The 107853-nt window shown below is 39.3% G+C and overlaps 8 protein-coding genes and 3 pseudogenes across 16 annotated transcripts; 7 read left to right on the top strand and 4 right to left on the bottom strand.

Moving 5' to 3' along the window:
• Positions 1-25361: 25361 nt before the first annotated feature.
• On the top strand, positions 25362-29069 carry LOC121745099 (UDP-glucuronic acid decarboxylase 2-like). Its single transcript, XM_042138880.1, has 6 exons — positions 25362-26109; positions 26207-26354; positions 27575-27654; positions 27911-27994; positions 28089-28163; positions 28429-29069. The coding sequence occupies exons 1-6, from the start codon at positions 25498-25500 to the stop codon at positions 28738-28740; spliced, it is 1311 nt and encodes a 436-aa protein (XP_041994814.1). The 5' UTR covers positions 25362-25497; the 3' UTR covers positions 28741-29069.
• A 2688-nt stretch (positions 29070-31757) lies between these two features.
• Positions 31758-32249, top strand: LOC121745669 (pectinesterase inhibitor-like). The gene has a single exon (XM_042139647.1). It carries the CDS (start codon positions 31758-31760, stop codon positions 32247-32249), a length of 492 nt encoding a protein of 163 aa, XP_041995581.1.
• A 2705-nt stretch (positions 32250-34954) lies between these two features.
• On the bottom strand, positions 34955-37452 carry LOC121745668 (annotated as a pseudogene).
• A 6106-nt stretch (positions 37453-43558) lies between these two features.
• Positions 43559-59666, top strand: LOC121743348 (60S ribosomal protein L22-2-like). 2 transcript variants are annotated; one of them, XM_042136634.1, is made up of 3 exons: positions 43559-43660; positions 43774-44022; positions 59251-59666. In XM_042136634.1, exons 2-3 carry the CDS (start codon positions 43787-43789, stop codon positions 59393-59395), a joined length of 381 nt encoding a protein of 126 aa, XP_041992568.1. In that variant the 5' UTR covers positions 43559-43660; positions 43774-43786; the 3' UTR covers positions 59396-59666. The 2 variants fall into 2 exon arrangements, with proteins under 2 accessions (XP_041992568.1, XP_041992569.1); XM_042136635.1 differs by having other exon boundaries at positions 43568-43707.
• A 1596-nt stretch (positions 59667-61262) lies between these two features.
• Positions 61263-64601, top strand: LOC121744371 (annotated as a pseudogene).
• A 29-nt stretch (positions 64602-64630) lies between these two features.
• On the bottom strand, positions 64631-67550 carry LOC121744372 (blue-light photoreceptor PHR2-like). The gene is made up of 4 exons (XM_042137892.1): positions 66490-67550; positions 65305-65528; positions 65082-65183; positions 64631-64987 (listed from the first exon to the last, which is right to left on the bottom strand). Exons 1-4 carry the CDS (start codon positions 67447-67449, stop codon positions 64909-64911), a joined length of 1365 nt encoding a protein of 454 aa, XP_041993826.1. The 5' UTR covers positions 67450-67550; the 3' UTR covers positions 64631-64908.
• A 714-nt stretch (positions 67551-68264) lies between these two features.
• Positions 68265-75864, bottom strand: LOC121743770 (gamma-tubulin complex component 4 homolog). The gene is made up of 17 exons (XM_042137137.1): positions 75554-75864; positions 74799-75090; positions 74000-74136; positions 73375-73473; positions 73182-73293; positions 72644-72904; positions 72342-72422; positions 72183-72266; positions 71778-71864; positions 71313-71368; positions 71059-71247; positions 70659-70884; positions 69708-69796; positions 69151-69304; positions 68905-69027; positions 68702-68813; positions 68265-68617 (listed from the first exon to the last, which is right to left on the bottom strand). The coding sequence occupies exons 1-16, from the start codon at positions 75721-75723 to the stop codon at positions 68748-68750; spliced, it is 2226 nt and encodes a 741-aa protein (XP_041993071.1). The 5' UTR covers positions 75724-75864; the 3' UTR covers positions 68265-68617; positions 68702-68747.
• Positions 75865-77285: 1421 nt separating this feature from the next.
• Positions 77286-80400, top strand: LOC121745667 (annotated as a pseudogene).
• Positions 80401-81665: 1265 nt separating this feature from the next.
• LOC121743266 (mediator of RNA polymerase II transcription subunit 28-like) lies at positions 81666-83368 on the top strand. 6 transcript variants are annotated; one of them, XM_042136517.1, is made up of 4 exons: positions 81666-81845; positions 82355-82569; positions 82788-82900; positions 82972-83368. In XM_042136517.1, the coding sequence occupies exons 2-4, from the start codon at positions 82392-82394 to the stop codon at positions 83104-83106; spliced, it is 426 nt and encodes a 141-aa protein (XP_041992451.1). In that variant the 5' UTR covers positions 81666-81845; positions 82355-82391; the 3' UTR covers positions 83107-83368. The 6 variants fall into 6 exon arrangements, with proteins under 6 accessions (XP_041992451.1, XP_041992447.1, XP_041992448.1 ...); XM_042136513.1 differs by having other exon boundaries at positions 82348-82569; XM_042136514.1 differs by having other exon boundaries at positions 82337-82569.
• A 563-nt stretch (positions 83369-83931) lies between these two features.
• Positions 83932-87385, bottom strand: LOC121743106 (U1 small nuclear ribonucleoprotein A-like). The gene is made up of 5 exons (XM_042136294.1): positions 87156-87385; positions 86883-87055; positions 85818-85911; positions 84768-84856; positions 83932-84505 (listed from the first exon to the last, which is right to left on the bottom strand). The coding sequence occupies exons 1-5, from the start codon at positions 87277-87279 to the stop codon at positions 84227-84229; spliced, it is 759 nt and encodes a 252-aa protein (XP_041992228.1). The 5' UTR covers positions 87280-87385; the 3' UTR covers positions 83932-84226.
• Positions 87386-91121: 3736 nt separating this feature from the next.
• On the top strand, positions 91122-100083 carry LOC121745617 (bifunctional dethiobiotin synthetase/7,8-diamino-pelargonic acid aminotransferase, mitochondrial-like). 3 transcript variants are annotated; one of them, XM_042139598.1, is made up of 14 exons: positions 91122-91931; positions 92323-92493; positions 92644-92905; positions 93086-93160; positions 95218-95338; positions 95989-96137; positions 97024-97118; positions 97973-98088; positions 98195-98341; positions 98643-98776; positions 98852-98983; positions 99144-99278; positions 99440-99552; positions 99669-100083. In XM_042139598.1, the coding sequence occupies exons 1-14, from the start codon at positions 91189-91191 to the stop codon at positions 99868-99870; spliced, it is 2595 nt and encodes an 864-aa protein (XP_041995532.1). In that variant the 5' UTR covers positions 91122-91188; the 3' UTR covers positions 99871-100083. The 3 variants fall into 3 exon arrangements, with proteins under 3 accessions (XP_041995532.1, XP_041995531.1, XP_041995530.1); XM_042139597.1 differs by having other exon boundaries at positions 93056-93160; positions 97973-98073; XM_042139596.1 differs by having other exon boundaries at positions 93056-93160.
• The last annotated feature ends 7770 nt before the right edge of the window (positions 100084-107853 follow it).

Raw genomic sequence — 107853 nt, 5'->3', positions numbered from 1 at the left:
GGATGACACCTCGTCAGAATGACGCGGTAAAGCCTACATGGCTTCCACATCATGAACGAACCTAGACGCGCAGCATGTCCCGATACGTCCGTCCAGGGTCAGCCTCTCCAACTCTCGTAACGGTTTGTACGCCTTGTAACGGTCGGTGGTTACAGCCTCGCAATGATGACAACCATCATGGCTGGTTGACCCATGCAGCGGACTGAGCCTATAAATAGGGTAGCCATTCCATGCATCTCTACACCAATTCACAAGCATACACAACATAACTGTAGGAACAACAATCGAGTCAAAGAATGTCGTATTTCTTGAAAATACATTTCCTTGCAAAGACATAGAAGAAGTCACAACCAATTCTGAGACAAGAATTGAAGATAAAGCCACTAGTTCTAAATCAGTGGATGGAGAACCTGAATCGCGCAAGCGTGCAAGGTCCGATCCAAATGATACAGTACTAAAACGTGGTATTAGGGTCAGAACACCAAAAATATTTGGTCCTGACTACATTTCTTTTATGTTAGATGAAGAACCAACATCAATAAAAGTAGCCTTTGATGGCCCAGATGAGCTACATTGGAGAGAAGCTGTTCAAAGCGAAATTGATTCAATTTTGTTAAACCACACTTGAGTGTTGGTTGATCTACCTGAAGGTTCGAAACCTTTAGGATGCAAATGGGTCCTTAAAAGGAAATTTAAGGCCGATGGAACAGTTGATAAGTATAAAGCCCGACTTGTAGTATAGGGTTTTAAACAAAAGGAATGACACGACTTCTTCGATACCTATTCACTTGTAACGAGGATTACATCTATCCGAGTGCTTCTCACGATTGTTGCACTGCACAATCTTGAGATTCATCAAATGGATGTAAAGATTGCGTTTCTAAACGGTGAATTAAAAGATGAGATCTATATGGAACAACCCGAAGGGTTTGTAGTACTTGGACAAGAGAAAAAAAGGTATGCAAACTAGTAAAGTCCCTATATGGATTGAAAAAGGCACCGTTGCAATGGCACTTGAAGTTTGATAATGTGGTGTTATCAAACGGGTTTAAAATCAACGAATGCGACAAATGTGTCTACATAAAGAGCACTAATAACGGTCATGTTATAGTGTGTCTATACGTTGATGATATGTTAATCTTGGGTAGTAACACTAAAGTGATTAACGATACAAAGGCCATGTTAAAGAGAAATTTTGACATGAAAGACATGGGTCTAGCCGATGTAATTCTTGGAATGAAAATTCTAAGAACATCCGACGGAATCATCTTAACACAATCACATTAATGTTGAGAAAATATTGAAGGAATTCAATGCCAATGATGGCGTGCCGGTTAAGACTCCTATTGAACTTGACGTTCACTTGAGCAAAAACAAAGGCGAGCTCGTTGCACAAGAAGAATATGCACGCGTCATCGGGTGCATCATGTACTTGACTAATTGTACTCGACCTGACATTGCTTGTGCCGTGAACAAGTTGAGTCGTTACACGAGCAATCCAAGCATAGAACATTGGAGAGCTCTAGTAAGGGTTTTGAGATACTTTAAACATACTCAAAATCATGGGCTACACTTCTCGAGATACCCCCGGTACTTGAAGGGTACTGTGATGCAAATTGGATATCCGATAATAAATACTCCTTTTCAACAAGTGGATTCATCTTTACTATTAGGGGTAGTATTGTCTCGTGGAAATCCACGAAACAGACATGTATAGCCCGATCAACCATGAAATCGAAATTCATAGCTTTAGATAAAGCTGGTGAGGAAGCCGAGTGGCTTAAGAACTTCCTTGAAGATATTTCATGTTGGTCTAAGCCAGTGCCACCAGTGTTGATCCACTGTGATAGCCAAGCTGCTATTGGAAGGGCAAACAATGACTTCTATAATGGTAAGTCTCGACATATACGTCGACGACATAATACCGTGAGACATTGACCACAACATGGGTGATTACAATTGACTATGTTAAGTCAATAGATAATCTAGCGGATCCACTAACCAAAGAGTTAAACCGTGATCAAATGAATAAGTTACTAGAGGGAATGAGTTTGAAATCCACTAACTAAAGAATTGTCATAGTGGTAACCCAACCATGGTGACTGGAGATCCCAAGAACTTGGTTCAATGGGAAAATTAAGCTATGAGAGTTCGTGTGAAACACTCATCTATATCTATTCCCTAGAGAGCAATAGAGTGTTGAAAAAAATTTGCCTAGTGGTGAGGCTAAGTCTATGACTTTTAATGACTCCTAAGGATCTCGAGGAGATTGAGTTCTCAAGGAGACCGAGTAGGGCAAGATACTCGATTAGGAATCACCTATGTAAGTGTGAAGTGTGACCGCTTCAAATAACACACTTATGAATCCAAAGTGGTGTCAAAGGTCGCAAAGGACATAAAACGTGAGAACGGATGAGGTTGAGGTGTTTAAGTGTTAACACCATTGTCTCGGTGCAAGCCGTGGAGGAATAGTTCAAAGCATCGCGCTACTGGGCCGCCTGTGTATCCGATGGTGTTGACTATGGATGGTTCAAAGCCAACAACTACCTATCCTTATGCTTATATACCTCTCGAAGGTTGAGCTTGTGTCTGCATGCATATGCATTTGACTATTTCCACTCATGTGGGGGATTGTTGGAATCATATGTCCGGTCAATGGAAATTGACCAATAATATTTCCAACGAGACATTTAATTTTGTGAAATTAAATGATATAGCGTCGATCTACGTTCGGAGTAGATGACCGTGGTATATTCATTTTCTCAAATCCGATTCCCGATGAGTGAGAAATAATGGATTAACGTCGTGTAAAATTGCGAGCTAATTAAATGAGCTATGAGAGAACTCATGGGATTAATTAAGAGTTAATTATCCCACGTAACAAGCTTATTAAACAAGTATTTAATAAGAAGGATTATTAGGCTATCCACAATGGCGCCTAGCGCACCGCCTAGCCGAGCACCGGCGCTAGGCGAACCATTGCAGCTTCCGAAAACCACCGAGCGGTTTTTCGGAATTAAAAATCACCTAGCGCTAGGCGGTCGACGCGCTAGGCGGTCAACGGGCGCTGGGCGATGCGCTGGGCGATCCGCTCGGCGCCATTGCAGCGTCGGGATCGCCCAGCGGTTTTTTTGTTTTTTTAAAAATTTTCGAGACACTATATATACGCGATTTGCACTTCATTTTCATTCGCACCACTTGTATTAACGAGTACTCTCTCTATCTTAATTTCTATACAAGCACATGCCGACATGCGCCAAACGGAAGCTCATATTCGACTCCAAAAGGATTTAATTGAAGAGTTATGGGCGCGGAGGACTGCTTGGAGTTAGTTTTTTTTATTTATGTAATTTTGTAAAATGTACTTTTTTTAATGTAATTTTTATTATTAATGTACTTTTTTAAAATTTTAGTACTTTTTTTAAATTTATTGTACTTTTTAATTTATTGTACTTTTTTTAAAAGTAAAATAGTATTATTAATGTTTCCCGTATATGTCTCGTAAATTAAATTCCGTATATTGTGTTATTAGTGATGTGGCTATTGATGTGGCTGGGCTATTTATGATATGGCTAGGCTATGGCTGGGCTATTTCTGATGTGGCAAGAGGATTTTTAGTATTGATGATGTGGCAGGAGGAGTTTGTGGCTGGGCTATGGCTGGGCTATTGCTGGGCTATCACCACTGTGGATACCCTTACATGTAATAATTCTAGTGGACTAAGATGGCATGTAGAGCCCACACGCGCGCCGCCGCCCGCCCCGCCGTGAGCCGCGTGCCGTGAGCTTCGAGCCTGAGCCCTTGCTCGTGCTCATGCCCGTGTCCTTGTCCTTGGACTTGGATCTTGGCAATTGGTCTTTGGGTGGTCTTTGGACTGTTCTTTGGGTCTGGTCGTGGGGCTCAGTGCTTGAGTTCGAGCCAAGGCTGGTTGGTCTAGTTCTTTTTAGAGCACCAACATTTCCACGTCAGTGAGCCAAGCGAGATGACACCTCGTCAGTATGACGCGGTAAAGCCTACATGGCTGACACGTGATGAAGTCCACGTCGTGAACGAACCTAGACACGCAGCGTGTCCCGATACGTCCGTCCAGGGCCAACCTCTCCAGCTCTCGTAACGGTTTATAACGCCTTGTAACGGTCGGCGGTTACAGCCTCGCAATGGTGATAACCATTATGGCTGGCTGACCCCTGCAGTTGACTGGGCCTATAAATAGGCTAGTCATTTCGTGCATCTCTAAACCAATTTACAAGCATACATAGCATAAGCTCTCTCCCTCTCTGCATTGTCTTTTTCTGTCGAAGTTGTGCCCTCTCCTCCATCCAGTTCGTTGGAGCTCTGCTGATAGGGGTGCTGCTTCACCAGAGACGTAGCCGTTTTATCTTTGAGAACGAAACGTCAATCCGAGAGCACTACTAGGGCGTATCTCGTCTTGCGGAAAGGGGACTGCTCGACTCGGCTAACTACTGTTCATGGTTTAATTGTTTTGAATTTCATTGTAATTCAGTTTCAGTTTTCCATTATGTATTCCTTCTTTTGGTTTGTATTACGCCCAGTTTATATCTTGTAATCCAGAAACCAACAATTTTATACGGAGAAAACCTTAAGTTAATCTTGTATATATATTGACTACAAATAGTATATAAAAATTAAATTGACTACATATGAAAGGAAGTTTATTTCTCGAATATAAACGACAAGACAAAATTATTTTAAAAAATTTCTGAATGAGATTGTCTTATATATGAGAGCGGTCCAAATCCATATCTAATGCCCATATTTGTAATTAAGTTACAAAAAAAAAACTACAAATATATCAGGAATAAACATGCGTGATGGGCTTACCTCTAAAACCGATTAATCACATTGGATTCCTTTTTAAATTGGGAACTCAGCCCACATGCATGCATCAGTATTACTTGCTATATACTATGTGGTTATCCAAGTTCTAGATGCCAAATTTCGATATAATTTGCTCAAATCACTCCGGTATATATGTATATTTTTTTAGTTATTAGACCAAGGGTATCAAACCACGAACCAATGATTATTTCTCGTGGTAATTTGTAAGCATCTCGAAGGGTGAGATAATTGGCCAAAGGTTTTAAAGTCGCTCCAATCCCAAAGGCGCGAATTCATCTCCTGACCATTTGATTGAGGGTGGATAGTCTTATGCCACTCGATCACACATCTTGGTTTACTCCGGTACACAATTAATTACACGCTAATTAAATTTGTGCAAACAATTGGAGATTGCCACACTATACCCATCGCATCTTAGTAAACCATTTGTATACTTGATTGTGAAGGCTAGATCGTCTCATCTTTAATTTTAAGTTGTTGAAGTTAGGATATAGTAGTTTTTTAGTAATAAATGAAAATATATACTACAATATACGATTTACTTATTTATCAATTCCGTATGAGCTGTGTCTCTCCAGCCATAATGCAGCCACCAGTTGTGGAGAGACGAGGATAAATAAATATCCCCAAGATGCATCATTTTTTATTTGGTAACATCTAGACAGGCTACAAAAAATTTCATCAAGAATGGCCGGGCCCAGATGAAACTTTCGACATTCAATTTCTATACCTTTTTTTGTCTATATAGTTTCAATATGCCACGTGTCTGACCAAGAGTCGACATCGCCGGAGTTCGGATTCACTGCGACGTGCAAACGAAGTTCCACCTATGTGGGACCCACACAGCCTCCACTCAGATCTCGTCTCACCACATTATTAGCATCTTTGATCTTATTAGGAAAATGGGTATATTTCGTTTCCAATTGAATGAAATACAAGTAAATACACAACCATTTAATTTTTTGTCTATATAGTTTCAATATGTCATGTAATAATATTGCAGAATAATAATTTGCTTACATAAACTGGAGTCACAAATTCATAAAATAGAACTCGTCAATAATATGTTGAATGTGTTTTTGATGGACCAACGGTGGTCCTGGCACTCCTTGGAGACAAGGCAATTATATTTAACAATATATATAATTCATCTTTATAATTTTGTATGTGAAGAGAGTAATTCATCGTTGACTTTTTCGCTTGTTTGTTGATTATAATTTATGTCGTTGTTCTTCATTCTCATCTCTCCTAGAAAAATCATTTCTCAGTAAATCCATATATACAAAACAAAAATGTACAACATCTCTTTAAAACAACAATAATTACTAGTATCATTTTAATCTAACTTTTTAATTAATTTCTTGTCAATCTCATAGTAGCTTTTAAATCTTGTGAATTAAACCATGATTTTACTAGTACACTTCACAACCATCCTACGAAACTACGCTATTGGTGAAATTGGTGGTAACGTGAAAATCGAATTTTTCGACTTGAGCAAACTTCAAAATATTATGCTAAGTGATGATTTAGCGAATTTTTGATGGGAATAAATGCAAGTAATAAATGAAGATCACAACACTGAGAATTACGTGGTTCGATTTACTGAGGTAAATCTACGTCCACGGGAAGGAAAGAGGGCAAATTTGTATTGCTTGATCTAGCTTACAGATTACAATACTGATTTGCTATATGAGATTCAGGATCTAGAGAACTTAACCTTGGTCTATCTGATCTAAGTTCTATTTATACATTCGAACTAAGATCGTGGTTTGCAGCCCTGGTAGTGGGGTTGATAACTGCTTAATACCACTAAATAGATCGTGGGTGTAATGGAGGTCGTGGAGATCCTGCATGGGTCCACTATCTCCTTGTTCGGTCGAATACTGAGACCGAACTGCTGAACTTTGCCGATCAGCTTTTGCCGATCTGAGAGTTGAGCTCGATTGGTCGGCTTTTACCGAGCTATAGGCTGTGACCGAACTCTTTGGTTGTGCCGAACTGATACTCTTTCTTGGGTTTTGGGCTGATGGGCCGTCACTGCTATTGGGCTCGCAATTATTGTTTAGTTGTTTAGTTCGTATCCCATCACCACCCCCCCCCGAAAAGCGAAGTGAATCACTTCGGCATTTTGGATAAGTGTAAGGGGGAGGCTGACGTCAGGGGACGTGCTCTGCACGTGTCTGCATTAAATGTGACAGCAAATCCGGCCAGAGAATCCAGAAAAAGTGGGATTTGAAACGGTGCGACGAATTTGAAAAATATTTCCTTTCTTCATCATTGGAACACTTTTGCGATTATTTCTTCTGCATTCTCTCTCTTTTTCGTAAAATTTTCTTCCGCTTCTTCAAGAATTTCTTCAGAGACTTTCGACCATCAAAGAGTAAGAATCATGTCTTCTTCTTCTGAATCTGTTTCTGAATCAGGTAGTGGTAGGAAGGGGGGTAAGGGATCTTCTGGCCGGAAAAAGTCCGGGGAGAAGACGGTAGAATATTTTCACAGCATTTTGAGTAAGGATACTGTGATATCCTTACACAGAAAATATTTTCTTCCTGGGGGGTTAGTGGTGATTCCCGACGACACTCATAGGGCTAACTCGCCGCCGGAGGGTTATGCCACCGTTTACGAAGCCTGCTTAGAATGCGGGCTTCGTTTCCCTCTTCCCCCCGCCTTTGTAGAGCTTCTTGATTTTTTCCAACTTCCTTTAGGTCAGGTGACTCCAAATTCTTGGAGGCACTTATCGGCCTTTGCTGCCGAGCTGCGTAGACTAGAAAAGGATCTGTCTCTGAGGGCAATCCTTAATTTCTTTCAGTTTAAGAGAAAGGGATCCTGGTTTTACTTGATCCCTTTACAGCCCTTTAGAGCCTTCTGTAAAACCAAATGGCCGATGTGGAAAAATCGCTTCTTTTTTTACAATAGGACAGCGGCTCCGGACTTTTCCTGGAGAGGGTCGAAGTCCGTAATTCCTCATCCTCGGGTAGAACCGTTGGACGAGCTCGAGGGCGGGCTCAATAAGATTCCCATGATTAGGAAACAGTATTTGGAATCTGAGCTCCTCAAGGGTGACTTCGTGTTCGACTCCTCGTCTTCGGACGAAGAGACTGAGGGTGAGGATTTCTTTTTTATGTTTTACTGCTTTAGCGGCGAAAACTAACTTTGTTTTCTTGCTTTTTGGCAGTGAACATGCTAAGCAGGCTTGGTCGCAAATCCTCCGAATCAAAGGAGCCGGAGAAACAGAAAAACACCAGCTCGGCGTCTGATGCCGAGAAGAATCCGAAGAGGCAGAAGACCTCTTCGAGTCAGTCTTCGGATCCAAAAAAGCCGGGATCGACCTCGGCAAAGGGGAAGGCGAAGACTCAGAAACCCCCAAAAGCGCCAGAGAGAGACATTGTCCAGGGGGTTTATGGATCAGGAGTGGTTACGGCCACTTCGGAACATATCTCTGAGCCCTTTTTATGGCCAAAGGACTTTGTAGAGGTGAATTTTCTTCTTGATTTTCTGGCTTTGCTTCTTTCCTATATTTTTTTTGTGGCCCCTCTGTTGACTTTTTCCTTTTTCCATTTTTAGAGGAACAATATGCTCTGCAAACTCGTCACAGTTGAACTCTCTAAAGCGTCCAGCGATTATGATGAGATGCAGAGGAATTTGAATGCTGCTCGTCACCAGGCCGAACAGGCTCGGGCAGACTTTGAGAGGGCAAGGGCCGCTATGATCTCGGCTCAGGATGAAGCCCAGCGTGCCAAAGACCAGCTCATCATCCAGAGAGAGCGGTCGAAACAGAGGGAGGCGGCTGTCGTGGTTGCTCAGGGGGAGGCTCTCCGTGTTTACACGGAGAAACTCTTTTTGAGCAATCAATTTTCGGCCCTTATCGGTGATCTGCTGAAATTGATGACCGATAATGCTGAGCAGGAACCCGAAGTCGTCTTGCCGCTGTATGGCCGAGAGATTGCAGCGCGTCTCCAGAGTCTGCCGCTCCTTGAGGAGCTTGCGTCTTCATCGGTCCTGCTTTCTGCTGAACGAGTCCGTAATTGCCGTGCTGACTGTGACGAGAACATGGAGGCCATCTTTGCCTCCTTGGGGCCTGTTTCACCCGCTTCAATTTTCAAAGAAGAGGGTGAGCAGGAAAATGAGGCCGGCAAGGAGACCGAGCAGAAGGATCAGCAGACCGGCGACGGGCACGCCGAGCAAGAGGTGCAGCAGATCGGCGATGGGGGCGCCGAGCAGGAGGGAGGGAGGAGGGAGGCCGAGGCTGAGACCGAGGTCGACAAGGAGAAAGAAGCTGAAACCCACAGGGAAGCCGGAGACGAAACTGGCGAAGTATGATTTCGTCTCCCTTCTCTTAGTTTAGTTTCTTTCTTTCTATTTGTAAAATGGCCTTGAAGCCCTCCTTGTGTAAATTTTTTCTTGTGAATGAAAAAAAATTCTTCTTTCTACACTCGTGTCTTCCTTATAGCTCTTCTTAATCTCTTTTACTCCTATTGTGGTTTACTGTCTGCTCGGTAAACTGAAATGCCGAACTGACATAGCTGCTTCGTATTCTTAACTCTAAGGAGCTGGAGGTACTTCACTGGAAGCGGCTATACTCTTTGGCTTTAAATGAAGCTGAGAAAAAAGCTATAGATGACCAGATGAAGTATGATGAACTCTTGGCTCGTTTAGTGGAGCTGGAGTCCAACAATAAGGACTTAGAGTCCATAAAGAAAGATCTGGAGGCCGAGCTGAATACTGTCATCGCTGAGAGGACTGCATATGAAGATTTCATCTGCGGGCGCGGGGGAATGACTATATCTGAAGTTCAGAATCAAGTTGATGAACAGTGGGAGAAGCTTCATGTACTCCGGAAGAACAATGTGCTGGAGAGCTCGGCTTGCCAACAAGTTGTGAAATCATTGCGGCGCTTGGCTTCTCTGTACGACATCATTCTTTCCCGGCGTCCCTCAATCGAGAGATTCCTTAGCCGTTTCCCGCTAACAGATGCTCACACTCCAACTCAAACCTCTAATCCACTTACTCAAATTTCTACTCCAAATCAGCAACGGACTCAGGAGCAACCGGAAACGTCAAGACAAGAACGCCCTGAAGTTCGTAGAGGAGTTGTGAATATGAGTGAGCAAGATCAGCGAATGCTTCGTGAAGAGACTCTTCGCCGCCGAGGTGCTAGAACTTCCCGGACTCAGGGAAGAGGCGGTAGGTCGATCAGAGCATCTCGCCCACCTACTTATTCTTCATCTGCTCGGAACGCCCGAACTCAGCATCATGAGGATTTTTCGGATAGGTGGCTCAACTTTAGCAATCGTAGACAGTAGAATAGTCCTTTGTAATAGTGTAACGCATTCTCGTAGGGCAGCGGAATTGTATGCCCAACAAGACTTAGTAAATGAAATTTTTTCATTTCGCTTCTATCACTGCGTATTTACAGTTCAGCGATTTTTTATTTCATTTATTGTACTCGTCCTCGGTCTTATGAAGTAAACTCTTCTTTGACCGGACTTAGTTAGTGTCCTTATTTGGCGAGTTTTATCGCTTGGATTGGACTTTCCCTGGTTAACCGGAGTGGTTTTCGGCTTATTGCAGTTCGTTTCAGACGAATTGCTTGTTTCTTAAGCTGAATTGTGGAATCTTGTATCTTCCTTAGAAGCTTGGACTCACAATTGTCTTTAATACATGCTCTAAAAAAAGGGGATCAGCCTTTAAGGAGCAATATACCTCAGTAACATTTATAAGAGACAAAACGCACATAGAGAGACAAATTAAAAGGACGAAAAAGATTTTAACCTTTAAAAAAAAACGACAATTATAAAGAACAATAAAAATATGAAAGCACATAACCCTAGGACCGAACTAGACACAAGACTGACCGGACCTTGTCTCTTACAAATAGAACTTCTTGAGGTTGGAAATATGCCATGTTCGGGGTACTTGTTCTCCTGACAGGTGAGTTAATTTATAAGACCCTTTTCCCAGGACTTCTGACACCCGATATGGACCTTCCCATGTGGGTTCAAGTTTGCCCAGCTTTTCTGCTCGGCTTACTTCATTGTTTCTCAATACGAGATCTCCCACTTGAAACTGCAGCTTTTTCACCCTTTGGTTATAATACCGGGTTACTTGCTCCTTGTACTTGGCTTCTTTTATGAAGGCCAATTCTCTTCTTTCTTCGGCAAGATCTAGTTCGGCTCTCAGTCCGTCGTCATTCAGTTCTGTTGAGAAATTAAGAGTTCGGGGGCTGGGTATGCCGATCTCAACCGGAATTACGGTTTCAGTGCCGTACACTAGACTGTACGGAGTTTCACCGTTGGAGGTTTTTGGCGTAGTTCGGTAAGACCATAGGACTTGAGGAAGATTTTCTACCCATTGTCCTTTGGCTTGTTCTAACCGAGTTTTTAATCCTTTCACCAAAGTACGGTTTGTTACTTCCGTCTGTCCGTTTGCTTGTGGGTGAGAGACTGAAGTGAACCGCTGTTGAATATTCAACTCTTGGCACCAATTCTTGAATGTTTTGTCAGTAAACTGAGTCCCATTATCTGAAATGAGGATATGGGGTATGCCAAATCGGCAAACTATGTTCTTCCAGACAAAATCTAATGCCTTTGAGCTTGTTATCGTAGCTAATGGTTCAGCCTCCACCCACTTTGTGAAGTAATCCACGGCAACGATCAAGAATTTCATTTGCCGGGGAGCTTGTGGTAGTGGTCCTACTATGTCTATGCCCCATTGCATAAAAGGCCAAGGGCTTTGCATAGCGCATAGATCAGTCTGCGGCGTCCTTGGGATATTTGCATGGATTTGGCATTTCGTACATTTCTTAACTAGCTGTACTGCTTCTTGTACCAAAGTTGGCCAATAATATCCCCATCTCAGAACTTTTTTAGCTAATGCTCTAGCTCTGATGTGGCTACCGCAAGATCCTTCATGAACTTCTCTAAGGATGTAATCCGTCTCTTCTGGTCCTACACATCGCAATAACGGTTGAAGGTAGGACTTTCTATATAGGACTCCTTCATGAAGTTCATACCGAAGTGCTCGGCATGTGATTTTCCTTGCTTCTCTCTTATCCTCGGGCAGTTGTCCTTGATCTAGATACTTTAATATTGGCGTCATCCAGTTTGGTGAACTGGTTACTGAGTGTACTTCAGCTTCATCAATGCTTCTGTGAGGTAATTCCTCCACCTTTGAGCTCGGATATGAGGCCAACTTACTTAAAGTATCTGCTCGGCTATTTCCCGCTCTGGGAATGCGGATTATCCGAAAATAAGAGAAATTTCGGCTAATACTTTGCGCTTTGTCCAAGTATTTTTTCATCCTTTCATCACGGGCTTCACTTGTAACCAGCATGTGATTCACTATGACTTGTGAATCACAATGAATTTGAGAGATTTGACAAGTAGACGTTGCGCTAACTGAAGTCCGGCAAGAAGGGCTTCGTATTCGGCTTCGTTATTAGTGGTTGGGAATAAGAACCGAAGTGAATAAGTTACTTCGTGTCCGTCGGGAGCGATAAGTAGAATACCAGCTCCACTTCCTGTCTTATTCGAAGCTCCATCTACGAATCCAATCCAACAGTCCGGCGGCTCTACTTCGGGTTTCTGGGGCTGTGTTAGTTCATCATTGGTAGGATTTTTCTGTTCGGCAATAATAGGGATTGCCTGATCGAACTTTGCCTCTACAAGAAAATCTGCCAAGGCTTGTCCCTTGATGGCTTTCCGAGGTAGATATTCTATTGAATGTTCTCCCAACTCTATGGCCCACTTGGCAATTCTGCCTGATGCTTCTGGCTTAGTCAAAACTTGCCGAAGTGGAAGATCGGTTAAGACGCATACTTTGTGAGCATAGAAATATGGCCGCAGTCTCCTTGCTGCATTTACTAATGCCAGAGCAATTTTTTCCAGAGGTTGATACCTTGTTTCGGGACCTCTTAATGCTCGGCTTGTAAAGTAGATAGGACGCTGTTTTAGGCCTTCTTCTCGTACAAGCACCGCGCTAATGGTTTGATCTGATGCTGCTAAATATAAGAATATCACTTCGGCATCTGTTGGAGCAGAGAGAATAGGAAGTTCGGTTAAATAACTTTTGAGTTCGTCAAAAGCCTTTTTCTGTTCGGCTCCCCACTCAAACTTTGGTGCCTTCTTCAAAACATTGAAGAACGGCATTTGCTTTTCGGCTGCTTGGGAAAGGAATCTATTCAGTGCGGCTAGACATCCAGTTAGCCTTTGCACATCATGTATGGACTTCGGCATTGCCATGTTCTGAACAACTTGAACCTTTAGGGGATTTGCCTTGAGTCCTTCCTTTGAAACCCAACAACCCAGAAATTTTCCCGAATCTACCAAAAAGGTACATTTTTGGGGATTGAGTTTGAGGTTGGCTTTTTTGAGCACGTCGAGAGTGGATTTGAGATTGTTTTCGTACTCCGAGGTGCTTCTGCTTTTAACAACTATGTCGTCAACATATACTTCAACCTCTTTTCCGATCAGGTGCCGAAATAGCTTATCTACCATCCTTTGATATGTGGCTCCGGCATTCTTTAAACCAAATGGCATCTTTTTATAAGCAAAAATACCGAAGTCAGTAATGAAAGCCGTTTTTGAAGCATCATTCTCATCCATTAAAACTTGGTGGTATCCTTTATACAAATCAAGAAAACAGAAAATTTCGAAGCCTATCAGAGCTTCTACTTTTTTATCTATGTTGGGAAGGGGGTAGCAATCTTTAGGACAGTGCTTATTTAGATCCGTAAAATCTATGCACATCCGCCATCCTCCTTCTTTTTTCTTGATCATCACAGGATTGGCCACCCAAGAAGGATATTTTACTTCAAATAATACATCCGCTTTCAGTAATTGGCGGACTTCGTCATGGATGACTTGATTTCTTTCTGCCGCAAAGAGTCTTTGCTTCTGTTTTATAGGCCGGACTGAAGGATCAATATTTAACCGATGTGTAATTACCTCGGGAGACACTCCAGTCATGTCCAACGGAGACCACGCAAAGACATCTTTGTACTCTTTGAGGAGCTGGATGGTCTTTTCCCGGAGTAGAGGTGTTCCCGCGAAACCGATCTTGACCGTTCTGGATGGATCATCTTCGTATAACTGAACTTTCATCGAGTTCGGCTCCGGTGTGACTTCGTTCATTTCACCTGCCTCTGACTCCGGCTCCTGTGATTGCTATGCTTGATGGTGCCGATCTGATTGTTCGGCACTTTTAAGCGCAATCTGCAAACATTCTTTTGCTCTCTTTTGATCACCTCGGATGACTGCTATCCCTCCTTTAGTGGGGATCTTGATTGTGAGGTGATAAGTAGAGCAAATGGCCCGAACTGTGTTGAGCCAGTCTCTTCCCAGTATAATGTTATACGGGGATCGAGCTTTTACCACAAAAAACTCGATCACCGTACTGGAGCTCGTAGGCGCTCTTCCTACCGTAATCGGAAGGCTGATAATACCTTCAGGGCGGGTGTCCTCCTGGGCGAAACTTTTCAGAGGAAGTGGGGCCGGACTGAGCCGAGCTGGATCCACTTCCAGTTTATCAAAACATTCTTTAAAAAGAATGCTAACCGACGCTCCTGTATCCACAAACACTCTGTGGATCAGTTTGTTTGCCACTCCAGCTTGAATGACAATAGCGTCTTGATGAGGAGAAATGGCCGGGACGGGATCTGCATCTGAAAATGTAATTACTTCCTCCTTCTTCAGCCTTTTATGTATTGGCTCCTCTCGATTGAAGCCTCTGCGCTCTGATTTTAGAGATGATTTAGTCTTCCCGGCTGGGAGAGCGTCAATAGTCTGGATCACTCCATCATATTGCGGCTCGTCATCGTCTTCGGGATCCTGTTGCCTTTTAGGATCCTGAGGAGCGCAGTTCGCACTTCTCTGTTTCTTATTCTTTTTCGGCGGCTTGCTTTGGTATTTCTTTAACGTCCCTGCTTTCACAAGAACATCAATATCTGCTGCCAAATTTCGGCACTCCTCGGTGTCGTGACCGTGGTCTTGATGGAAGGAGCAATATTTATCCTGACTTCGGCGCGTGGCCGATTTCGTCATCGACTTTGGTTTTTCGAACATATCAGAATGCAGTTCGAAAATTTCCGCTCTCGACTTGTTCAATGGTACGAACTGAGCGGGTGGTTTCTCAGGATTGAGACGTGGTCCCAATCTGTCTTGTACCGGTGCCCTTTGAATTCTTTCAAAAGGAGTTCGGCGAGGATGTCCCTGATCGCTATGATCGGGCTTCCTCTTGTCTCCTCTGGAAGAGCTGTCTAAAGACCGTTTTCGACGGTCTGCCTCATCAGCACGAGAAAACTGGTCCGCAATGTCCCACATCTCTTGAGCTGTTTGCGGACTGCATTCAACGAGCTTTCTGTAGAGAGCTCCTGGCAGAATTCCATTTTGGAATGCCGAAATGACAAGTAGATCATTGAGATCATCTACTTGTAGGCATTCCTTGTGGAATCTTGTCATGAAGTCGCTAATCTTTTCATCGCGACCTTGACGTATAGAAAGCAGCTGAGCCGAAGTGATTCGGGTTTCAGCTTTCTGGAAGAACCTCCTATGAAAAGCATCCATTAGATCTCTGTAAGATCTAATGCTGCCTTGAGGGAGGCTATCAAACCACCTTCTTGCGTTCCCGATGAGCAGCTCGGGAAACAGCTTACACATATGAACCTCATTGAGACCTTGGTTCGCCATATTATACTGATAGCGTCCCAGGAAATCATGAGGATCCACTAACCCGTCATAAGTCACTGACGGAGTTCGGTAATTCTGTGGCAACGGAGTTCTGGTGATATCATCAGAAAATGGAGTCTTCAGCGCTCCATACATAGCGAATCCGGCATCTCTACGGTATGGTGGAGATGGAGTTCTCCTGTGATTTCGGTAACAAGGAGGAGAAGGAACATATCGGTGGTGAGGATTCTTTCTCCTGGAAGATACGACACTACTGCGGTAGTGACTTTCATGTCTGGAGGGGGAGGGAGAATCCGTCGTTTTCTTCTCCGGCTTCTGGCTCTTTTGCAGGAATGTTAAGAACTCATCCTGCTTCTCAGCCAAGAACAACTTGACAGCCTCATTCAAAGCGAGCTGCTGGGGAGGCTCGGTGCGATGACTTTTTGAGTGGTTTGTTCTTTCACCGTGAGAACTGGAGGCAGATTTCTCCCGATGCTATTTTCCAGACCTACGGGCTGGACTAGCTTCCTCACGTTCATCACGGACGGAAGTATGGGTATTATGTGATATGGTACGCATTTTTTGGTGGAAGAGGATCAAAAACTCGCTTTTATCACAGTTTTGGTTTTCTGTGTTCCCACAGACGGCGCCAGTGATGATTTAGCGAATTTTTGATGGGAATAAATGCAAGTAATAAATGAAGATCACAACACTGAGAATTACGTGGTTCGATTTACTGAGGTAAATCTACGTCCACGGGAGGAATAGAGGGCAAATTTGTATTGCTTGATCTAGCTTACAGATTACAATACTGATTTGCTATATAAGATTCAGGATCTAGAGAACTTAACCTTGGTCTATCTGATCTAAGTTCTATTTATACATTCGAACTAAGATCGTGGTTTGCAGCCCTGGTAGTGGGGTTGATAACTGCTTAATACCACTAAATAGATCGTGGGTGTAATGGAGGTCGTGGAGATCCTGCATGGGTCCACTATCTCCTTGTTCGGTCGAATACTGAGACCGAACTGCTGAACTTTGCCGATCAGCTTTTGCCGATCTGAGAGTTGAGCTCGATTGGTCGGCTTTTACCGAGCTATAGGCTGTGACCGAACTCTTTGGTTGTGCCGAACTGATACTCTTTCTTGGGTTTTGGGCTGATGGGCCGTCACTGCTATTGGGCTCGCAATTATTGTTTAGTTGTTTAGTTCGTATCCCATCACTAAGATAGACTTGAAAACACAAAATTAATTAGCATTTTTTTTTCTTAGTTTGCATAATTGATGCATGGGTTTTAGGGCTTTAACCGGTGTTCACAATTTCGATTTGTGATCGGAGTTACAATTCACTGCTATGTGAAAGACAAATTGAGGTTCAAATTGTAATTCGACTATTCGAGCATTCACGATTTGGACTTTTTAGGATGATAAATTGCAGTAGTACAATTTTATTTTAATTCACATAATTTAAAATGAAGCCCAAATATAAGTTTGGATTTAAATAGCAATATCCTCTTTAAAATAATATTGATATGGACGTAAATCACAAGCAAAGTTTTAATTTATGACCAATTTGAAGTATTTTAGAGAAACACAAATTGAGTACAGCCCAACATTGCCACAATTTCTTGGACTCTTTCCTTTTTTTCGTTTTAAATTGTGAATGTGTACTTGTTTAAGTTCAGACATTCCAAATTAAAATATAGAACCGTGGAACATTCAAATAATGAGAATGCAGATAATCTCTGCAAACATTAGAAGAAAATAAAAAAGGGAATAAGTCGTTATGGTCTGTCTTAATCTTGATTTGACGCCTCACTTTCTTAGCACTTTCATTAGTATTATATTTAATCATTGCTAAATTGCAATTTTCAAAATTAAATCAAAACGTATGATTACGAGCTTGTACCTAATCTGGTATGTCAAATACAAAATCAATACTTCTATAATCAAACTGATTCATAAATTGTGTTTTTACTCTTATTTGCTCTTTTTTTTTGGAGTATAAACTAGTGTTGACTTTAACGTTTATTGTAGTGGAAATAGCTAAGCATATAATATATGCTTGTATAATGCAAAGGTAATTAGGCGTTTCAAAAAATTGATTGTTTTCAGATAATTCTGTTCGTGTTGGAACCATGTACTGATCCTAGAATTAATGCTTCTAAAATTTCCGATTAGTGAAACATAATCCTGATTCCTGATTATTCCAAAGTGAATAAATGGTGCTTTTATTATGAACATACTAATTTACATGGCCTAATAAAACTAACAATAAAAAAGTTGAACTAAACAATAAAAAAATCGTCACCTTTTAAAGCCTGTAAAAACATTGAAACTCAACCCAATCAAATCCCAAACCATTTCCCAACTCTCTATTGTTATGATCCGTTGCTAACTTTTCTTAAATTATTAATTTGTTAACTAATCTACGTAGTGTATTAAAATGTCAATACGATGATACTGAAATGTCAACATAAACTTACGTTGATATTTTAATACATCGTGTTGATATTAATATTTAAATGTCAACACTGTTTGTTAAAATGTCAACACAAATATGTGTTGACATTTTAATGTGATCGTGTTAACATTTTTAATACATTACGTTGATGAGTTAGCAATGTAAGAAAAGTTAGCATTATAACGCGCATATATATATATATATATAAGGAGATGATCAAAATAAAAATGCATTTAAATCCAGAAATGCAGCCCAAATCTTGGCCCTAGGATTAGATGATCTAATGGTCAATAATTAATCAAAACACGGAAGGTCATAATTAAGCAATTTTAGGTCATATTATAATATTTGGGTTTAATGTCATGCTAAGATCATTTTAGGTCATGCTTTGTTAACATGACCTAAAAATTAACTAACTATGACCTAAAAGTGCCATACATATGATATTTTTCTGCGTTTCTGTATTTAAATCTAGTTTTGCATAGATCAAAACCATATATATATATATATATATATATATATATATATATATATATATATATATATATATGTGTGTGTGTGATCAAATACAAACCCCTATCTATAATACAAACTACAAACTTTAATCCTACACACTCCTTGTAAATAATCAACGGTTAGCAATGTGATTCATATGTCGATGTCAACGCCTAATACAAATTCTGTCATTGGATGCACACCGACTAATAATGCACCATTATAGTGTAATAATGCAGATTTTCAGTTGAATAATGCACACCGACTAATAATGCACCATTATAGTGTAATAATGCATATCATCACAGCCATTCAATTCAAGGATCCAAGGGCTGTGATTAAAAAGAAGCTTGGACTGAAAAGCTGCGAAGGACACCTATATATATATATATATATATATATATATATATATATATATATATATATATTCAAATCAGAGTCAACTTAAAGCAAAAATGCTAAGAGCACCCGCAACGCATCTCGCGGGTGTCTCTTATCTCGTCCCTCCGAGACAAGACGGACGCGGGACGCGTTGCAGCGTCCCGTCTCGTCATCATCCCGCCGAGACGCCCGTCCCACCGAGACGGATGGCGAGCCGTCTCGCCACGTGCCCGCGCGACGTGGCGCGCGCTGGTGCCACGCGTGACGCCCACTCGCGAATGAGCTTCGTCATGCTTATGCAATAAATTATTTTTTTTAAAAAAATCGAATTTAAAAAAATATAAAAATAAAAAATCAAACCGTAATATTACCGTTTTCGACCTTTTTTTTACTCTATAAATACTTCTATTTCATCCTCATTACACACACAAACGCACATCTATTCTTCCCAAATCATCTCCATTTCCTCTCCAATTTTCATCACAAAATGTCCGGCTACGGAAACTCTGGCGGTGGCGGCTCCGGCAGGTTTGACATCAACGCGTTTGGCGACTGGGGGCATGTACAATGTACTAGATGGTTCGGGTTCCGGTTCGTCGACGCCGGGCACCCAAGGCTCGTCGACGCCGGTGGGGTACCAACCACCCCATTTTGATGTGGATGCATACGCTCGTCCCTCCGCCCCGAGGTATTCGCAGGGATTATCCCAAATTAGGGAGGATTATCCGAATGAACCCACTCCGGAAGGAGGACGAGGCGGTGGAAGCTCCAGGGCATTCGACGCCGTGGAGGAAGAGGCGGATGCGGCCGAGGGGGAGGAGGATGTAGGCCGGCATCCGCACAGCCGCAAGGACACGATGGCTGTGTACAACGCCTGGATCAACGTCTCGTACGATCCCATCGTCGGGAATCAACAAACCCGGAAGTGCTTCTGGGAAAAAGGTCACCGAGGCCTACAACGAGATTAAGCCGAAGGGGTCCCGCCGCCGCACATTGAAGATGCTCTGCGCTCACTTTGACCGAGTCGGCAGAGAGATCAAAAAATTATGCGGCATCTACAAGATTGAAGTTGCTCATTACCAAAGCGGAGCCACAGGAGCCGACATTCTGAGATCGGCTTTGCGAGTCTATTTCGACGACACCGGCAAAGAATTCAAACATGTCGATGTTTGGGAGGTCGTCAAAGACGAGGCAAGGTGGGCCGACGGTGTCCAGTCCAGCACGGGCTCGACCTCAAAACGCACGAAGCACACGACGTGTGGCCAATACTCTTCTAGTGAGGGCGGTTCAGGCAGTGCCGCACAAGAGGTTGCCTCGCAGGAGGTTGAGGGCACGACAGACGATGCAGGGGGTCCTCCCGTGGGGGCCATCGGCTGCAAGGGACCAAGGCTGCTAGAGAGAAGAGTGACCAAGGCGAATCAAGCCAGGCGGGCTCCCAAGGGCCGCCCTCCTCCTTAATGTCCATGTACTTCACCGCCACGATGGCGGACACTTCCCGGATGACGCCCGCCCAATTTCAAGCCCATCATGCCGGCATTGTGTATCTGGCGGGACAACTTGGTATTCCGCCTCCACCGCCTCCGGGGGATGATTCTCCGGCGGAGTAGTTTTTATAATTTCTATAAAATTGCATTTTAAATTATGTCTTTTTTTATTTATTTTGCCACAAATTTAATTATGTATTTTTTTAAGATTTTAAGTTGTAATTTTTATTTTATTTAATGAAGTGTGTTTTTTTTAATTGAATTTGTTGGTAATAAAAATAAAAACCCGAAATTGAATTAATAGTTAAGGGATGAGATGGTTAAGAGACGGATAATAGATGGAGGGTTGCAGGTTCTGTCTCTTAGTTAAGAGATAGAGTGAAAAGTACATTGAGACCCATATATAGTTAAGAGATGAGACAATTAAGAGACAGATAAGAGACAGCGTTGCGGATAGCCTAACTCTAAATGAATTAAATTAAACTTTTAAAATCTTAATTAGTATTATTTCAGTATTACTACTACTATATACGGAGTAGTTATTATATGGAATATGTGTTTGCGCTTTAATAAAACAACAATAAAAGAAGTTGTATTTTCGAGTCATCCGCTATGTTACGTATAGTGTCTATCACTGACCTTTAATTAGGCACGGAATTATTTGTGATTCATTGTCTAATTTTTAAAATATGAAGATAATTTTACATTAAAATTATTGATTTAGCTTAAGTCAAGTAGCATGTCTCGGTCGTGGCGACAAACTAGTAGGAGTAGTACTGTAACATGTTCATCGCTGAGGGTAATAAATCTAATTTTCTGGTTTTCTCTTCCATAATTTATCCAAGAAAGCCAATATCACATGCACATTTGACAATTCATATACTATATGATAATTTTGCTTTGTCTCCTTTTCTGACGTGGAATTTACTGTTTTATGTGAGTAAATTCATATACAATATCACATGTCTCGGTCACTCACGCATGCCAATGAAGCTAACGCGTGATGTGAGTAAATGTTGTTTTTACCTATTTCAATTTTATTAGTAGGAAATTTGATATCATCATTCTTAAACCAACACCTCTCTGTAAATTTTCTCTAAATTCACCTTCTAGTAAGATAAATGTGTGATTACCTACTATTAGTAACAACTCGTCAAATTCTATTTAGATTTATCAATATAAAAATTAATATTTTCCTTGAAAGTGCGCGTTCAAATTATTAGAGTTTTTCTTTGAAAGTGAGCGTTCAAATTACTCAAAGATTCCACCAAAATTGCCTTTAAGTAGCTTTCATTCCATTGACTAACTTTCTGAAAAATACTATAATACCCCTGTGCTTTGCTTGTGAATAAACACCGTCCATTTAAGGTTTCGTATCGATATATCCATAGTAATATTATACTATTATAAATTCATTTACTGGTACAATTAATACATTGGTCAAGTGTGTTTAAAATTACACATAATCATATTAATTGCATTATTGCACATAATGATAGTGAGTATGCGATCGTCAATTTATCTATTGAAGTTCAATTTATTCATGAAAAGGATTATATCACCTAATCTAGTTTATATTATGACTGTTATTTTATTGGTACTTGGTTAAGTCGGTGACGTTTCCCTTTCTACTTATTGTGCCCAATTAAAGTATTAAGTAAAATAAGGTTTAGGGCACACTGGGGCGCCCTAAGGCGCGGCACGTCATCAGTTTTATCCTCTTACCTCCCCACCTGCAATGGGGCGCCCTAAGTCGCGCCACATCATCATTTTTTTAATATTTACAAAATCCATACGAATTTAAAAAAACTTAATAAATTAAAATACGAATTTCAAAAACTTCATTTCATTTAATAAAAATTAATACATTACAATGCGAATTAAAAAAAACGTCCTATGTCGAATAGGCCTATGGACTTGCTCAGCCGCCGCTGCCGCCGCCTCGCGCTGCATTGCCGCATAGCATGCCGCCATGGCCTCTTCAACGGCTGCATCTAATGCTTCTGACGTCGAACTACCGGACTCAGACGAACTAGAACTATTGGTGTCGTCGCCGAGATTCATTTTGGTTGGATGTTGAGAGAGAATATGTAAAGAGATAGTCGATATGTTCGTATGTACAAATGAATGAGAAACGAGATTTAAATAGAAAATAAAAAATGTGTGTCATCGTCCGCGACCATCGTCCGCGTAGCCCACAGTGGGGCGGATGGCCTTATAATATTTGTGGCAAAAAAAGCGTGCAATAGTTGGTGTTTAAGATGCAATATTAGTTGGGTAGTACATAGAGTGTGGGAATAACAAATAGTAGTAACTAGTAAGTGTTTATTTTATTCAATTATAAATATTTTGTAAAAATATCTGTAAGATACCATATAAAGTGCGGTGCACACTCTTGATTTGTAAATTATTGAAAGGAATAATGATGAATTAATGTACGCGATTTATTTTATAGAAAAAATTCCATACGCAAGAAAATTATGTTATATACCAATTGATACGTTGGAGGTAGTTTTATGGTAGTAAATAGATTTATGGTTATTGTAATTCAACATTTCACCACTATTTATTCCTTAAGTTTGGTCATGTTTGACATTTTAAAGATTAACTACTGCTTTGGGTAGACTAGGTAGGCGATATGTTAGATTTATGTCATTCTCACTATATTTAAAATATTTATTCCATACGTTATTTGCCTTTGTTTTCTCTTCACCAGCAAAGACTTAGCAACTAAAGGAGTAAATAATTAAAATCAAAGCAAGATATCCCAATTCCATAATCCCTAGTATAAAGTTATAGTAAGTATATAGCAACCTTATACGGAAAAGGTTATTCTTGATTTATTCGATGTACTTAAAAGTCATCATAGATACAATACTTTTCACAATTTAAATTGCCAAAACATTATCATAAAGTTTAGACATAGTATTATATGAAAAAAAATGTTATATATTGTTTTCAGAGTTTAAATTACCAATGTTACTGTTTAGGGTGCGTTCGGTACCATGGAATTGAGGGCTTGGGCTTGGAATTGGAATTGGAGCCTCCAATTCCAAATTTGTTGTTCGGTATCACAAAAATATTTGGATTTGAAATTGAATTGCAATTCCAAATTTTCCAATTCCACAATTTGAATTTCATATAAAAAGTAGAAAATTGTAATTCCAAAATCCAAAGTCATAAAATTTCACTATATATCCACAAAACACATTTCACCCACTACACACACTTCACACACTACACACACTGCACACACTTCACACACTGCACACACCACACACACTAAACACATTTCAGACACTAAACATATTTCACACACTACACATATTACACACATTTCACACACTACACACACTTCACACATTTCACACACTAAACATATTACACACACTACACATATTTCACACACTACACACACTTCACACACATTTCACGCACTACACACACTTCACTCACTACACACATTTCACGCACTACACACACTTCACTCACTACACACATTTCAACACTAAACATATTTCACACACTACACACATTTCACACTTCACACACTACAAACATTTCACACACTAAACATATTTCCCACACTACACATATTACACACATTTCACACACTACACACACTACACACACTTCACTCACTACACACACTTCACTCACTACACACATTTCAACACTAAACATATTTCACACACTACACATATTACACACATTTCACACGCTACACATAATTCACACACTACAAAAACTACTCACGTCTCACACATTTCAAGCTTCCTATTTTTGAATTTTTTTCAGTTTTTAGATATTTTTTTCAATCCAAACCGAACCGAATCGAAAAACTAAATTTTTTCAAAAGTTTAAACTGAATCAAACCGAAAAACTAAACTGAATTTGAAATTTTAGTTTGTGTGAAGTGTGTATGTAGTGTGTGTATTTCGTATAAAATTTGTAAGTGTGTGTAATGTGTGTACAATGTGTACAGTGTATATAATGTGTTTATTTTGTGTGTAATGTATGTATTTTGTGTGTATAGTGTGTGTATAGTGTGTGAAGTGCATGTAGTGTGTGAAATGTGTGAAGTGTGTGAAATGTGTGAAGTGTGTGAAGTGTGCGTAGTGTGTGCACTGTGTGTATATTTACCAAACATGTCAATTCAATTTCATGTCAATTCTTCATTTTACCAAACATGGATTTGGAATTGAATTAGAATTCCAATTCCAATTCAATTACAATTCCGTGTACCGAACGGACCCTTAGAGTAGACATATTCTATGAAAAATATTATACTGGTGTCATTGTAAATTAATCATATCGTAGTTTATAATTAAATTGAAATGAAATTTTTGTAAAATAAGAGATTGATAAAAAGAAAAAACTTATCATAATATCCTTCGCCACTACTGATGTACTCCCTCCGTTCTCTTATAATTGAATCATTTTCCATTTTGGGAAGTTTCCTCATAGTTGAGTCATTTTCATATATTGTAACCTCTTTCTATTTCTTACTTTAACCTCTCTTACTTTATTCTCTCTACTTTATTCACTTTTTATTTTATTTTCTCTACTCTTTTCCTTCTCTTAATTTTTTTTATCTATTTATTTAACACACTCAACATTCATTTCTTAAACTTCGTGCAGAAAAGTTTTGCCTCAACTATGAGGGAATAGAAGGAGTATCCTACTAAAATACTAGTAATCCGTATTATTTAAAAAATGAACCATCAAAATTGTTAACTTTTTACATAAAAATGTCAATCATAACTAAAATATGGAAATCTAACCAGCTAAAAATAGTACTCTACTATGTATTTGTTACTTTTACCAAAGATATTTATATCAATACAGTAGTAGTACTATTTAAACTACAAATTGAAATAAATACAATAGGCATTGTAGTAATAAAAAGCCCAGTGAAATCCAGTCCAACAATTAGACCTTTTTCAAAACCGAGGGGCAATTATGTAATTTAGAAAACCCAATCACCCCTTTTTAAACAGCGCTTTCTCTCAAATTGAAACACCACAATTCCTCAACCCCACGCGCCGGCGGGTTGACAAAAAAGCAAACTCATTCTCTCTCTCTCTCCATTTCACACGCAGCCTCAAAACGCCGCCGTTTTCCGTAGCCGTTTCGATCCATTGGAAGAAATGGCTTCGGAGCTGATATTCCGCGGGCACGAGTCGCAGCCGGTGAGCGACGCCTATTCCCCGAAGCCTGCGAAGCCGTGGCTGAGCGTCGCCCGCCCCATTCACTACATCCTCCGCGAGCAGCGCCTCCTCTTCGTCTTCGTCGGCATTGCCATCGCCACTCTCTTCTTCACCGTCCTCCCCGCCGCCGGCCCCAAGCCTCACGCGCCGATCGACGATTCCTCCTACATCCCCTCCGAGTTGACTCAGTCCCGCCCCCAGCGATCCATGTACCAGAACGGCCACGTGGCCACCGGGTTCGGCATCAACTCGGTCGGCAAAATCCCGCTCGGCCTGAAGCGGAAGGGCCTCCGCATCGTCGTCACCGGCGGCGCCGGATTCGTCGGCAGCCACCTCGTCGATCGCCTCATGGCGAGAGGCGACAGCGTGATTGTCGTCGACAATTTCTTCACCGGGAGGAAGGAGAACCTCGTGCACCACTTCGGCAATCCGAGATTCGAACTGATTCGACACGACGTCGTTGAGCCTCTCCTATTAGAAGTTGACCAGATCTACCACCTCGCCTGCCCCGCCTCCCCCGTTCACTACAAGCACAACCCCGTCAAGACTATCATATCCTTTTTTTTACTCAATTCGATTGAATTTCTATTTTAATTTTAAATTTTCATTTCAATTTCGATGTGAAAAATCCTTAATTCCGGATTTGCACAAGACGAATGTGGTGGGGACACTGAACATGCTAGGACTGGCGAAGAGAATCGGTGCGCGGTTTTTGCTAACGAGCACCAGTGAGGTGTACGGTGATCCGCTGCAGCATCCACAAGTCGAGACCTACTGGGGAAACGTCAATCCAATCGGTAAATATCTCCCCCTCTCTCTTGCATCATTTTTCTTTGTGTAAGAATTGTAGCGTAAGTTAGGCAATCTAGCTTTACTTTTTTACTCCATCTCTTAACTAAGGGACTGAATCTACAATCCTCTATCTTTTATCCGTCCCTTAAATTACTATTCATTCAATTTTCATTTTTTTATTTTTATTTCCAATCAATTCAATTAATAAAAACATATTTCATTAAAAATAAAACAAAATTACAACATAAAATTCTAAAAAATTAAAAACCCCATTAATAAAATCCTAAAAAAATTAAAAATACATAATTTAAATTAAAAAAAATATTTTTTATGGTGAATTAATTTGTATAAATGATTTGATATTTATAGAAGTAATTAGAGGCTTAAAAAAATAAAAAAAAAATTAAAAATTTGTAAAAACGTCTATAAACGTGTAGTATATTTTTTGGGATTTTTTTTAAATTTTTGAATTTTTCCTGAATTTTAAAAAAAATATTTTTCGGATAAAAACGACGCTCACTCGCGGGCAGGTGAGTAGGCGTCACGGACGAACCGGAGCTCGTCACGTCGCCAACGCGCGTGGCGAGACGTTTCGCGAGCTGTCCCTCTGGGACGGACGTTTTTCCGTGACGGGATGGAGACGGAAGGCTGCAACGCCGTCTCTTATCCGTCTCGTCCCTCTGGGACGAGATAAGTGACGGCTAAGGGACGCGTTGCGGGTGGCCTTAAGGCGGGCCGGGTTTCGGGCGGGCGGTGCACGTTAGATCGGCCGTGGGTGGGGCGTCGTGGCTAACGTGAGCCATGAGTATTCTCTGCAATTGTAACGCCACGTGTGAGCCGTTAGTGGGGTTTATATTTCGTCCTTTTTGACTTGACGCGATCTAATTTTTGCCCCAACTTTTTTAAAATTCAAAGATATTATCTGGCGAGCACGTGGCCCCCGCCGACTCTGTTTTCGTTTTATTTTAATTTTTTCTTCTCCCTCTCACCACCCCTGTTTCGCCGTGGTTGGTGGCGGTGGGTGGGGATTGTTTGAACCCTACGCTCTTAAATTGCAAAACGTGGGCTGCCGGAGGGCAGATTGGTCATTTCAGACTACACATGTCTTGGGAAGTTGTAGCGTAAATCTCAAAAGAGTTTGTTGGAGCTGACAACGTTTGTTGTCCGTTTATGACGAAAATAATAAATGAAGAAAACAAATTTAGTGGGTGTTTAATGTGGACAGGTGTCCGAAGTTGCTACGACGAGGGGAAGAGGACGGCTGAGACGTTGACAATGGATTACCACAGAGGCGCAGGAGTTGAGGTGAATTAAAATTTTTGAGTTAATACTCATTGTAGTACTGTATTTATTAAATCCGGCAATAAAAATATAATGGGATCATAATAAAGGCGTGAAAATGGACAATGTTGCCATGACTCATAAAAGTTGCAAAGAGAAGGAAATACACGAGATTAGAATAGCCAATTCTCCTTAATTTAGGCGTGTGCGTGTTTCGTGCTTGCAGTAAGTCATGATTTGGATGTTAATGGTGTGCTTAATTCGGAGAAATAACGTGCAGGTTAGGATTGCGAGGATTTTTAACACGTATGGTCCTCGTATGTGCATTGATGATGGGCGTGTTGTCAGCAACTTCGTTGCTCAGGTAAAATGTGGCTCCGTCGTCTATTTGTGATTAACATGGAAGTGTGTAGTGTCGTTTACTTAACCGAGGATGTGGTTGTGGTTGTGGTTGGTAGGCTTTGAGGAAGGAGCCACTAACTGTTTATGGTGATGGAAAGCAGACAAGAAGCTTCCAGTTTGTTTCTGATCTGGTAATGATTTTCATCATCTTTTCTTATGATTTAATCTTTGTGTTATACTAAAACTTTACTAAGTATTGAATTATGGTGTTTGTTGAAATGTTGTTATAGCAATGGCCATTTGAATTATAGCAGTATTACTATATTGTAATGTAGTGTGTGTGGTGGAATCTTGTTTTGTCATTACATTCTTGGACTCAAGTACTAGGTTGAACTTGAGTTGGTTTCTGCTTCTTGATTTGTTAAACAATGTGCCATTCGTCTCATGAATGTGAAGGTCGAGGGACTGATGCGGTTGATGGAAGGAGAGCACGTCGGCCCTTTCAATCTTGGTAACCCAGGCGAGTTTACCATGCTCGAGCTTGCTCAGGTGGTACAAGAGACTATTGATCCAAATGCTAAGATCGAATTCAAGCCTAACACGGAAGATGACCCGCACAAGAGGAAGCCCGACATCTCCAAGGCGAAGGAGCAGCTGGGCTGGGAGCCCAAGATAGCTCTCCGTAAAGGTCTGCCGATGATGGTGTCAGACTTCAGGCAACGGATCTTTGGAGATCACAAGCAAGACGCTGCTGCCACCTCGGCTTAGAGTCTACGATCTGTGAGTTGCGACTGCGAGTAAACCTAGTGAGGGAGAGGAGAGTTGCTAATCTAGCAACGGAATGAGTATGAATGAATGGTACTATAATAGAAGCAAAAGAAGGCAGTGAGATATTGGTTCAAGATTTGCATCTTAGCTTAGCTCCTACAGGTTATTTTGTGATATTGCTTATGTTTCTTCACTTTTATCTTTTTGTTTGGAATTTTAAATCATTTGTAGACGCGTTTACTTTTTACATACAAGTATTATTATTATAAATTTGGATAAATAAGTGTATTATTTTCCCTAAAGTAAATGGAATCTGATTCACGTCTTAATCATTCTTAAACCACATTTACAGCTAGGCCATCAACAACCTATAAATATGGAGTACTAAGAACCTACTACTTATTTTACACGACCTCACTCGTATATTTTAGCATTTAAAGTCAATTGTATACTGAAATTCAAGTGATACGAGAGCCAAAAACCATAAAACTCCTAACCAAATATAGAAGGGATCAAAATTTACAAGTAAAAAAGCACGTACTAATATGAATCTGAGGAAACAAAACAGATCTTCCAAGTGTACATCGACAATTTGAGGGATTTGATCGTCGAAACAACCAAAACCAAAGGCTTTCCGGAGAGAGTTGCATAAGCGTACAACCAATCTCGTGCAACGACACTCTGTATCGCGCTTATAAAAAATAAGGGACCCATTTCGATTGAGAGAGCCCCGAAATCTGGAACTTGTGTCATGAGAAAAAATGATGCCTTTATTACATACATAATTCCCACATCGGTTGTCATATCAATAAAGTTGCAAGCAACTATACCTTTACTTGGGATTTTTGTGGACAATGCTCCCACCAAGTAACATATTACAAATAAACGATAGTATTAATTAACTAGAAGATCTTTCTTTGCCTTTGGTATTCAAGGATTTGAATGTAATCCATTTGTCCTCTAGTATTTACTGAATCTAAGTTAGCAACAACTATGATCGGAAATATCAATTGGGCAAAATTGTGACACTATTTTTATGACAATATCAATAGTAACCTTCTCCTATATAGTCACTGTCCAAGAAACTATTTTTTTCATTTTAGTTCTTCCACTAATATTAGTCTATATTTATGTATGATAAATTTCTCTCTAATGATTTAGTAAAATTAGTCTATATTTATGTATGATAAATTTCTCTCTAATGATTTAGTTATATTTTCGATTAACAATATTTGAACTATTTTTTTCTATATATCTTATTTTATCAATGGAATAAATTCGTGCCGTCCATATGGTGACTATTTACGTGGACGGTGGGAGTATCCTCTTCCAATTAATCCTGAAATGACATATTTGTATCATGCAAATTACAATAAATGATTTCTACAATATTTTTTACTATAAAAGGATCCATTGAAATCAAACCAAAAGAATGTTAATTTCATTTTGTTATCATGCAAATTTCAATAAATAATTTCTACAATATTCTTTACTACTATTAAAGGAATATATCCATAGACATCAAACCACATAATGTCATATTTTGTCATCATGAAAATTACAATAAATTAGTTCTACAATATTCTTTACTATAGAAGGATCTATTGATAATTTGATACCAAACTAAAACATTTGTCTGTTTTTTGTTAGAATTTATCACACTTATATTGTAAAGTTAAGCAAATGGCAAAACTGATTTAATAGGCGATTGTTGATCTGCATCTAACAATATTTCATTTATGCACTAATGTTTTAAGATTTGATCCTACGTGGGTTGGGCAGATGCTCGGGGCCTGGTAGAAGAGGTCACTAAAAGCAATTAAAAAGGTAGAAAATGCCACACGACATGAACCCCATATACATAATGCAAAGACAACTTTCTTGATATTAGAATGAAAATAAATGTGCAAAATAAAACAAACAATAATAACATGGATTAAACTAGAGAAATGATTATACATAATGATCACATAAAATATGTATTTAAACATTTTTCTTACATAATAAAACAAGTTTTTACAACCTCAACTAACAACCGCATATGCAAGTGGGAATAAGGGGTACAACGTTATCAAAAAACCCATTAACAATACTATTTTTAGTACTTATTTATATAAAGATTTGGTGTCAAGTGGCAAAACGTTAAAAATTTGTGTCCTGTTTTTTTTTTTTTTTTGCACTAGCATTTCCTTTGTTTTATGTAATTATCTTTTAGTAATGTAATTATTCGCGCTCTGTTTTCTTTTCTAAATAATAGGCGATTTAATATGCTTTAATTTTTCATATTATATTCTATTTTTCTTTTTCTGGATATTAATCGGTTTACTATGTTTTTATTGTTTTGAATTTTCATTTTTATTTTTATATTCAATTATTTATGTTTTGTGTAATATTATTTGTATTATATCTCGTACCACAAATAAAAAATTCTTGCGCTTTTGAATTTTTTTATTTTTAATAATAATTATTTTATTTATATCGTGTATGCAATTATTTACATTACTAATCAAAATATTTTTATTTGATAAATTTCTTGTGCTGACCTTGAAATCGGATGAAAATTCCATATCACCTTATAATATTTCTTTTTAATTAAATAGATTGTGCTGATAATGATAATGAGATATATTGATACAAAAATCTTGTTAAAATCAACTTTCCAAATTCAGTAAGGAAAAAGATTGGAAAATTGTTTAATTGGAAACAGTATGCTGATTATTTGTGGATCATTAAGCCTAAACTGTTGCCATCTTTCAATGTAAATCTCAACAACATTTCATTTTGTGGTCTCTACATTTATGCAACATATTCTCTATTAATATATTTTAATGTAAATTGCAATAATATTTCATTTCCTTCTAAAAAGGATCTCATTAACATATTTCCAATGTATTACTAGCATTTATGTAAATTCGAATAATATACCATTTATTGTGTCGATTTTTCAATTATAAATAGACCCATTCAAATTAAACAATACACAAAAATCAAAACTCACATACAAAAGAGCAGAAAAAATGTCTTACTCTACCATAATCTTTTTGTCTCTAGCCTTGTTAAGCCAATGTCATGCTGATTTGATAGGTGATTTGTGCACCAAATCCAACAATCCCTCCCTATGCAACCAAGCCCTAAGATCTGACCCTCGATCGAAGGGTGCTGATGCTAGGGGCTTAGCTGGGATCGCGCTTGACAATTCCTTGTCCACCACACAAGCCTCCATCAACGTGGCGAAGTCAGTGTCAAACCCTGGCAACAAAGAGATAATCGACACGTGTGTTGAGAACTTTGGTGAAGCCGTGGACAACTTGCAAGAGGCCAAACCCTTGATACAAAAGCTAGATAGGCCTAGCATCAGTACACTCCAAACCAGAGGCTCGGCAGCTCTAACCGATGTCGATACTTGCAGTGATGAATTTGGAGCAAGTGAACCAAGTGAATTGAAGCAAGCTACTGATAAGGCATACACCTTTATTCAGCTGCTTCTGATTATTATTAATACTTTGTAATTAGCAAATAATTAGAATTATAATAATATATGGGGTAGTATAACCCATTTTTTTCAGCTTGATATTATACTAAAGTGAATAAATGATTTTGATTTGATATGAAAATATACACTATTGCTCGAGTAATTTTTACTTTTTTAGCATACCTATTCTAATAGAGATAATATTAGAAGAATTTCATTTTTACCTTTTTAGCATAATTATTTTAATAGAGTATTTTATATTTTTAAAAAAGAATATATATTAGTATTAAAAAACCTAATATGTAATATATGATCATATCACAACTATAGAGATGCACTAAATCTTTTTCATGAAATGAATACAATGTTAAAGTTACGTCACTATTATTTAAGCCAGTTACATATACATATAAAGCATATGATGAATTGCTAACTCATCTCTTAATTACTAACTTAATTAATTTAAAACTATATGATTTTAGAAATCTTATAGTATATAATTTACCATGTATAATTTCATTTTTCATTTTTAATATTAAAAAGATAATGACAATTATCAAAATTAGGATTTAGGAACACAATATAAATATAATGTATGAAATACATCAACAGGAAGACATGACAATGTCAACATAATTTCATATAGACATTGTATAAGCATTATATTGACATATTAGGTAATTTGTATTGAGATAAAACTGCTTCTTCAAAAATATGAAAATTCAAGAAATTTTTTCAAATTTTGACTTCGAAACATATGCATGTATGACCTCATTGGAATCCTTATAAAATTATCTTTAATTTGATATAAGTTGCGTGAAAAAATAATTTAAATTGAGATAATTATATGCATTTAAAGTTTTGAGATATTTTTAAAAAGTTAATTATAGTTACTATTTTGTTGTTAATTGATATAAATATCCTAATTAACCTTTTTTTCATTGTATTGATATTCAGAGTCGAATGATCATCGTCTTTGATTTTAAGATCCGATGTCTATCATTTAATTGTAGTTAACAATTTAACTATTAAATTAGTATTATAACACATCCCTATAACTCATTAAATAAATATTAATGTGATTCTTAAATGAACTAATTGAGTTACTGGTGAAATAGAAGAATTAATTGCATGAAAATTTTGCTTTTATGTGTACATATCGGTCTATGAATTTTCGATATATATTAAGTTGTATTGCTAAGCGATTATCCTAAGTAATACTACTACTATGTCTATAATAATAATAGTAACAATGATATTCTTAGCATCACACCGGCCACCCCTGCAGTCTCGCGGGACCACAAGTAATTTGGAGCTAGAATTTAATTAGAAGGAAATTAATCACCATCAAGTTAGGCAAATGGGGCTAAATATTGTTGGAGTATTTCCTTATTTTGGAAAGGGAAATAATAATTAGAGATGTGGATTGCAGCAACAATTAGGGAAAAAAATTAATTATACCATGATTTGGCTAAGCAGCATGTTTCTGAAGCGAGTTAAATTGCAGAATTGGCCACAGATTTTTTCCAAATCCATATAGTTCGTGTTAGTATGATAACTAGCGTAATGTGATAAATATGATAACTCGTCAACTCAGCATATTAAAAATTCAACACAATGGCACGAGTATGTCTTTGTGTTGACATTTAAATAAATATACAAACGTAAACATAAAAACCATAATTGAAATACTCATGTCATTGTTTAGATATTTTTTATATACAACAGGAGCGGATCCAGTAAAAGGGGCAATTACCCCACCTCAATATACACTTATACTAATTTGTTGATTAATTTTAAATATTTTTAAATTTTCTTTATAAATTTCCCGCCTCAAACTTATAAAATTTCTTCATGTATCTATTTTTGCTCAAATTAAATTGAATTATTAGCTTCGCCCCTAATATACAGAGTAGAAGAATTATCAAAGTCTAATATACAAAGTAGAAGAATTATCAAAGTTATCACATTAAGTAATTAACATTTTATTACATCCCAAATCAATATTATCTTATTTACTTTTCATGTTGATTTAGTATAGCCCGACCAGACTCGATTTTTATGGACGAGCCATTTATTGAAAAGTACCCCTATTAAGTTGGACCCAAACTATTAAAATAATGCAATAGTATTTTTAATAAATTTTCAATTTCTATTGTCCTACTACTACTATTTTAGAAATAAATTTTCAATATCTATTGTCCTACTACTACTATTTTAAAAATCGGACGAATCAGTTGTTTCAGGATAAACAGTAAGCGGTCAAACTTGTCTTAGATTATTTGCTTTTACTTTCAGAAGAAAAAATCTATTTTAGTGACATTAATTTTTAAGTTACAAATAGGAGTAAATTTTAGATTCGTTGCATTTCATGTTACTCTTATGATTCAGGAAGTGTGTTCTACAATAATACTACATTTTCTATTTTTAGAAACTTTTTTCATTCTAATGGGATGAGATCCATAATCTACTAATAATAATTTAATTACTTTTTTTTCTACCTCTCTTTTATTTTTTTCAATTAACATTAAAATTCATATCCAACCAAATGTGCATATTCTTATAGGACGAAGGAAGTATATTATTATGGTCTACCAGTAGTTAAACTGGCACGACTAATAGAATCGTAGTATTTGATACATGGATTGTTTTGCTGGTTCACTTAATGGTCTCATTTTCAAAATAGCAAATTATGGTGTCATCATACACTCCACCATTTAATGCATTAATTACAGAAATAAAGATATTAATCATAATGATTTAGTATTAATTAGGGTAATTTAGGTGATTGATAAGTTGTAGATCCGAAACAAAATACACATTGTATTTGGATTCTCCCCTAATACAAGAAACTAGGTGGATGAATGGGGGCACAAACTCCGGCCCTTCAAGCCACATAGATACCTCATCCGAGAGCGCGCTTTAGGCGGCTTCTTCTGCACCGTGACCGCCACCACAGCCTTGGCGCTTGGGGCTTCAACGTGCCTATCGAGCCATGATATGAAAACCACCTCAATGTTGTTGTCTGGCTCCCCTGCTGCGTGGCCGTGCCACATCCCCGGGGTAAAGCTTCATGGTCTTGTCTGCGCTGCTGGCCCGCTGGTACAGCGCCCGGCTCACCTCCGGGTCAGTCACCGTGTCCGCCTCCCCGTGCAGCACAAAAAACGGCAGCGTCACCTAACACAACACAAGGTAACATTTCCATCATTTTTCTTGAATATCAAGAAATTGATCATACATAGTATATATATATATATACCTCATTTAAACTATCTTCAAGATCAATGCTAGTCCGGAGCATTTCCAACGCGGTCTTCAGCCTAGGCTTCTGCTGATATATCAACTTGTTGCAACGAATCTGCAGCAGCACGATGAACAACCACCATCACTAATCTGCTAGTAATATTGGCAGAATATATCCGCCTCTAAAATCCACTGCTAATATGCACATTGTTTGTAGTGATAACTTCAACTAACGAGATGTCTTCAACTGACCTCTCGCCCTTTGTAGGGTCCTTGAAGGCTGCATTGATCACATCTTTGGTTGGGACTATCTTCCACTTAGGTATCACATCTTCAACTTGGGTTAGCATACTGATAACTATAGGGTGTGGCTTCACCTTCTCCAAGATCTAGAGAGGCGAAAAACGAGCTACACGGATGAGACGACAAACCTAGTACAAATCAAAAGGCCTAAAGCAGAGGAAGCAAGCTGTGGTGGATATGACCTTACACATAGGAGCAACAAGAACAGCGCCATGCTAGAAGCTAGGATCCTTCTTGTGAGTCAGAAGCGCCACAGCCCCACCCATCGACTCCCCGTATAAGAATCTTCTATGCTCCCTATACTCTTCCTGTGCTGAAAAACAATATTCCAAGAAAATGGCCTTGGTAAACTTTTAACTACTAGAATTGATTAGGATTTTTTTTAAAAAAAACTTGCATTTCATCCATATTCACATTAAATCAAAATAGTTGTAGTAGTAATTATGATTATAAAAAGATCGAGCCCTCTGAACTTAGGCAAGCAAAAATTAAGTTGGGAGAGTTTGGTAACTTACCACATATTGACTTGAAATGGTTGCTACAATCATGTACAATGTTGTCAAACCTCTTGATGTAGCAACGAGCGCCCATTGACCGGCCATGGCCCTCGTAGTCAATTCCAAACACGGCATATCCATGGCTCGCAAGCTTCTCCCCTACACCTAAATTATCAAACGCTTCTGCATAAATATCCCTCCATTTTACTTGATTAATAGTTCAAAACACCTTTTTTTAATGTATGTTTGAATTCAAGGTGTGAAGAAGTGACATTTGACGCTTACAGATAACTGCTAGTTAACCTAATCAACCAAAGTAAGCCACCAAACTCATTTTCCAAACTCTGATCACATACCTCAAATTCATGTTTTCTTATACACTTAGAGCATCCTTAACCCTGACTCGGATTCAGGCCCCAAGTCCCCTCCACGTCATCATTCCCCTAAATTTGAGTCTCAGGCCACAATTGCTCTAACCCTGCATGCCCCAACCCGGACCACAACTAATAAATTGCACTATTCACAACTTCAACCTATTTTACTCGTAAATGCAATACGTTGAACAATTCAAATCGGGAAAATACATTGTTCAGTAGAAATTAAAATTACAAATCCTAGACAAAGCAAATTAAAAATCCTAGAAAATAAAAATACAAGTCATACATTTTTTTTAAAAAAAGGATAAAACTACTACTTCTTCATTTGTGCGCGAAGGTAGGCGATCATCTCATGGTGCAACTCGAGATCGAACTCCGACATTGTCGAAGTATCCCTCGATGTCAACTCCGTCAGCTGGCTCATCCGCCAGGTAATACTCATCTCCGACATAGAGTCGGAGATCTTATCCAGAGACTGATTGGGCGGCGGTGGCGGCATAGCGGAGTAGCTCGTAGTTGCCTTCCCCTTCGCTTTCCTCTTTGCAGTCTTTGTTCCCATCGGACGACTTTGAGTGCTAGGGGATGAGAAGAAGACGCCGTCGTCCGTCACGTTGAGGTCGATCGCCGGACCTTCTTCACTCGAAGAGTAGTTTCCGGTGGCGGAAACTTTGGTTCTCTTCGGCGCCCCACTTGCCATCGGTTCGGCCCCACCGGTGTACTTCGGGCTCTTCTCGAAGAGTTGTCCTCTCCTGAGTTCAAATGTGTTGGCATTAACATTGTTGCCAACGGTTGGGTTTACCACCCCATAATAGGCATACATGGTTTGGACAGGTACCACATTTTGCCTTTGATCTAACCGCCTCTAAAAGTCTTCGAGTTGTTGTTGAAGCTGAGCATTCGTTGGAGGAGGTGGTGGTGGAACATTATTCCCGTCTCCGTTCTCCATCAGGATAGGAGAATGTGGCTCAAACTGAATAGGGGAGTGAACTAGTGACGGAGTAGGTGACGGTGATTCTTGAACCGGTGAAGGTGATCGTTTCTGGACCGGAGAAGAGACTCAGATACTTTGATTTAGCCTTCTCAAAGCGTTTCTTCTGTTGGATGCTTCGATCTCAAGATCGATAAGCTATAAAGGTAGACCCCTAGAGCGTGTGTGCATACAACTTGAAACAAGAAAACCCAATGTGAGAGCTCAACAATAAAATAAAAATTAAAGCGATAAAGTCTAAACTATTAATTTCTATCTTTACCACGATATTGAGCTAAATTAACACAAATATCCCCGGCAACGGCGCCAAAAACTTGACTCAACTTATTTTAACACAAGAAATTCACGCAAGTGTACGGGGCTAGTGTAGCACAAAGCAAGCAAGAGTATCGTATCCCACAGAGACAAATTGTATAAACTCAAGTACCACGGACCGATGTTAACTACTATCTAGACAAATCAAATGTTTGATTTTGGTATGTAACTATTAAACATAAACAAAGTAAAACAAGAGACAAAAGAGCAAGTTTCAAACAGGATAAAGAGGTAGAGCCGTGGATCCGACTACAACAATCACAATGTAAGCAACTCAACAACTTTGATTACCCATTGAAGTCTCTAGGATTAGTAGGAAAGTCGCTAGTCTAGGCTATGCCCTCTCGAGTGCACTCAACCCGTTGATTAACTATTAATATTGAAGTCTCCTTCTAATACTTCACAATTAACTCCTTTAAACAAAAGACTCAAGCCCTCACTCTAGAATTCCTTCTCTCGAATGCAAATTATCTAGGCGTTGTTCATTCTTTCATCGATCCTAAACCGGTATCTCTCGATTACACAAATCTAGGTCAACATATCCAATTGGTAGCTAAGCAATTGAATTGAAAAGGCATAAGAATGAAACAAAATAATCACAAGAGCATAGGTAATCAAAAGCTATTGAATTAATCACAAGTGTTCATTGTATTCTTCACCAATACTCTACAAAAGATTTAGCTACTCATATTCAACTCAAAAACACAAGAATAATCCATAAACACTGAGTTGAATATGAAAACTAATGAAAATACTCCCAATGATGGATTGAACGACAATTCGTCTTCGTCTTCAACCTTGTTGAGGATTGGGACTCCTTGTCTCTCAAATCCGCTCTCAACCCTTCAAAAACTGCTTCTGGACGTGTCTGATGTCGAAAACCTAGGTCCCTTTTATACCCGGGGTGGAAATATACATCCCGCACGCATCGCCCGGTCGGGCAAACTCTCTGGATTCCCGATTCCTTCAAAAATGCCCGGCCGGGCGATTCTTCCTAGAGAAAGCGTCCGGTCGGGCGAATTCTCTGTACTCCAACCCCGAACTCCTTTTCAACTCATTTTCACATGTTTTAACTACAAACACTCGACAAACTCATCAAAACACCTAAATAGTGGATAATGGATGCAAACTCAAGTAATATGCTACAAAACACTGAAATATTCACGTTAAACATCCAAAATACTTCCTAAACTACGAGTTTATCACCGCCTGTCCCTCCTCCCCCGCACGCGAGGACTTACCAGTGCCCTTGCCCTTTCCCTTCTTCTTCGACTTCCCTGCCGAAGCAACCCGTCCCCCTACCACCGAGAATCCCTGATCGGAGATATTGGAGATATCCCCAACTCCTCAAGAGAGAAAATATCAATGTCGGTCAACTGAGATTCCAGTGGATTACTCTGGGAACCAGCAGACAATAAATCCATGTAGGACCGATAGACATTGTCCCCAGGTGATTGGGGGACCCCCACTCTGCTACCCCCCGCAGCGGCAGACATCCCCACTATCACACCGGGCATCATCATCCTGCTTATCTTGGTCATCATTCCCCCCATCCCGGCCGCCATCCCGGGCATCACCCCGGGTGTCATTCCCGTCATCGCTGTGCTCACCCCATGCATTTGGGGCACCATCCCACCCATCCCTGCCATCCAAGGGTACATAGTATAGTACCCGCCCATCACCCCCGGCAGTTGGGGCATCATCCCCGCTATTCCGGGAAGTTCCGCCGGCGTTTCCCCCACCTCCAACGGGGAATGTCGGTGTTTGTGACTCGCCCGTGGGCCGTGGCGAGAGAATCACTATTGTGCTCTATTTATCTTCAATAGAAATGAGAGTAGAGAGAGAGAAACTCGTTAATACAAGTGGTGCAAATGAAATGAAGTGCAATGAGCCGTATATATAGAGTTTTGAAAAAAAAATTAAAAATTGTTGACGTCCGTTGACTCACCACAATAGTGGACGTCACCGTCGGAAGACCCGCTTGCCAGTCGGACGTCCGCTATTATGGATACTCTTAGTGGCAAGAGTTAATTTATAGTACTTGGGTGCTAAACCACTTTAACATTTGTTGGGTATTTTACGATATTGGTGTTGGCGTCACCAAAAGCTCGACTAATTAAATTTACAGTTTTACTAAAATGGTGTATTGAATAGGTAGATAGACACATTTAAAGTGTATTTAATGGTCCAATTTAGTGTTTTATATGTTAGTTAAATTTTTTGTGTGGCTTGTTCAATGGGCAAAGGTCAGTTGAATTAAGACTGTAAAATAGTGTTTTATTATCATGGAATATTAAGTGATAATAATATGTATAACACTATATTAATCTTAAATTACGTGAAATTTACTAATATAGCCCTAGCCTTGGAAATATAGAAAAAATGATAGAGGATAGTTTTGGAATTTCATACTATAATGTGACTTCAAATAACAAACCAAACATGTGATATTAAGGACTATAGATAACATACCACCAATTCAGACACCATATATAGAAATAAAATATCAAGAAAAACATTTCTACAAAATGATTTTGTTCTTATCTAAATGAAAGATAAACCTTTTATGATTTGCAAACACTATAATAACTGGTGAAAATAAACCTTTTATGATTTGCACATTTCGATCAATTTACATATTAAAATGTCGATATTTAGTTGCGTGGAATTTTTCTATCATTTGATATCGGTATTTCCAAAGGTAGGCCTGTCAAATCGGGTACCTGATCCCGATTTCTAGAAATCTAATATTTGATACTTGATCCGAAAATGATTTCGGGTACCCAGATATCCGACTCGAGTATCCAGTCCCGATTGTGGATTTTTTAAATATTTTTTTAACAAATTAACTACAAAATTTTAGAAATACAAACTTATAGTTCAAATTTGATACAAACTTGAAGTAGTTTGAGTTTAAGATAAAAAAAACTACTACAAATTATTAGAAATAAAACGTGAAGGATTTCAGGAGTACATTTGAATTTTTTAAATAATAAAATAAACACAATTTCTAAAATTTCTAAAATTTAAAAATCGTGTACTTCAGGTAATTTGGGTATACCCACCCGATGCCCAATCATCCAAAAATCATATACGGCTATATCCAATTCCCTCATTTTGGTAGGCCTAGCCAAAAGTTTAAAATAATCAAAAAGAACAATCATCGTTGTAAATATTTAAATTGTATCACTAGTCTTTATTCTAAAACATTTATATTCTAAAACAAGTGTCAAACATTGGGAGGTGTGCTTCTGGCAGGCAGTGGGTTAGGTCCTTCCCCTTAGCGGATCACTGCATATCCTGATTTAACATATCTCACAATACTATCAGATCAGGAGGTGGGAGGCCCTTAGGGTTGGGGTTTCAACCTTTTTTTATTGGAGTTTCAACCTTTTTTATGTGAAAACATTTATATTTGAAAACTTAAGTTATGAGATAGAAGAGACTATAAATGTCTACATTACGTTAAAGATCCCACTTTCAATATTATGATCCACATTCCATGTTGAATATCCAAGATTGGAGGTTTTATTCTCTATTATTAATCATCATAAATGAACGATGAAACATTTTTCTGGTAAATAACCCAAACATGGGACAAAATTGAACATTAAAAAAAATCCAAGTCCATGTAAAATAGATGATTGTTGATATGCATTAATACTCTAATTACATATATACATATATATCATACTCCATAACATACTTGAAAGTAATAGATATTCATAAATATATGAGAGGTCTAATCTCCCCACGTAACTATATCAGCATGGCTCACTTGTCTTCTTATGTCAATCCCAAGGTTAACAGGATCAAAGTCTCCACTGATCTCCAGGATCACAAATAACTCCCCATATTTATCCTTTAATATCTTCCCACACATCACCGATGCAGGTACAACCCCTGTAAATCACTAAAGATTGTCAAATTATGGTCGTTCCTTATTTTTCAAAATTTGAATTGCAAATTACAAAGTTTAAATATTTAAAATTATTCATCCATCTATTTACGATGAAATTGATAACCAATTTTAAATACACTACCTACCACATAAACATATTTATGTATCACCCTTAGAATGAGAGAACAATCCTAACTTAGTGATAACTCATACTACATAATATGCTGAAAATCAGACGATTTTGAAAATTACAAAATTTACAAGCTTTGTGATTTAGACTCCAATTCTCAAAAAGTGTGATAAGAAGCGAGGGGGAGGGAGAATCGGCTCCGCTATCGACCCAAGCCTCCGCAATGGAGGCCCATACAGGGCCGATGCGGAGCTGATGGGGCCATCGTCTGAGGCCATTGATCAGCGCGGGGGCAGAAGCGAGGGGGAGGAAGAATCGGCCCTACCTCCACAATAGTGACCGGTCGGAGGTGGGGGGGCATCAATCGGCCTTGGTGACTGCCCCCATTGTGAATGCTCTTAGATAATTTACCCAAATAAAAGTCGAACAACATGTACATATATTTGTATAACAGTCTAATGATTAGGGAAATACCACTCTATCATTAAAATTAATAATGAAGCTAATCACAATTAATAAGTAATGAAACTGGTTAATAATTTAATTACCTGGAAAATTCTTTGCAATATCAATGGCTGTTTGTTTTAATTCCTCAGGAGACTTTGAAATTGGTTTTTTACCAAGTACTTTTGAAAGCATAGATACAGATTTCTTTTCACCCAAAGGCACACGTAACTTAAGCACCTGTTACATGAATAAAAAAAAGAAGATTACTTAGTCCCTACCAAATAAAAGAACACAAAAATAATTCAACAATTTTCCTAAATCAATTGTATAAAATACACCTTGTTAGGCATTGTAGTTTCTAGATAGAGCAAAGGTATATGCAAATTATGCGTGCTATTTATAGTTTTTCTAGAACAATTTAAAATTATAATATAGTATAATTATTATTCCGTTTAATGATTAAATATTTCATTAATAAATGTCGAAATATTTTTTTGTTTGTATTTAACTATTTATAGTTTATTTAGTTAAGAAAATTTCGTCAATAAAAATGTGGCTGACAATATAATACGAGGTAATTAAATGACAACCCCCCGTGTTGCATTATATTCGTCCACAAAGTTGTTTTGGTGTGGAAAATATACTACATCATCGAATTTGGATCCAATAATTTTTATTAACGAAATGAATTATATATGCTCCGTGCTTGAATCTAAAATATCATAAAAATTTTATATAGAATAAGTTTTTTGCCCAAGGTATCTTATTTGAGCTGAGTTGAAAAATATAAAATATAAAGTTTGTGATATTTTAGATGATATTTAAATTTCATTGAAAATATTATACTTTGGCTAAAATTCATAGTTTTAGAGATCAATATCTCAAATATTATTAGTGGAGAATGTATTCTACTTCATTATAGAGAAAAAACCTTATAACATGGAAATTTAATAATTATATGAGATGTATCAAAATAAAAGTAGTTCATAGTAATACTACAATACAATATAATGGATTATGCATCGCACAAGTGAGATACTAGTAACAAAATCGGCTCGGAAGAAGCAATGCAAGACCCATTCATAACGCAGCTGCGGATACCTCCCATTGTTTAATGAGCCGGTTCACTCAAACCAACCCGGGAACTCTAAAATCCTAAAACCCTAACCCAGCAGCATTTATTCCGTTTCTCTATATCCAATCTCGCGCACACACACATTACGCAGTTGGCGGCAGACTCCATAGACGTAAGCTCCACCCAATTTCCGCACACCTCTTTCGCATCTACTGCTAGGTATCTACGTGCTCGCAAGAACTCAATCTCATACTTTCTCATCGGAATTCGTTGATTTGGTTGCAGGAAGGCGGCAAAGATGAGCAAAGGCGCGGCGCCGGCGGGAGCCAAAGGCGGGAAGAAGAAGGGGGCGACCTTCGTTATCGATTGCACGAAGCCGGTCGAGGATAAGATTATGGAGATTGCCTCGCTCGAAAAGTTTTTGCAGGAGCGAATTAAGGTCGGCGGAAAAGCCGGAGCTCTCGGGGACTCGGTCACTGTAACTCGTGAGAAAAGCAAGATCACCGTCACTGCTGATTCCGTTTTCTCAAAGAGGTAATTTTACTTTTCAGTTACTTGTGAGAGGTGGGGAAATTACACCATGATGGGGTACGAACTAAACAACTAAACCCTAATGGCGAGCCCAATAGCAGTGACGGCCCATTAGCCCAAAACCCAAGAAAGAGTATCAGTTCGGCACGACCAAAGAGTTCAGTTCGGTTCGGCACAACCAAAGAGTTCGGTCGCAGCCTACAGCTCGGTAAAAGCCAACCAATCAAGCTCTACTCTCAGATCGGCAAAAGAACCAATCAAGCTCTACTCTCAGATCGGCAAAAGCTGATCGGCAAAGTTCAGCAGTTCGGTCTCAGTATTCGACCGAACAAGGAGATAGTGGACCCATGCAAGACCTCCACGACCTCCACTACACCCACGATCTATCTAGTGGTATGAAGCAGTTGTCAACCTGCAAGCCACGATCTTTGTTCAAATGTATAAATAGAACTTAGATCAGATAGACAAAGGTTAAGCTCTCTAGATATCGAATCTCATATAGCAAGTCAGTATTGTAAGCTGTAATCCAGATCAAGCAATACAAATTTGCCCTCCTTTCTTCCCGTGGACGTAGATTTACCTCAGTAAATCGAACCACGTAACTTTCTGTGTCGTGATCTATATTTATTACCTGCATTTATTACCATCAAAAATTCGCCAATCATCACTGGCGCCGTCTGTGGGAACCAGAGAACCAAATCTGTGATAAAAGCGAGTTTTTGATCCTCTTCAACCAAAAAAATGCATACCAGATCACATAATACCCGTGCTTCCGTCCGTGATAACCATGAGGAAGCTAGTCCAGCCCGTCGGTCTGGAAAACAGCCTCGTGAGAAATCTGTCTCCAGTCCTCACGGTGAAGGAACAAGCCACTCCAGAAGTCGTCGCACCGAGTCTTCCCAGCAGCCCGATTTGAACGAGGCTGTCAAGTTGTTTTTGGCCGAGAAGCAGGATGAATTCTTAACATTCCTGCAAACAGGCCAAAATCCGGAGACGAAAACGGCGGATTCTCCCTCTCCATCCAGACATGAAAGTCACTACCGCAGTAGTGTCGCATCTCCCCGGAGAAAGAATCCTCACCACCGACATGTTCCTCTTCCTCCTCGTTACCGGAATCACAGGAGAACTCCATCTCCACCATACCGAAGAGATGTCGGGTTCGCCATGTATGGAGCGCTGAAGACTTCATTCTCGGATGATATCACCCGAACTCCGTTGCCGCAGAATTACCGAACTCCGTCAATGACTTATGACGGGTTAGTGGATCCTCATGATTTCTTGGGACGCTATCAGTATAATATGGCGAACCAAGGTCTCAATGAGGTTCACATGTGTAAGCTGTTTCCCGAGCTGCTCATCGGGAACGCAAGGAGGTGGTTTGATAGCCTCCCTCAAGGCAGCATTAGATCTTACAGAGATCTAATGGATGCTTTTCATAGGAGATTCTTCCAGAAAGCGGAAGCCCGAATCACTTCGGCTCAGCTGCTTTCTATTCGTCAAGGTCGCGATGAAAAAATTAGCGACTTCATGACGAGGTTCCACAAGGAATGCCTACAAGTAGATGATCTCAATGATCTACTTGTCATTTCGGCATTCCAAAATGGAATACTGCCAGGAGCTCTCTACAGGAAGCTCGTTGAATGCAGTCCGCAAACAGCTCAAGAGATGTGGGACATTGCGGACCAGTTTTCTCGTGCCGATGAGGCAGACCGTCGAAAACGGTCTTTAGACAGCTCATCTAGAGGAGACAAAAAGAAGCCCGATCATAGCGATCAGAGGCTTCCTCGCCGAACTCCTTTTGAAAGAATTCAAAGGGCACCGGTACAAGGCAGATTGGGACCACGTCTCGATCTTGAGAAACCGCCCGCTCAGTTCGTACCATTGAACAAGTCGAGAGCGGAAATTTTCAAACTGCATTCCGATATGTTCGAAAAGCCAAAGCGGATGACGAAATCGGCCGCGCGCCGAAGTCAGGATAATTATTGCTCCTTCCATCAAGACCACGGTCACGATACCGAGGAGTGCCGACATTTGGCTGCAGGTATTGATGTTCTTGTGAAAGCAGGGACGTTAAAAAAATACCAAAGCAAGCAGCCGAAAAAGAACAAGAAGCAGAGAGGTGCGAACTGCGCTCCTCAGGATCCGAAAAGGCAACAGGATCCCGAAGACGATGACGAGCCGCAATATGATGGAGTAATCCAGACTATTGACGCTCTCCCAGCCGGAAAGACTAAATCGTCCCTGAAGTCAGAGCGCAGAGGCTTCAATCGAGAGGAGCCAACGCATAAAAGGCTGAAGCAGGACGAAGTGATTACATTTTCAGATGCCGATCCCGTCCCGGCCATCTCTCCTCATCAAGACGCCATTGTCATTCAAGCCGGAGTGGCAAACAAACTGATCCACAGAGTGTTCGTGGATACAGGAGCGTCAGTTAGCATTCTTTTTAAAGAATGTTTCGATAAACTGGAAGTGGATCCAGCTCGGCTCAGTCCGGCTCCGCTTCCTCTGAAAAGTTTCGCCCAGGAGGACACCCGCCCTGAAGGTATTATCAGCCTTCCGATTACGGTGGGAAGAGCGCCTACAAGCTCCAGTACGATGATCGAGTTCTTTGTGGTAAAAGCTCGGTCCCCGTACAACATTATACTGGGAAGAGACTGGCTCAACACAGTTCGGGCCATTTGCTCTACTTATCACCTCACCATCAAGATCCCCACTAAAAGAGGGATAGCGGTCATCCGAGGTGATCAAAAGAGAGCAAAAGAGTGTTTGCAGATTGCGCTTAAAAGTGCCGAGCAATCAGATCGGCACCATCAAGCATAGCAATCACAGCAGCCGGAGTCAGAGGCAGGCGAAATGACCGAAGTCACACCGGAGCCGAACTCGATGGAAGTTCGGTTATATGAAGATGATCCATCCAGAACGGTGAAGATCGGTTTCGCGGGAACACCTCTACTCCGGGAAAAGACCATCCAGCTCCTCAAAGAGTACAAAGACGTCTTTGCGTGGTCGCCGTTGGACATGACCGGAGTGCCCCCCGAGGTAATTACACATCGGTTAAATATTGATCCTTCAGTCCGGCCTATAAAACAGAAGCAAAGACTCTTTGCGGCAGAAAGAAGTCAAGTCATCCATGACGAAGTCCGCCAATTACTGAAAGCGGATGTGTTATTTGAAGTGAAATATCCTTCTTGGGTGGCCAACCCTGTGATGATCAAGAAAAAAGAGGGAGGATGGCGGATGTGCATAGATTTTACCGATCTAAACAAGCACTGTCCTAAAGATTGCTATCCCCTTCCGAACGTAGATAAAAAAGTAGAAGCTTTGATAGGCTTCGAAATTTTTTGTTTTCTTGATTTATACAAAGGATATCACCAAGTTTTAATGGATGAGAGTGATGCTTCAAAAACGGCTTTCATTACTGACTTCGGCATTTTTGCTTACAAAAAGATGCCATTCGGTTTAAAGAATGCCGGAGCCACATATCAAAGGATGGTTGACAAGCTATTTCGGCACCTAATCGGGAAAGAGGTTGAAGTGTATGTTGACGACATAGTCGTTAAAAGCAGAAGCACTTCGGAGTACGAAGACAATCTCAAGTCCACTCTCGACGTGCTCCGAAAAGCCAACCTCAAACTCAATCCCCAAAAATGTACCTTTTTGGTAGATTCGGGAAAGTTTCTAGGTTGTTGGGTTTCAAAGGAAGGACTCAAGGCAAATCCGCTAAAAGTTCAAGTTGTTCAGAACATGGCAACGCCGAAGTCCATACATGATGTGCAAAGGCTAACTGGATGTCTAGCCGCACTGAATAGATTCCTTTCCCAAGCAGCCGAAAAGCAAATGCCGTTCTTCAATGTGTTGAAGAAGGCACCAAAGTTTGAGTGGGGAGTCGAGCAGAAAAAGGCTTTTGACGAGCTCAAAAGTTATTTAGCCGAGCTTCCTATTCTCTCTGCTCCAACAGATGCCGAAGTGATATTCTTATACTTAGCGGCATCAGATCAAACCATTAGCGCGGTGCTTGTACGAGAAGAAGGCCTAAAGCAGCTTCCCATCTACTTTACAAGCCGAGCATTAAGAGGTCCAGAAACAAGGTATCAACCTCTGGAAAAAATTGCTCTGGCATTAGTAAATGCAGCAAGGAGACTGCGGCCATATTTCTATGCTCACAAGGTATGCGTCTTAACCGATCTTCCACTTCGGCAAGTTTTGACTAAGCCTGAAGCATCAGGCAGAATTGCCAAGTGGGCCATAGAGCTGGGAGAACACTCAATAGAATATCTACCTCGGAAAGCCATCAAGGGACAAGCCTTGGCAGATTTTCTTGCAGAGGCAAAGTTCGATCAAGCAATCCCTGTTATTGCCGAACAGAAAAATCCTGCCAATGACGAACTAACACAGCCCCAGGAATCCGAAGTAGAGCCGCCGGACTGCTGGAGTGGATTCGTAGATGGAGCTTCGAATAAGACGGGAAGTGGAGCTGGTATTCTACTTATCGCTCCCGACGGACACGAGGTAACTTATTCACTTCGGTTCTTATTCCCAACTACTAATAACGAAGCCGAATACGAAGCCCTCCTTGCCGGACTTCAATTAGCGCAAAGTCTATTTGTCAAATCTCTCAAAATCCATTGTGATTCACAAGTCATAGTGAATCACATGCTGGGTACAAGTGAAGTCCGAGATGAGAGGATGAAAAAATACTTGGACAAAGCGCAAAGCATTAGCCGAAGTTTCTCTTATTTTCGGATAATCCGCATTCCCAGAGCGGAAAACAGCCGAGCAGATACTTTAAGTAAGTTGGCCTCATATCCGAGCTCAAAGGTGGAGGAATTACTACACCGAAGCATTGATGAAGCTGAGGTACATTCAGTAACCAGCTCGCCGAACTGGATGACGCCGATCTTACAGTATCTAGATCAAGGACAACTGCCCGAGGATAAGAGAGAAGCTCGGAAAATCACATGCCGAGCACTTCGGTATGAACTTCATGAAGGAGTCCTATACAGAAAGTCCTACCCAGTGTTGTTAGGGTCGCGGGGCGCCCCGGGGCGATGAGGGGGGACCCCGGGTCGCGGGGCGATGGGGCGACGGGGCGAGAGACCCACGAATCGGGGCGCCAGAATAGCCGAATGATGATTATATTTGTGTCTCTTTTATAAGTTTGTTGCTTGAATGTTTATCACATCAAATAAATCTACATACATCATTACTCCATATTAAAAAAAGAAGATTAGACGAAAAATATAAATTTTTAAACAACATAACATAACTAAATAACTGAATTTTATTATCAAAAATCATCAAAGTTCCAAAAAAAGTAGCAAAACATAAAATAATTAACTAAATAATATCATCATCACTCAGAGGTAAGCTCTCTTCTCCTTCATCGGATACGACCAAATTAATATCTTCACTGTCATCTTCATTATCTACAAGTATAAGCACCCAGAGAGCTTGAGGCTTGTTCTCTTGTGCTTGTGCTACCTCTAGTATGATACACTGCTTCCGACGCTCCAGAAGCTCTACCATCGTTTAATTTTGGGAAATTGTTTATAATTGCTATGTTAAAAATTTTAGTAAAAAAAAGATGAATAGTAGATTTGAGTTCTTTTTCCACTAATCCCTAATTCCCTACCATAAGAGTAAAAGTTCATTGATTTGAAATAATATTGTAGAAAGTGAAAAAAATGAGAAAAAATGATTTCTACAATTTAAATTTATTTCAAACACCGCATCACAATATATCCACACTACTAAATTTTATTACTGCAATAAACACCGTAAATGTAATAACTATTTTATTTATATTGCATAGTTAACGTTTATGTTGTTAGTAAAGCGTACTAACGGAATAAGTATTTATTTACTTTTAAAAATTGAAAATAGACGATTTACTAACATTATTTCTATTATCAGGAATTTTCAATTCCATAACATAGATAAAAGAATTAATTATTTTGATTAGTCCTTCTCATTTCCATAACATAGATAAAAGAATTAAAAATTAATTAATTCATTTAAAAGTGAAGCGTTAAATAATTAGTCCTTCACAAGTTATTTTAATTCTTTTATCTATGTTATGGAAATGAATAATGATTAGTATTATAGGAAACTACTATCACAATGCTTACAAGTGCATCAACTTAGTTAATTAAGTTAGGTCTCGAAACCCAACTAACAAACTTGATTTGGCATGTAGATAAAATATCACATGGCCAAGCGAATACTCGCACGAAACATGAAAAATGAATTATAGGAAACTCATGCATGCCTTTCTTACTTTTTTTTTTCTTTCTAACATGTAATTAGAAAAAGAAATGACAAGAAATGATTTAAAAATAATACTCCCTATAGTTTGTGACTCTGATCAGCACAATAAATGACACGTCTTTGTCAGCAAAGTTGACTCATATTTTAAGAAATATTTTAGAACTCATATTTAAAGAATTAAATAAGTATACTAAATCAGTGGAGCAGAGTGATTGACGGAGACCGTGAAATAATTATCCAGTGCAACGCGGTGTAGGTGAGCCATTTCCCATTTATCCACACATCGATTTCTCGTTTCCATCAAACCGACAACTGTTTCTGCTTCTCCTTCCTCTCTTCCTGTAAAAAAAAGTGAATGGATGCCTTTGTTTCTCAATTAGGCTCAACGGCGACCCAGCCGACCCAGGCGCTCCACGGCGACCCAGCCGACCCAGGCGCGCCTCACCGTCGCTCCACGGATCTCGCACGACCCCGCCGCATCGGGGCGATGTCGGTCTCGGCCCTTGCGACCCGCGACCCAAGCGCGCTCGGGGCGCGATTTTAACAACACTGGTCCTACCTTCAACCGTTATTGCGATGTGTAGGACCAGAAGAGACGGACTACATCCTTAGAGAAGTTCATGAAGGATCTTGCGGTAGCCACATCGGAGCTAGAGCTTTAGCTAAAAAAGTTCTGAGATGGGGATATTATTGGCCAACTTTGGTACAAGAAGCAGTGCAGCTCGTCAAGACATGTACGAAGTGCCAAATCCATGCAAATATCCCAAGGATGCCGCAGACCGATCTATGTGCTATGCAAAGCCCTTGGCCTTTTATGCAATGGGGCATAGACATAGTAGGACCACTACCACAAGCTCCTCGGCAAATGAAATTCCTTATCGTTGCCGTGGATTACTTCACGAAGTGGGTGGAGGCTGAACCATTAGCTACGATAACGAGCTCGAAGGCATTGGATTTTGTCTGGAAGAACATAGTTTGCCGATTTGGCATACCCCATATCCTCATTTCGGATAATGGGACTCAGTTCACCGACAAGACATTCAAGAATTGGTGCCAAGAGCTGAATATTCAACAGCGGTTCACTTCGGTCTCTCACCCACAAGCAAACGGACAAACGGAAGTAACAAACCGTATTCTGGTGAAAGGTTTAAAAGCTCGGTTAGAACAAGCCAAAGGACAATGGGTAGAAAATCTTCCTCAAGTCCTATGGTCTTACCGAACTACACCAAAAACCTCAAACGGTGAAACTCCGTACAGTCTGGTGTACGGCACTGAAGCCGTGATTCCGGTTGAGATCGGCATACCCAGTCCCCGAACTCTTAATTTCTCAGCAGAACTGAATGAGGACGGACTGAGAGCCGAACTAGATCTTGCCGAAGAAAAAAGAGAATTGGCCTGCATAAAAGCAGCCAAGTACAAGGAGCAAGTAGCCCGGTATTATAACCAAAGGGTGAAAAAGCTGCAATTTCAAGTGGGAGATCTCGTCTTGAGAAACAATGAAGTAAGCCGAGCAGAAAAGCTGGGCAAACTCGAACCCACATGGGAAGGTCCATATCGGGTGTCAGAAGTCCTCGGCAAAGGGTCTTATAAATTGACTCACATGTCAGGAGAACAAGTACCCCGAACATGGCACATTTCCAACCTCAAGAAGTTCCATTTGTAAGAGACAGTCCGGTCAGTCAGTCTTGTGTCTAGTTCGGTCCTAGGGGTATGTGCTTTCTTTGTTTTTTACTTGTTTTTCATGCTTGTCGTTTTATAAAAGTTTAAAACCTTTTTCGTCTTTTTTATTTGTCTTTATGTGCGTTGTCTCTCTATGTGCGTGTCGTCTCTTACAAATGTTACTGAGGTATCTTGTTCTTTAAAGGCTGATCCCCTTTTTAGAACATGTATTAAAGACAATTGTGAGTCCAAGCTTCTGAGGAAGATACAAGACTCCACAATTCAGCTTAAGAAACAAGCAGTTCGTCTGAAACGAACTGCAAAAAGGGAAAGTCCGATCCGAGCGATAAAACTCGCCAAATTAGGACAAAGGGAAAGTCCGATCCGAGCGATAAAACTCGCCAAATTAGGACACAAACCAAGTCCGGTCAAAGAAGATTTTACTTCATAAGACCACTTCGGTTAACAAAGGGAAAGTCCGATCCAAGCGATAAAACTCGCCAAATTAGGACACAAACCAAGTCCGGTCAAAGAAGTTTATTTCATAAGACCGAGGACTAAGTCCGGTCAAGGAAGTTTACTTCATAAGACCAAGGACGAGTCCGGTCAAAGAAGTTCACTTCATAAGACCAAAGACGAGTCCGGTCAAAGAAGTTTACTTCATAAGACCGAAGACGAGTCCGGTCAAAGAAGTTTACTTCATAAGACCGAGGACGAGTCCGGTCAAAGAAGTTTACTTCATAAGACCGAGGACGAGTACAATAAATGAAATAAAAAATCGCTGAACTGTAAGTACGCAGTGATAGAAGCGAAATAAAATCGCTGAACTGTAAGTACGCAGTGATAGAAGCGAAATGAAAATTTCATTTATTAAGTCTTGTTCGGCATACAACTCCGCTGCCCTACGAGAAGGCGTTACGCTATTACAAAGGACTATTCTACTGTCCACGGTTGCTAAGGTTGAGCCACCTATTCAAAAAATCCTCGTGAAGCCGAGTTCGGGCGTTCCGGGCAGCTGAAGAATAAGCAGGTCGACGAGATGCTCTGATCGACCTACCGCCTCTTCCCTGAGTCCGGGAAGTTCTGGCACCTCGGCGGCGAAGAGTCTCTTCACGAAGCATTTGTTGATCTTGCTCACTCATAATCACAGCTCCTCTACGAACTTCAGTCCGTCCTTGTCTTGACGTTTCCGGTTGCTCCTGAGTCCGTTCTCGTCTTGACGTTTCCGGTTGCTCCTGAGTTCGTTGCTGATTTGGAGTAGGATTTTGAGCAAGTGGATCAGAGGTTTGAGCTGGAGTGCGAGCATCTGTTGGCGGGAAATGCCTAAGGAATCTCTCGATTAAAGGACGCCGGGAAAGAATGATGTCGTACCGAGAAGCCCAGCGCCGCAATGATTTCACAACTTGTTGGCAAGCCGAGCTCTCCAGCGCATTGTTCCTCCGGAGTACATGAAGCTCCTCCCACAGTTCATCAACTTGATTCTGAACTTCAGATATGCTCATTCCCCCGCGTCCGCAGATGAAATCCTCATATGCAGTCCTCTCAGCGACGACAATATCCAGCTCGGCCTCCAGATCCTTCCTTATGGACTCTAAGTCCTTATTGTCGGACTCCAGCTCCACTGAACGAGCCAAGAGTTCGTCATACTTCATCTGGTCCTCTATGGCTTTTTTCTCAGCTTCGTTTAAAGCCGAAGAGTATAGCCGCTTCCAGTGAGGTACCTCCAGCTCCTTAGAGTTAAAGAATACAAAGCAGCTAGGTCAGTTCGGCATTTCAGCTTACCGAGCAGGCAGTAAACCACAACAGGAGTAAAAGAGATCAAGAAAAGCCATACGAAGACACGAGTGTAGAAAGAAAATTTTTTCATTCATAAGAAAATTTTTTTTTTTTTTACACAAGGAGGGCTTCAAGGCCATTTTACAAGAAGGAAGAAAGAAACTAAACTAAGAGAAGGGAGATGAAATCATACTCCGCCAGTTTCATCTCCGGCTCCCCTCCGGGTTTCAGCTTCTCCCTCCTTGTCCACCTCGGCTTCAGCCTCAGCCTCCCTACTCCCCCCAGCCTGCTCGGCGCCCCCATAGTCGATCTGCTGCACCTCCTGCTCGGCCTGCCCGTCGCCGGTCTGCCGATCCGGCTGCTCGGTCTCCTTGCCGGCCTCGTTTTCCTGCTCACCCTCTCCTTGGAAAATTGGAGCGGGTGAAACAGGTCCCAAGGAGGCAAAGATGGCCTCCATGTTCTCGTCCCGGTCAGCTCGGCAATTACGGACTCGGTCAGCAGAAAGCAGGACCGAGGAAGACGCGAGCTCGTCAAGGAGCGGCAGACTCTGGAGACGAGCTGCAATTTCTCGGCCATACAGCGGCAGGACGACTTCGGGTCCCTGCTCAGCATTATCGGTCATCAGTTTCAGCAGATCACCGACAAAGGCCGAAAATTGATTGCTCAAAAAGAGTTTCTCCGCGAAAGCACGGAGAGCCTCCCCTTGGGCAACCACGGCAGCAGCCTCCCTCTGTTTCGACTGCTCTCTCTGGATAATGAGCTCGTTTTTTGCCCGCTGTGCCTCATCCTGAGCCGAGATCCTAGCAGCCCTTGCCTTCTCAAAGTCTGCCCTAGCCTGTTCGGCCTGGTGACGAGCAGCAGTCAACTTCCTCTGCATCTCAGCATAGTCGCTGGACGCTTTAGAGAGTTCAACTGCGACGAGCTTGCTGAGCATATCGTTCCTCTGAAAATGGAAAAAGGAAAAAGTCAACCGAGGGGCCACAAAAAATACAGGAAAAAAGCAAGGCCAGAAAATCAAGAAGAGAATTCACCTCGGCGAAGTCCGTGGGCCATAAAAAGGGCTCACAGATATGTTCCGAAGGAGGCGCCAAGACCACGTCTTTCTCTGGCGCTCTTGGGGGCTTCTGAAGCTTCGCCTTCCCCTTTGCCGAAGTCGACTCCGGCTTCTTTGGATCCGAAGAGGTCTTTTGCCTCTTCGGATTCTTCTCGGCATCAGACGCCGAGCTGGTGGTTTTCGGCCTCTCCGGTTCCTTAGATTCGGAGGATTTGCGACCGAGCTTGTTTAGCAAGTTCACTGCCAAAAAGCAAGAAAACAAGGTTAGTTTTCGTCGTCAAGGCAGTAATGCATAAAAAAGAAATCCTCACCCCCAGTCTCGTCGTCCGAAGACGAGGAGTCGAACACGAAGTCGCCCTTGACGAGCTCAGACTCCAAGTACTGCTTCCTAATCATGGGAATCTTATTGAGCTCGGCCTCGAGCTCGTCCAACGGTTCTACCCGAGGATGAGGAATAACGGACTTCGGCCCTCTCCAGGAAAAGTCCGAAGCCGAAGTCCTATTATAAAAAAAGAAACGATTTTGCCATTTCGGCCATTTGGTTTTACAAAAGGCTCTAAAGGGCTGTAAAGGGATCAAGTAAAACCAAGATCCCTTCCTCTTAAACTGGAAGAAATTAAGGATTGCCCTCAGAGACAGATCCTTATCTAGCCTACGCAGTTCGGCAGCAAAGGCCGATAAGTGCCTCCAAGAATTCGGAGTCACCTGACCTAAAGGGAGTTGGAAAAAATCAAGAAGCTCTACAAAAGGTGGGGGAAGAGGGAAACGAAGCCCGCATTCTAAGCAGGCTTCGTAAACGGTGGCATAACCCTCCGGCGGCGAGTTAGCCCTATGATCGTCGTCGGGAATCACCACCTTCCCCCCGGGAAGAAGATATTTTCCGTGTAGGGATATCACAGTGTCCTTACTCAAGATGCTGTGAAAGTATTCTACGGTCTTCTCCCCGGACTCTTTCCGGCTAGAAGATCCCTTACCCCCTTTCCTACCGCTACCTGACTCAGAAGAAGAAGAAGAAGAAGACATGATTCTTACTCTTTGAAAGTCTGAAGAAGTTCTGAAGAAATTCTTGAAGGAGCGGAAGGAAATTTTGCGCAAAAGAGAGAGAATGCAGAAGAAACAATAGCAAAAGTGTTCCAATGATGGAAAATGGTAATATTTATCAGATTCACAGAGGCATTTCAAATCCGTAGCGCCGTTTCAAATCCCCCTTTTTCTGGATTCAACGGCCGGATTTGCTATCGCATTTAATGCAGACACGCGCATGGCACGTCCCCTGACGTCAGCCTCCCCCTTACACTCATCCAAAATGCCGAAGTGATTCACTTCGCTTTTCGGGGGGTAGTGATGGGGTACGAACTAAACAACTAAACCCTAATGGCGAGCCCAATAGCAGTGACGGCCCATTAGCCCAAAACCCAAGAAAGAGTATCAGTTCGGCACGACCAAAGAGTTCAGTTCGGTTCGGCACAACCAAAGAGTTCGGTCGCAGCCTACAGCTCGGTAAAAGCCAACCAATCAAGCTCTACTCTCAGATCGGCAAAAGAACCAATCAAGCTCTACTCTCAGATCGGCAAAGTTCAGCAGTTCGGTCTCAGTATTCGACCGAACAAGGAGATAGTGGACCCATGCAAGACCTCCACGACCTCCACTACACCCACGATCTATCTAGTGGTATGAAGCAGTTGTCAACCTGCAAGCCACGATCTTTGTTCAAATGTATAAATAGAACTTAGATCAGATAGACAAAGGTTAAGCTCTCTAGATATCGAATCTCATATAGCAAGTCAGTATTGTAAGCTGTAATCCAGATCAAGCAATACAAATTTGCCCTCCTTTCTTCCCGTGGACGTAGATTTACCTCAGTAAATCGAACCACGTAACTTTCTGTGTCGTGATCTATATTTATTACCTGCATTTATTACCATCAAAAATTCGCCAATCATCACACCACACATACAAAATGTTTCACCATTGTTTCGATTTACAAAATGTTTTAACTTAACATAAATCATACAAAATGTTTTACTAATGTATACAAAATGTTTTACTAATGTTTTAAGTTTATACGTTCCGTTAAATTTGTTAGTTTCTTCCTATGTATCTTCTTACTACATCTATTATGTCATAAAAGCATAATATTCACAGGAAAAAACTAGTAAAACACAGTTAGAGAAGTAGGAAAAGCTATGGGTCTGATATTAAGAAGCAAATCGTGAGATCTCTCATCCTTTCGAAATCTTCACAGCAGCCATCCCCAACCGGTTATGTGATTTTTTCCAATGATCCCTACATAGATGTGTCCAAACTCTAAACCATATTTGTTGACTTTTTTGGTGAATCCCTCGGAAAGAGAAGATGAGAGGTTTGTTGATTTTTGGAATTTAGGGGAGAAGAGAGGTTGGAACATGTTCTGATGTATTGCGGCGAAGAAGTAAGGGGGATATCTTGTTAGATCCCTTTTAAAACAATAATTTGGAATGAAACTAAATAAGTAACATAAAAGTTAAGTAATATAAATCACTTTTGTACTAGTTTTTCCTTTAGAATATTAGTAAGCTTTTTTGTATGGCATAATAGAGGTAGTAAGATGATACATAGAGAAGAAACTAACAGTGTTGAGAAGTATTTAACAGAATGTATAAACTTAAAACATTAATAAAACATTTTGCATGATTTATGTTAAGTTAAAACATTTTGTACAAATTGAAACAATGGTGAAACATTTTGTATGTGTTGTGTAATTTCCCCGTGAGATGTTGGAGTTCGTATTGACGACTTGTGAAATGTATGCTACTTTTCGGAATGCTTGAGTCAGTGAATGAGTAGAACGAACATTGAACTCTTAAGTAACAAAGATCTATTGTGTAATGTTGCCGCCAGTGAACATTGAGCTCTAACTAACAATGATCTGTGGCGTAGTGTTTGAATATGTTGACACATTTATGATGCCTAATTCTTGAAACTTCCATTGTATGATAAGTAGTAATTATTGAAGTTTGCTGCTGGCATGCTCATATGCAAACTTGATTAAATATGTCGTGGAAGAACTTTTTTATCTTTGAAAATTTTACTATGGTTATAAAAATGTTGGTTTTTGCTAGCGGTATGTTTGATATATATAACTTCATGGGGTGTAGGGTAGTATATATGTTATTGGATTATGCAAGCACCAAACTGGTTGAAAGTATCTCAAAAGGGTTTGTGATTTAAGCCTATCTAATTATTACTCCTAGTATAGTAGTATAATCTTGTCCATATATTTTTTGGATCTGCCACTTGTTTTTGCAATAGATCAAAACAGATAGATTAAGATGCCAGAACAATAGTTTAATTGAAATACTCCATCCATCCGTCAATAGGAATCCTACATTTTTTAGTGGTTTTTAAGAAATGTGAGTTAAATAAAGTTAGTAGAATGTGAGTCACACTTTCATATATTAGTTTGATGATATGAATGTGAGTGGAATGTGAGCTACTTACCATTTATAGTAAGAGTGAGGTGAGCCTCATTGGTGGATAGACCAAAATGACAAAAAGAGACTCCTATTGTTAGACAGAGAGTATTGGTTTGGTGTTAGCTTAACCTACCTGGTACAATTAGTTATATAACTGTAAATCAAATGACTCATCTACGATATTTCTGTTTTTTACTTGATGGAATCTATTAATGCCCGACTGTTGGTAAATGAAGTTTCTAAGATCTTTTTTGGTGCCCTGTCCAAAGCAAAGTGAGGTGTTAAACTTTTCTATACCATACAATTTTTGCCATTTTAGTTGTACTCCCTCCATCCCACATAATTTGACCCAGTTTTCCATTTTGGGCCGTCCCACATAATTTGACTCATTTCACTTTTACCATTTTTGGTAGTGGACCCCACATTCCACTAACTCATTCCTACTCACATTTAATTATAAAACTAATATATAAAAGTAGGACCCACATTCCACTCACTTTTTCAACTCACTTTTTCAACTCACTTTTCATTACATTTCTTAAAACCCGTGCCCGGTCAAAGTGTCTCAAATTATGTGGGACGGAGGGAGTATTTCTTAAGAATCATACTAACAATTAATGAGTAAAATCAAAGAATTCTCATAAGTCATATCTAAATTCTTGACATATTATTATTATTATTATTATTATTATTATTATTATTACTCCCTCCGTCCCATTAAGTATGAAACATTTGGTTTTCGGCATGAGATTTTATGCACAGTTGTTTTGTGAGTTAATAAAGAGAGAGTAAAGTAAGAAAAAAGAAAAAGTAGAGAGAGTGTTGTTTCCATTTTTCGAAATGTTTCATTTTTAATGGGACAACCCAAAAAGAAAAATGTTTCATTTCTAGTGGGAGTGTTGTTATTATAGGTTATTGAACATAGATACATATTGATATATTTGCTCTCATGGTCTTTATTTCTCATTTATCCTCCAACCATTGTCATTTTCAATAGACTTAGTATCATTTTATCTCCAGGTACATTAAGTATTTGACTAAGAAATACTTGAAGAAGCATAACGTCAGAGATTGGCTTCGGGTGATCGCTTCCAACAAAGATCGGAATGTTTATGAACTGCGCTACTTCAACATTGCCGAGCAGGAGGGTGAGGAAGAAGATTAAATGTGCAGCTTTGGTGGCTTCTGGTGCTCCACTTTTTGGATCTGTTGGAGTAGTTGGTTTTGCCTTTCATCTCAAAAAATTAACAATTCACTAGATTTTGAGCTTAGATTTTAGCTCTCTTTTTGCTTTATGTTGCTCGTATTTCATATATAGATCCCTTTTTTAAGAAGTGTATTTTTGGTATAGCTTTGTTGCCAAGATGCTTAGTGCTTTCCATGTGTATTGTGCGGCTTATGAAGTTTTCATCAATTTCATCTCTTCTCATTTTCCATTTCTACTCTTTCAAGTTTCAACTAACTATAGCTTTCTTTCATCCTCATCCTGATTCCTGACATGTGAGCTTTTTTGATAAAATAATTCAGTTTCATATGATTTACAGAACTAGGTGTAGCACTGCAAAACTGGAGAAGATATTAATCATTTTATAACCTATAGTTATAAGATTCCAAAATCTAATCATGATTATTAGCTTTGTTTGTTCTTTATTTACTACTATTTGCATAACTATTTTTAAAAGTCAGTATTTTTTTTTTGTATTTTAGTCATGATTTCAGTTTATCTTATTCGACAACCAATTCAAACAAAATTAAGTAATAAAAATAATTCAATCTTATTTGTTTTATTTATCAAATTAAATGCTCCATTAAAGTGATTCTTTCCTATGGTTTATTATCTCATCTGATTTGTCACTTTCCAGTTTGCGGTTACATTTTTTCTGCCATCTGACTCGAATAAATTTATTGGATTTTTCCAATTTTTTTTCGGGTTCTATGAGATTTTCTCAATGCTGAATTGTAGGAGTAGTAGCGTATTATTATAACTATAATTTCTTTCTTCTTTTGTAAAGATGATTATACAGTTATACTCTTTTCAAAGAAACGAAATATAATAAGAAAAGAAAAAAACAGGAGACCTAAATTACTCACGAGATACTTGCAAGATTTTACAGCTTGCATCCGATTTTGATCGCCTATCCATTGCATAATTGCAATTGCCCTGGCTTTAATTCGATTAAATGAATACTACTACATAAAATATGTCAAAAATCATTATAATCGCGTGACCACATCGAACGTTTGGCATTTGCAGTTGTGCTAAGGATAAGTGAATTAGAAGAGCAACCCAGTTAGGTTCGAGTCATCGCAGGTAAATGGAGAATCATTATTGATTTTTTTTTTAAAAAGTAAGTGAGTTTAAATAAGTGTGTGAAATATATATCATATTTTTTATTATAGTTTTATAATAAGATGTGAATGAAATAGGTTAATTGAATAGTAGTTTACATAAAATAGATTGAGTTATTTATTTATTGAGGAACACACCAAAATACTGAAATTTTTAATGAATAATCGTGGAGTATTACACACTATCTATCCAGATGTCCATAAGTTTTTTTTCCTTCCTATTTTTAGTAATTTGATAATTGTGATGGATTGCCTAATGTGGGATTCCAAACACTACCCAAAATGATTTGATGGACGCTTTTTCCATTTTTAGGTTATTTGTGGCTAGTCAAAAGAAACTAAAATTAAATAATAGTACTCCTCAAATTTGTTTCGTGTAGTTTATTTTAATGAAAAAATTTACTACGGCATTAACTGACTGACATGTTCAGAGCTCATCAGCACTCGTCTGAATACGACAGCTGGGAGATATTTGTAGGTAGTTAAGGTCGGAACTACACAAATCACGTTTGCCAATCAAGTCTCCTGTTTCAGAGGAAAAAGCTCCCAGAGGCCAGAATTCAATCAACTCAAACTAAATTCATCGCGTTTTAACGGCACCGATGATATTGAGAATGTGACGGTCCTTAAATTTGCTCCGTTCCCGTAGATCTCGCCGCCGCATCAAGACCCGGCCGTACTCTCTCTCTCTCTCTCTCTCTCAAGCAGTTTTTTCCTATTTAAAATGATCGAATGCGTTTGGTGAATTTGTTACTCCGGGAATTATTCTCCTGTTTCCGGTCACAATGCCTCTTTTTATTCAACGAATTTAAATCGTGGAGACTTGATTAATTGGTGTTTTGTATGTTTGATCTGATTGAGTTCGATCTTAATTATACTACTACTACTACTACTATGTTTAGCCTGTTTTGTCTTAATTTTGCTTCAACTTCTCTTTGATAATCATATTTTTTGCTTGTTTTTAATGACTTTTAATGGCATAGGCGATTTAAACTACTTGATCAAGATGAGCCTTCTTGGTAATGCCACCATTGGAAACATAGCTCGAGGTTCTAATACTATTGTGCTTGAAAAATGAAAACTCTACTTTCTTTTCCATTCTGAAAGTGAGCTTAGTAATGGTGTCCGGGGCTTCTTGTATTTTGCGGCTCTTGCCTACTGCTTCATTGGATTGTCGGCTATAACTGCTCGTTTCTTCCGGTCCATGGACCATGTTGTTTAGCATACTCGGATAGTCGTAGAGATTGATCCTTGCACCAATACCATAGTTGTCAAGCACAGAAAGGTTTGGAATTACGCCATAGCCGGCATCACGCTGTTGGCATTTGGGACTAGCTTCCCCCAGATTTCGTTAGCGACCATTGATGCAATAAGGAATATCGGGCAAGTGTACGCTGGAGGTTCGTTTATCCTTCATTCGTAGTATTAAACTCATCAGGTTTTATATGATATTATGAAGAGATGGAAGTGCCTCAATTTCTTCCTTTTGGAAGTTGATTGCTTATAGTATTGTTTTCGTAGTTTATGATCATAATAACCGCTCTTGTTTTTTTAGTACATGGAAGACAAAACAAAAGGAATTGTGTAATAAAAAAACAAGTAGTAGTACTAGTTTTTTAGTTGTTGGTTAACTAGGAATTCAAGAATCTTGAATGATGCTGTATTGATGAATTAGGACACTGTATCAATTGAATATAATTTGTCTTACCATCCTTTTCCTAACAGGTTTAGGTCCTGGTACACTTGTTGGTTCAGCTGCTTTCGATTTGTTTCCTATCCATGCCATCTGTGTTATAGTTCCTTAAGCCGGTGAACTGAAAAAGATATCAGATATAGGAGTCTGGCTTGTGGAACTCTTTGGTCTTTCTGGGCTTACATCTGGCTTTATATAACTTTGGAGGTAATATTTTTAGTACGACCGATTAAGAATACCCAAGTTGAGTCGGTTAACAGGCAATGCCTCAATGTGATCACTCTTTGGGAAGCTTTGTTGACAGTGTTGCAATATGGGCTATTGCTGTTGCATGCATATGTTCAAGATAAGCGTTTGCCCTATTTGTCTCTGCCCATGTAGGTCTTTGGTTGATATACTTGATAATTTCATCCTTGTTCCCTTAAAGAACCAGAACAGTTGTTATAGTTGCTGCTGATCTCACATTGTTTGTTTAGACCAAGATCAAAGAGGCCAGAGGAATGGGTACCAGTGGAAACGCCCCCGGGCAGGAAGGGAAACTCGGATTATGGTAAGTACTTGGAAATACTTGATGAATGTAGCTGATATCTTTCTATGTCCATCTAGGTGTTAACTTTGTTTGTGTTCTCTGTTTTCGTTTCTTGTTTTAGTTCATAAAAATGGGAATACTACTCTTTAAGCTCGAATTGAGAATAAGGTGGAATGGTTTATTTTCGACCCTTAAGTTTGAACAAGTTCCAGTTTCCCTTCAAATCCCTGTCTTGTAGTTTTATCGTTTAAGTTTCTCATTTTAACTCGCAAAACCCAACATCGGAACTGCATGATGTCCTGATGCCAAAATTGAGTAAATAGCAAGCTAAACTTAGCCTAAGTTCTATATATTGTGTGACACGATTCCTAATAATCCGAGACAAAGAATGTAATATACTTACCAGGCTAATTATAGTTTTATACGTTTTCTGATTCTAATGTTTCCTTTGAACGTGTAACCTGTAGATGAGTATCAGAAGTTGCCAGATACCGAGGTAGCTGAATCCTCAGGGCAGTTTAACAGAACGATTCCTGATAAAGATAACTTGCTCTCAATCTGGAAGCAACAGTTTCTTGATGCCTTGACGGTACTGTATTTCTATTTATTTGCTGTATGAGATCACCACTGGCTTACTATCTTTGCACGCCCGGTCGCCTCCACGGTCCAATCTAAGTATCTCCACGCAAAATCTCCCAAATGTGGCTCGTGCGCACACTAGAATGAACTTGCCAGTTTTATGTACTCATCACCTATCATATAAAATAGTCTGTCTTTCATTAGTATATGGTAGTTACAGTAGTTTAACGGTCGGAATACTGCTAAAACCATGTTACTAACTTTATGCTGCCTCTTTGTTTGCTGAACAGTTGGAGAGCCCAGAATCAAGAAAAATGAATAACTTATGCCTACGGATAGCAAAGTTATTCTGGGAGTTGCTTTGTGCACCTTGGAGATTTTTGTTTGCTTTCGTACCTCCATATCAGATCGCGCACGGATGGGTGTCGTTCATTCTCTCCTTAGCTTTTATCAGCGGGATAGCTTACATAGTAGCCAAGCTTACGGATCTAATAAGCTGTGTCACAGGTTCCTATTTTCCAGCAGAATCATACTCCATGTTAGTGCATTAGCCGCTTTCATCATTCCTACCGTAACATCATCTCATGTCAATGTGCAGGTATTGGTGCTTACGTTATAGCATTTACAGCACTGGCTGCTGGAACATCATGGCCCGATTTAATGGCGAGCAAGATTGCAGCAGAGCGGCACATCACAGCTGACTCCGCCATAGCTAATATCACCTGCAGGTTCGGTTATTTTCTTCTGAAACAGTTTGGGATGAAAGCATATTCAAGCAATAGCATTATTGACAGATCGATTAATCCTTTTCTGCAGCAACTCCGTGAACATATATATTGGCACTGGTGTGCCTTGGCTCATCGACACGCTATACAATGAGCCATTGAGGATTGAAAACGCCAGCTACCTCAGCTTCTCATTGCTCGTATTCTTTGCTACATCGGTAGGCTGCATCGGTGTGCTTGTATTTAGGCGTCTCACTCTGGGTGCAGAGCTTGGTGGTCCAAGATTGTGGGCATGGGTAACGTGTGTTTATTTCATGTTGCTTTGGCTCATTTTTGTTGTACTGTCGTCTCTACATATATATGGCCTTATTTGAGCAATTTTGCTAATGTGATTTATTTTCCTTGAGAGAGTGAGAGAAAGAGTTGTAATGTGTTTGAAATCGCACAAATTCTTCAATTTACATCAAATATATAGTCTGAAATATTTGTTATTGTATATGGTAGTATGGCAAAAGACAACATATCTTAAGTGGTGATGATCAATCAAGTTCGTTGAATATTGGAAGGGTGTGACAACATAAAACCTAGAAACAATCAAGCAACCAACTCTACCGTAGTACTTACAATCACCCTCGTTGCTCGTTTTTCGAGCGAACCAGTACACGCTCCTTGGACATTTGTTTTTATGACACCCATTCCAGCAGTTGGAACTAACAGATAAAAGAGAAATGATACAGATACAAAAGGGATCATTCCCCCTCTCTTAGAATCTTGGCCAATTCATCTTTTCGACGAATTCCTGCTCATGCAGCCATACCTGTACAAGCCATTGCTGGTGAATAGCTTGGCTGCTTTGCGGAACTGTATTTCCTGGTGACGAATCTGATACAAGAAGATAATTTAGTTTCAGAACAACGGATGCATTTGTATCTCTGTTACATAGGTTGAGAGAAGTACAAAAACCACAAGAACTAACCTGAAAAAGTCCCTCCACAGAAGCTCGTACATTAACCAGTTCATTCCGGTATCACCTGCGCCTGCTCCACCATTTGGCTTGTTAGTAGCAGCAGAGATCACACTGTCAAACATGAGGTTTGCATTAGTATAGAAGACTGGCAACGATATTAGGAACAAATACGTACAAGGAAAAGAACACATTAGCAAAAGAAAAGAGAGAGATTGAGATTCTTCCGGAAGACCTTGAAGCAGATTTCTTGAGCTCCTCAAACATGGAGCGAGGAGAGAGGCAACCCATGGCTAGCCAGGGTGATATTTTGCACGAGAAGTTTGCACCGTATATGCTATCATTGGCCCCATCCTTATTCTTAGGCTTTGCATGGCATTCAGCAGCAAAAGATTTGAGCCTCTGCAAGGCCTCAGTCTCCCCACCCGAAAGAGAAGCATTAGCAGCCGTTTTTCCGTTCTACAAGAGACAATGCAAATGACTTTACTCATAACCCAGAAAAAAAAGAAAGGATTATCTAACTCCCACTATAGCTATTACTATCAACTAGCATATCAACTAGTTAACATCAGGTGTACATATCATAGTAGATTTAACGCAGTTCTGTTTCTTCAAATTCTTAACTCCAAGGTTGGGCAAACATATTCATGAAACAAAATAATAATTAGCTAACACTAATTACTCAATCAGTGTTCTCCATATAGAACCAAATGTGAAGAAGTGCAACCAGTTTTCCATTTCTGAATAGAATGAATGGACTCACTGTTGTGGGAAGATAAATTTTTGATGTATAGGTACATGAGTACATCAAGTCTTCAAGTGTAGTTTAATATTCATACAAACCTTACAGTTATTCTCCAATACAATAAGATCAATATTTAGAACTTATTTCCATCTTTATTCTCAGTTCACTAAAAATCAAGAACTAAGTACATGTTAGCGTGTCAAGATAATCTCAAGTAACAAGTAGCATGTCAAAATTTGAGAATGACCAAATATAAAAGTATAAAACTATGCATGAACATAAACTGTGTCATATAGTTCCTATTTACCCTATAGGACCCTTAACTACACAAGGAGTAAAAGGTGTCCTGATCAACAACTGTTAAGACAATCAAAATCCAATATCCAAATTGCAAAGCATTATCACAAAGGTATTAGCATTCCTAAATCCAATTTCTCAAACATCTAAACCCAACCAAAACAAGCTGATCCCGTTAACCACATAATGCCTAAGAACAAAAAGCCTTAAACAACACAAACCCCGACAAAAGCACATAAAAACAGTCAACCACAAAGCAAACACCATAATCAAGAATCAGCAATAACTCATCCACAAGACAGATCATTCCATATCAGCAACACCCCTAAACCCCAAATTCTCAACCAAACAATCAATCAGCAAGAATACACATCGCACCTGCCCCATTGCAGCATTGGGATTAAGTCCCAAATCCATCAATGTGGGAATCTCCCCAAGCTCCACGTCCCCTCTCTTCGGCAGCCCCTTCAACCGATCTAACGCCTCAATGGTATTCCTCACATCCAAACCCTTCACCTTCTCCTTAAAACCCCCATAATTCGTCGGCATTTCCTCCAGCTTAAACGGCAGATCATCCAAGTGGTACAATGTGCTTCCCCAGAAGTACTTCACCTCCACCCCCTCATCCTTCATCACCTCCTCCACCTTCTCCTCCGCCCGAACCTCATCATGAGAAACCTCTCTATGCACATACACTGCATCCGCCCCCACCGCCTTCGCCACCTCCAGCAACACACTCTCCGGCCGCCCAATTCTCACCACGAGATCCGACCCACGCGCCTGCAGATTCCTCCGCAGGTCAGCCACGGATTCCGTCAGGAAAGTGGCGCGGTGCGGCCCGGTTTTATCGAATCCGGAGGAGGATTTGCCGTAATCCCTAGGGTCGAAGCAGTAGACAGGCAGGACTGAGACTGAATCGTTGTTGGCGGCAGTGAGGCACTCATTGTCGTGGATGCGGAGGTCGTTGCGGAACCAGACGACGGCGGCGCGGCGGAGGGCGGCGGCGCCGGAGGGGTTGGAGGGGCGGAGGGGGTTGAGAGTGAGGGTGTTGTGTAGAGGGATGGCGGAAACGGTGGATTTGAAGAGGGGTTTAGCGGGGGAGGGGGAGGAGGAGAGGGAGAGGGTGGAGAGGGAGGAGATTTGGGAGGGGATTCGGGCTTTGGAGGGGGCGGCGGCGATTTGCTTGGGAGGGAGGAAATGGGAGGGGAGGAGAGTGGAGAGAGAGAGGGAGATAGAGGCTGCGGAGGCGAGAGGGAGGAGATTCTGGTTCTGGGTTTGCTCTGATTGGCATTCTTCCGTTGATTCAGACCTGCTGTCGGTGGTGATTGTTGAATCCATTTTCAAGGATTGGGGAAATTTGAGATGATGATGAAGAAGAAGATGATGGGGTAAGCTGAACGCTCTGTTGTTTGCGCTCTGTGGTGAGTTTGTTGGAGGGATTGGATTTGGGGGTTTATTTTTTTTAAAAACAAAAATAGGGGCGTTTAATGACAAAATAAAAAAAAATTGCTCCTTGTCAATACTTTTCTTTTTATTTCTGTATACTGTACCATATTTATTCATCTTAATAATTAATTGTATGATTTGATAAATTTCACAAAAATTTACATTTTTTTATCACGAAAGAATAAAGCATAAATCATGAATAAATAAGACGAGAAACGTGAATAAAATTTACAAGATTAGCATATAAAACATGACACATAATTTATATTATTGGTAATTTTTGTATTCATCTAATACTCGGTTAAAAAAAGACAAAATCGAATTTGTTACTTCAAATAAAACATGCACCAAACACTATTGCGATTATGTAATCCTCAACTACTCTATATTTTGGTTGGTGGGGCTTGACGCTCTCTATATGCGGTTGGTGGATGGAATATGAATAGAAATATTAACACATGCTTAAGGATAAGTTGGTTTGAATCAACTTCGAAAGTCTAGATTTTTTCTGTAACGAAATTGACTCTCATCTTCATGGTCATGGCTAATGTATATGACAATATGCTTATGCTTAATTTAGATGCTTAGAATTCAATGTTCACCGCTCCCCTAATCCCAACTACACAAGACATATTAGCAAGATGTAATCTTAAATGATATATGGTGTGATGATCTATATGATACGATCCAATTACTCCTAGATAATATAACTAAAACCAATGTCTAAATTCGTTAGATGCAATACATTCAGATAGTACGAATTCACAATCAAACATGGAATCGGTTGGACTCAGTATCTGGTTCTACAAGGTGAAGGAGATATCACCTATGTACAAGCATATCAAAACACAGCTATACTAACATACTATACTAGTACATAGTAGTACTACATTAATTCACACACTAACCGGACTTCAATTTGCAAACCAAAGCTTGAATGAAGAAATATGGGATCTGAACGACAAGAACCAGATCAGGCCAGTAGCCTTAGTCACGAGATTATGGAAGATTCATCAATCACGGATCACCTTAAAGCAATCAAACTAATTCCCAACGGTTCCTGAGGGAGAAGCTTATCCATTACTCCATCATATTGTTGCTATGATTTTTACTGTACAAAGTACACCACAAGTATCATACAAACCTTAGTTTTGCATGTAAAAGGATTTGGTTGCAAGTGATGAAGGAGCCTAAATCATTCCTGATGTAAGTGATGGACGAGGTCTTACAACGTTCAGTACCCCTCTAGCAGTAGTCTGCCAATGCAAACAAACACATATTATGATATGTTGTCTTAAACTTGGCGGATTTAAGAACTTAAAGCCCACCATTCTTCCCAAATTTTACCTCAAAGAAGGAATTGAAGTTGAGTCGCAAAAGAAAGCGCCTAAGAAATGGGGCTCGCTGACTCCCAGCAATCCTGCTACTGCGGAGTATAGTGTACAATGAATTTGACTTCTTACTAAATTCCTGTATTAATCAAACAGAAGAATGACCATTAAAAAAGAAGAAGAAAAATATATTTCAATATATATATATATATATACACTGTCCAATAGAATAGACTAGCAAGTCATATGTTGCCTTTAGTACCTCAGCTATGTGTTCCAGTTTGGCGGGGGTTTCTTTATTCTCTTGGTTTTCAATCTTCCAGCAAAACTGGACGCACAGTTTCATTATGCCATCCAGAATACGAGACACAGAACCAATGTCCAAGAAAGACTGTGAAATTAGTGCAGATAAATACCTACAAGACATAAGTTTGGTCATGAAGAATCTTGCGTACTCCAAATAAAAGTTTACTTGCAAAATGATACACATGTTGAGATGCATGAGCTCAACAAGTCATTGGAGGGGCAGTTATAAGTTTTGGGTGACAGTTTGATGGCACAACTTTTTCCTCGTGTCATATTTAAGAAATTTGAAGATGAAATTACAAATCAAAACTTCAACTGTAATTGCATATTTTTGCAACTAACCCACACAAACAAAAGATCCAACATTCCATGACCAGCCACCTCTAACATATGCGAACACCAGAGTCATATTTCAAGCCCATTAACCTTAGAAGGGTGTCCATGTCTAATATCCAGAATTGAAATAGCCTACACAAAGAGAAAGACCGAAAATTATTCAATGACTGCACTTACTCTTGGTGGAAGCCCACCAGTTCTGTAAAATCACGAGAATTTTGGATATGAGCTTGCAGGACGTTCCACTGAGACTCTATTACATCCACCTAGCAACACAGCAGTTTAATTAGTACATCTATGACAAAATTTCGAAAATAAGATGTGAAGATATTGTAGCTGCAAAAGTAGCTTATTACTTTTATACCATCAAATGGTGAAGGGAGCACGCAACATAATCTACATTAAAGAGTTTTCAACTCCAGACATAAAACTTATTTAGAGGATGTAATTTTTGGGATCATGATAATATTCCACAAAAACATCCCTTAGAAATGAAATTTAGCAATCCAAAAACATCCAGTCCTATATATATATAATACTCAGAAAATCATTACACCAATCCAAATACAAATTTACAATATAGCCCTTGCATTAAATATTTCACTAACTCACGACGAAATTAATAATAGTTGAAAGGCTAGATCCAACACAATAACATCTTTTTTCGGTCACATTCTTCACAAGACTACTTCACATATTTATTCACACATAACTCTTTGGACGAACTTATTTACCGAGAGCCAACAGATTCACTAATGCCAAGTATGCACTAGAGTTCAGTTTGCCTGATACTCCCTCCGTTGAGTCGTATTCCATTTTGGGATGTCTGACGTTACTTGAGTCATTTCCTTATATGGCAAAAGACAACACCACTTTTTTAAATACTAGTTATACTCTTTCTCTCCTAGTTACACTCTCTTCTCTCCTACTTCATTCTCTCTCCACTTAACCATTAAACACCACTTTTCAAAATCATGTGCCCAAAATAGACAACTCAAGTAACGTGGGACGGAGGTAGTATTATTTATTCTCCTATAGTCCTATGCATAATGTATTAGTTCTGATTTCAGCAAAGCTCAAATGAACGACAACAAGCAAATACTTGGCATATATCTTCTGGTATATCACCTGTATATAAAACTGAAGATTTCTGATCAGGAAGGCCATATGTTCTCTGACACGCCACATTGGTCTAAAGCGTTGCCGCTTCTGTTGGGATATTGAATTGGTTTTACCTCCAGCATGATGTTTGGAAAAATCACAATGATCTTGATGCATTGCAGAAGCCCACGACTTCTCCAATTCCATCTGAGTTCGCTTTAGACGGAGCAAGTACTGAAAGATCCTAAGATACCTGTTCAAAACCATGTGGTTTACACAGATGAAGTTTCTCATTCATCTATAAGGATGCTAGTGCTACAAAATCAACTACAAAGATAGCACTTCCAACATATGATCAAGTAATTATTTTATCTACTTCAGCTCAGTATGGAAATAAAGGAGCATTCTTTAAGCTGATAAAGCTTACTTAGAAAGCACTTCCTGAGTGAAGAACAACTGTAAAGGCCAGTCAACTGAGTATTCGAGGGCAATGCCATCCCAGCCATCAATTGACATCTCTGCAGAAGCATCTGACGGGATACCTGAGTCTCCATCAAAATATGGTTTTGCTTTTGGCAACTCAATATGAGAGGATTTCAATGTGATTCCTGGCACTCTGAAAGTCACCGAAGGAATTAAGGACTATTTTTAAAGAGTCACAAATTAGTTTAAGCATTATACCGTAAAGACACTCTGGAGAAATATTTGTCCTCTTCCGCAATAGTCTTTAATGCAGCCTACACCAGGTGACCTTCCAAGTTCAGTACAGTTTTAAAAAGATAAACAGCTTGAAATTCGGGGGGGGGGGGGGGGGGCAAAGTTTGGCTTGGCTAAACTGAGTGGCTCTGGCTCTAGACACTAACAAATGCAGGCACACAGTGGGATGATGCTATGAGTCTTACTTTATATGCAAACAAGAACTAATGACCTATTACAATTATCTATCTTGACATTTCTTTAAAATTCATGCAGGCAAACAACCTTGAGTTGCAGATGGCTGAATGGGAATCTGGTGCATCTCAGGTTCCTAGAGGCGCAGAACAAGAAGTAAAAAGTGCCATGAATAGGATAAATTGAGCAATAATATCAATACCTATCGATGTTTGATAAACTTATGACGATTTTCGCTATAGAGCAAGCACCTACCAGTTGAAAAGGAACCATGAGATCAGCTCCAGCAGTTGATTGACGAGGTGGTAAGCGCATCAGCACCCGACTCTCCTCAAGAAAACTCTAATAAGAATATCACCATTCAATATACTATTACAAAAGTTGAAGAGAGCAATCTTCTGCTACAGCTTAAATAGGAATATGTGCTTGAAGTCCCAATTATGGAAGGATGTCTCATGTCTTAACAAAAAACAAAATTCCTCACCGCAATTGCTGCTAATATCTTTAGAATGCTAACGTTTTAGGAGTTCTTGCAACTTCACAAAAAGATCAGCTCAAGAAAAGAATGTCGGAAGATGTTTGACAGATATAAATGAAGCAAGATTGGCTTATATTCCCGAGAAAAAAGCTTGCAACAGGAGAAAAAAAAACATTCTATACCTGGAAAAAATCCCCTTTTGCTAAAAGGAAATAATCTTTGAGAGCTTTCAAGTGGCCATTAAGGTCAGCACGCACAACAACAAGCTGCAGATACAACCAAAACAACAAATTTAATTTGATTTCCAAATAAAAAAAACACAGAGTTTGCGCAATCAACACCTGCCAAAGATGATTTGCTGCAATTGCTTTAATTGAGTCGACTGCAGTCTCAAATGATCTCTTATGGAACTCAGATGACTCCTTCACATTACAGACCAAATAACAAGTGTTGGAAGAAAATAGAGAAGTGTTTGATAACTATGCAATATACATAATTCATAATGGCACGAGTACAAATACCTGGGACATGGAAATAGTAGAAAGTATGAAGTAGAAAAGTATGAAATGCTAACAATATTTACCAAGTCCCACTAACAAATGTAACAAACCATTTAGGATATAATGTGCAAAAGGAATTAGACCTTCAAATTTTGAAGCATGGCCTCGATTTTGTCAGCCTCAGATTGTGGAACTAACTCTACTCCGGCCAATATAGTTTGGAGAGAGGAATCCTTCAGTAGATGAAGCCTTCCTATCGATCCTTGAATCCTTTGTGGTCCTTTTTGTATGTGCTGGCCCTGGGATTGGACAATGGGACTAGGATTTTGTAGAACTCTGATAGCTTTTCCAGCAAACAATATAGATTCAGCAATGTGCATCGGGATGTACTCAGGAAGCATGTCCTGAAAGGAAAATTCAAAAATATAAGGGTCAATATTTTTTCTCTATCTTTAACTTCCACCCCTGGGTGTTGTTTACATGGTTATTTACTCATCTTTTATTCCTTTTTCGGAAGGGGAGGGGTCATGTACAAAAATTTGTTACTGAACAAGGAGAAACCATCTCATTCGAACAACATAAGTAATGCATACACTTCCATTATCTTCTTTAATGTTTACACAATTGATATACAAAACCCAGGAGCTAGCATAACTGAGACCAGAACCAAGATACATGTACCAGAGATATATGGAAGCCTATATGCCAATCAGTTACATCATTAGTTGACAAGCGAGCCAATTTCTCAATTGTATCTGCTGGCAAGTTGTGTTCAGAATCCACATCCTCTTGCCTGGGACAAGATAAAATTATCTTAACATAGATTGATAAAGCTATTGTGACAAGTGAATAGGAAATACACAAAAGCCCATACCTACTAATGAAAAATTCTCCATACTGGTCATGAAGGATTCCATAAACCATCCATGATATAAGTTGATTGTACATTACCTGATGCCCATGCCATAGAAGCCTGCTTGAAAGTAAGTTGTTTCATAAAATTGATATTATGCAATGCATGCAAAGGATCTCAACTTTAAGCGTTCATAATCCAAATAAAGATAAAATTTAACTAGTACAAACCATGTTTTCAGGGTTTTGATACGTATATCCAATATCCAAACTTAAGAGAACCATGATAACCCATTCTAATCTATTATAGGTTTTGAATAGAATTCACTCCTTATCCAACTAAACTATTACGAGCTAATTCTTCATTGCGAGAGAATTGAGATATTTTCTACAGATGAATCTTAAACTAAATTACTGATCCCACCCTTGTTAGACATACAGCAATCTATTTTGAAACAATACCACGGACTTCCGGAGTTATGATTATATGGTTCAAGGAACCCTTTGGTTTTTGGTGTAATAAATATTTTACTATATGGCATACTCCCCAAATGTTACAGAGCTCCTTTACCGGATATGTGACTTGGAACCACATAACATAGTATTAAAAAATAAATGCATATGAGAACTGGACAAATAATCCATACCGCTGAATGCATGTTTGCAGCTCAGGAACCCCACAATGGCATCGTTTATGTAAGAGGTTCAGAAGTCTCCCTCCACTAATATTATCATGCTCAATCTCCAAAATGAGCTCGTAAAGAGGTGGTAGCAAAACAAAAAACTAAAAAATGTATTACAAGTTAGTTAGAACTAGATTTAGGCAATACATACATGTCAGAAAAGAATATTAGAACTTTGTTTAGAGTAAGTGCTCATACATATGATTCAGGAAAGCAAAAGAATGCCAACCATAGAATGCAATTACAAAAACTATGCTTGCAATATGCATGAGTGGATGGTCCTGCTAGTTTACCACAAGTGCAGACAAAGAAATAGGAAAGCAGACAATAATACTACCAGAACAATCTGGATGAACTATCTCTACGATTACAACCTATTGTTTCAAAAGGAAGGTCATATGAACTGTCAAAACTCAAATATCCAACAGATACAAGTCAAACATAGTGTTTCAATCAAATCTAAATGGAATTTTGGAGGGGTTTTTTCTTCACTGTTTTGCTCTTTGTATTTCAATACCAAACAAAGATTAATAAAAAAATCAATAAAAATGAAATCAACTGATGGACTCATTTTTTCGACTTACATCGATTATCTCTGAAAAGGAAATATATATAAATACACACACACACACACACACATCAATGGGATGATATTGTTTTATCCAGTTTAGGTTAGAAATGCAAAATGCAGACAATGCACATGCTGTTAACAAACAAGAGCTAAACCTAAAGTAGATAATTATAGTTAAAACCAAACCCTTACCTTATTCAGTCCTTGCGTCACAGTTGCCAAGATGGGCAGCGAATCTGACAATAATTTCTGCTCAATTTGTAAAACAGCAGACCTATAAATGGACAACACCTCAACGATTCCATTAGCTAATGCCCTCCTATATACACTAGGCTTCAACTTCTTCTCTTTTAAACTCTCTGTTGCTTTTGACAAAGGAGACTCATTTGAAGATCTGATCCAACTCAAATTTCGACAGTTAGCCGCAAAGCGTTCTAGCTCCCTGTAGTAGAAACCTAGGGTAATTACCCTCTCAATTACCTGTCTGCCACCCAGAATCAAATACCACGTCAACAACATGAACATGATCCATCCACATTCAGCAAATATGCATATACACACCATATGACACGCAATGTGAAGAATTCAACTAAATACAGTGTGTCGAGCAAGAGAACCTTAGCATGACTTTCCTCAATGAATTCCCTCACACAATCAAACCAACGTAGATCCAAAAATACATAAGCTACTACGAAAAACAAATTATCCCATGCCCAAATCATTAAGATAAAACAACAGATAGCAGTACTAAAATCCAAGTGTTATCACCATCTTGATATGTTTCCAAACAATCATCATAATCCAGCAATGCCACACCAATACACCCAAAAATATCTTCCACTTGTCAATGCAAATTGAAGGAGAAAGGGGAAGCTTACTTAATTCAACTGAAGTGGCGAAAAAGTAGAGCAAAATAATGAACATGGCAAAAAAAAGAGAGTAAATACCTATCGCTGGGTTCAATGAACGAAAGATCGGGAGCGAGCTTGAAGGTGGGCTCGTCGGCGAGAGGCGCCGTGGGGGATAAGTTAATGCAGAGTGATTCCCGCCTCTCTCTCTCGTCGATTATGAGATCCCCAGTGTAACCTAAGAGTGCCAATAGCAATTCATGAAGCATTGTTACGGATTAATTCAGTGAGAGGTTTTTAGCCTAATTGGCCGGAGCATTCAGCGGCGGCGCAATTATCCGGCCACTGTGTTTGGGATTGTCTTCGGCTAGTTCAGTGAGACGAGAGTTTTAAGTAAGGTCGGCGGGATCTCCCAATTTGTTCCTTCATTTTGCGTTTAAATTATTTTTCTCCCGTTTTATTTATCTTTTTTTAGTTATTTTTAATAATATCCACGTAAAAAATCTATCTATACTAATCTAAAGTGTCAGTTTGATGAAAGGACATTTTTACTTTTTTGGAGATAAAATGTGAAGCTATTTTGTTTACCCTTTTGGTCATTTTGAGAAATGACAACCATTGGACATAAAAAAGGCCGCTGCTATTAAGTAATAGTGGCTTCTCAAATAAGATTAAACAGTTATATATAATCGAGGCAGCTCCTATTGAGCAATAGTGGCTTCTCAAATAAGATTAAATAGTTATATATACCCACGTCATTAATTGAATCTGTATTTTACTAGACTAATATCTGATTTTTTTATTTTTTTTGATTGCTGTCGGCGACAGCTCCAAGCCTCCACCGATGGATGACTAGGGCAGCAGGCTGAGTTTGTTGGGTGGATCCGGCGGCGTGAAGCAGGCGGCGTAAAGCTGGCGAGTGAACTGTGAGGCACGGCGGTGGAGCAACGGGACACGGCGGAAGAAGCGGTGGAGCGGCGAGGCGGGCGTGGTCGTGGCAGCTCCGAGTTGAGAGAGAATAAGAGAGAGCGGTAGTCGGTGGCGGGCGGCTGGCCGAGGTCTGCAGGAGGCATGAAGTACGCAGTCGAAGCGTAGCGGAATTGGCGGCGCTTGGGCAGGTCATCGGCGGCGGCGGAGAGGGGGTCCAGTGGCAGAGGCGGAGGGGCGGCGCGTCGTTGCACTTGCCGGATTTGGAAATGGTGGCGGCGGGAGAGGTGACCCACTGCTTCCTCCACTTCCTGACGCGGCCGGCGAAGACCGGCGGGGAGGGACCGGAGGCGTAGCGGGAGGAGGCGCGGCTCTGTCTGGACCCCAAGGCTTCCATGGAGGGGTGTCGTGGCAGAGAGGGAAGACACGATCAGTACTACTACTATGTAACCGGATGGTAGCAGGCGAGAGAAGAAGAGGATGGAGAGATAGGGCGCCACTTAGGGGTTTGGCATTTACTAATTTATGTAGTCCTTATTTGGACTTTATTTAGGGCTTTAAAGATTTATTTATGTATTTATGTATGTATGATAATAGATAATGTTAAAATTGATATTTTTTTCATTGAATATAGTTCAATGTTATACTTTATTATCATGTCTTAAATTATAGATTTCTAATTTCAACTTTTAATTTATTGGATTTTGTATGATATGTATTTTGAAAAATAAATTCTTTTTAATTAAATAACTAAATTTATATATTAATTTATTTAATAATTTATAAATTTTTAAGAATTATATTTAAAAATAAATTTACGTGTTGTTAATATTTAAAATAATTTATAATTTATATAATATTTAATATTGGGAATGAAGAAAGTTGAACCAAATCAAATTTTGAAATGTCGGAGCACACCACAATCTGGCCGGCTGTGGTGAAGCAGGGCGGTGGAGCGGCGGGGCTAACATTAATAATGAGAAAGCTCCAACTCTTAAAACTCTAATCTTAATGTGCAAAATTTGTATTCTATTATATTTAATATTTTAAATATCTACACATATATAAAGGGGAGTTTTCTAAAAATTTATATAAATGCCATTGTAATTAATTTAAATTTAAATTTATATAATAGTAATAACTTTAGATCTTTTTTTTCACACATTTTTTTTATTTGACCACAGATATTCCAAACCCGCCTTCGGCGGAATCTGACCTCGAGCTCGACCGGGCTTGTAGATTAATGCCTATACATATATACAAGGGGAGTTTTCTAGAAACTTACATAAATGCTATTGTAATTAATTTAAATTTATATAGTAGGAATAACTTTAAATCATTTTTTCCACATATTTTTTTTGGTTTGACCACAGGTGTTCCGAACCCGCCTTCGGTGAAATCGGATTAAATACAAGGGGAGTGTGATGTGATTGGTCAGGCTGATAGGAAGACACTTGAGCAATTGAGCGGGTAATATATCTGATGTCTATTATGGAATTGAATTTATGATTTGTATGAGAGTTGCGTGATGGATGCAATTTTGTAACTGCATGTTTGTTGGAAGGCTTGATTTGGAGCAAGCTTCGATTTCACATTATTTTATAACTTGCAGGGAATTCTATACTGTAATTCCCCATGGTTTCAAAAAAACTAGTAAGTTTCTTTGACTGTTCAAGAAACCCACTTCTTCATTTCACATAATTCTTTTGTTACTCAAGGCTTTGCTGACTGACTTGATTTTAATAATCTGGAAATTTTCTTATGTATTTATTCCTTCTTTCATTGAGACTTTCTGATATTTGATTCTAAATTACATTCTGGCTATATATTAATATGATGACAGGTCTGTTCATCATTGATACCCCTCAAAAGCTAAAGATGAAATTACAAATGGTGATTCTTTTTCTTGTATAATATCCCTCATAAGTTTTGAGATTCAGTTTACTAACTATATGGCCTGGTGAGCCTGGAAATACGATGTAGTAGTGTACTATGTTAGTGAAAGTAGAACGGACTTTAGACTCTCAAATTTGAGTTGCAATTTAAGAAAACTGTTTTTTCTTCTGATAAAATAGGTTGAAGCACTTGGTGAAATTGAGGTTGCAATGAAGTTAATTGAGGATGGTACTGATATGGAGGTATATCATGTATATCTGTTATTCTAGTTTCCCTGTAATTTACTTGAATTGGCTTCTCTTTTACCTCACATTAACAGTATATGTCAATCTCCACTTCTCATCATTGCACTTGAGAATGAGACTGTAATGTTGTTATTAGTGCCTAGAACATATCTGATTTTCTGTTATATTATTTTATTTCCCTGGCTGATCATAAATCACTTGTTTGTTTATTTAATTGTGTGATTATCTGATTCAGAATTTACTGGCTTTTGGTTTTTCTACCTCACACTAATAGTATATGTCGTTCTATTAATTTTTATTGAGAGGTTCATGAACTAAACCTGTTTCATGCAGTGTACATATCCTGCATTATGTTTTAAATGTTTTGATCATTTGCTAGCTTTTGGCTTTTAGGATCCTCTGTATTCTCAGTATAAGCGGCTCCATTGTGAACTCATCCCCCTTGAAGTTCACTCAGAGGAGCATTCCATGGTAACTTGGCCTCTTTTGTTTTGGGTGTTGGTTTTCAGTTTTAATAGTTCTTAAAAACTTATTGACATTGACATGCAATCTTTCCAGAATCCAGATTGCCAAGCTCACCCTTTGTTGAACCAAATCATGAATTATTTTTATGTATCAGATTGAGAGATACACAAAGAACACTCATGCAAAGACACATTCAAGCTATGATGTCAATATCATTCAAATATTTAAGGTGTCAAGAGAGGGCGAATCCAAACAATTTGAAAAGGCAAGCCTTGCATTTTTCGGTGGAATATTTACTGTCTTCAAATTATTTGTTATTCAATAATGACCAACACTTCCATATTATGATTGGCAGTTTACATCGACAAAAAACAGAATGCTTCTGTGGCATGGATCACGTCTCACAAACTAGATGGGGATTTTGTCCCAAGGTCATTTATTTTCGTTACCATTAATTTCCAGGGTGGGGATACTCATGCAACATGTATTTAGATATCTCACCTGAAAAAAACATGCCAGGTTTGCACATTGCTCCACCAGAAGTGCCGTCCACTGGTTACATGTTTGGAAAAGGCGTCTACTTTGCAGACATGTTCTCAAAAAGCGCTAATTACTGCTGTTCAAGTAAAGCTGCTTCTACTGGCGTGCTGCTTCTGTGCGAGGTGATTTACCTTACTATGCTTGTGTCTCTGCATTGATGCTTTTTCTTTATTTTTTCGATGCAGGTAGAACACTGCTTATGATCTCCTCGTTTATACCTCTCAGCAACACATTATTTATGAATATAGGAATTAAAATGTGTCTGCTTATTGTGGCACGTATTACTTCCAGGTTGCATTAGGCGACATGGCTGAGCTGCAAACGGCTAACTATAATTCAGACCACTTGCCACCTGGAAAACTTAGGTATGTTCGCATGTTATGTAGATAGATAGTGCCTTGACTTACCGCTGCATCCGTGTTATGGTAGCTTATATATTTTGCAAACAAGCAGTCTTGTGCCAAACTGCACCAGTACCTAGACCAGAATACAATCAAACAATAACAAAACCAGGAATAAGCTACCAGCTAATCACATTCTCTCTTATTTTGAATCTTTGATCAAATTTTCATAGCACAAAAGGAGTTGGTTCGACTGCCCCAGATATTTCAGAGGCACGGACACTTGAAGATGGTGTTATCGTTCCTATGGGAAAACCAAAGGAGCAATCAAGCCCCAAGGCCAAGATCCACCTATACCATATACACATTTATACGGATCATATTTAGCCATGTCTTCTTCCTTATGACCTTACAATCTGAATTACCTTTGGTTTTTGCATTGCAGGGCAATTTGCTGTATAATGAATATATAGTATACAATGTGGAGCAAATTAGGATGCGTTATCTTGTGCAGGTGAACTTCAACTTCTAGTGATAGTTTTTTTTGGCGACTAGAGAAATTGGTAGTTTTTGCTACTCTATTCTGTATTTGAAATTAGCAGATTGTTGCATAATTAGTTCGTTTTCTAGTAAATACTATCAGTATTTAGTGTGGTTAGGTAACGCTTCATTCCCAGCCTCAAAGTCAAATTTTGAGAACTCGTGTTAAAATTGTGCAAGTTGATGATACTTGGTTGTTTTTCTTGCCATACAAAATTAGTCTAAAACTTTCGTAGTAGAGAGAAATGATGCTATGATTCGTCATAATGATCAAATTTTGAGAACTCATGTTAAAATTGTGTAAGTTAATGATGCTTGGTCGTTTTTCTTGCCATACAAAATTAGTCTAAAACTTTCGTAGTAGAGAGAAATGATGCTATGATTCATCATAATGATCAAATTTTGAGAACTCATGTTAAAATTGTGTAAGTTAATGATGCTTGGTTGTTTTTCTTGCCATACAAAACTAGTCTAAACTTTCGTAGTAGAGAGAAATGATGTTGCTATGATTCGTCATAATGATCAAATTTTGAGAACTCATGTTAAAATGGTGTAAGTTAATGGTGCTTGGTTGTTTTTCTTGCCATACAAAATTAGTCTAAAACTTTCGTAGTAGAGAGAAATGATGCTATGATTTGTCATAATGATCAAATTTTGAGAACTCGTGTTAAAATTGTGTAAGTTAATGATGCTTGGTTGTTTTTCTTGCCATACAAAATTAGTCTAAAACTTTCGTAGTAGAGAGAAATGATGCTATGATTCATCATAATGATCAAATTTTGAGAACTCATGTTAAAATTGTGTAAGTTAATGATGCTTGGTTGTTTTTCTTGCCATACAAAACTAGTCTAAACTTTCGTAGTAGAGAGAAATGACGTTGCTATGATTCGTCATAATGATCAAATTTTGAGAACTCATGTTAAAATGGTGTAAGTTAATGATGCTTGGTTGTTTTTCTTGCCATACAAAATTAGTCTAAAACTTTCGTAGTAGAGAGAAATGATGCTATGATTCGTCATAATGATTATTGAGTCCGATAAAACTAAAATTGAAAAGCTATATGGTTACAAATTAAAAATGAAACATTTTTCTTTTTGAATTTTTTTTTGTTAAAAATGAAACATTTCCTAATATTGTACTGTATCTATTTTTCTATATCTTTTATTTTATTCTCTTAAATAAATTCTTATGCCAAAAAATAAATATTTTAATTTTAATTAGACCTCAAATTAAATTGGTCAGAATTCAATTAGCAACACTAATCTATGTTAATTCAACAATCGGATTTGAACTACGCTCAGAAGCTGCCTCACACGATCTGGAGCCAATAGAGCTAAAAGCTTCTGCGCTCTACTTCAGAAGAAGCTGCCTCTTTCTCTTTCCCTCTCTCCTCACGCAAATACATGTGGCCGGAGGGATTTCGGAGATATTAATTAGGTAGGTATGTGATTTTGAAACTTCTTAACTTTCATATACACACGCATCTATATGTATGCAAATGTTGGAGGCGGATTTCCAAGTGTACTTTTAATCAAAAATATCAGCATATTTACGATATTCCTCCACTGAAATTGACAGTTCCTTGACATGCTAGGATTCCGTATTTGTGCGTTTTTGCTCTGGGGTTTCAGTTTCCTCTTTTCAAATTTGTAATTGTTCTATCAAAATTTTGGTACCTCACACCAGGTGTTTGTTGAATTGTCTGCGATCATTTTGTTTCTTGTTTGGGGTATATCGCATTAGTCTGATGATGTCCCAGAGATTATTGCGTAATTAAGGTTAAGCTGGTCTGCGATAGAATTAGAACCTCCCAGTTTGGCAAATCCAAATTAAAACCACTTTGATCTTAAAAGAAGGAATAGCGGCGACAGTCGCACTCTAGCTAGCAATTGCATTGTGTTCATCCTAAAATTTAATTTTTAATATAGGCTGCCTTCTGTTTTCAGCCTGTTTGGAAGGGTAATCTAATCTTTAAGGGTTGATATGGCTGAAAGGCCGCCATTCGAACCTCAGCACGGGACTGATCCACAATTGCAGTCTACTCCTCCTCCAAATGAAGACATGATCTCCCATGTGATGGCCTTGGAGGCTGCTCTGTTGCCTTGCTTGCCTGCTAGAGAACTTCAAGCAATTGACCGTTCTCCCCATCCTTCTCACCAAAGTGAGTAACAATAATTCCTATTCATCATGAACGGTTCCAATCCTGAATATGGATGGATGTCTTTCGATAATGAAGGTCGTCTCTAATCAAACGAAAACTTCTCACATCTTGTTTTGATTCTAGATATTTGCTGACCTTTGAATTAAGCTGAAAGTCTTGGTTACCTCTTTATACATTGCTATTCATAGAAAAAGTAATGTTTCGTCTATTTGTTTTAGTTGATGTTGAAAGGCATGCTAGAGACTTCATGGAGGCAGCCAAAAAGCTTCAGCTCTATTTCATTGGTTTGCAACGAGAGGATCGACCTACCAGAGCAGAAACCCTTCAGAAGGTAAACGTACACAATGCTAATTTCTCTATGGTGCTGATAGTTGTGCATCTAATAGCCCGTATTCATTTCAGGAGATTGCTATGATGGAAGAAGAGGTGAAGGTAATGAATGAGGTTATCAAGAAGCAAGAAAAAGTGATTGATGGATGGACGACTGAGTTGAAAGAACAACTACATAAACACAACGTTGAGTTAGAAAGAGTATAATAGGATGACGATGTATTTTATGTCAACTGTCACACATCGTATTTTCCATACTCTGCTATATTAGTTGAATCAGTATCCAGGACTATCTATGTAGGCAAGGTATTTTGTTATTTATTCATTTGCTTTTGCAAATTACCCATGTATTAGGAATTTGAGATGGCCAAGAAACAGTGGACTCGTGCACTCCTATAAACAGTTTTTTGCTAAAAAATTTTTAAAGGCATGTCTTTGTGTATATGAATAAAAAATGCATATTAAGGTATTTACGGTTTTACGTTGAAATGTGTATATGAGGTAACGACTTGTTATGGATGTATTTGCATCAAACATTCAAACCTGTACAAGTCCTTAAACGAGAAAGTTGTTTACGACACTATAATTGTATCTATAGTAATCAGTTAGGGTCCGCTCAGTACACGGAACTGGAATTAGGATTCTACGGCATTGAATTTAACATAATTTAATTATAATTCAATTGCAAATACTTTGTTTTGTAAAATTGATAGAAAACTTAATTTATAGAAATTAGGCACACTGTGTATGAGTATGTGTGTGTAACTGCATGTATGTATGTGTATTAACGTGTGTGTGTGTGACACTGTGTAATTGTGTGTGACTGTGTGGGTGTAATTGCGTGTATGTGTGTGTGTAACTTGTGGAAGTGTAATTATGTAAATGTGTTTGTGACTGTGTGTGGTAGTGTGTGCCCTGTTTATGTAGTGTCTGTCGTCGGTGCTCTATTTAGTGTGTGAAAGTCACCAAATTTAACTATTTAAAATTCCAATTTTTTAATTTTGATATGGAATTCAAATTATGGAATTGAGATGAATTGAAATTATAATTCAATTTCAAATTCAGATAATTTGCGGTACCTAACATCGGAATTGGAATTGAAGGCTCCAATTCCAATTCGACAGCCCCAATTCCATGATACCGAACGGAGCCTTATATAATTCAGGTTGTAGCAGGATCCAATGAATATAGAAAATGATATCACAATACAACAAAACGTGGATTGAACAACTGTCACTAGAATACCGACAATTGGTCAATCCTCAAGAAGCTACATGGAGAGCCTGGCTCAATCTGAGTGAAACAGACCGATCCCCGACGGCTTCATCTATTTCTTTGCATAGCTAACCAACATAGGATGGTCATCAGTTATTTTAAATCCCTGAAGCCCCTGCATTGCAACTGTTGCCTGCATCTCATTTTCATATTCTACGAAAGCAATTCCAGGTTTAGCTTCGATCATCCTAACTTCCTTAAACCCAGGACACTGACTGAAGAGCATTTGCAGCATCACTGAAGTTGTTTGGTGGGGAAGATTTTGAATGAACAAGATGCTATTTGGAGGGGCAGGACCCTCTGGGGCAGCTCTAAATGGGATCTGGGATAACTGCATCGCGAAAAGAAGAATGATTTAGAAGCTAAACAAAAAAATTGGGAAGATGACAGGAACTCGGAACAGCATTTTTCCAGAAATTAAAGGCAAACGAAGATCAACAGAGAGAGTGATGCACGAAAACAGAAATTAGTAAGATTGGCCAGCCCATGGCAAAGATTGTGAAAAATAATTTTTGGCCACATGAATTTCAATAGACGTAAAGTGATAAGAATCTTCAAAATAAAGAATGAGTAGCCCTTGACTGAACACTCACAGGAGGGGCTGCACCATAAGCACCAGCATATGCGGGATTTAGCACTGCTGCTGCTTGGTTCGCATCATGCTGATCCTTCTTCTTTCTTCCTGTAATAGAAGCAACAAAGACCAGAGAAGAATAGTGAGTGTAGTAAATATGAAGGTATACCTAAAACAAAAACCAAGTGTACCGTATAAATTTGGAACATGCTGACTGCTTAATGTAGTCCATTGAAGAGATCAAGCATATAGACATCTCATGATTGCTATCTTTTTTCAATGCCAAATATTCATCTAACTTATACCTCTGTTTATCACTCATGTAGCATTTACTAAAACAGAAAACTTTAGTTTAGTAAAATTACATGAGGCCTCATGATTACTATCTACTGCCAAATTTACTCGAGTTCTGCTAACGGTTAGTCTATTGACTAATAGTTCGATCATGTACATCAATGCATGACACATCTTCTGCAGATGCTCTAGTTAGAGTGCCAAATAGTACTTTATCTGGATTCACTTCAATAAACTCTGATAAGTTATTACAAATTTTGCCACTGCAAAGTTTCATAGCTTGGTGTGGTTGGCTAGTCTAACACTCATCGCCAAGTGTATTAAGTGCAAGAGAAACCTTTAATAATTGAAACCAATAAACTTTTCATTAATATGCACGGATCATAGTCTTTTAAAAGTGAACACTCAAAATAATCAGGCTAAAACCATGCCAGCAAAGAAGGTAACGATTAACCTACTCAGTCAAAATATATACTCCCTCCATCCTACTACATGGCTCAAAGATTTTCAGTACACTTATTAAGAAATGTAGTTTTACGGCAATAAAGTAAAGGGACTCCACTTTTAAAACATTTTAAGGCACTTTATTGGCTTTGAGCCATTATAAATGGGACAACCCAAACTAGACTCTGAGCCACGTAGGTAGAGACGGAGGAGTAAGAGTATAACAGAAGGCATTATCAGACATTCATTTTAGATAGCCGTTCTTCAAAAGAAGCTCGTGCTCCCTCTTTTAATATGTTAATACTTAATGCAACATAAGAAGATTACTTACCTCTGTCATCATGCTTCTTTCTTTTTTCTCGAGGGACAAAAGTGCCATCTGCCTTTGCTATGACATCAGATTTTGACTTCGCATATTGTATCCGCTGAGATAAGTAAAAAGTGTACACAATTTCAAAGTCAAACTTGAGGACTGCTGTACTAATCAAAATATTACCATAATAGTGGAAAGTAGTATGCAATGAGTCAGAAATAGGCGAAGATAACATTGTCAGCACAAACATTAATGTTTTTACAAACCCAATCTAGCGAGAAAATAATGAGTGGAGAAACGAATGTCTCTGTCTGCTAAAGTCTTTAACCTCACCAGGATGTGATAAGCCAAAATATACTTAATATAACCGATTTCATAAAATAACATGTACAAAACAAGATATTGAAAAATTATACTTCCAAGGGCGTTTGTTACAGTAGTCTATATTGAAAATTTTTACTTGCAAAAAATCTTGTTGTTAAACATAGTTCCTACAATTATCTCGGATACCAACTTATTTATAAAGTAATCACTTATTGAAGTGGGGCTTGTATGTAACACCAAAATAACACAAAACTTGGATGTCATTGCTTCTCCAACATGTGCTTCCACGACCATACAATACATCCTAAGAATCTTTCAACATATTCTGTTCTAATTCATACAATCTACTTATAACACTGTGATAGAAACAATTCGCAATGGATAACTAAAATCTCACATCTAATCATCCACCATTATTATGCACATATAGATTTTATCTAATTGGTTCTCTTTCTTGCTCTAGTGGCTCTGAAACTTCGCCTACACGATGGACCTTACCCATCTACACGCATACTCGACCACAAAGTCATAAATAACAAAATCCCAGAAGAATACTTACAGTACAGAAGTAAAACAGCATATGAATTCCAACACATTAATGAATGAAGAAAGACATGGTAACGAAACATAATTCTACAGTCCATAAACTAAATTCAGGTAACTTTAACTTCATACCACGAATAAGGTGGGACTCCAGAATGAAAATGCAACAACAAAACCACGAGAAAGAATGAACCTCAGAACAACGAAAATCTATACCATTGGCTTGTCGTAGAACGGAAACCCCTGCATTTGACGAAGCGCATTGGAGGCGGAAGAGACCTCGTCAAAAATAACCCATGCTTGCCCCTTATGCTTTAGGGTTTTGAACGCCAAAACCTCTAGTATTTTCCCGAACTGCGAAAACACCGCGTGCAGCGATTTCTTCAATTCTATCACCATAAGTTTTAGAAGAAACGAGGATGAGTCCACCAAACAACACAGAAACTCATCAAAATGCGAAATTCTCAATAGAGCCATCGGATACAATACCGTCGAGCTTAATTTTCTCGTTGAGATTGTTAATGTAAATCGTCTGATTCGTAGCTGTTTCCGATCCGGCTGGAGGGGGAGGGGGAGGGGGAGTAGGAGCGGGGGCTGGTGGCGCCTCCTCCATGGACACTGCTGGCTTGCTATCTCTTCTCCGGAAACCGGGAATTTCACGCCGGCAACGGTGGATTTCGAAAATGAAGTTTCGAGCTGAGAGTTGCAGATGAAATTGGGGTTTAGAATTCGGGGTTTTAGTTTTTTTGTGGGCTTATTAATTGGGCTTTCGTTCACCAAATTATTATTCACTTTTAAATTTACAGCCATAAGTTTCAAGGCTATTTAAGCAAATAAAATTTGTAATGAATCCCTGACTTAATTCGTTGAGCTCCATTTAATAAGGTATTTTCTTCTTTTTTTCTGTATTTAATTGGGCTTTCGTTCATCAAAGTTGCATCAAAATCACATAACAATTATTTACAGTTTGTTAACTCATTTTTAAATTACTAACTACAATTAAATGATATGCATTGGATCATTAAATTAAGGCATAATATCATATAGTCATGGATATCAATACAGGAAAAAAGAAAAAGTCAATTAAGAAAAAGTTAGTTATAACTACTTTTAAAAAATATCTCAAAACTTTAAATGAGTATAATTATCTCAATTTAAATCATTTTTTTACATATATCAAATTTAAAGATAATTTTATAAGTATTCTAATAAGATCTCACTTGCATGTGTTCCGATGTCAAAATTTGAATTTTTTTTAATTTTCGTATTTTTCAAGTAACAGTTTTATATCAATATAGCTATCATAATATGTCAATATAATACATATAAAATGGCTAAATTATGTTGACATATTCAATTAATCTTATTGATATGTTTAATACATTATATTGACATTTTGATCTAAAACTCTGATTTGGATAGTTTTTCTAATCTTTTTAAATTTAAATAATAATAAAACGAAATTACACATGATAATTTATAGATCACTAGATCTCTACATATCGTATAGTTTTAAATTAGTTGTTGTTAGCAATTAAATTTTAAGTTATCAATTGATCACTCCCCGTAAACGGTTTGTTGTGCGGGGCACATAAATTAAATTTGCCTATTTATTATATTTCCTAAGTCACACTATAATTGATGCTTGAGCATTTCCTTCAAATCAACACAAATTAAGAACCATCTCGAGCAATTAAAAAGAGATGGAGTAGTATTTACATAGTTGTGATGGGACCATTTTTTGTCCGCGACAAATATAAGTAGGTTGGGAGTCGACATAGTCACATAACACATGGTCAATTCACAAAAGGTCGAAATAGTACATTAAATTTGACACCTATACCTCATCTCTAAATACATACTCCTTTACCACTCTACCACATGGTCATTTTAAAATATTATGAACATTAATTATCATATACATTAAATCTGAAATTCTTTTTCACCGAAACTAATAACTCATTTTAATTTTATATTCTTTTAAGAAATTGTTAATTATAATATATTTCATATATTTTAATTATACTTTTACAATCACTAATATTTTACAATATAGGAGTTTATAATTATACATAGAGTTTAATACTAGTTTTTAATATTGTGTATTATAATTTATTATTGTATTTAAACTTAACGTCATTAAATATTCTAATATACTAGTACAAGACTTGTTTTCTATAATAATACTATTAAATGTATAACACTATAATATTTATTAATAAAATATTTAATTAAAATTTATTATTTACTACTAAATAGATATATATATATATATATATAATATTCCGGTTCAACCAATGGTTCGACCAGTGAACCAGTAACGACGCCGGTTCGCTTGCCGGTCCGATTTTTAAAACATTGGTTGCTACAAATCTCATGTTGTGGCAACTCTGCCTCAACCCTTGCCAACAATCGTTGATGTGTCACCTCTAACTTTAGATGTCGGCAACATTTTACTTCATAAGGTCATCCACAACGCTGTCACTATACCGTCCCTTAAAACACTATTTGCGGGCCCCACTGTACTTTTTTACTCCATCCCTTAACTAAGGGACGGAACCTGCAACCCTCCGTCCCTTAACCGTCCCTTAAATTACTATTCATTCGATTTCATTTTTTTTATTTTTTTTCCAACAAATTCAATTAATAAAAAACACACTTCATTAATAATAAAATAACATTACAACATAAAATTCGTAAAAAATTTAAAAACATAAATAAAAATCCTAAAAAATTAAAACTACATAATGGATGTACGTCCGGGAGCGTGGTTGGTGCGGCGCGGCTTCCCGACGTCGATCTTCTTCAAGTGATTGTTCCATTATTTGACGCATTTGCTCAAAATGATCCATTAGTTTGATTAAATTTGGGAGAAGAAAAACATAGTTGGTTTGAGATGAAAATTGGAGTGGAAATAGAGAGGATTTGAGAGGAATAGATGTGTGTTTGTGTATGAAATGAGTATGAAATAAGAGTATTTATAGAGTACAAAAATAAATAAAAAATAAAAAAAATTTGAAAAACGGCTATAAAACGGTAACATTACCATTTGGATTTTAATTTTTTATATTTAAATTTGAATTTTTTTTAAAAAAATGAATTATTGCGTCAGCGTGACGAATCCCACTCGCAGGCCAGCGAGTGGGCGTCACGCATGGCCTGGGAGCTCGCCACGTCGCCTCGGCGCGTGGCAAGACGTCACATTACGCGTCTCGGAGGGACGGAACGCCGGACGGGATGGCGACGGGCTGGGGACGGGACGGAGCGCTGCAACGCGTCTCGCCGCCGTCCCATTCCTCCGTGACGGAACGCAGGACACCCGCGTGACGCGTTGCGGGTGCCCTAATGTCCAACCTCTCAATTATAATTTTATGAATTTGCTAGTATTTTTATAATACATACAATTAGTTAGCCGATATAATAATGGTGCCAATTGTCAAAGACCTCATGACCGGCGGCCTTTGCCAATTTTCATAGAATATATATTTAGTAAATAATAAATATATGCTATAAAAATATATATTTAGTAAATAATAAACTATAATAAATAAATATATTAAAAAAATCGAATCTTACTCCCTCCGTCCCCATGTTGTTCGCATTTTTTATTTTAGGCCGTAAATTTGGAATTGATTTTTGAGTGTAATTAAATTAGAATTTTAAGTGTATTGAGACATCACTTAATAAATGAGCTCTTAGCTTAAACTAACATATTAATCGAATGCATTAATTCTAACTTAAACTATAAATAGTGTAAGGAGTTTGTGACGAGCCGAAAAGAAACAGTGCAAGTAACATGAGACCGAGGGAGTATAGTAACTAGGAAAGTATAGATAAAATTTAGAGGATGATAATTATATGTATCATAATAAATAATTACATAAAAATATAAAATAAATGAATTATTAGTTGGTTTAAATGAAAATATTAATATTCTATGTATAACATTGTTTAATGTTCTTATTTTTCCATGTGGGGTTTGTGGTGGAGTGGTGCTCTTGTTAATTGGAGTGGAGGTCATGAGTTCAAGCCCTTCCAAGAACAAGTGTTTTAGGACAAAATAATTATAATTTTATAAAATTTTTCTAAGTAAATTTTGTCTTGTTGGAAGAAAATTAACCGTAAGTAGCGAATTTACAAAATATACTGTCCTGTATTTATGGCAAATTAATGTTTGACAATGCATTCGACTTTTGATTGAAACCTAATTTTATTGAATTACAATTATACCACGTGTTTTAGGACAAAATAATTATAATTTTATAAAATTTTTCTAAGTAAATTTTGTCTTGTTGGAAGAAAATTAACCGTAAGTAGCGAATTTACAAAATATACTGTCCTGTATTTATGGCAAATTAATGTTTGACAATGCATTCGACTTTTGATTGAAACCTAATTTTATTGAATTACAATTATACCACGTGTTGAATTATGGAGCAATCATAGTCACAAACCTAAGATTGAAAAAGTACTGAAACGGTTAAACCCTTGACAGCTGCTTCACTCACTCAGGCGGAGTTCAATGGCACCCTACACAGTCATCGTCGCCGCTGCACTCCGCCGCAATTCACTCAAGCACTCCCATTTCCGCCGCCGCTGCCTCCACTCCGCAATTGACTATCCTCTCTCTCACCCAATTTACACCATTTGGGCTTCCAACACTTCCCTCGGCAAAACCCTCGTCTCCGCCGGCCTCTCCATCTCCTTCCTCTCCCCCTCCCCCTCACCGCCATTTCCCAAGCGGCGCTTCGTCTATCTCAAGCCAATTCAGACCGGCTTTCCTCATGATTCCGACTCAGCCTTCCTCTACAGAAAATTCTGCCAATTGTATGCTTCCAAATCACTGCCGTTTTCGGTTTTCGCTTCCAATTCCGTTTTCAGAGCCTCGTTGCCAGCCGCGAATGAAGTTCTAGGGAACGGTTCCGTGGATGATGGTGTTGAGGTTGGTTTTGGATTGAAGAATTTGCATTGGTATGAGGAGAGGAAATTGCAGGGGACTGAGAGCAATGGAGTAGAGCATTTTCCAGTGTCGGAGGCCATTTGTAAGACGCTCCATGCCTGGAAAGAGGCGGTTTCGCCTCATTTAGCTGCGGAGAGGGAAGGTGCAATGGTGTCTGATTCCGAGGTTTTGGATTTGTTGAGAAGATGCTTAGAAACTGATACTGTGGAAACTACAGAAGAGGTTGAAGTTATGAGTGTGATTGAGACTGCTGGTGGCGTGGCCAGTCCTGGACCGTCTGGATCTCTTCAGTGTGACCTATATCGGTGCGTGTTGATTTTATCTGCTTACTGTTAGCATGCGATTGAATCACATTGTTTTAGTGGATGTCGACGGTATGATGGAAGACACTGTTAGGTTTTTGAAAGTGAACTTGAATTGTTAATATGCTTAAGGAATGCATTGCTTATATTTTTATCTACAAATTCAGTCACTTTTCATCAGAGATGCCAACAAGGTGCCATATTATGTCGAAAAATCTTAGAATCAACCACTTTAAGGTATTAGTTGAAGGCGTGATGGAAAACTTTTATGGAGGTGAAATGTCCTTATATAAGTGCACAATTAGGATATTTGTTTTGGATAACTGTATGAGAATAACATATGGAGATATCTTACTCTGTTTTGTACGCTGGTTTTTCTTGCTTGTTGAAGCAGCCCTTTCCGCCTTCCCGGCATTCTAGTTGGGGATGGACGATTAGGTGGTATTTCAGGAACTATATCTGCTTATGAAAGTCTAACACTTCGAGGATATGACATTGCTGCCGTTGTTTTTGAAGATCATGGCCTCATGAATGAGGTTCCATTATTATCATATTTCCGAAACCGGTAATGAACTTCTGCTCATTTTTGTTCTTTAAAATGTTCTACTTAGTCAATGAGAAGTTGTATGTAAACTTGCATGCAATAAGTTCTTGTTGTCCATGTTAAAATTATGTCTTGATTTGCATTCTAAAAAGCATTCTTTGCCTTTCTTAGGGTGCCCGTACTAGTGCTTCCATCTATTCCAAAAGACATGTCAGATGATCTGATCTCCTGGTTCAACAAATCTAAGACAGTCTTCACTTCTCTCAAGGAGATAATGCTCTCAACTTTTCAGGAGAGGACCAAGAGATTGCATGAAATGCCAAAGAAATCATGTGATGCCTTCTGGTGGCCATTCACCCAGCACAAGCTTGTATCTGAGGAAAAAGTTACTGTCATTGATTCACGCAGTGGAGAGAACTTTGCTGTTCTCAAGGTTGGTATTTTCATTCTATTAGTATAGTCTTTCGTTAGAATTAACGTTATTTAGTTTTACAAAGGATGTCCTTTAACTTTCATGTGTATCACAATGAAGACATTCTTAATGCATTGTATTCACACGTTAAATATTACAATTGCTGACCAGGCTTACTTTGCTCACATGGATTTGTTTCAGAGTTCTGATATGATTTCTGAACAATTTGATGCTTGTGCAAGTTGGTGGACACAGGGTCCTGATGCTAACTTGCAGGTCAGTTTTCTATTTCTTGTATCTCACCATTAATGGTTATCAGTGTTGTCAAAATGTCGTTCGGGTCACTTGGGTCGCCCGGGTCGCCTGGGTCGAGACCATCACCGCCCCAACATGGGTGGGTTGATCGAGATACAGGGTCGCCGCTGGGTCGCCTGGGTCGAGTGAGTCGCCTGGGTCGCCCTAAACACATGTTATCACTTATTTTCTCAAATCTCTCCCATGTTTCTGTCTCTCTCAATCACAATTCTCTATATATATGCATGCACCACATCAAACTTTTCAAACCTACTTTCTACACTTTAGAATTCGGCCTCTTCACTCCTAAACAAATAAACAATTCAAAGATCTTTTGCTGCCACCCTTTATATATTCCTTTGTTTTGATATTTTCAGACAATGGTTTCAATTATTTATTGTGTTATGACTTATGAAGTGTTTTGATATTTTGATCATTTCTATTTTCCATTTTATCTCTATTCACATGAATTGCGTCTACATTTATATTATTTGATGTATTATAAACATTAGAGCAATATATTTATTTTATTTAATATTAAAAGGCAAAAAAATTAACCTAGCTTTGTGGGTCTCTCGACCCCGTCGACTCGTCGACCCGCGACCCGAATTTTCACCTCATCGACCCGGTGCGCCCCGCGACCCTAACAACACTGATGGTTATGATGTAATATATGAATAAAAGATGCCTCTGGACATGAACCTTGAAAAATGTTTTGGCTGTGCCATGCTTTTGACATCTGAGATCCAGTGATCATGCTGAGAATTGTTAGTGCTCATGCTGACTTATTTTTGGCTTGACATTTGGTGTCACATTTGTCCATCCAAATCTAGGAGACATTTTTGTATCATATTGATTTGAAGATAACAAAAAATACTGATCTTGAAACTCTTGTGCAATGTGCATTCTACTATCAAACAATTAAAAGTACTCCATTTAGCTTATCTCACATTGCTGATTGTAGTCTTGAAACTCTTGTGTCATGAGAGCATAGGTCCTCTTCTGAAGATCTTAGATAAAATCAGTGTTGTTAGGGTCGCGGGGCGCACCGGGTCGATGAGGTGAAAATTCGGGTCGCGGGTCGATGAGTCGACGGGGTCGAGAGACCCACAAAGCTAGGTTAATTTTTTTGCCTTTTAATATTAAATAAAATAAATATATTGCTCTAATGTTTATAATACATCAAATAATATAAATGTAGACGCAATTCATGTGAATAGAGATAAAATGGAAAATAGAAATGATCAAAATATCAAAACAATTCATAAGTCATAACACAATAAATAATTGTAACCATTGTCTGAAAATATCAAAACAAAGGAATATATAAAGGGTGGCAGCAAAAGATCTTTGAATTGTTTATTTGTTTAGGAGTGAAGAGGCCGAATTCTAAAGTGTAGAAAGTAGGTTTGAAAAGTTTGATGTGGTGCATGCATATATATAGAGAATTGTGATTGAGAGAGACAGAAAACATGGGAGAGATTTGAGAAAATCAGTGATAACATGTGTTTAGGGCGACCCAGGCGACTCACTCGACCCAACGGCGACCCTGTATCTCGATCAACCCACCCATGTTGGGGCGGTGATGGTCTCGACCCAGGCGACCCGGGCGACCCAAGCGACCCGAACGACATTTTGACAACACTGGATAAAATTATATTCCCTCCATTCACCACCTGTGTGCACCTTTTGACTGGCACGATTTCTAATAGTTTGGTTGACTTAATTGATAGAAAGTGTTCTGAGTGGAACAAGGGGTCCCCTAGGTAGAATGTAGATTGTGTTATGAGTGAGTTTTGTGGTGTGCCCAACAATGGCATAAGTATTTTGTAAATAATGGAAAAAAAAGGTTGAAAGCTCAGATCAGATGTACATTACTATTAATGGATGTGGTAATTTTTTTGTGGATGGACCAAGAAGGAAATTGTGGCAAATAGGTGGTAAACAGTAAATATAATTTATTTTTGAATCAGTAAAAATTGTGGCATATTTTTGTTGGATCTTCAGCTGTATTACCCCCTGTTTTTAGGCGATTACAGATTGAACTTGCTAAAGATATGGGCTACACTGCTGCAAGGTATGGGCATGTAATGTTTCCAGAGAATGTATATGAGCCAGCCCTCAAATTAGCTGAGCTTTTGCTTGAAGGCGTAGGAAAAGGCAAGTGCACATATTGTTGTTTTTCTTGTATATTTTGGGTTTGCGCACAGAGAGGCTGTTTGTTTAGTAAGTAATATGTTTGCATGTAACCAGTACTTAATGATGCATACTTTCACAACATTCTTCTGCTATGGAGCTCTTTTTTTTGGTGGGGGGTGGGGGTGGCATTTTAAGATTTTGCACATCTAAATATAAGGATAACTGTCAAAGAAAATTACTTTGCTTATTTTTTTTAAAATATTTTGAACATTTGTACCATCTTGTATTGTGTGTTTAAGTTCAATTCTGAATTCCACTGGTGATAGGGAATTTGGTGTCAATTGCTCATGTTGAAATATAGAGGACAATGATTTGCCTCTCTTTCACACTTCATAGCTCTAGAAATATAAATGCTTTTACTCGTGTATTTGGAGTTGGACTGCTTGATTTTGGAAGTTAATGTATGAATTTTGATAATGAGCTATACCGTAATACCATTTACTTCCATGATTTGATACTTCCAAGGACTCTGTGATGCTTCATTCTTGTTCATAAATCATAACGTCTGAATTTTCTATGTGGTGGCATATGTGATGATTTTGTGCTTTGACGTGTGGTTCTTCTCTAGAAATTGCATGTTCCTCTGTGCTAACTTACAGTCATGACCTCAGGATGGGCATCCCGAGTGTACTACTCTGACAATGGGTCTACAGCAGTAGAAATTGCTCTCAAAATGGCATTTCGCAAGTTCTTGTCCAATCATGAAATGCTCTCGGACAATGTGAGCTCTGATGAAAATGGAAATTGCATGGATCTCAAGGTGAGTCCAACCACTAGTAATACTTCCTCCATCCATAAGAGTATGCTCACTCTTTATGGCCATGAGTTTAATCAATGTTATCAAATAGCGGATATGGCGGCGCCATGGCGCTATGGCATGGCGTTCTGTGGTGGAAATGCCATAGCAACATGGCGCTGCCATAGCACCGCCATATCCGCCATTTGACAACATTGCGTGTGTACTGCATTTAAGAATGAGGCATTATGCAAGAAACATGGATGTTAGAGCTGTATTTTATGCTTTATTAATTGTTTTAAGAGTTTTAGATGTTATATTTTTGTTATTTTCCAATTTTTGAATTATGTATAAATAATAAGTATTATTTTATTTATTTAATTATTGACCGCCATATCCGCCATACTAATACGCCATATCCATGTGGCGGTTTTTAGGCGAACCGCCATAAGCCGCCATACGAGATTGATAACAATGAGTTTAATAAAGTTGGTTAGTGTTGATTTTGAGTGGGAAAGGGTCCCACTTGTTCTTAAAAGAAGGGGTGTGGGGATAGTTTCTAATAATTGAATGAGCACACTCTTGTGGGACAGAGGAAGTATATGTTGCTCAATCCGATCTAGTTATCTCTCTTTCTCTCTACCGAAAATCATTTTATGACCAAGTGTGTATGTTTTTACATAGTTGTGTTTAATGTTTATTTTTGTTCTTCCCATTTGGTGGTGAGTGAGTTCAGTGTCCAGCTTCCTTTTGTGTGAGTTAATCATCAGCAATTCCTCGAGATGCTTTGTGGTTGGGTTATGTGCTTAATGAAATGAAACATACATTGACATTACTAATTTCAGTTGAATAATTTCTACTGACCTGCATTTGGAAGCATAATCTGAACTTTATGTTTCCAATGAATTAGGTTTTAGCTCTTAAAGGATCGTATCATGGTGATACTCTAGGTGCTATGGAAGCCCAGGCTCCTTCCTCATATACTGGTTTTCTCCAGCAACCCTGGTATGGTGTTTTTAATGTAAACATGCACATCGTATTTTATTTCTGTGCATGTTGTTTCTTTCTTGTTTGCTATACTTCTCAATCCAATTTCGTGGCTCTCCTTCCCCTGTCGAATCTTATTCTGCTTTACCCAGTGTTGTCAAAATGTCGTTCGGGTCGCTCGGGTCGCCCGGGTCGCCTGGGTCGAGACCATCACTGCCCCAACATGGGTGGGTTGATCGAGATACAGGGTCGCCGTTGGGTCGCCTGGGTCGCCCTAAACACATGCTATCTCTGATTTTCTCAAATCTCTCACATGTTTTCTGACTATCTCAATCATGATTCTCTATATATATGCATGCACCACATCAAACTTTTCAAACCTACTTTCTACACTTTAGAATTCGGCCTCTTCACTCCTAAACAAATAAACAATTCAAAGATCTTTTGCTGCCACCCTTCATATATTCCTTTGTTTTGATATTTTCAGACAATGGTTTTCAATTATTTATTGTGTTATGACTTATGAACTGTTTTGATATTTTGATCATTTCTATTTTCCACTTTATCTCTATTCACATGAATTGCGTCTACATTTATATTATTTGATATATTATAAACATTAGAGCAATATATTTATTTTATTTAATATTAAAAGGCAAAAAAATTAGCATAGATTTGTGGGTCTCTCGACCCCGTCGACTCGTCGACCCGCGACCCAAATTTTCACCTCATCGACCCGGTGCGCCCCGCGACCCTAACAACACTGGCTTTACCTAATCTTTTTCCAATCCACATTGGAATTCTGTAGCTTCCATTCGGTACATATCATGTCGAATTTTGTTTTCTAATAGTAGATCACGGATTTTTGTCAGGTATACTGGAAGGGGTCTCTTTCTAGATCCACCAACAGTTGCTCTGTATAATGGCACATGGAAAGTTTCCCTCCCTCAGAAGATGCAGTCAGTGATTTCAGGTTGTGAAAGCCTGTGTAAGTGAAGCAGTTCAGTGCTGTATAACCAATCACTCATTTTATAAGAGTTCTCTCTCTCTTCCATTTTATTCTTCTTCTAGGTAATTCTTGTTTTCTTTTGTAGCTTTCAGTTCTCGTGATGAAATTTTCAAGAGAAGCCGAGATGGTTCAGGTCTTGCAAGCCTTTACACTTCCTCCATATTACAAGAGTTGGAATTGCTCTCAGATAGTAACGCGCTTTCCCACATTGGAGCACTGATAGTTGAACCAGGCAAGAGACTAGTTTTGTGCTCCTTTATCTTCTTTGAGCTTGAGGTCTTGAAAATTGTTTAGCGTTTAAAGAGTTTTTTGAAGCACCAACATGAAGGTGCAGTTTTCCCTAAAGCTTGAACTTAAATTATGATCTCTTTCTTCAAAATAACAAAATATTTCCTGTCAGAACATGAATGTGGAAACTAGTACGCCTTTGATATGAAGTCTGTTAATCTAGCCTCTCTGATTGTGCACTCCTACTTGTTGATCTTGTAAGAAGTTAGCAAGATTCATAAGCTTTTAAACACAATAAATTACAGTTGTACAGGGTGCCGGTGGGATGCAAATGATTGATCCATTGTATCAGCGTACACTTGTCATGGAATGCAAACATCGAAAAATTCCAGTGATATTTGATGAGGTCTTCACAGGATTCTGGCGCCTTGGAAGAGAGGTCGGTTGACAAACTTATTCTGTACATTCTTACTTTCAGTTAGCATTTATGCAAGTGGGTCAACAATTCTTGCAGACTGCAGCTGAAATGCTCTATTGCGAGCCGGACATTTCCTGTTTTGCAAAGCTGATGACCGGTGGCATCATACCCTTGGCTGCTACATTAGCTTGTGAGGATACCTTTGAAGCATTTACTGGAGATTCTAAGGTAATTATGCATCATCTGGTCAACAAACATATGTCGGTTTTTTCCCTAGGTATTCATCAGAAGCTGTTGCAAGAAAACTTTACTTCTGTATAAATCTATTGTTACTGACAAATAGGTTAGTTACTGAATGGACACTCCCAAATGTTACCTTTAATTTCAGCTCAAGGCACTTCTGCACGGGCATTCATATTCTGCACATGCCATGGGGTGTGCGGCTGCAGTTAAATCTATCCAATGGTTTAAGGACTGTAACACGAACATTAATCTGATACCCGAGTCAAGATTGCTTCAGGAGGTAACTAGCAGTTTCCATCATTAAAACTTTGATTATACAGTACATGATTGTTTGCTTCAACCCGAGATACTTTCTCTTACATTTTACACCCGGACCATACTCACCTGCATTTCTAGACTACTCCATCCCTGATAGTGCTTTCCCTCTGCTGATATCCACAGGTGTGGGACGCGGAACTAGTGGTGCGTATCTCATTGCTTCCGGCTGTTCATAGAGTGGTATCGCTGGGGACGCTCTGCGCCATTGAAATTCAAGCCGAAGGCTCCAATGCCGGGTAGTTACTCTCTTCGCGTGCACTACTCCACTGCAGATTTAAGCCACTTGTCTCGAAACTTGTAAAGTTATCGAACTCTGTTTTAAAAAAGAAATTTGTGGGGTGCATGATTTCAGGTATGCTTCAACGTATGCATCTTCGCTCCTGCAGACGCTCCGAGCAGACGGCATATACATGCGGCCACTGGGTAATGTTGTCTACCTCATGTGCGGCCCTTGTACGCCTCGGGACACGTGCCGCCACCTCCTTGACAAAGTATACTCTAGAATTCGCGAGTTCGGCCAACAAAAAGAAGATCATCAGGCCTCTTCAGCGTGAGGTTGTTAGTTTGTTTAGGTTTTTTTTATGACAGAGCATGGCAACCAATGTTTTCACTTCCAGAATCATTGTTTTGGACCTGTATCTGCGAGGTCCCAATTTGTTTTATGTATCAGTAAGTAGCATTTAGGAAAATGTTTTGATTAAGTAGTAGTAATACTGTACTCATGTACTGCCTGGAAGCTTAATTAGTTGAAAGTATTTACAACTCCACTCTCCAGCAATCATAATTTCAGAGTTAGGGTCGTTGAAAATAAAGTTGATTGTTTTGATTACTTTTTATTCCAATAAGTATTGATTGTTTTGGGAACACATTAAATTTTAATAATCCTATAAAATAAAGTTGTTAAGAGTATATATTCCCTGTTTCCCAGTATAATTGAATTCACATTCTTTTTTAGACGGTCCACCTGAATGAATTTGTTTTTATATTATGTCTCTTATATTTTATTCTTTTTTCACTTTTCTATTTGTTTTCTCTCAATATAATCTTTATTGAAATTATAAATATTACTAGTATTTTTTTATTGTGGTGCTAAAAAGGATGTCTTATTATATGGAGGGGGAGGTGCAAGTTTGGGGAAGCGGCGCCGCAGATTCAAAAAGGTAAATCCGTGTGTAGTTTGCTGCACAGACTGACAGACACCCTGGAAAATTTAGTTAAAATACTCCTATACTACATTTTTCACTTTTCTCTTTCCACTTTCTATAAAGATAACATTTAAGTTACCTACTCAATACTACAATGTTCTACTTTTGTCCTTCATTGTGTAACGTTTCACTTTGAATGTACATAACAACGGATGGACGAAAAATTAAATTAAATTAAATTAAATTAAATTAAATTAAATTAAATTAAATTAAATTAAATTAAATTAAATTAAATTAAATTAAATTAAATTAAATTAAATTAAATTAAATTCTACTGCAACTATTTTATGGATTTATATATTACCATGCAAAACTATCACCACTTTAGTCTTTAGGTATGACTTGGAGTATGAGTTATGAGCATTACATTGAGTGAGTGCAGTATGTATGTCGCGTTGTAGATGAAGGAGCACATTGTGCTTACACCATTATAAGTGTAAAAGCACTAAGAAGTACTCCCTCCGTCCGCGATTAAGAGTTGCATAATTTTTTAATTTTAAGAAATGTTAAAAAGAATAGGTGGCACAATTAGCGGAATGTATGACTTACATATCATTTATAGTAAAAGATGAACCTGAACTCCTATTTACTGACAGACTGAAATGGAAAAACGAGACTTTTATTCTCGAATAGAGGGGAGTACTTTACTCTCGTGCAAGTTAAACTCCATCCTTGTCCAATCAAATAAGCGCGTGCAACTCCAAGACCAAGTGACTGAAGAATAAATAAATACTGTAAATCAATTTCCTTGTTACTTGAAATATGGAGTGTAAAAATAAATCCATTCGATTTTTAGTCCGATCTGATTATAAAAACTCAAAGTTGTAAAAGTGGATAAAAAGCTCTTGCACATAAAATACGAGTAGCATAAAAGCTAAAACGTTTAAAATAATCAAATTCACTAAAAAGCTTTTTATATTAGAAAAGTATTCCATTAATTTGTGACCGAATATATAAGATTATTCGCATCGCCATCTCGATGCGGGCTCGGATTCGTCTGGGGGAGACGAGCCAGCATCGAGATAGCGATGCAGCCCTCCCGTTGCGTCGCGTGTCCCTCCGCCTCGATGAAGCTGGCAAGCCAGCTCGCCACGCGCTAGCGCCACGTGGCGAGCTCTGGCGCGAGGCGTGACGCCCACTCGCCGGCCGGGCGCCCAAGGCACGCTGCCGCCCTCCCTAATGTCCATGTACTTCACCGCCACGATGGCTGACACTTCACGCATGACGCCTGACCAATATCAAGCCCATTTTGCCGGCATTGCGTATCTAGCAAGATAACTTGGTATTTCGCCTCAAACGGGTGCACCGCCACTGCCTTCGGGGGATAATTCGCCGACGGAGTAGTTTTTATAATTTAAGTGTGCAATTTTTAATTTCTAGTATTTTAAATTATGTCTTTTTTATTTTTTTTTAAGATTTTAATTATGTGTTTTTTTATTTTTTAGGATTTTAAATTATAATTTTCTTTTATTTAATGAAGTGTGTTTTTATTAATTGAATTTGTTAAAAATAAAAATAAAAAATGAAATTGAATGAATAGTTAAGGGATGAGATGGTTAAGAGATGGGGGTTGCAGGTGCTGTCTCTTAGTTAAGAGATGAGGTAAAAAGTGCAGTGAGACGCATGAATAGTTAAGGAATGAGACGATATTGAGATAGAGATGTGGATGGCCTAATGTACTCCGTTCCAAGTTGAGTTATTTTTTAATTTTTAGAAGTTCCTTCATAATTGAGTTATTTTTCTATATAGTAATAATTAAGTCACATTTCATTTTCTACTCCATTCTTTTTTCTTTTATTCTCTATTTCATTCTCTTACTTTCTCTCCCTCCATTTAACATAATAAAAATATTTTTTTTTGTTAAAGTCCACGCCGAAAAGAAACGTGTAGTATTTGTTAAAAATCTCAAATTTTGTAAAAAAAAATGTGTTATGGTCCGAGGTTTTAGAATCTAGGCGATTCATTGTTTCATCGTTAAATTCTCAATCTCACACCATAATTAAAATTTCTTTAAAAGTTTTGGAATTTTTAGTTTAAGACTTTTTTTCAAAAATAATTACATAAAGTCCTATTGATAATACGGTAAAGACGTTGCGTCATTTCGTCTGATTCACAATTTTGGAGTACTTTTCTAAATATCACAAACAATAGTTTTTCTAAAATAAACATAGGCTGGGAATATTTTTTTCCGAATATACTAAAATTGATTCACAGTATAAAATTTGGTTTCTACTCCATCTCTTAATTTAAAGTGAAGAATAAGATCGTAATAATATTTTATGCTATTAACTTGTCCCTGTAAACAACAAATTTGCTAATCACGAGAACTATATTTAATTGAGAAGCGTAATCATTAGAACTCGGAATCTTTTTTACTTATACGTCACTTATATTTATTAATCTTCACATAACTTATGATATGATAACGTTAATAAATACCAATAGGAAGAGAAAATAATGAATGCGTGCAAACTATAAAAAGAAGTATTGATTGTTGTTTATGAACCACATAAAGAGAAAAAAAAGAGTGGGGGTATAAAAATCTATATATATTAGTAATAAGTAGTAATTCAGACGACTACTACTTAAATGCATAACTAGAGACAGTGGTGGACGCATAAATTTTTGTTAGTAGGGGCTTCACTATATTTTATATAGTCAAAATTTATGTTGTTAAAAAATTTTTTATCTTATGTGTTCCATTTTTCTTATGTGAAATGTCTCATGTCATTTCACGTTAAATGTTTTTTGAATTTTTACTATTTTTTGAATGGACCATGCATCTGCATCATATTACCTCATTTTTAGTTAGAGTTTATTATACAAATAATTGAGTATATAAAAATAGGACTCTCGTACTCCCTTTTTAAAATAACTTTTATTTATGTTTTTTAAAATATACAACGTGATAAAGAGGGACACGTAATAAAGGACGGATGGAACTAAGGCCACCCGCAACGCGTCACACGGGTGGCTCGTAACCCGTCATGCCGGATCGAGATGGCGGCGAGACGCGTTGCAGCATCCCGTCTCGTCCCTAGCCCGCCGAGTGTCCCGTCCCACTGAAACCGATGGCGAGCCGTCTCGCCACGCGCCCTCGCGACGTAGCGCGCTCCGGCGCCATGCGTGACGCCCACTCGCCGGCCCGCGAGTGGGCATCGTCACGCTGACGCAATAAATCATTTTTTTAAATTCAAATTTAAAATAATAATAATAAATCAAAAAACGGCAATATTACTGTTTTTTCGACCGTTTTTTTAATTTTAATTTTTATTTTTTACTCTATAAATACTCCTAATTCACCCTCATTTCACACACAAATACACATCTATTCTTTCCAAATCATCTCCATTTCCTCTCCAATTTTCATATAACCTCTCATCACAAAATGTCCGGCGACGGAAACTCTGGCGGTGGCGGCTCTAGCGGGTTTGACATCAACGCGTTCGGCGACTGAGGGCATGTACAATGTCCTGGGTGGTGGTTCCGGTTCGTCGACGCCGGGGGGTACCAACCACCCCATTTTGATGTGGATGCATACGTCCGTCCCTCCGCCCCGAGGTATTCGCATGGATTATCCCAGATTAGGGAGGATTATTCGGTTGGACCCACTCCGAAAGGAGGCCGAGGCGGTGGAAGCTCCATGGTAGAGAAGAAGGAGGAGGATGAGGATCTAGGTCGGCATCCGTACAGCCCCAAGGAAACGCTGGTTGTGTACAACGCCTGGATCAACGTCTCGTACGATCCCATCGCCGGGAATCAACAATCCCGGAAGTGCTTCTGGGAAAAGGTCACCGAGGCATATCACGAGATTAAGTCGAAGGGGTCCCGCCGCCGCACATTTAAGATGTTCCGCGCTCACTTTGACCGAGTCGACAGAGAGGTCAAAAAAATCTGCGCCATCTACAATAGTGAAGCGGCTCATTACCAAAGCGGAGCCACGTGAGCCGACATTCTGAGGTCGGCTTTGCGAGTTTATTTTGATGACACCGCCAAACAATTCAAACATGTCGATGTTTGGGAGGTCGTCAAAGACGGGGAAATGTGGGCCGGCGGTGTCCGGTCCAGCTCGAGCTCGACCTCGAAGCGCACGAAGCACACGGCCGGTGGCCAATACTCGTCGTCGTTGTCGAGCGCCCAACGTTGGGTCGTGACTTGGATGACAAAAAGGGGCAGTTGAGCGCGAGATTTTCTCGTCGGCAGCCTTAGGAGATGTTTCTTGTTTGCTGCTCAATTGAGCCAAAATAACGATAGTTTCATATATTAATTGAATGACTAAAATTATAACAACCTATCCCTATTTATAATACTAGAATACTAGCTTATGAAACACGAAACAAATATAAGAAAAGATATACAAATCCCTAATATATCTAAACTAATTAATACGATAGAATACTCGTATCAACTCTCCCACGGTTAAAATCCACCTTGTCCTCAAGGTGGGAACCACGAACCAAAGACGAGAGTTGAAAGCAAAAGCTTGCGATGCGTCTCCTCCTGGATCAAATGTAAACGTGCACGGTCGTTGTTTCAATCTCCAATAACCTACTATTGAATAATCGATGTAAACATCCTCAATGAACATCCTCATGATCGTAACATGAAATGGCTTGTTATCAAGTTCCCCCATCCTCTTCACACCCATAGGAGAGTATATGGACTTGTCTTTCAACCCATTAACCGTATCTTCGCTAGCATCCTGTAGCTCATCGTTGTACCGATTATGGAGCTTCTCTGGTATTGAAGGAGACACGAGGGACCATGTATTTGTATTGACTCCCTTCACAGATGTCTTTGCGAGACAACTATTGAAATCAAATGTTGCAATTGTACTTGAATCATGAAGACCATTATCGTCATCAATTTTATCCACCTCTATAGCTCGTACTTCTGCATCTACTAATTTCTTCTCATTGAGCCGCAAGTCAACTTGATTCAACACTTTTGAATCACCCTCAATTCCCAAGTATTTCTCTTCACAAGAAACAAGCTTCGTAGCGGAGTGAAGGCTCGGGGGCCGCAGGCAGGAGTGCGGCCGTTGGAGAAGGGGCTGCTTCACAGTAGTGGGCAATTCGAGGCAGGCCTCAGCTTGACGGAGGTGAGTCGTAGGATGGCCGCAGGATGGCGATCGTTGCTGATCCATGTGCAGCGGCGCAGGCGATGCACCAGCAGGGGCCGGTGGCGCTGCTGCGAGGCGATGACTTGGCTGTGGTTGTTGGTCAAGCACGAGCTGCAGTGGTGGCTTCTGGTCGAGAACAAGCTGTGGATGTGTGGGGGTACGGGGGCTTGGGAATGTGGGGTGCCTCGATCTGGAATAGAAGTCCACATAGTGTTGTTGTTCGAACTCGTCCATCCCCAGGTGGTCGAAATAATAATTGACCCTCGAAATCCAATTCGTCGCGCCTGGTCCGTCGAAGTGAGGAGCCTTCATGGAAAGCTCTTTCGGTCTCTCCGTCCTGTGGGTACCACAATCTTGCCAAGGAAAGGGTGAGTCCCAAGACGTCGGGTGGCGGTACCCCCGAAAACTCGTGTCGACATCCCCCAGATATCGGTCCCGCGGCCTGTCCCAGCACGTGCGGTACCGAGGCTCGGGGCGATCGTGGTACGGCGCCCGATGAACGTTCTGCTGCGGAAAACGGTCGTCGCGCCAACGTAATACGCGGGCAGCGCCTCGTCGATGACGGATATCCCCACCACGGTCGCGTCGTCCGTGGATGAAAGGCCGGGGGACATCGTCGTCTGCCGCCCAAGCGTCGCGCGGGGAGTGATACCCCTCGTCATCAAGTTCGTCTGAGAAATAGGGGGATCAGGTTCGGGAATGCGCGACGCTTCCAACTTCTCCAGCCTGAGTTCCATTCTGTCAAATCGCGCCAAGATCTTCTCCAACCCGATGGAGGAAATCGCGGTTGTTCCTGCCACATCGTGCGGCGCCTCGGCGGCCGCCTGGAAATCGCGCCGCGGATATCGCGGCTGATCGTTGCCGCGTGAAGCGCTTGTGGACGCGCGGCGCGCCATATTCTCCAAATAAATCACCAATATCAAAAAAAAATTCAGTCACACCACCTGCACGATCACCTCCCACTTTCGAGCTTCACCGCCGCTGTACAACGTCATTATGTTACGCAACTACACCGAAGTGGGGCGTTATGAACAACTATTCGATCAATTGGATGTCGCTATGTCTAGGTTGGAAACACGTTGTGGCAAAATCGAACGACGTAGGACAAACTTGCTTGCGTCTAAAGCAACGTATGCACAACAGGCGTGCGACGATTCCCGCAGAGAGATTCGTGCGCCTCCGCGGCCAGAGCCACCGCCTCATCACCCGCCAGACCCGATGTACTCACAGCAAACCCACCGCTATCCGCCCCACAGTCAGTCGCGGCCTAGAACACCTCCTTACACCTCTGGGTCGTCATCGTATTTCAGCCCAGATATGTACGGCCCGCAGCCATATTCTTGTTCAGACTGGGAACAACCTGGAGTGCTCAGCGACTACTACGACCCACCGCACGAGCGCTCTAATTCTAGCCGGTATTCCGTCTGACGGAATGCCTACTGGCCACCTGGAGAGCTCAGCGACTACCACGAGCCACCGCACGCACGCTCTAATTCCAGCTGGTATTCCGCCCGACAGAATGTCTACCGGCCTCCGCGCAACGCCTTCACCTCTGGGGATCAGTTCGCGGAGTAGGAATGGCCACTCCGACAGCCACATTGCGTTCGCCAAAGCCCGAACTCGGGTTGGTCTTCGCCAGAATCGCACCAGCAGCCGTTTCTGTATGTGAAAAACCAGACTTGCTGGGATCTGCCCTCCCAAACGTCCGGTCACCGTGTTGGAAAGATTCGCGCCCCCCCCCCCCCCCCCGTTGCCAGAACATCCGCCACAGTTGACTCCCCCAAACCTGTTGTGCCAGCAGCCCCAAAACCGGAACCAGCGCCCCACGTTCCCAAGCTTTCGTACCCCCACACTCCCGCAGCTCGTGCTATGGTCAGATCGTCAGCTACAGCAGCCAAGTACAACATCGACTATTGAGCTTCCGCCCTACGCCGCACCGAGCCCTTGCCAGCCCTTGCTATCGATGTCCGTGAAAGCTCCATTATGCGCCTCTCCTCGTCAACCGCAAGCGGGTGTCTCAAGCTCAAGGAAAAAGGAGTGGAAAATTGATTCGCACGATGGTGAAGAGAAGAGAGACTAGATGTTGATAGTACTTAGTAATGTATGGAATCAGAAAGAGATAAGGAAGGAGAATGACTCTATTACCAAAAGAGAAGATGAGGTCGACAACACCTTTCTGAGGTCGATCGAGAAAGAGATGAAACCTGAAG

This window comes from Salvia splendens, chromosome 8, assembly GCF_004379255.2.
Source record: "Salvia splendens isolate huo1 chromosome 8, SspV2, whole genome shotgun sequence".
In the NCBI taxonomy this organism is placed as follows: Eukaryota; Viridiplantae; Streptophyta; class Magnoliopsida; order Lamiales; family Lamiaceae; genus Salvia; species Salvia splendens.
This window is presented reverse-complemented; position numbering and strand designations above follow the sequence as displayed.

Excerpts from the sequence above, each read along its gene's own strand:
- LOC121745099 (XM_042138880.1), top strand. The coding sequence starts at position 25,498 with ATGGCTTCGGAGCTGATATTCCGCGGGCACGAGTCGCAGCCGGTGAGC. Across the intron at positions 27,655-27,910 it reads ACAGAGGCGCAGGAGTTGAG|GTTAGGATTGCGAGGATTTT; the intron begins GTGAATTAAAAT and ends AATAACGTGCAG. Across the intron at positions 27,995-28,088 it reads TCAGCAACTTCGTTGCTCAG|GCTTTGAGGAAGGAGCCACT; the intron begins GTAAAATGTGGC and ends TGTGGTTGGTAG.
- LOC121745669 (XM_042139647.1), top strand. The coding sequence starts at position 31,758 with ATGTCTTACTCTACCATAATCTTTTTGTCTCTAGCCTTGTTAAGCCAA.
- LOC121743348 (XM_042136634.1), top strand. The coding sequence starts at position 43,787 with ATGAGCAAAGGCGCGGCGCCGGCGGGAGCCAAAGGCGGGAAGAAGAAG. Across the intron at positions 44,023-59,250 it reads GATTCCGTTTTCTCAAAGAG|GTACATTAAGTATTTGACTA; the intron begins GTAATTTTACTT and ends TTTTATCTCCAG.
- LOC121744372 (XM_042137892.1), bottom strand. The coding sequence starts at position 67,449 with ATGGATTCAACAATCACCACCGACAGCAGGTCTGAATCAACGGAAGAA. Across the intron at positions 65,184-65,304 it reads CTCAAGAAATCTGCTTCAAG|TGTGATCTCTGCTGCTACTA; the intron begins GTCTTCCGGAAG and ends CATGTTTGACAG. Across the intron at positions 64,988-65,081 it reads CTGTGGAGGGACTTTTTCAG|ATTCGTCACCAGGAAATACA; the intron begins GTTAGTTCTTGT and ends TTCTTGTATCAG.
- LOC121743770 (XM_042137137.1), bottom strand. The coding sequence starts at position 75,723 with ATGCTTCATGAATTGCTATTGGCACTCTTAGGTTACACTGGGGATCTC. Across the intron at positions 75,091-75,553 it reads TTCATTGAACCCAGCGATAG|ACAGGTAATTGAGAGGGTAA; the intron begins GTATTTACTCTC and ends TCTGGGTGGCAG. Across the intron at positions 68,814-68,904 it reads ACTTCAATTCCTTCTTTGAG|ACTACTGCTAGAGGGGTACT; the intron begins GTAAAATTTGGG and ends TTGCATTGGCAG.
- LOC121743266 (XM_042136517.1), top strand. The coding sequence starts at position 82,392 with ATGGCTGAAAGGCCGCCATTCGAACCTCAGCACGGGACTGATCCACAA. Across the intron at positions 82,570-82,787 it reads TCCCCATCCTTCTCACCAAA|TTGATGTTGAAAGGCATGCT; the intron begins GTGAGTAACAAT and ends TATTTGTTTTAG. Across the intron at positions 82,901-82,971 it reads GAGCAGAAACCCTTCAGAAG|GAGATTGCTATGATGGAAGA; the intron begins GTAAACGTACAC and ends TATTCATTTCAG.
- LOC121743106 (XM_042136294.1), bottom strand. The coding sequence starts at position 87,279 with ATGGAGGAGGCGCCACCAGCCCCCGCTCCTACTCCCCCTCCCCCTCCC. Across the intron at positions 84,857-85,817 it reads AAAGAAGCATGATGACAGAG|GAAGAAAGAAGAAGGATCAG; the intron begins GTAAGTAATCTT and ends CTTCTATTACAG. Across the intron at positions 84,506-84,767 it reads CTTATGGTGCAGCCCCTCCT|TTATCCCAGATCCCATTTAG; the intron begins GTGAGTGTTCAG and ends TTCGCGATGCAG.
- LOC121745617 (XM_042139596.1), top strand. The coding sequence starts at position 91,189 with ATGGCACCCTACACAGTCATCGTCGCCGCTGCACTCCGCCGCAATTCA. Across the intron at positions 96,138-97,023 it reads GAAATTGCATGGATCTCAAG|GTTTTAGCTCTTAAAGGATC; the intron begins GTGAGTCCAACC and ends CCAATGAATTAG. Across the intron at positions 98,984-99,143 it reads CATTTACTGGAGATTCTAAG|CTCAAGGCACTTCTGCACGG; the intron begins GTAATTATGCAT and ends CTTTAATTTCAG.